This window comes from Papio anubis, chromosome 4 (genome assembly GCF_008728515.1).
Source record: "Papio anubis isolate 15944 chromosome 4, Panubis1.0, whole genome shotgun sequence".
Lineage (NCBI taxonomy): Eukaryota > Metazoa > Chordata > Mammalia > Primates > Cercopithecidae > Papio > Papio anubis.
In genome coordinates, this window is record NC_044979.1 from 14,792,629 (window position 1) to 14,936,807 (window position 144,179).

The 144,179-nt window shown below is 40.0% G+C and overlaps 2 protein-coding genes, 1 long non-coding RNA gene, 1 other non-coding gene and 1 pseudogene across 15 annotated transcripts; 4 read left to right on the forward strand and 1 right to left on the reverse strand.

Annotated features, from left to right (window-relative positions):
- Positions 1 to 28,229: 28,229 nt before the first annotated feature.
- TCAF1 (TRPM8 channel associated factor 1) lies at positions 28,230 to 79,006 on the forward strand. Of its 9 annotated transcripts, none has more exons than XM_017957260.3 (10): positions 28,281 to 28,497; positions 48,118 to 48,291; positions 53,538 to 54,171; positions 66,753 to 67,747; positions 68,036 to 68,133; positions 69,264 to 69,477; positions 70,129 to 70,368; positions 71,214 to 71,551; positions 73,029 to 73,279; positions 76,243 to 79,006. In XM_017957260.3, exons 3-10 carry the CDS (start codon positions 53,552 to 53,554, stop codon positions 76,250 to 76,252), a joined length of 2,766 nt encoding a protein of 921 aa, XP_017812749.1. In that variant the 5' UTR covers positions 28,281 to 28,497; positions 48,118 to 48,291; positions 53,538 to 53,551; the 3' UTR covers positions 76,253 to 79,006. The 9 variants fall into 9 exon arrangements, with proteins under 9 accessions (XP_031520919.1, XP_003896821.1, XP_003896822.1 ...); XM_017957262.3 differs by lacking the exon at positions 28,281 to 28,497 and adding an exon at positions 43,247 to 44,732; XM_017957261.3 differs by lacking the exon at positions 28,281 to 28,497 and adding an exon at positions 46,741 to 47,479.
- A 4,940-nt stretch (positions 79,007 to 83,946) lies between these two features.
- LOC110742916 lies at positions 83,947 to 93,284 on the reverse strand. Its single transcript, XR_002521213.2, has 2 exons — positions 93,153 to 93,284; positions 83,947 to 85,959 (listed from the first exon to the last, which is right to left on the reverse strand). It is a non-coding gene; the product is annotated as an uncharacterized LOC110742916 (long non-coding RNA).
- TCAF2 (TRPM8 channel associated factor 2) lies at positions 93,203 to 120,618 on the forward strand. Of its 4 annotated transcripts, none has more exons than XM_009204060.4 (8): positions 93,529 to 93,600; positions 96,339 to 96,975; positions 112,979 to 113,970; positions 114,620 to 114,717; positions 115,956 to 116,169; positions 116,508 to 116,747; positions 117,656 to 117,993; positions 120,173 to 120,618. In XM_009204060.4, exons 2-8 carry the CDS (start codon positions 96,353 to 96,355, stop codon positions 120,425 to 120,427), a joined length of 2,760 nt encoding a protein of 919 aa, XP_009202324.1. In that variant the 5' UTR covers positions 93,529 to 93,600; positions 96,339 to 96,352; the 3' UTR covers positions 120,428 to 120,618. The 4 variants fall into 4 exon arrangements, with proteins under 4 accessions (XP_021792054.2, XP_009202324.1, XP_009202328.1 ...); XM_009204064.4 differs by lacking the exon at positions 96,339 to 96,975 and adding an exon at positions 108,586 to 108,728 and having other exon boundaries at positions 93,540 to 93,600; XM_009204062.4 differs by having other exon boundaries at positions 93,545 to 93,600; positions 96,342 to 96,975.
- A 16,495-nt stretch (positions 120,619 to 137,113) lies between these two features.
- On the forward strand, positions 137,114 to 139,294 carry LOC101014022 (annotated as a pseudogene).
- Positions 139,295 to 140,096: 802 nt separating this feature from the next.
- Positions 140,097 to 140,201, forward strand: LOC116274735. The gene has a single exon (XR_004183516.1). It is a non-coding gene; the product is annotated as a U6 spliceosomal RNA (small nuclear RNA).
- The last annotated feature ends 3,978 nt before the right edge of the window (positions 140,202 to 144,179 follow it).

Below are 144,179 nucleotides of genomic sequence, written 5' to 3' on the forward strand. Positions count from 1 at the left end.
AAGCCCATGACTCATATGCTCTTCTCACCCACTCTGCATATCTCTCTACTACAGCCTTTGTCTCACTATGACTGAATGACAGCATCACATCCTAGAAAAAGCATGAGCCTCACAGCCAAATAATCCACATCCCTTTCTGCTTCTTGAGACCTGGAACAAACTACTTAGCGTTTATGCACTTCATATTTCTTTATCTGTAAAATTTGGATAAATATTGGTTAATTGAAAGATATGTTGGTGAAACCTAATGCATTGAAGTTCTAAAGTTGCTACACTAATGACTGAATCACTTTATTGCTCATCATTTAGTGATGATAATTGGTTGGCCTTTCATTTCATGTTCTTGATAACTTTCAGTAGCATATTCTTTCATTTATTCCCCCTCTAGCATCCTCTGGTTTATCTTGCTCTTGATCGACTCCCACTTGCTCATTATAAAATCTATACAGACTCTTTTGGGGAGAAGACCTTTTGCTACATAATTATTATTTTAATTCTCTCTTTTCTTTCACATCCAGCATTCCCAAATGATTGGTATCCACTTGTTGGGTTTATTTCCTCATAACATTCATTCTTTAGGCCCTGAAAATATAATTTCCATCTTCACTAATCTATAGAAACTGCACTCTTAAAGGTCACTTGTAGCTTCCTAAAAATCATATCCAGAGACCTTCCTTCTACCTTCATTGTTTGTCTTTTAACCTATTTAACTATTTGTTTCTTAAAACTCTCAACTCTGTGAAACTCTTCTGTCCTGATTTTATTCCAAACTTATTTTTTTTCTGTATTCCTGGATAATTATTTCAAATTTTTCTTATTCCCTTGCTGTAAGTATTTTCTAAGTTTCTGTGCTCAGAACTTGCTTTCTTCTTTCTATAGCTTTTTCTTGAAGGGCTTAACTGTAATAATCATTATCAACTCTATATGGCCCAATCTCAATTCTACATTTATCTCCTATACTTCTCTCCAAAGGTTCAGTTGCCTCCTTCAACAGCTTAATGAACGTATTCTAAATATTTCACCGTAGACTCAACTTGTAGAGTCAGGTCTCTACAACCACCTGACTCCCATATTTCTATCAACGGAACTAAATGTATCACGTTTAATTTTTCTCTTTCTCGCCCCTGCATGGAATACATCAGCTTCTTGTATTCTTGTATTACATACCTCCCATCTCTCCTTAGTTTTCATTCACACTGCTAATGCCTTAACACATGCCCCATCACTCTCCATCTGATGAAATACAACAATCTCTTTATGAATCTCCCTGATTTGCCCTGTGCCAACTCCAAACCACCTTACACTGTACTCCAAACTGATTATCCTAAAATATATTCATACCTAAATTATAACCATGCACAAACATATCTTATGATGTCTGACTACAGGATTAAGTATATTCCGGACAGAGGAGTGTCCAAATTCTTGATAGTAAGTTCTACCCTATCTTTTATTTTATTAGTTGTAGCATTTACTACCATGTATGTGTTTAGAGCAAAGTATTTTACTAAAATATCCCCCTAATGCTAAATACCATTCACAAGTATGTCAGCTAATTATTTTTAATCCATGAAAGACTATATTTAGCATTGCCTTCATTTTAAAATAATTTAACTTTAAAATAACTGATATCCAAATATTCCTGGTTTTTAGCCATAGAATCCCTTCTTAGATTCATGGTAGATAAAGAAAAATAGAAATAGTGTCAGCATTTAAAAAGATAAATGGAGGAGGAAATGTGTTAGATGATTTTGACACACCCACAGTTAACACCATCTCCTCATTATCTTGGACTCAGTTTTCAGCTAAATAGAGGCGGATTCCTAATCTGTCTTCAGAATGAAGAATGAAATAATTGCTAGATAGTGTTTTGCATATCCAAACACTTGGTGTCAGAAGTCTAAAGCTTGGTCTACTCAACTTCAGTGTTTCAGGGGATCTGAAACTATTCCAAAGCCTGTTTCTCATTGAAAATCAACATCAGTGAAAGATAATATCAAAAAAGATAGATTTTTGAGAATGTTTGATCCATTTTTCTCTGTACAAAGCATTCTGGTTTGGTTACCTGGCTTTTCACACATCTGAGTTCAATTATCTAGACCCAGTTTCTCAAATATGTGTATCTCCAACATTCACCTTTGGTAGCATAGTTTATTATGGTCTTGTTGTGTAAATTTTCACCTTTATATTTCTCATCCCCCTAGTCTTATTATAGGGCTAAGGACGCAGCTTTTGTTCAAAAGCCAGTTTTGAACATCAGCACAGGTAAGAGTCAGTTCTGTTGAGATCTTCCTCCTCTACAAGCCTGTTTTTGTGCTCTTTTCTCAGTACTCATCCCAACTCCAGCTGTTTTATCTTTTTGAAAGCACCTCATTTTCCTTTAATAATCAATAAAATCCAATTTGACATCTGCTGGGTCCTATTACCCTCATACTGGACACACCTCAAACCATACCTCTCTCTATGTTTTGAGATTTATCTATTCAAAAATAAAGAATGTGCTCTGTCTGTTCAGAACATAGTATTGAAAAATGACATGCCTCTGAGGTTCATGTTCTTAGACATGAACACCAAGGAAAAAAGACTTCATCATGCCTGCTTTATGAATTCTGGTGGATATAGAGTAATTTTTGTGGTCAGAAGAAATAGAACACAATAAGCGATATAAGAAAGTTGCCATTAAAATATTCTGCTACAAATTATCTCCTTGTTGCCATCAATAATGACTGAAATTCCAATATTAGTAATTTATTATTTTCTATTGAAATTTTCTTCCTTGTGAATTTTTAGATGGAATTATTCTAAATGGAATTTTAAAAATATGAATTACCTGGCCTTATTGTGATCCTTTAAAATAAGTCATGCAAGAGCAGAAAACTGAGACCCTTACAAATGGGTAGAGATGAGGAATGACATTTAAATTGTAGGAAAAATTAGACACGAGGTATAGATAGCAAAGACCAACTCCTCATTGTTAAAATATTACTTTTGTTTGCCTAGTTAAAAGTACCATCATATACTGTCTGTTATTAACCTTTATTAATAGTTACAGTGAACAGAGCCACGATGTCTTCTATGACAGACGATAAAAGCAAAAAACAAATATTTAGATTCCTAATATATAAAATGTTTTATATAACAATACAGATAATTTAAAAGTTCATTTGTAGTTAGTTATGGTTTTTTGTGTAAATGGAGAGAATCTAATTATTTAGCATTGAACATATTTGACCTTCTGTTTTGGGGTTCTAAATAATCTTGGCTGGGACAAGTGAAAGCCTAAATACAGAAACAGAGCAAAAAAAGGCAAATGTTTCTTTCTACTAGTCAAAACAACTCAAAGTCATACCTTTATAAAGTTGAACTGTCAAGAAAAATGGCACCTCCATTTAGAGAAAGATTTCTCTGACTGGTGTTTGAAGAGTTGGTTGATGTAAATACAGTGTACGTCCACCATGAGCAGGAATATTTGCACTATCCTAATGTTTGGAAACAAAGAACCCCAGGACCCTCTGGATGATGAATATCTCAAAGATAGGTTTGACATCCTGAAAGAACAATTTTTTTTCCTCTTTGGGATCTTGTTATCTTCTTTCAGTCTGGTTTGATTATCTGACTTTTCACATACCGGAGTCCAATTATTTAGATCCAGCTTCTAAAATAGGTGCAACCCTGATGTTCACTTTTGATAGCATAGTTTACTATGGTCTTATTGTGTAAATGTTCACCTTCTTTATATCTCTTGCCACCTGTAGTTAAGAATAGGGCATTCTTTTGCAGTATAAAGTATAATTCTTTCCATTAGCAAGTCTTCATAGTGCAATCCCTACAGCCAATTCTAGGAAAACCAACCCTAGAATAAGATTTAGGAGACCTAAATTCTAGCTCTAGTTCACTCTCTGAGTGCCAAAGTTCTTTGAATAAGCTATTAATCAACTTACATTTCCATTTATCTGTTATTAAAAGGAAAATCATAATTTTGTGTAAATGAAACCCTTAGGGAAATAATTGAAATAGGAAGCTTTAAAGCAATTGGCAATTTATCTTACTTGGAAATGTACTATACTAATATTCCTACCACCTACTAATCAATATCAATACCTAAATAAAAATTTTATACTTCTGGGATTCTCTAAGTATTATTCTCTCTCTAGGTCAGTACTAAATATCGAAATTGAGAAGTCTGTTGAAAATAAAATGTACCCAAGTCTCAAGCTTCTGCAAAGCAGTTATTTTACATTTGCTATAATACTTAGGATAAGACGATTTTTACCAGCCATGTCCCATACTCCTAATCCAAAGTCCCTAAGAAGTCAAATTATTTCTATTTCATTCCCTTCTAAACCTACAATCCCACATTCTGTGGAAGACTCTCTAAGATTAATCAGTGCCTGACAAAATAGGCATGTCTACTTCATTCTAGGTTTAAGTTGGCTTCTAAAGATTGCCTTCCTCCAACAAAGTGACAGACCATGTAGATTAGATATCCCAAACTCCTTGGGCTCCTGAACTCACAAATCACTGAAGATTAATTGTGATTATGAGAAACACTGCTGGGAGGAAGTTGACAAGAGTTCCAAAAACAGCTAGAACACAGGCCTGACTAACGAAGCTTGGCAGCGGCTCCATTGACAATGTAAGTGGACGGATTCCCCTTAGGAGCCTTAGAATGTTAATTGTTGTCACCACTCCCATTTCTCAAGGGCAGGACCTCTCTTCTGCCCTTCTTCTCCCAGTGGAAAGCTGTTCTCCTCCATTCCTCTCTCCCGTAACACCTTTACTGAAGTCTTAGGTCATTCCAAAAAGTCAGAGAAGCTAGTACATTTCTTATGGTACAATTTAAAGTCCAATTATTGTAGCATCACATAGACATATTGAAAACTGCAAATCTGAGTAAAGTTGGTAAAAGGAAGTATTACTGGCTATTGCAAAAATAAAATAAAAAAGAATCAAGATCATCCAAAATCCTTAATTTTGTGAAAGTATGACATTTCTACAGCTCTTCAAATTTTATCGTCACTTAACCTTTGTATTTTCAGATCATTGTGGATTCATGCATTATTTTATGAAATAACACAGAAGTATCCCTTGTGCCCTTTGTCCAGTTTTCATCGATGGTAGCATCTTGCAAAGCTATACTAAAATATCATAACCAGGATACTGGCATTGATATGTTAAAGACACAGAACATTTCCATCACCACAAGAAAACCTAATGCTGATATGCTTTCATAGCCATACCCAACCCAATTCTGTCCTGCCCCATCCTCTCCATAACCTCTGGTAGTCACTATCTGTTCTCCATATCTATAATTTTGGTATTTCAAGAATGATCTATAAGTGAAATCATGCAGTAAATCCCTTTTGTGATTGGCTTTTTTCACTCAGCATAATTTTATGAGTATTCATTTAGGTTTTCATGTATGTCAATACTTCATTTCTTTTTATTGCTAAGAAATATTCTGTTGTAGGTACCTTTTATTTAACCATACTCACGTTGAAGAACATCTGGGTTATTTCTGGTTTCAGGCAATAATTAATAAAGCTGCCACAAATGTTCATGTACAGGTTTTTGTGTGAGCATTGTGTTCATTTTACTGGGATAAATGCTCAGGGATACAATTGCTGGTAGTTGCTTGATTAGGTCTTGGGGTTTTTTGCTTGTTGTTTTAGGAAACTGCCAAACCATTTTCCAGAATGACCGCACTGTTTTATATTTCCGCCAGGAATGGATGAATGATCCAGTTTTTCTTCATCCTCATCAACATTTGCTATTGTCAGCCATTTTTACTCTAGTCATTCTGATGGTTTTTCTTTTAATTTTACTAACAGTTAATAATGTTGAAAATCATATGTGCTTATTTGCCTTCTGTATATCTTACTCAGTAAAATACCTCTACATGTCTTTTGTCCAAGTTCTATCTGGATTGTTTGCTTTTCTACTGTTGGATATTGGGAGTTTTTATGTACTCTAGAAAGCAGTACTTTGTTGGACATTGGGTTTGTAAATATTTTCTCCCAGTCTATAATTTAACTTTTTGTCTTCTTAATAGATTCTTTCTCATAGAAGAAGTTTTTACTCTTGAAGTCCAATTTATCATTTTTCATTTTATGGATCTTGCATTTTGTCTCAAGTCTAAGAATTCTGCCCATTCTACATCTCAAAGTGTTTTTCTTTTTTTTTTTTTTTTGAAAAAAAAATGTGTAGTTTTGCATTTTACATTTAAGTATATGACCCATTTGGGTTAACTTTTTTATAAGTTGTAAGGTCAATGGAGTTGCTTTTATTTATTTATCTAGTTATTTTTGGCCTATGGATGGCCAATTTCTCCAGCATCATTTGTCAAAAAGGCTATCTTTCCTCCACTGAATTGCTTTTGCACCTTTGTCAAAGGTCAGTAGATTGTTTTTGTGTGGGTTTATTCCTGCTTTTCTATGGTGCTCCAGTTATCTATGTGTCTATTCCTTTGCCATTCCAATGTTGACTTGATCACTGTAAATCTATAATAAATATTAAAATTGCATAGACAACTTCCTCTCACTTTATTTTTCTTTTGCAAAGTTGTTATTAGCTCTTCTACATTCTTTGCCATTGCTATTTTGTATAAATTGTAAAATACTCTTGTCTATATTTACAAAAAGAAATCCTGCTGAAATTTTGTGTTTTCTTTTTTTATTTTGTTTTGTAATTTTTTGTTCTTACTGAAACTTTGATATGTTAAACACATATATTGATTTGTAGAGAACTAAAAGTTTTACTCTTTTGAGTTTTCTAATTTGTGAACATAGTATTTCCTTCTAGTTACTTAAATCCTTACTAAAATTTTATTTCATTAAGATTATGTAGCTTTCTACATGTTTCTGTAATTCCTGTACATAATTTGTTGGATTTCTACCTAATTATTTTGTTTCTGAGCTCTTATAAAGGGTATTATACTTTGAATTCCAGTGTCGACTTTCTCACTACTAGCATGTAGAAATACAAGATTGCTGTGTATTTATCTTGTATCCTCTAACTTTGCTTAACTAATTAATTCTAGAAACTTTTTAGCGATTTCTTAGGATTTTCTGTGTACACAATTATGTTTCTATCTGCAAATACAGACAGTTTTATTTCATATTTTCAAATCTATACGTTTTTATTTTCTTTCTTACTTTATTACATGGATAGAATGTTTAGCACTATGCTGAATTGAGAGAAGATATCATCATCTTCTTCCTGATCTTGGGAAAGAACACTCATTTACCACTGAGTAGAGCATTAGCTGTAGACATTTTGTTGACACTTTCATCAAGCTAAGAAGTTCCCTCCTATTCCCATTATTCTGAGGGATTTTTTAATCAGAAATATGTATTGAACTTTGTCAAATGCTTTTTCTGCAAGAATTGATATAATCGTGTAATTTTTCTTTTCTAGACTGTTAATATGGTGAATTACATTGATTTATTTTCAAACATTGCGTGTCTTACATTCCTGAAATAAATCTTGCCTTGATCATGCTGTATAACTTTTTATACATTTATTAATTCTATTTGCAAGTATTTTGTTAAGAATTTTTGCATCTATATTCTAGAAAGATATTGCTTTGGAGAGTATTACTAGCTTCATAAATAAAATTGGAAGCTTTCCTCTACTATTTCTGGCCAACACTGGATAGAATTAATATTACTTCTTCTGTAAACATTGGTAGAAATTTCCGCTAAGATCATATGAGCCTGTGGAGTTCTTCAGGAAAGTTATTATTGTTTTTTAATTACTACATCATCTGAAATTAGATGAGATCAGGTATATTTGGGGAAGTAAAGACACTATAAAGCAACTATACAATTAAGTCTACAAAACAACTAGCTAACAATATGATGACAGGATCAAAATCTCACATAGCAATGCTAACTTTGAAAGTAAGCCATCTAAACATTCCACTTAAAAGCATAGAGTAAACTGGATAAAAAGACAAGACCCAACTATCTGTTGTCTTTAAGAGATCCATCACACATGTAACAACACGGATAAGCTCAAAGTAAAAGGATGAGGAAAGATCTATCACGCAATCAGAAAACAGAATAGAACAGGGATCACTAGTCTTATATCAGATAAAACAGATTTTATATAAACTATAGTCAAAATGGGCAAAGAATAATATTATATAATGATAATGGATTCAATACAACAAGAAGACAACTATTATATAGAAATACATACATATATTATATATTCTAAATCTATCTATACATATGCATATATATATGCACCCAACTTTGGAAGCACCCACCTTCATAAACGACTTTCTCTAGACTGATGAAAAGAGTTTATAAATAACTGGGGTCTACTTTAGGGTAGGAGGAGGGAGAGGAGCAGAAAAGATAACTATTGGGTACTAGGCTTAATAGCTGAGTGATGAAATAATATTTACAACAAACTCTCCTGACACATGTTTACCTATCTAACAGACCTTCACATGTACCCTCAAACCTAAAATAAAAGTTACAAAAAAAAGACTTAGACAGCCACAGAATAACAGACTTCAACATCTGATTGACAACATTAGACAGATCATCAAGGCAGAAAACTAACAAAGAAATTCTGGACTTAAACTCAACACTTGACCAAATGGCCTAACAGACATCTACCAAATATTCCACCCAACAACCACATTCTTCTCATCTGCACATAGTATACACTCTAATATCAACAACATGTTGGCTGTGAAGCAAGTCTCTATAAATTTAAAAAAAAAAAAAAAGGAAATCATACTAAGCACACTGTCAGACTACAGGGCAAGAAATTACCACCTAAAAGACATCTCAAAACCACACATTCTTTGGAAGTTAAACAACTTGCTTCTGAGTGACTTTTGGATAAACAACAAAATTAAAGATAAAACAAAAATTATTTGAAATAAATGAAAATAGAGACACAAGATACTAAAATCAGAGCAGAATTGAATGAAATCGAGACACCAAAATCCATACAAAGATTGATAAAACCAAAAGTTTGTCCTTTGAGAGAGTGATATTGACAAACCACTAGCTAGATTAACAAAGAAAAAAACAGAGAAGATCCAAATAAACACAACCAGAAATAACAAGGATGACATTATAACTAATCCCACAGAAATACAAAAGACTATCAGAGAGTATAATGAACACCTCTAAGCACACAAATTAGAAAATCTAGAGAAAATAGATGCGTCCCTGGAAGCACACAATCTCTCAGGATTGAACCAGAAAGAAACTGAAAACCTGAACACACCAATAATGAGTTCGGAAATCAGTAGTAAAAAAATCTACCAACAACAATAGAAGAAGCCCTGGACCAGATGAATTCACGACCATAATCTACCAGATGTACAAAGAAGAACTGATACCAATCTTATTGAAACTATTTCAAACCATTGAGGACGAACAACTTCTTCCTAATTCATTCTATGAAGCCAGCATTATCCTGATACCAAACTCTAGTAGAGACACAATGAAAAGAAAAACTTCAGGCCAATATCCCTGATGAACATAGATATAAACATCCTCAACAAAATACTAGCAAACTGAATCCAGCAGCCTATCAAAAAGTTAATTCACCATGATCAAGTAGGCTTTATTCCTGGTATGCAAGATTGGTTCAACATATTCAAATCAATAAATATGTAATTCACCATATAAACAGAATAAAAACAAAAATCATATGATCATCTCAATAGATGCAGAAAAAGCCTTCAATAAAATTAAACATCCCTTCATGATAAAAACTTGCAACAAACTAGGCATCAAAAGAACATTCCTGAAAATAACAAGAGCCATCTATCGCACACCAGCACCCAAAGTTATACTAAGTGGGCAAATGCTGGAAGCAATGCCCTTGATAACTGGAACAAGAAAGGATGCCCACTGTCACCACTCCTATTTAATATACTATTGGAAGTCCCAGCCAGAGCAATTAGGCAAGAGAAAGAAATATAAAGCATCCAAATAGGAAAAAAGAAGTCAAACTATCTTTCTTTACTGACGATATGATTCTATACCTAGGAAACCCTAAAGACACCACCAAATGGCTCTTGGAATTGATAAACGACTTCAGCAAAGTTTCAGGATACATAATAAATGTAAAAAAAAAAAAAATCAATTGCATTTCTATACACCAATAATGTTCTAGCTGAGAGCCAAATCAAGAATGCAATCCTATTTACAATAGCCACAAAAAGAATAAAATACCTAGGAATAGAGCTAACTTAGGAGGTGAAAGACCTTTACAAGGAGAACTACAAAACATTGTTGAAAAAAAATCAGAGACAACACAAATAAAGAGAGAAACATCCCACGCTCAAGGATTGGAAGAAAATGTATCATTAATATGACCATACTGCCCAAAGCAATTTACAAATTCAATGCTATTACTATCAAATTGCCAACATCATTTTCACAGAATTAAAAAAAAAATTATTCTAAATTTATATGGAACCAAAAAAGAGCCCAAAGAGCAAAAACAATCCTAAGCGAGAAGAACAAACCAGAAGTATCACATTACCTGACTCCAAACTATACTACAAGGCTATAGTAACCAAAAAAGCATGATGCTGGTACAAAAACAAACACGTAGACCAATGGAACAGAGTAGAGAACCCAGAAATAAAGTCACACATTTATAAACATCTGATCTTCAACAGAGTCAACAAAAAAAGCAATTTGGAAAATACTCCTTTCTTCAATAAATGGTGCTAAGAAAACTGGCTATCCATATGCAGAAGAATGAAACTGGACCCCTACCCATCCCCATAAGCAAAAATTAACTCAAAATGGATTAAAGACTTAATGTAAGACCTCAAACCACAAAAATCCTAGAAGAAAACTTAGGAAATACCTTCTCAATATTGACCTTGGTAAAGAATTTATGGTTAAGTCATCAAAAGCAATTGAAACAAAAACAAAAATTGAGAAGTGGGACCTAATTAAACTACAGAGCTTCTGCACAGCAAAAGAAACTATTAACAGAGTAAACAGACAACACACAGAATGGGAGAAAATATTCACAACTATGCATCCAACAAAGGTCTAATATCCTGAACAACCTATAAGGAATTTAAATCAACAAGCAAAAAGTAAATAACCCCATTAAAAAGTGGACAAATAACGTAACAGATACTTCTCAAAAGAAGACATATAAGCAACTCACAGGCATATGAAAAATACTCATCATCACTAAACGTCAGAGAAATGCAAATCAAAACCACCATGAGATACCACATCATACCAGTCAGAATGGCTTTTGTTAAAAAGTCCAAAAATCACAGATGTTGTTGAGGCTGTTGAGAAAAGGGGTCACTTATACACTGTTGGGAAGCAAATTAGTCCAGCCATTGTGGAGGGCAGTTTGGAGTTTCTCAAACAACTGAGAGTTGCACTACCATTCTACCTAGCAATCCCATTACTGGGTATATACTCAAAGGCAAATAAATTGTTCTTCCAAAAATATAGCTGCACTAATATGTTCATCACAGCACTATCCACAGTAGCAAAGACATGAAGTGTATCCAGGTGCCCATCAGCTGTGGACTGAATAAAGAAAATGTGGTGTATGGAATACTATGCAGCCATAAACAAGCACAAAATCATGTACTCTGCAGCAATATGGATGTAGCTGGAGGCCACTATCTTAATTGAACTAACACAGAAATAGAAAACTAAATACCACATGTTCTCACTTATAAGTGGGAGATAAACATTGGGTACACACAGACACAGAGACAAAGATGGGAACAATAGATGCTGAAGGTTCCAAAACATGACAGAAAAGGAGGGGGCAAGTGTTAAAAATTACCTACCAGGTATTATTTTTACTCCTTAGTTGACAGGATCATTAGAAGCCCAAACCTTATCATCCATATACCCATGAAACAAACCTGCACATGGACCCCCAATTTCAACATTTCTAAATCCAGTAATAAAATAATAATAATAATAATAAATTTAAAAACCAATTTTCAAAATCTTGGCTCTATCCTCTACTAACAATTTCACATTAAGGAAGTTTCTTATCCTATTTGTGCCTCAGGAATAAAAGTGCCTTCCCCAAAGGGCAGCACTCAATGCTAAATGAGTTAACACATCGGAAGTGCTTCCAACCACTCCAAGTAAGAACTGAAAACTCAAAATTTTCCCTATATTGTTCAGAATTTTTTTTAAAGTAATTAGTCTAATGCTTAAGGGTTCACAGACTTCATAAGGTAATCCATTACCCAAGTATAATAACTTATTGAAGAATGAATATGACTCCAACTACAAAACAACATTTTGTGAGGTTGCTTTGTTGTGTATGCTCTTATTGAGTGGTCTCGACTGGGGCAAATGCCCACCTGTGGACATTTGGCAGTGTCTGGAGAAATTTTCGGTTGTCTAATGAATAGAGGCCAGGGATGCTGCTAAACACTCTACATTACACGGGACAGTCCCCCACAGCAAAGTATTGTATGATTCAAAATGTCAGTAGTGCCAGGATTGAGAACTGCTCTAATCTGTGACCAACATATGGTTCTGTTGTTTCCAGAGCCAGAAGAGTAGTCAGATCTAGGTTCCAAAGGGCATATTTTTCACTGTTAACACCTGTTGTATCAAAAATTACTCAAGCTGCATCCATGTCCCTACAAAGGACACAAACTTATCCTTTTTTATGGCTGCATAGTATTCCATGGTGTGTATGTGCCACATTTTCTTAATCCAGTCTGTCACTGATGGACATTTGGGTTGATTCTAAGTCTTTGCTATTGTGAATAGTGCCGCAATAAACATATGTGTGCATGTGTCTTTATAGCAGCATGATTTATAATCCTTTGGGTATATACCCAGTAATGGGATGGCTGGGTCATATGGTACTTCTAGTTCTAGATCCTTGAGGAATCGCCATACTGTTTTCCATAATGGTTGAACTAGTTTACAATCCCACCAACATCATTCTTAGCAAACTATGGCAAGAACAGAAAACCAAACACCACATGTTCTCACTCATAGGTGGGAACTGAACAATGAGATCACTTGGACTCGGGAAGGGGAACATCACACACCGGGGCCTATCATGGGGAGGGGGGAGGGGGGATGGATTGCATTGGGAGTTATCCCTGATGTAAATGACGAGTTGATGGGTGCTGACGAGTTGATGGGTGCAGCACACCAACATGGCACAAGTATACATATGTAACAAACCTGCACATTATGCACATGTACCCTAGAACTTAAAGTATAATAATGATAATAATAATAATAATAATAATAAAAAGAAAAAAAATGACTCAAATGCATAATTTTAAAATTAGGAATATTCTAAAATCCTTTATTTACTTTTATACGACAGAGAAAATAGAAAGACAAATCAAGATATTTTTGATTAACAAAAAAATGACTATTTATACATGTTCTAAAATTATACATATTAAGTAATGTTATCCATAGCGACCAATTATCATAAAGGCCTATGGAGATTTAAAGAGAAGTCAATCTTTGAAAGCCAGATGTCCACTGCTTCTCAGCCTTTTGGCTAAGATCAAGTGAAAGTCAAATGTCCCCAAAGGGCATGTTTTATAGATAACCTTCAAGGATGTCTTCATGCCTATTGGAGACTGAATCAGATTTTTATTCTCAAATATTTTCTGGTGCTCGACTTTAAAAAACAAATTTCTTCTTAATGGCTTTCTTGGTTAGAATTTCATCTTATTTTGTCCCTGTATCAATAGCTCCTTCCTTCCTCCTATATGTCCAAATGTCTTTCATAAGCAACTACTAAGTACGAGCGCTTGTAGTCTCAAGGTGGCCCACAGGACTTTAATTTATTAGCACTGGCTGGTAAAATGCCATCCTAAAAACTTAAGACTAGGCCGGGCGCCATGGCTCATGCCTGTAATCCCAGCACTTTGAAAGGCCCAGGTGGATGGATAACGAGGTCAAGAGTTCAAGACCAGCCTGGCCAAGATGGTGAAATCCCGTCTCTACTAACAATACCAAAACAATTAGCCAGGTGTGGTGGTGGGTGCCTGTAATCCCAGCTACTCTGGAGGCTGAGGCAGGAGAATCACTTGAACCTGGGAGGCGGAGGTTGCAGTGTGCCGAGATTGTGCCACTGCACTCCAGCCTGGGCGACAGAGTAAGACTCTGTCTCAAAAAGTAAAAAAAAAAAAAAAAAAAAAAAAGTAAGGCTATAAAATAAAAAAAGAGAAAAATAGAGGTCTAATAGGTTGACTATGACGTACATGATATTCAGTTTCCACATACTTAATGCCCACTCTAACATTCCTTCTTCAGAATGAAGATTCAGATAACCCCTCGGGTGAATAATCCAAACAAGCTAAGGAGCTGTGTGAGGGCAAAGGGATTATGGAATGGGTGGAGCAGAAAAGTCACAAACACTGTGACCACGTGGCCAGTCACAGAAGTGAGGATATAGCATCTTCACAAATTTTTCTCCTTGATGTATCACGTGTATATTGGTATGTTTGATTAATTCTTCGTTCATCTCTTGTCTTACTATTTTATTTGAGTTTGTTCATGGCTGCATATTTTTTAGATTGGTCCGCAGGTTATAGAATATCAAGGCAGGATTTTGACCTTCCAGAGGAGGCCTGGTATTCATCGATAACATCCAGTCTCGAAGATGGATGAAACTCTAACATCATCTGAGAAGATGGCTAGTGTGTTCTAACTGTGCACAGTGTCAGATGAGAGCATTTTAAGTGGGAGGAGTTGTTAACATGAGAAGAAAGAAGTGTATGTATGTTGAAGGACCCAAAGATGTGAAATGTAAACATCTGTCATGATGTTTTTCTGTCCAGCGTCTTCTTCCTCTGATGCTTGGGGTATCCTCTCTTAGGAGAGGCTAAAATATTCTCAGCGTTGTCTGCAGTAGGGGTTCAGGTTTGTGACCCGGTCTCTATTATTCAGGTGTTTTTGTGCCATTCAAGGACTAGTGATACAAAAAGGGAGGAACTGCCCAGAATTAAATGTGGCGAGACTGACACTAGAGGCAGTAGTAAGTCCAGTTTCCTGAATAACTAGTGTTAACAATTCTAGGATTATCTGGTGTACCACGGGTATCAGCAGCACACACCACCCTGTCTGGGCCCCCCAAAAAAACTGCATCGATGCTTCGTAGAATCACTTCCGTAGAATGATTTTTTAAATGTTTTTCTTGATGGTAGTCAACTCCAAACATTATTCTCAGAGATTATGTGAGCTATTAACACTCCTTAATAAATGTGCTTTCTGCTGAAACTAACCAAAGTTTGCATCTGTTGCTTGCAACTATAAATACCGGATGATGATGATAATGATGATGATGATACATGGAAACTTGGTAAAGGCCATTGCCACCACACCCGGCTAATTTTTGTATTTCTAGTGGAGACGGGATTTCACTATGATCTTTTAAAAACACCACACTTTCTTAATTACTGTAGCTTTATAGAAAGGCTTAGAAGCAAATAGTGCAAATCCTCCGAATTTGTAATTCTTTTTCAAGAGAATTTTGGCTGTTATACACCATTATAAAATACTTGAGATCAGAAAATAACTACTTGTAAGGGTTAAAAGGAAGAAAACCCAGTGCTACAATGGGCCAGGAGCAATGCTTATTCCCATCAATCAGACCAGAAGAAAAAAACCCCGCTAATTTATAAGCCTTTACATAGAATACCTAGAGCTTCTTGCCTCAGCAGTGGTGAATAATTAACTCTAGAGTAAATGCTGCTCTCGTCCTACCTAACAAATTCGAAAAGCAAGACCCAAAAGAATCAGACTAATTCCAGGTAATTTAACTGAATCCCAGAACAAAGTTCATAAATATTTAGAGGAATACAAAAATACCCAGCACTCAAAATGACAAAAACTCACAACGACTATCAACCATGTGTACAAAGGAGCAGAAAAATATGACCAATTTTAAGAAGGAAACTTTATCAGTCAAGAAAGACCCACTTGGTAGACTGAAGTGAGTGGTTGCTTGAGCCCAGGAGTTTGAGGATGTAGTGTGGTATGATCTCACCTGTGAAGTAGCCATAGCCCTCCAGCCTGAGCAACATAGTTTGAGATTCCATCTCTAAAAAAAAATTAAGATTAAAAGAAGACCCAAATCTGGTATAGGCATTTGAACTAGCAGTCAAAAACATCAAGGCAATTATTATAACTGCAATCATATGTTTAAAAGATTGAAGTCATGGAAAATATTTTTAAAGAACCAAAACAAACTTCTAAACATGCAAAAATACAGTCCCTGAAAGAAAAACACGACTGGATGGAATTAACAGCAGGATTATGCATTGTAAAAAAAAATTAGTGAAGTCGGTGACACAGCAATAGGAACTATTCAAAACGAAATACAAAGAGGAAAAAGAGCAAAAATCTAACTGGGCATATATAAAATATGAGAAACTTAATCTACCTAATTTGCATGTAATTGGAAAAATATTTGGAGAAAGAATTCCCCCTTAATTACCAAATTTGATGAAAACTATAAATCCAAAGGTCAAAGAACCTTGGTGAGCCCCAAGTACACACACACACATACACACACACACACACACACACAAAACTATACTAAGACATATAATAATTAAATTGCTTAAAATCAGTAATAAAGAGAAAATCTTAAAAATTGTCAGAGGGAAAAAATATACATACAAAAGTACGAAAATAATGATGAAATCTGACTTCTTATCCTAAACAATGCCAGCCGAAGATAGTGGAGCCACATGTTTTAAGTCAGAGATGAGTAGAAGAGAGGGATTGTAAATGAGCATAGGGAAGGTCTTGGAGATCACCTCCAAATGTTCATTATCTTGATTGTAGTAATGTTTCCACTGGCATACACAGATATCAAAACTTATCAAGTTTTACACTGTTAATATGTGCTGTTTACTGTAGGTCAGTTACACCTCAATAAAGCTATTAAAAAATAAATGTATGAAAACAAGGTCAACTTCACTAATAATGAAATGAGTATGAATCAAATCAACAATGATATTTCTTTGTCTCTTTCATGTACCTGAATATATCATTTTGATCTTAGTAACTAATGCTCTTGATAGTCCAGTGAGAAATGGCACTCAATGAATTTTCAATAGAAACAACACTTTGGAAAACAACTTGGAAGTAAGCCTCAGAAACTTTGAGCCATTAGTTCCACTTCTAGTCATATACCAAGAAAATAATCTCAAACAGAAAAAATATTTAATCCAGAATGATTTTTCAATGCAATATTATATGTAAGAGTCCAAAAACTGAACTCAAGGCGACTACTGTGAAAATAAACAACACAATGGCTTTGCACACAGAAGTTTATTTCTTCCTTACGCAAAAATGCAAGCCAAGGGGTTGCATCCACTGATCAGAGATCCATACTTGCTTTGCACACAGAAGTTTATTTCTTCCTTATGCAAAAATGCAAGCCAAGGGCTTGCATCCACTGATCAGAGATCCATACTTGCTCTGTCATGAGATTCTGCTATCTCAATACATGGCTTTTACAGGCACTTGTGACAGGGGAAGAGAATATGACAAACTCATACGTTTACTGCTTCTGACCGGAAGTAAACCACGTAATTTTAGTCACAGCCCATTGGCCAGCACTAATCCCTCGTGCCCTATCCTGAATAAATGAAAGGCTGGTAACTGTGGAACATACAAAACAGCACCACAGGCGCTACTATAATCCACAAGACAAGAATTGCTTTGTAAAACATTGCCTAGCATAGCTCATGTCTTGGATATCCACCAAAAAATATTACATAGAAATTTAAATAACATTTTAAAAGAGCTGTTAATAACATGAAAGAAAGCTTATGCTAGGATGTTTTAAAAAACACATTATAAACTTCCATATTTTACTCATTCATCTTGCAGCCTTGTGATTTCTGATTAAATCATTTAATCTTTATACATCTTATTTTGTTCATAAGCAAAATGCAGAAAATATATCTCCCTCATCAGATTTCTGCAAAGAAAAACAAAACAGCTATGCATGTTGAATTCTTAGCCTAGTGCCTAAATCTATAAGCTTGTCAAGAAATAATACCAATTTTAAAAATGTATTTTTATCTATAGAACTCATCATCTAATACATATTATATATTCAGTTTTTGGAATTGCTTATTTTTTGTTTCTTCTCAATAGAGACTCAATAGACTTTTACTTGCTTAGTGATGCATTCCTAGTATCTAGAACAGTGCTTGGTACATAGAAAGTGTGCAAAAATTATATGTCGTTAGGGGTCTATATGGCTATAGAGTGGTAGCACAAGGGAGTCTTGTGGTAATGGAATAGTTCTGTACCTAGATTGTGATGGGTATACAAATCTAAACACATGATAAAGTCACATATAACTATATATGCATATATACAAATGAATGCATATAAAAGTAGTAAAATCTGAATAAATTCTGTAGATTATTCAGATAATCTATTTCCTGCTTGTGCTATTGTACTATAATTATGCAAGATGTTACCACGACAGAAAACAAAGTAAAGGGTGCACAGGAATTCCCTGCACATTTTTCTGCAACTTCTTACAAATCTATCATTATTTCAAAAGGAAAACGTTTATTAAGTTGCTGCACAAATAAACGCAATTTGCAGCTATGTTTTAAAAATAGAAATTTGAAAAGCAAGAAGTAAATCTTTCTTTGGACCTTGTAACGATGGGATATTTATTTTTATCTTTCTATCTTTCTCTTAAAATTCTTAATGGATAAAAAATTAACATTAGGCCTTAATTTTTGGTTTGTTTCTTTATTTCTTCTTTAGCTATTCATTTAATCTCCTGCCACAGGAACAGGCTTTCAAATAATCTTTGGAATTTAAAGGCATCAACCTTACCTCAACTTCAGCCCCTAATTCAAGCCCCTAATTTGCACTAAGGTGAGAGAAGGTCCATGGAGCATAGTGAACCACATGGATTCTTAGAGAAGCTGTTTGGAGGTTTTCTGATCCTCACAATCTCTCTAAAAGGCTTTCTAATCTGCTTGCCTGCCTTCTGCCACTGCAACAGTCTATTCTTCTTGCTTAGAATTGGAAAACTCATTGAAAGAACAGATTTAGTTTGTGTTTTTTAGCTACTTTGCCTAAAGGAAATATTTTCTCCTTGCCCCACCCACCTGAAACAGAGAGAGATGCTCTGCGGGCAAGTAGTTGCAAAGCCCAAGCCCACGACTAATTCTTTCCATTCCTGGAAGGCAGTGCAGCTTTTACAATCATACTCATTTAGTTAATTTAATACAAAAGAACCTCCTTTCTTCTCCTTTATGCCACTTTACCAGATGGCCACTTGGCGATAATTTTCATAAATCTGTTGGAACTAGTAATCTCCCAAGGTGCAGAACGTCTCTGATAGTACTTCAGTGAGAAGGCTGTATCAGAACCAATGCCTAAGAAAGAACTTCATTAATAATAATAATAAAGCACATTTTCACAAGAGTACACTATTTCTAAATGGTTTTGTAATTTCTTTCCACACAGCTCTATAAATTTCCTAAGCACAGAAGTCCCATATGTTGTCTCTATAAATAAATCTCACTGAATCATGGGGAAGCTCCACAGCAAAACTCCAGCCCCCTCCAACCTCCAGTCAAGCCCAGAAAGAAAGATGGCGACGTCTATGAACAATAATTCTGCTTTTCACGCTCTTTTCCTACTTTTTTAATCTCCAGGCTGTTTGTCTGTCTCCTCACCACTTCTGTGAAGGTAAATCTCACTCTAAGCACAGGTGAACTACAGCATTAGTAGCAAAGAGGGTGTCTTTACCCCTAGGAGTTTCTGAAATATAACACATTTAGCTTAAAAGGCTGCAAGGACAATGGGGACAGAGGGACAGTTCCTTGGAAAGCAGTCCTAAAGCTTGTGTGCGGTGGAAGCTTTGGAAATGTGTGAAACACAGGAAGGTGTGTCTATGGGTTAGAGGTTCTGTAAGCCCAAAGGGGACAAAAGTATCCTTGATGTTTATGCTTCTGTTTTTCTCATCTCAGAATTTTACAGTCCTGACCTATTCCTTTTTTACTGTGCAGTGTTGAAAGGGATTCCTCTCTCCTCATTTCCACAGTGTGAAAACTAAGATCCCAAGAAGAAAAAAGATTGCTCAGCATTACACAAGAGTTAATAACAGAGCACAGGCTGCTTTCCCCAAGTTCTCGGTCTTTCATCTTGCTCTTCTTACTACATGACCGTTAGAGCTGAGCTCATTCACCCACTGGCTCCCTGTGTTGGGAGACAGGAGGCAGGGACACCCCACCCAACTCTCACTCTTGGCACACAGACCCAGGTGCAGGCACGACTCCTGATGGTGGAGGAGGACACAGCCCTCCCTCTTCAGTATAATTTTCCCACTTCACCCCCTCCTGACCTTCCCTTCAACTTCTCATTTGAAAATCAAAATTGTACTTCATGTTTAATTTTCCAACAACCTAATATTTAGACAAATAATTTTAGTACATATATGAATATATATGTATGTACTTGATTTGTATATACTTGATTCTGTATATATACATAAACACACATATTTATATACTTAAGTTTGTTTCTATACAGAATAAAAGGAATTCTTTGGTCAGTCTTCCACACAAGAGATTGCACAGACCTGAAAATATAAATAAACTTTCTGTACATTAATGTGTATATTAAAAGTAAGATAGTGGAAACCAGTGGTACGGTGTTCCTATGTTTATGTTGGGAACAAGTGATGCTGTATATCAAAAAAAAAAAGAGATGTTCTAAATAATTAAATGAAAAGTCTTATGTATTTGTACAAATACAAATAATGCCAAATTAGTGGCCTTAATGATGCCATTGGTGCCACAGTTGGAAAGAGTGACTAGTTGGGACTGTAAGGTAGGATACACTACATTAACTATATTATACGAGAGCTTGGAAGATACCCCCTTAATCAGGTAATGATCATGAACATCATTAGTAATTGGATAAATTCAGATCATGTGACATCTGACAGAATGAAGAGCTCAGCTTCACAGAAGTGATGATCTTGTTAAAATGCATAACCTGAAACTAATCATAAGGAAACACCAGGAAGATCCAAAACAAGGAAATATAAAATAATTGTCCTGTAGTGTTCAAAAGCGTCAGTCATAAAAGTCAAAGAAAGACTGAGGAACTATTCCAAACTGAAGGTTAAAGAAACAACAATCAAATGGAACACACAACTCTAGACTAGATCCTATTGCTATTAGCGCCACTATTGAGATAACTGGCAAAATTCAAATGGGGTATGGAGATTAGAAAGTAGTGATGTATCAATGATAGCTTTTCTGATTGTGATGATTATATGAAGCTTATATAGGAGAACCTTCTTAATATTCAGGGGTGATTTGTGGCACTATTTTAGCAACTTGTTCTCACACGGTTCAGGGAATAAAATGTTCTCTACACTTTAAACTCCTGTAGAGTTTGGACAATTTGAATGGTGTTGATTGCATCCTTATAATGCCCTTTTACATACTCCTTTGTTCACTATTTTTTAATGTATTTCTAAAAAAAAAAAAAGTAGTTCATTTTTTCCACATTTTAAAGTATGCTAAACAAGGATGCCTTTTATAATCAGTGTCAAAAGAACCTGCTGTTTTCCAAACAGAGGAGTACCCCAGGCTCGAACCAGAGTTGTTAAGACATTTTTAATATCCTGCTTTAAAATAGATTGGTTTTTGTTTTTCCTTTAGGAGGATGTTAGGGCATTTTTTTCCTTTCTCCAAACCACCCTATTTGAATTTCTTAAATGGGATTGAGGTGGGGCAGGAGAAAGGGGATGCAGGTTTAGGGTACAGAGGCTATATATTTCAGGGACCAGAAAAAAAAAAAACTTACAAATGTTTCCATTAGATAGTGTAAAAACTATGACTGCTTGAGAAGTCTGTCAAAGAAAATTGGTGAAATCTTTCCAGGAATGAGTTGGCTAGCATAAATGTTTACTTCTGTTAGAAGGCAAAGGCAGGGGCCGGGCGCGGTGGCTCAAGCCTGTAATCCCAGCACTTTGGGAGGCCGAGACGGGCGGATCACGAGGTCAGGAGATCCAGACCATCCTGGCGAACACGGTGAAATCCCGTCTCTACTAAAAAAATACAAAAAAACTAGCCGGGCGAGGTGGCGGGCGCCTGTAGTCCCAGCTACTCCGGAGGCTGAGGCAGGAGAATGGCGGGAACCCGGGAGGCGGAGCTTGCAGTGAGCTGAGATCCGGCCACAGCACTCCAGCCTGGGTGACAGAGCAAGACTCCGTCTCAAAAAAAAAAAAAAAAAAGAAGGCAAAGGCAGAAATTGCCAAATAAAGATGCCAGAAAAATAGATTTCCTATCAATATGTCATACAATAAATTTAAATAAAGTTTTAAAAACATAAGGAATTTTGTAGCATAAACCAAAGTAGGAATGGGACACAATCTCATTCCATAAACTTTGAGCAGTGAATATAATTTAATAGAAAATACAGGTAGGGCACAGTGGTTAACAACTGTAATCCCAGCACTTTGGGAGGCCAAGGCAGGCAGATCACGAGGTCAGGAGATCAAGACCATCCTGGCCAACGTGGTGAAACCTGTCACTACTAAAAATACAAAAAAATTAGCTGGGTGTGGTGGCGCATGCCTATAGTCCCAGCTACTTGGGAGGCTGAGGCAGGAAAATTGCTTGAACCCGGGAGGCGGAGGTTGCAGTAAGTCGAGATTGCACCACTGCATTCCAGCCTGGCCACAGAGCAAGACTCCATCTCAAAAAAACAAACAAAAAAAACAACACAAAAACAAAAAAAAGAAAGAAAGAAAAAGAAAATACAATGGCATTTGCTGAGCATTTACTATGTGCTAGGCTTTCTTCACACTACATCTTATACAAGAATGTATATTTGAAGCCAGACTATTTGGTTGCAAAATCTGCCTCCATAAAAATAAGAGTCTGGTTCATCTTGGAATGATGCTTAAACACTATCCCCCACTCATTCTGCCAAAGGGCCCACTCTGAGAGATTGTACAAAGGAAAGAAGTTTACAAAACACTAAGAATTCCAACTGATATCATCCTGTCTTCAAATAGTGGCCTGAGGTAATGAGTAGCCCCAAATAAGTCAGAATATTATCCTTCAAGTGTAGAAATGTTTTCCTACCTCCACCAGTGTCTTCTCAGAAACCCAAAAATAACCCCGCAGCACTCACAGTTCCACCATTCATGGGTACCATTCCTTAATGGGATATCCCCCAATCATATGGAGAAAACCCCCACACTTAACAATATTTCAAATGTTCATATTGTGGAGAACCACTTACCTGAGCAATTCTTTGGTTTCCTTATTGAATTCTAGTGAAACTTTTCTTCTGGAGCCTGTCCGGTCACCTTGCGAGGCTGTATCTGCTTTCCCTATTCAGGTTGCAACACTGCAGGAATCCCTTTCACCCACCCATGGGAGTACTACGCAGTGAAAGGGCATGGTTGGGAAACATTCAGGACCTGATTACAAGTCCCACTGCCTACAAAGGTCAGGCAGTAATGTGAAGGGGCAAAGTGGGCCTGGTACAGGATGTTGGGAAGGTAGGGCAGTCTAGCCAACAGAACAGTCTTCTAAAGGGGGGCTTTAGATTGTCATGCCTTGAGAATGCAGGCCCTCTGATGCTCTGTTTCCAAATTATTCAAGAGAAGCTGGGAGTCTGCTGCTTATGTAAAAACTCCTGATTCCTTAAATGTTGGAAATTAGTGAAAAGATTTAGAGGACTATCCAGTTCCCCTAAACAGACCCTTGGGGACCAAGTCCAGCCTATGGGCTGCTGATCTGGGACCTCTATTATAAGTAAATTTGGAAAACATTTTTCCGCTTGCACATGAGGCAAGTATCAGTCTCAGCTGAAAATTTCATGTATGTAAAACAAAAATGATTTTGTTTTTATTCAGTCAACTCAGTGCTGACATTGAGTTCCTATCCCACTGATTTAACAGAAAATTCTGTCATAGTCATTGACGGGGTCCTGGGCATCCCCTCTGGAGTCTGGTCAGCTCCTTAGGGTACCCCAATAACACATGCGTAGGTCAGCCCATCACTGCCCTTCTAGGGTCCACAGGTCCTACCCCAGGTCTCTGCATTCTCTCCTCTTGGCTTTGGTGCTTTTCCAAGGCCCTCCCACCCTCACCTCACTGTCTAAGCACCTTTGGTAATCTGTCCAGTGGCTCAGGCTTTGACTAAAGACTGACTCCTTCAGGATGCTTTGCAGAAGCAGCTACATAATTTGGGGGCATGGTGCAAAATGAAAATGTGGGGCCTCTTGTTCAAAACATATTAAGAATTCCAAGGTGGAGACAACAGAGCATTAAACCAAGGGTGAGGCTCTCCTGAGTGTGGGGATCCATGGGACTGCAGTGGTCACACATCCATGAAGTGGCCCTGACGCTTTGCTTTCTGCATTGGAAAAGTGCCTGAGGCAAGGAATTACAAATCCTAGCTACCGGACTGAGAGGTGGCAGGCAAGTTGGGAAATGGAGAGGATTACATTGCCATGTTTTCGAGAACTGGTTCAGGTTTAGACATCCTAAAGACAAGACTACAAATTTCATAAAGCTGAGAGCAATTTGCAGGCCACATCACCAAGGACTGGTTTCAGAATTCAGCACCAACCCTCTCCATCCATCCTTTCCAGCTTCCAGTCAAGCCAGAAGGAAGGGAATCAGATGGGTTCTCTCTCTCTCTCTCTTTCTCTGTCTCTCTCTCTCTTCCCCCAATGACCTCACTCTAATATAAATAAGATCTTCTCCCTGCACTGTGGGTTCCTTCACCCCCACCGCTGTGTCTCTCCTCCCTACAGCACCTTTCTCAAAATCAAAACCCTTCCACTTCCCTTATGAGCCCATTTGACCTGTTTTGCCTTTCTGTCCCAGTCTCACAGGCCTCCCTCAATTCTAAACCCTGCTTCCCTTTTAATGCTCATTTCACTTGGGTCTTTCTGTCCATCTTCTCTCTTCTATATTGTTCACTTTCATCCCCGAGATAATTTAGTTCCTTACAGGTAGAGAGCATCGTGGGCAGAAACTCTTACCAACAGACCACTTGCCTCGTTGTCTAGTACTGCACTTATTAGCCACCAAAAAGACTGCTGCTCTTCAGAGCTGTAACACATGCGATGATGTGTAAGAAAGGTCATCCTAAACTCCTAGGGGCTGTCAGCACTCTGCTTGCAATCTGGCGGGGCTCCCCTCTCTCCTCCTTTCCTCCCAGGCTCGCAGCCAGTCTGCAAAGAGCAAGTCTGAGAAGGAGAGGAATCGGTGGGGGAGTGGTGGGTGTGGGGTGGAGGAACCGAGGGGTGGCCAGTAGTGGGAGGAGGCAGGTGAAATGGAAACTCCTGGCTTCAGCTAGCCCAGACCTCGCAACGGCCCAGGTCCAGGAGTCTTGGTGTGCTTGCTGGTGAAGGGGTTTTCTCAGCTACACTGGCCCCATGTCCTGCCAGCCCCTAAAACATAAACACACACACACACACACACACACACACACACAGAGAGAGAAACATGAGGCGCCGAGAGGACTAGCCAGTGATCTCAGCCTCAAGGACTTTGTACTGCAAGAGCACTGGCAACTGAATTCCAAGGTCATGCTCCATCTCTACCTGCTGCAAACCCCTTCTGCTGTTTGCATTTCACTGTTCCTTTTTCTGTTACTATAAAGGAGGAGAGTGGATGAGATGTTTTAGCTCTGAAATTCTATGACCAATTGCACCGCAAAAACCACAGCAACCAAAAATGGTGGGTTTTGCTTGTGTGCCTGGAGAGAGAGTGGGGGTGGGCAGGCTTATGTCCTGTTGACTATCAGCTTCTGAGGGGAGGAGGGATCTGGCAAGAGAGAAGTGCAGCTGTCTTGGCAGAGAGAATGAGAAATGAGAGAATGAGAAAGAGAGGTAACTGCAAGCAATCCTGGTCTTTTAGAAACACTCAGTCTACAATCCCCAAACACCCACCTGCCCCCACAGCTTCCCCCCCAACACCCCATTTAACTGCACAAATACACCCAGACGCTGGCTTTTCCTTTCACCATAGTAGTCATAAACTACGCCTCTGTGCTAGTAGCTGGGTGTGTTCACTTCTAGAAATCTTTTAGAAGTAAACTCCTACCGATGTCTGTCCTCCAATCTCAGGCCAGGCCTGTGTAGTTTTGAAGGAGACTAGATTTGCAGGGAAATGAGGAGAGAAAACACAGCTTGGAGATTTGAAGAGCAAAGGAGGCAAGGGTCAAGGAAATCATGGAAGAAGTCTGGAAAGATCTGTCCCTTCTCTGGTTATGGTGAACATTCACATAGGGTTTTCCATGTGCCAGACACTGCTTTAAGTGCTTTATCTGTATTAAGTCATTTAATCCTCATAAATATTCCATGAAGTAGAGACAGTCACTATCCCTAATGTTACAGATGAAAACACTAAGACAGAAGCTAACAAGCCCTTTGTGATAGGCAGGAAAATGGCTCCCTAAAGATGTTGATATGGTTTGGCTCTGTGCCCCCACCCAAATCTCATCTCGTAGCTCCCATAATTCCCATGTGTTATGGGAGGGACTTGGTAGGAGATGATTGAATCAAGGGGGCGGATCTTTCCCATGCCTTCTCATGATAGTGGAGGGGTCGCAGGAGATCTGATGGTTTTAAAAATAGGAGTTTCTCTGCACAAGCTGTCTCTTTGCCTGCCGCCATCCATGTGAGATGTGACTTGCTCCTCCTTGCCTTCTGCCATGATTGTGAGGCCTCCCCAGCCACGTGGAACTGTGAGTCCAATTAAACCTCTTTCTTTTGTAAATTGCCAAGTCTCAGGAATGTCTTTATTGGCAGCACGAAAATGGATTAATACAGATGTCCAGATCCTAATTCCCAGTACTTGTGATATGCAATGCTGCATGGCAAGGGAGAATTAAGGTTGCAGACAGAAGGAAGGCTGCTGATTAGCTGACCCTGAGATGGGAAATTATCTAGATTAACAGATAGGTCCAATGTAATCACAGGGTCTTTCAAAGTGAAAGAGGGAAGCAGGAGACTCGGAGAAGGAGATGTGACACAGAAGCAGAGGCTGGAGCCATGAAATTGCTGACTTTGAAGATGAAGGAAAGGGCTGCAAGCCAGGGAATGCAGGCAGCCTCTGGAAGCTGGGAAAAGCAAGGAAAATAGATTTGCCCCTAGATCCTGCAGAGAGAAACGCATCCCTGCCTACACCAGGATGATAGTCCAGTAAGACCTGTGCTGGACTTCTGACCTATAGTTCTGGAAGATGTAGTAAATCTGTGTTGTTTTAAGCCACTAAATGTGTGGTAATTTATCACAGCAGCCTTAGCAATGAATATACTCCCCAGCTTTTAAGCAGGGGATGTGGTGGCTTCAAAGTCCAGGCTTTTTCCCTGCTACTCCTTTCTTTGTTTCCTCCCTCATGCTCAATATCTGTCATCTATTGATTGGTTAGTAACATTCTGAACGCCTTACTGTTTTATTAAACTTATAAAAACAATGTATGTGATTTTTAAAAAACCAATTCAGTGGTTGTGAAAGTAAGAATCAACAATTTCTCCACCGTTAGCCCCGCCTCTTACATAAGCACATGCAGCATGTCTTCTTCATACAAGAATTTAATGCTAAAGCTGGTGCGGTGGCTCAGGCCTGCTATCCCAGCACTTTGGGATGCCGAGGCAGGAGGATCACTTGAGCCCTGGTGTTCGAGACCAGCCTGGGCAACAACGTAAAACCCCCTCTCTAACAAAAAATCAAAAACTTAGCTGGGCGCGGTGGCGGAGCACTTGTGGTCCCAGCCACTGAGGAGGTGGAAGGATCGCTTGAGCCTGGGAGGTTGAGGCTGCAGTGAGCTATGACTGCACCACTGCACTCCAGCCTGGGTGGCAGAACCAGACCGAGCCCCCGAAGAAAAAAAAAAAAAGGAAATTAAGAAAGAAAGAGATCCTACTCTCAATTTTAATACAACTTGCTTTTTTAATTAAAAAATATATCTAGAACCGATAGATTTTACTCGTCCTTAAAAACAGTAGTGTATTATTTTATATAAACATCTCTCGCTATTTATCAAGGCCCTCACTTGTTCAGAAATAGTCTCACTTTTGTTTTGTTTTCAACAATTTACTCCCTATATTCCTGGGCGGGCGCCTAGGCCTGCATCCGGGATTCGGAGCCACATCTGGGGGCAGGGCCTCTGATGTCTAGGGGTGGGGCGGCAACGCCCAAGCCCCGCCCCCGTGCGAATCGACCAATCAGCTCCCGGGACGGCACCTCCTTGCCACCCCCCGCCCCCGCAGTCTCCGCCTACGGTTTTCCACATCCTGCAGTCTCGGGCCCGCCGCCCTGTGCCTCCTGGGCAGAGAAGCTGCTTCCTCCTGGGAACAACCGCCTGCCGCTCCTAGCAGGTTCCTACTGCCCCGAACCCGCGCTGCAGGGAACAGCGGGGCAAACAGTGAGTGGGGTTCAGCGTAGACTCTGGACCAGGAGAGGCCCGCGGTGACCGAGGCCTGGGCTCCGGGTTAGTGTCCGGGGCGGGGAGCGGTGCGCGGGGTGCGATGCTGAGCGTCTGGGGAGGGCCGGGCGTAGACTGCGGCCTCTCCGCGCTCCCCCAGGTGATAGAGCCGTTCCACCGAGGATCCCTTCCTTAGTCTCTCTACCCCGTTGATGATTTTTCTCTGCAGCTCGGTCCCTATTTCATCTCGCCGCATTGTTACGCCCTCTGCTGGGCGGGAGGCGATGACCCTTCCTATTTTCGTAGGATTTGTTTTTTGCTCCGCAAGAAGCCATTAAGATCTAGATCTGAGCTGGCAGGCACCCTCGAGGCGATTTGATCTCGCCTGCTGGGGGCTTGCATTCTTCTAGGCTAGCTTGTCTCTGTTAAGCCCAGGTGGAAGTTCTTATCCACCCCAGTGCTCTAGGCGCCCACGGGCTCGGTGTGGGTTTGTGGTGGGGGAAGGGACCTGGGGATGGGTTGCGGTGAGAGCCGCGCGGGGATTCAGGCTGAATGTTAGTCTGGAATGCATTTGGCCTGAAGCAGCAAGTGCTGGATGATACAGTTCGCTGGTAATCAGCCGACAGCTGGCCGCTGGTTTGGCCCAACCTGCAACGGAAGAAGGCCTTGAGTACAGGAGAAAAAGATCTTTGCGAATTGGATAATCATGGAAATTTAGAAGAAGTACAGCTCGAACTAGACATAAAGGACATAATGTGTCTGTCTAGCTGACCAGCCAACCATCGGTCCATCACTTTCATCCTCCAAACTAGTGATTTGTTGATGAATTGGTTTCAATACTTGGTTTTTAAAATGTTTAATAAAAAGTACATGAAACATCTCAGAATGGTCTAAAAAATAATGAAACGAATGCCTGACCATCTCCTTGGGTCAAGAAATAGGGTGCCACAGTACCTTAGAAGCCCATGAGTCCAAACTGATGCCCATTCTCCTCCCTTCTCTGAGATGTGACATCTTTCGTGATTTTTGTCTTAATGATTCCCTTGCTTTTCTTTTTAGTTTTACCATATTTGTGTGTGTATTCCTAAAACATATGTGTTTGCTTTCTCAATTTTGTACTTTTATATCAATGACATTATCCTGTACGTATTCCTAAGTTTTATAGATTCATCTTTCATGCTTCCTTCCATTTTCGTCGTTTATGGTGTAAATGTACATAATTTATCCATTCTACTGCTGATGGACATTGGATTGTTTCTAGTTTTGGAGGTGTATGAATTATCTATAAGCTATGTAACAAATTACCCCAACACTTAGCAGCTTCAAACCAAAGCGAACAAGCAAAATAAATCATGTTACCTCCTATCTTACAGTTTCTGTGATCAGGAATCCAGGAGGGGCTTAGCTGGGAGTCTCTGACTCAGGGTCTCTCACAGGCTGTATCAACAATCAAGGTATTGACTGGGCCTCAGTCATTTCAAGGCTAGGTGTAGGGTCGAGGACCTCTCTCAGGCTTACTCACATGATTGCTGGCAGGCCGATTGGCCTCACTGACCCTGGCTGGATACATCAGTTCTTTGCCACATGGGCCTCTGTGTAAAGAATGGTTGCAACATGGCAGCTTACTCCCCCCAGAGTGAAGGCTCCCACAGAGAAAAAGAGAAGACAGAAGTCAGATTCTTTTTGTAACCTTAGAAGCGACATTCCATTATTTTTGCCATTTTTTATCCATTAGAAGTGAGTCCCTAGGTCCATCTCACACTGAAGGGAAGGGGGTGATACAAGGACATGAACACGTGGAGGCAGGGATTATTGGGGCCACTTTAAAGCCTGGCCACGTCCTCTAATATTCAAGTACACTTGCGTGGGAGCTTCCCTGGAGTATACAGCTGGGAGTAGAATTGCTGAATTATAAGATTTATGTATATTCAATTTTATTAGGTCATTTCTAAACTGTTTCCAAAGTGTTAAACCAGTCTGCACTCCCTCCAGCAGTGGATGAACGTTTGTTGCTCTACATACTTGCCATAGCTTGGTCTTGTAAAATTTCATTTTTTGTCAGTCTGGCAGGTATGAAATAACATTTCACTGTGATTTTAATTAGCATTTTCCCATAACTAATGAGATTGGCTGTCTTTTTATATGTTGATCAGTTTTTGTGCTCTTTGTGAAATTTTGATTCCTGTCTCGTATTCATTTTTATATTGGATTGTTTACCTTTTTTATTGACTCATTGGAATGCTTTCTTTATATAATCTGGGTACTAAACAATAATTGTTAGCTATATATGCCACAGACATCTTTCCGAATTGCTTTTGAGGTTTTTTTTTCTCTGTCTTTATGTCGGTTTCTTTCTCTGTCTCTATCAATGAATCTAAGTTTTGAATTTAATTTCAAGTTAGTAGTACTTTCTTTTATAGCTTGTCTTGTTTGATAATTATTTTCTCAAGATCATAGATTAATTTTAGTGTATCGTTTTCTAAAAGTGTTATGGTTTTGCCTTTGGCTGTTAGACTTAATTCACATGGAAACTGATTTTTATGTTGTTTATTCCATATGGATAATCACTTGCCCCAGCACCAGTGATTTGCATGAATCAGGATTTCCATATAAGCATGAATTTGTTTTAAGCCCATTCTTATTTTCTATTTGTCTAACTCTGCCTCAATACTAATAATTTTTAACCACTATAGTTTTATTAAAAGCCTTGAAATTTGGTAGGAAAAGTCCTATCACCTGTTTTTTCTTCGTTAAGAGTGTTTTAGTTTTACTTGGACCTTTGACCTTCCATATAAATATTTAAATAAACTTATCAAGTTCTCCAAAACAAGAAACAAACAAGCAAATAAACCTGCTGGAATTCTGATTGATATTGGATCAACTCTGTGTCTTAGTCTGTTTTGCGCTACTGTAGCAAAATACCTGAGACTGAGTAATGTGTAAGAAACTGAAATTTATCAGCTCACAGTTCTGGAGGCTGGGAAGTCCAAGATTGACTGGCTGGCATCTGGCAGGAGCCTTCTTACTGTGTCATTCCATGGCATAAAGGCAGAAAAAGGGCGAAAGAAAGTAAAAGGAGGGTGAACGCCGCCTTTTATAATGAACTCACTCCCGTAGTGACGGCATTAATTCATACACTCTGCCGTCATGGCCTGATGGCCTCTCATTAAGCCCCCCTCTCAACACGGTTACATTGGGGATTAAGTTTCCAACACCTGCTTTTTGAGGGACACATTCAAACCATTGCGCTCTATAAATCATTTTGGGAAGAAATTACTTCTAAGACATTGGCTCTCTTCCTCAATGATCATGGTTTATGACACTATTTATGTCATCTTCAATGTTTTGTACTATTTTTTATTGTTTTCTTTTGGCTCAGTTTTTGTTAAATTTCTAGGCACGTTATATTTTTACTGCTATTGTAAGTATTTCCTTTTGTAAAAGTTATATTTTGTAGCTTATTGTTGCTGGCATACAGAAATTCAGTTGCCTTTTATATATTATATATCAATCAAACTTGAAAATTAATAATTCTAAATTTACCTGTAGCTTCTTTCAGATTTGCAACATAGGCAATCATCTGAAAATAATGATAATTTTGTTTATTCCTTTCCAATTCTTATACCTTTAATTTCTTTTTTCTGTCTTATGACAATGACTAGGAGCTCCAGTACACTGTTGAATGAAAGTAGTAAAGGGCATCTTGTTTTGTCCTTAAGATAATAAAGAGAAATATTTCACTATATCAACTTAAAAATGGCATTTGCTATAGTTACTTTGTAAACATCTTCCCCATGATAAGAAAGTTCTGTTCTTCTTTTGATAAGCACTTTTATTATAAATGGATGTTTTTTCAAATGGTTTTCCTGTAGCTGTTGAGAATATATATACTTTTTTCCTTTAACTATATTAAGAACATAGTATAGTATTTAATTTCTGATATTAAACCAATTTTGTATTCTTGGAATAAACCTTTCCTGGTAAATATGTAGTAACTTCTGTATGTGGATATAGCTACAAAGGTAAACATTGGATATTTATATTTATATGTGTGATTTAAGATTGGCATGTAATTATACTTTTCTGTACTATCCTTTTCTGATGTTGGTATTATCATAAAATAATATGAATAGTATTCTCCCTTATGCTATTCTTTGGAAGAATTTGTGCAAGATTGGGATTATCTGGTCCTTGAATATTTCCTTGAATCACCTGTAAAATCATCTGTGTTTGGAGTGTTTTTTGTCAGAAGATTTTAATGATTATAGAACTACTTAGGTTTCCCTATGGAGTCAGTAGTGGTAAATTGTATTTTCCAAGATATGTAACAATTTCACATATACATGAGTGTATTAGTATACATATATGTATGTGTTTATTCAATATATAAAAATACATTTGACCATTGAAGAATGCAGTAGTTGGGATACTGACCTCCGTCAGAATTGAAAATTTGTATATAACTTTTGAGTCCTCTAAAACTCAATACTAATAGCCTACTGGTGAGTGGAAGTCTTACTGTTAACGTAAGCAGTTGATTAACACATATTTTATATGTTATATTCTTAACCAGAGAAAAGAGAATGTTATTAAGAAAATCATAAGGAAGAGAAACATATTTCTCGTTCATTAAGTAAAAGTGAATCATCATGAAGGTCTTCCTTGTCATCTTCTCATTGAGTGGGCTGAGGATGAGGAGGAAGGGGAGGGATTGGTGTTGCTGTCTCTGGGGTGGCAGAGATAGAAGAAAATCCAGATATAAGTGGACCAAGGCAGTTCAAACCTGCATTGTTCAAGGGTCAAATGTATATACATGAATATATATATTCAAGATCAATAAAATTGTTTATAATATCCTCTTATTCTGTTTATAAATCTTTCCATTATCTATTGATATGGCCACTTTTTTATTATTAGTATGTGTATATTTTCTTTCTCTTTTTGTTTTATTTTTTCCAGAACTTGGTCTACTTTATTAGTTGTTCAAACAGCAACATAAAAGCTTTATGTCTTTTTCATATTTTTACTTATTTTATTATTTCTTCCTTCTTTCTTGGAATTTTTTCTATGATTTATTTTCTAAGCTTTTATATGCTTAGCTCATTAATGTTGAGCTTTTCTTCATATGTAAGTTTTTAAAGCTATAAATTCTGTCACTACTTTTTAGCTACATCTTACAAGTTTTGATATGATTATTTTTGATCATGTAGCTTTAATTATAATTTTCCTTATAGTCTCTTCTTTGGGACATGAATTTTTTAGATAAGTACCTTTTAAATTCCATTTGGCCATTTGAAGTTTCTTTTGTTATCTTGTAGCTGTAGTTGCCTAATTTATATCGTAGTCAGAGATTGCATGGTACCAATTCTTTTAAATTCACTGAAGCTAGCTTTAAAACCCAGTAAGTTTTCTTTGTGTGCGTAAAAAGAATGTGTCGTCTGTAATTACATGATGTTCTGTGTATATGTTTAAAACAACTTTTAATTATACAACCCAGTCTTACATATCTTTAATTTTTTATTTGCTTGAATCATCAATTACAGAAATAGGTATGTTAAATATTCTCACTATGATGGTGGATTTGACAATTGCTCATTAATCTATATATTTTTGCTTCATATATTTTGAGGCTATGTTATCAGTGAGTTGTTGTAAATTGAACATTTTATAATGTAGGGACCTTATATTATGATACCTATTCATGTTTTTTGTTTTAAAATCCTATTTTTTTTTTCAAAGATCAAATCAAGGTTTCTTTGGTTTTTACCTCATTTATCTCTCTTATAATTTGGCTCTAAATCTTCTGAATCTATGTTTTAAGTATATATGTAGTAAACTTGGATTTTTTTAAAGTCTGGATTTTTAAAATATTGTTTGACAATTTATAACTTGTCATTGAATAATTCATGTGTATTTATTGTGACTAGTAATACAGTTAGATTTATTTCTACCGTCTTATTATTTGCTTTTTATTTTTCTTGCCTTTTATGTTTCTTTTTTCTTCCTCTCCCCACCTTTTCTTCTGTCTTTCTTTGTTTGCCCATTTTTTCCTTTCTATTATTTGGACGTTACATGTTTTAGTTCTGATGTTTTAATTTTATGATATATTTAACCCATATAATTCCTATTTTTTAAGATGTTTAACTAGTTTTATAACAGATTTAATTTAGCATACTTAAGTAAATTGATCCTTAGTACTTTGTCTCTTACCCTGCAAGTATCAAATGTTGATCGTTATTTAATACCATCAGTGTATTAAATATGTGTTTACCAGTGTGTGTTTATAGATTTTTCTTTTTACAAAAAAAGCCCGAGTTATAACGTAGAGTAAGGTTCACAAATATTAAGTGTACAGCTCAATAAATTTTAAATATGTGTATGGTCAGATCAAGATATAGAATATTTACAGCACTTCGGAAGACTTTGTTTTTCCCTACTCCAGGTAATTTTCACTCTCAGAAATAACCACTGTTCAGAACTCTGTCATGATATATTGGTCCAATCTTGATCTTCACATAAATTGAGTCATAAATAGGTATCCTTTTGTGTTTGTTTTATGCAGGATTAGTTCGATGAAGATTCTTCCCTATAGTGGCATATAGCAGTACTTTTTTCTATAGTATTATATAATTATTTAACCATTCTACTGTTGATGGACATTTATTTTTTCCAGTTTTTGACTATTACAAATAAATCTAATTTGAACATATCTTTGGTAGACATAAAAACTTACTTTTCATGAACATACATCTAATCAACCTAAGTAATGTCAGTTTAGCCACATAGCTGTATCAGTTTACACTCCCATCAGAAATATATATAAGTTCCATCAGCTCCAGATCCTCATCACCATTTGATATTGTCACTATAATTAATTTTAGCCACCTGGAATGGATATAGGTACCTTATTATGGTTTTAATTTGCATTGCTTTGATGACTAATTATATTAAGCACCTTTTGTGTGCTTACTGGCCATTTGAATACCATATTTTGTGGTGCATCTGTAGATGTATTTTGTCCATTTGGGGATAAGCGGATAGTTTCTTTTTTAAATCAATTTTGTGAGTGTGTTAAATTATATTCTGGATAGGCATATACATTTTTTCTTGTATCAGCAATTTGCAAATATCCTCTTCCAATCTTTGACTTGCCTTTTCACATTGGCAATTATGTCTTTTAATAAAAAGAACCTCTTTATTTAATTTTTATAATATCTAATTTTTTTTGTTAATAAACCCAAACATTTATGCTTAGGACTTGAGTTATATTGAAGAGAATTTTGCCTACCTCTAGGTCACAAAAAGATTCCCTATGCTTAATAGTTCTGTCATTCACATTTTGTTTTATAATTTATATCAGATTATTTTTGTATATGATATGAGGTATGGGTTAGGGTTCATTGGTTTTTATACAGACATCCAATCGATCAAGAATTACTTATTGAAAGGCCTTTCACATCATTAGACTTTTTGAATCTATGTTCATTGAGTAATATTCGTCTCTAACTTTTTGTTCTTGTAATGTACTTATGTGATTTTGTAATAAAAATGAGTTGGGAAGGATTTCTTTCTTTGTTTACTATTCTCTGGAAGAAGTTTTAGAATATTAGTATTATATTTTTCTCAAGTGTTTAGGAAAATTCACCATAAAAATCCTTTTGGGCCCAAACTTTTTTGCGGAATGTTTTGATTTTGGACTACATTTTTTTGATGTATAGGATTATTTATATTTTCTGTTTCTTCTTGCCGTTTTGGATAAATTATGTTGTTTAAGGAATTTGAAAATTCATCTGAATTTGTTAAATTTATTGGCATATGGTTACTTATAATAGCACTTTTTTATATTTTTAATGTCTTTTGGGATTGTAATAACATCCCCTGATAATTATAATGGATTCGCTCTCTGTGTCTCTTTATTGATCATTCTTAGTTTGGTTCATTAAAACCAACTTTTGGTTTTACTGAATTTCTAAATATTTTTGAATTTGATTCTTGCTTTTATGTTTATTATATTCTTTGATTTACTTCAAATTTGTTGTTCTTTTTCTAATATTTTGAAATAGTTTACTTTCAGTCTTTCCCTTTTACTAATGTAGGCGTTTAGAGCTATATAGTTTTCCTTTATTAAGTAATTGCTCTTGCTGCCTCCCACAAATTTTGATAAATTGTATTTTAATTATTATTTAGTTAAAATATTTTCTAATTTCTATTGTGATTTCTTCTCTGACCTTAGGGGTGTTCAGAAGTGTACTCCTTAATTTCCAAACATGGGAATTTCCTAATTAAATTAGGGTTATTGATTTCTGGTTTAATTCCATTCAGATCAGAGAATATATTCTACACCTTTTTGAGTTTCTTGAGACTTGCTTCATGCCAATATATATTTTATTTGAGAAAATGTTTGACATACACTAAAAATCAATTATATTCTGTTGTTGGTGGGTGTATATGTACCATATGTGTCAACAGGGTCAAATTTGTTAATTATGGCATTCAAATCCTGTATATCCTTACTGATTTTTTATGCACATGTTTTATCAGATTACTGAGAAAGATGTACTTAAATCTTCAATTATGCTTGTGGACTTGTCTGTTACTTCTTTTATTATTGTCAACTTTGCTTTATAAATTTTGAAGTTACATTATTAAGGATACAAATTTAAAATTTTTGTATTGCTGTACTGAATTGATCCTTTTATCATTATGAAATGTGTTTTATATCTATAGTAACACTTGTTGACAGTAATGTTTACTTTGCCCATTGTACATCTAGCCATACTAGCTTTCTTTTGGTTAACGCTTGCATGGTATACCTTTTTCCATCCTTTTACTTTCAATATTTCTCTTCTATGATGAGCTCTTTTTCTAATTGGATTTTTTAATCCATTTATATTTAGTATAATTATTTACATAGTTGGTATCTTAGTCGTTTCAGGCTGCTGTGACACAAATGTGATAGACTGGTAGTTAAACAAAAGACATTTAAAGATAAACCAGCAGATTTTATGTCTGGTGAGGGCTGGCCTCCTAGCTTATAGACAGCTACCTTTCTCACTGTATTTTCACATGGCCAAGAGAGGGAGCTCTAGTCACTTTCTGTTCTTAGAAAGATACTAATCCCATCATGAGTGTTTCACACTAATTACCTACATCTAATTACCTCCCAAAGGCCCACTTCCTAATACCATTCCACTGGGGGTTAGAATTTCAACATACAAATTTTAGAGGGACACAAACATGCAATCTATAAAAATTGGGTTTAAGCAAGGTTGCAGTGAGCCAAGATCGTACCACTGCACTCTAGCCTGGCAACAGAGCGACACTCCGTCTCAAAAAAAAAAAAAAAAAAAAAATTGGGTTCAAGTCTACCAATTTGCACAGTTTTCTCTTTGTCCAATCTCTTCTTTCTTATTTTCTCTTTTCTTGATTTCTTTTGAATTCAACACCTTCTATTAATTTTTCTTCTATATTTTGAATTATAAATTTTTTATTATTTTATTGGTTACTTGAGATATTACAGTTCACCTTACTGATTTGTTATGACCTACTTTAAATTATTACTTCTGTGTACTCTCAATGTAAAATTTTAAAAGTTTATCTCCATCTTGCAGCTGTACTGATTTCTGTTTTTTTTAATATGCTTCTATATTCCATAAGGAATTATATTTGTTTAAACAGTCAGTATTCATTTATATTTGCCTGTGTATTTACTCTTTTCAGTGTTCTCTATTAATTCCTAAAGCACTGTGCTTCTATGAGGAATAATTGTCCTTAATCATGAAAAAATAGTTTTAGTTGTTATATTCTGCTGGGAATACATTCTTTCAGCTTTGGTATATCTAAAATTATCTTTTCATTGCCTTTATTTGGGGGGAATATTTTTCTTATGTATAGAATTTTAGGTTGGCAGATTTTTCTTTTTCTGCTTTTAGGAATTCTGTTGTGTTCTCATTTTCATCGTTGTTTTGAAAACTTAGCTGTATTTTTTGTTCATTTAAATGAGAAGTATCCTTTATCTCTGGCAGCTTTTCAGATTTTCTCTATGATTTTGGTTTTCAGCAGTTTGAATGTGATGTGTCTGAATGTAATTTTCTTTCTGTTTATTCTGCTTGGGAAACGTAAAGTTTCTTCAGCTTGTGGTTTGATATTTTTCAAATCATTAATTAATAACATTTTGCTTGTTTTATTATCTCTCTCCTTTCCTTCTGGGACTCTGATTACTCATATATCACAACTTTTCACCCTGTCTTGTAATCCTGTTACACTCTTTCTGTATCTTTTGATCTCTTTGTATATCATGTTTTCTTTGCTCTTATGTATAAATACTTTCTACTTACCTTTGCTATACTTCATGAATTCTCTGGTCTTTTGTGTTTAATATGCTATTAAAGCAATCTATCAAGTACCAATTTTAATTATTATTTTTCTTTTTTAATTTTTTATTTTACTTTTTTATGAGTTTTATTTCTATGCTGAAATTCCACAGCCTTGTTTCTATAGAATTTCTTAACATATTTATCCCAGTTGCTTTGAACCACTTATGCCCATGTCTGTTTTCTGTTCTCTTGAGTTATTGGCAATTTATTCTGTTTTTTAACCTCTTTCTTAATTTTTGATTGAATGCAGAATATTGTGGATGAAAAAATATTAAGGTTTTGGTTGATGTTATTTTCTTTCAAGGGGATTTTTTGGGGAAGTGGGCAGATAAAGTACCAGCAGATTACTTTGATGCTATCAAAGATTAGTTTTAGGCTTTGTTAGGACTAGCCCATTTAAGGTTTGATCTTTCTCCAAGAACATAGTCCTTAAACCATAAGATATGCTTCTTCTTCATATGTCAGGGATTTTCTTATGTGTCAACTGAAATCATGGAGTGTTTATAAGAACCTTTCTTTTTGTTGGGGCATAAACTCCATTGCTTTTCTCAGAACAATATAACCACTGAAATGACTGCTCAAATGTTTAGCTTTTTGGCCACTATTTCCTACAAGTAGCCCTGAGGTCTCTCCTCTTGCATGTATAGCTTAGGAATAAGCCAGTGACATTAGGGGAATTCATATATAAAATTTTATATTAACTTGTCTGGTTTCTTCATGTCTGAAACTTTGCCCTTTGAGCTCCACCTGGTTTGATAGTCTTGAACCAGTAAGACTGACACTTCCTGTTCAGCCTCAGTAACCCTGCACTGTAAAATGGAAAATGTCCCAAAGTAAAAAGCCATAGCAAATATACAACTCATGTCCTGTTTTGTGTTCATCAAGGATTATAGTCCTCTTGTCCTGTTTATGTTGTTTACTTTTCCGAGTCTTCAGTTGTTTCCTATATTTTGTTAAGCTTTTATTATTGTTTCCAATGGGAGGATTGTTCCAAAGATATGAGGGAATTTCAAGAAGTTTGTGGAAAAAATGGAATTAAACAATTAAAAAAAAAAATGTTGCCTCAACATAAGCCCTTTCAAGTTCAAGACACTTTTATAAGCAGTGATAAAAGCAATTTCATTCCTCACTAAGAAACTGAAGGTCTGGGAATTTAGCCATGTAGATACAGTCTTTTTACATTATTAACTAAAGAAAAATGAGTGCCCTTCACAGATTTTTTAAGATAAGGAAACAAAAGTCAGAAGGAGCCAAATCAGGATTCTAAGGTGGATGCCTAGTGATTCCCCATTGAAACTCTTTCAAAATTGCCCTTACTTGATGAGAGGAATGGGCAAAGTCATTGCCATGGTTGAGGAGGACTGTTTGGTGAAGCTTTCATGGGTGTTTTCCTGCTAAAGCTATGGCTGGCTTTCTCAGAGCACTACAGTAATAAGCAGATGTTATCATTCTTTGGTCTTCCAGAAAGTCAACAAGCAAAACACCTCGAGCATCTCAAAAAACTGTCGCCATGGCCTTTGCTTTTGACCAATCTGCTTTTGCTTTGACTGGACCACTTCTGCCTCTTGGTAGCCATTGCTTTGATTCTGCTTTGTCTTCAGGATCACACTGGTAAAGCCATGTTTCCTCTCCTGTTACAGTTCTTTGAGGATATGCTTCAGAATCTTGATCTTACTTGTTTAAAATCTCCATTGAAAGTTCTTCTCTTTTCTGCAGCTGATCTTGATGCATCCCCTCAAGTGGAGAATTTGCTCAACTTTCATTTTTCAGTCAGAATTGTGTAAGCTGAACCAATTGAGATGTCTTTGGTGTCTTCTCTTCTTTGATTCACTACAAATATTTAGATGAGTATTTCTTTTTATCATTTTAGGATTTGTTAGACTCCCTGGATCTGAGGATTGGTGTCTTTCAAGATCTCTGGAAAATTCAATCTTTTATTTCAATAATAGCTCTCCCACAATCTTTCTGTTCCATCTCTTTGAACCTCAGATCAGATGTGTCTTAGGTCTTCTCACTATACGCTCTATGTCATCTATCCTTTTTCATATTTTCCATCATTTTTTCGATTTTAGACTAAATTATGGATAATTTCCTCTACTCCAGATCCAGCTCGGTAATTCTTTCTTCAACTTTAATCTTCTATTTAGTCTCTTCAATAATTTTTTTGAATTATTTTATTTCAATTATTTTTTATTTCTAGTTTTATTTGATTCTTTTTATAAATACAATTATTTTCTGTTCAAGTTTCTAGTTTCTATTTTATTTTTCAAATGTACAAAACATAGCTATTCTATATTCTGTGACTAGTAATTCATGCCTGTTTCTGATTCTCTTGTTTGTAATGGCTCTCTTTCATTGTGCTTTATTTCCTGAGTGTTATGTGATTTTAAAAATTATTAATGTGAGCTTCTCCTTTTGTGTGAATTTTTGTCCTAGAAATTATTTCTAGACACATTAAAGTTAAATTTCTCTAGAAAAGATATGCGTGTGCATCTTCCAATTGAATACATTAGCAAATTGGGACCACCTCAAATTATTTGCTTAGGGTTTTTCAATCCACAGACATAGCATGAATTAATATTGCAAACCTACATGGAAAACTGGTTTGTGGTTATTCATTCTCATTGATCTTTCTCCCCTTCATCTTTCAGCAGGGTCAAGATAAGCAAATTGCATTGATTTCTTGTGTGATACGAATTTACTTACTATTTACCTTTACCCTGTTGGAACACCCCTTTGGTGTCTGAGCTTTGTGCCGGGATGTCACTTTAAATTACATTCTTTATGTGAGCTTGGTCGTAATGTCCTAGGCTGGAAACCCCATAGAGTCACTCCCCATACATTCTCCAGGGTTTTGTGGAAGCATTGTGGTGGCAGCCAGCTTTCATGCTTGCTTCCTTCAATTTTTCCTGCTTTTAGTTTGTTTCTGGCTTTGTGTACTCTTTAATATCATCTCAGTGATGAATTTATAATATTTTGTGTATATATGTTGTTTGCATCAGTAGTATGTTTTGGGACATTTATCTACATTTCTAGAACTAAAACATTATTTTTAGCACCTTATTAAAGTTAGATATTTGCATGTGTGGTTATATATCAGTATATCATAAATGTACAGCTTGATACATTTTTACAAACTGAACACGACCTTGGGCCAGCACCTAAATTGATTAAGAGAACATTACCAGTGACCCAGAAGTCTCCTTTGTGTTCCTCTCTAGTCACTACCTGGCCCAAGAGTAAATATTATTCTGAGTCTTAGTATCAAATATTAGTTTCACCTGTTTTTATATTTATGTAAATATAACAATATAGTATGTACTCTCTTGTTTCTGGCTTAGTTCACTACAATATGTTGGTGAGATTCAGCTATATTGTGAAAAATGCAAATCATTCATTCTCATTGCTGTACCATATTTCATTGTGAATATGCCACAATTTATTTAAACATTCTACTGTTGATGGTACCCAGCTGATAGAGAGCAGGGTGGATTAGAGCTGAGAAGGCAGGGAGGGTAGGATTTGAGTAGTTTCCAGTTTTAGACTATATTGGATGGTGATGCTTTGAGGATTCCATTGTCCTTCAGTAAAAATGTGTATATTGGGTGCACACCTAAGAGTGGTATTACTGAATAGTCTTATTTTGCGTTTCAAAATGATACTTGTAACATTTTCAAAATACAAAGTGTCTAAAGAAAAAAATTACTGCTCAACCCTCCCCCACTTCGTGAAGCAGCGAAATTTGTCCTTATGTTTTCTGTGCTTAGGTAAACATAAACACGCAATTACAGTTTTTTTCCCTGCAAAAAGTAGCGTCATACTTTTATTGCTGAAAATGTACATTAAGACAATTTCTCAAGGTATGAATCGAGCTCATTTTAAAGAATTGCATATTTTTAATATGGATTTTTAGTTGTTCGTTTATTCACATGTTGTGGAATATTTACCAAACTTAGTATCTCAAAAATTATTTGAATACTTTCAGGATTTCATGGCAGTCTTCATTACTCAGAGCTACTCCAAGCAGAACATTAGAAAGGAAAACAAACTCAAGGGGAAGTAGAAATAAGAAAGGATCCAGAATTTAAAATTGAGCTTGTAATGTGGTGTCTGAGACTGAGAAAGAGGAGATGGAACCAGCTCAAAATTTGAGGAAGCAGCCAGACAGGGTGGCTTATACCTGTAATCCCAGTACTTTGGGAGGGGAAGCAGGAGGATCACTTGAGCCCAGGACTTCAAGACCAGCCTGGGCAACAAAGTGAGACCCCATCTCTAAAAACAAAAAACAAAAAACAAAAAACTCCCTGGACATGATGGCACAGGCATCTGTAGTCCCAACTACTGGGGAGGCTGAGGTGGGCGGATCCATTGACCTGAGAGGTGGAGGTTGCTGTGAGCCTCGCTCCATTGCACTCCAGCACAAGACCCTGTCTCAAAAAAAAAAAAAAAAAAGTAAAATTTGAGAAAGCATTAAAACAGAAGAGCATGAAGGAAGGAGAAAACTTACAGCACAAGAAGTTTGTAGTTTGATCCATTTTGTGCGTTAGGCTGCTGTTTGTTTTGTTGAGGAATGATTCTAATTTTCTTACTCCATTTCATCCATCCATCCAGTGGACATTACAAAGCACCTGTTTGTGATCTAGGTGAAGTGGGGGAATAGAAAGAATAAAATACAGTTCTTAACCTATGCTTCCTCTAGTTGGTGCAGTTGAAATGAAACCGTTAATTTATACGGGATGTCGTACCTCGTCCTCTTCACCTCTGAAGCCACGTTCCCCTGGAAGGTCCACTCTGGACACTACACTTTTGTAGTAGGGGAGAAGGCTTTGTGATGGTCTCTTCCTGAGAACAGTTTGGTCCCAGGACAACCCTTCCTTAGGTACCCAGCAAACAGGAGCCAGGGCAGTGAGGGGTGAGGAATCTGGAGACAGGACAGGGGCCATCCAAATCTCCCTGGGTCCCTGGGGACCAGCCATAAAAAGAGACTCCAGGTTTTACAGCTGAGCTCTCCAGGTTAGATAAGCAGATGCGAGTGCAGGACCTGGTCAGGCATAAAGCCAGTTCCTGGTTCCATGGTAAGGTCTCCTGTTCCACTCAAATAACATGGATCAGAATTAGGAACAAAGTTCAAGAACCCTTTCCACAGAGAGAAATCATACTTGTTGAGAAGCCGCTGCCAGCCGCTTGTGCGAGGATATTTCATGTCGTGTTTTAGTTGATTAAATTTATTTTTATTACAAAATAATACGTGTGACTGTTGAAACGCTAATGAGGTGTATCAAGAAAAAAATAACAAGTAATCCACTTTCCTGTTTGAAGTAACTGGTTCAAGTAGTCTATCTTCCATACAATTTCTGTGTTTATATAAGTACATATGAACAGTTTTGAAGTTGTTTTACACAAAATGGAACGTTTTTTACTATGTTAAATGTTTATTTTAAAAATAGTATATAAACATATATGTATAGATAGAGGCAATATGTAAGTAGGTTTAACCCATCCTTGGAAATAGTTGCATATTATTTTATATAGAGATCGTCATTATTTATCTATCGCTCCCTTGTTAATAGTCTCAACGATTTACTTTGAAACAAATGGTCCTGCCGCACCCTCGGGGCGGGCGCCTGGGCCTCTATCCCGGATCTGGGGCTGCATCTTGAGGTAGAAACTGACACAAAGCGGGGCCTCAGCGGTCCGGGGGCGGCGGCCAAGCTCCGCCCCCACCCGCGGCAGCCAATCAGCTCCCGGGGACGCTCCCACCGCCACAGTCTGCACTGCAGCCCACCTCCCCCCACACGCCTCTTCCCAGCCACTTCACTACCAATTTGCAAATCCCCAAGGCGTCTGCCCCGGCGCCTTCCCCCACCTCTGTGGAAGACTCCCCTACTCCGAAGTAGCCCGGTGTGGAAATTGCTGGACGAAAGGGTGAGTCTCGTCCAAAGCTGGTTTCTGGGACTAGAGCAGGCCCGGGCACACAGATCAATTCAGGGGCGGCTCCCGATGCAGTCCGCTGAGGTGAGGGTGGGAGGAGGAGGCTCGGTCGGGCTCCCTGGGGAGTGCGGCCGAGGGGGCGCACGCTGGGCTGCCAAAGTGGTCGCGTTTTGGGCCTGAGACTCGTTGGGTTTTGGGTCCAGGGAGATAGATGTCTTTCAAAGAGGGTTCCCTACGCTTCTCCATTGCTGTTTCTGTTTCAGCTTCTTTCCACCCGTCTCTTATTTCTTTCGTACTGCATTTCTTCTCCAGGAACCTAACCAGCAAGTCTGCCCCTTATAAACATGTTTTATTGTGAAATATATTTCAAAGCTACGCACAGAAGATAATATGACAGATTTATTATATGCTGACATTTTATCACCTTTGCTTCAGCACTCCCTCTCTTCCTCCACCCCCCTTTCTTTCTAAGAAATAAAACAATTAAAACCTCTTCCCCCCCACCAAATCTCATGCCCCCATCCTCCGAGGTAAGTTAGCTTGCATCCCTTCCCTTGTATATTTCGTCCTTTATAATTAATGTGTATTTTTAGGTAACCAATATATGCGTTTTTGTTCTGAATTTAAAATTTTTGCACGAGATTCAGTATTACAGGGTTTTAACCTGTGGTGCTGTTAGTCCTGACATTGCAGACCCGGAAGGGACTTAGTGGGTGCCAGTCACCAGCCCATCTCATTTAGCTGAAAAATCTGAACGCTGAAGAAGATAAAAGATGTGTTCACTGTCTCTCAGGTGGCCCGTGACTTGGCAGGATCCTGAATTCAGGTTCTCTTGATCTCTCTCCCTGCCATTTCCTTTACATAAAACCTGCCGCTGACTTGTTCCTAATGATCCAATTTGGAGAAAAGGAGTTGAAGGAAGATGGGGAAAGGGAGTATGGCTTGGGTTGGGACTCAAACCCTAGTCAGGATTAAAAGGTATGCATTTTCCTGAAATATGAAATATTGAATCTTAGGATGATTTGAATATTTATCAGGCACTCATCCAGTTTTACCGTATACCAAACTTTTTTTTTTTTTTTTTTTTTGAGCGGAGTCTCGCTTGTCGCCCAGGCTGGAGTGCAGTGGCACGATCTCAGCTCACTGCAAGCTCCGCCTCCCGGGTTCGCGCCATTCTCCTGCCTCAGCCTCCAGAGTAGCTGGGACTACAGGTGCCGCCACCACGCCCGACTAATTTTTTGTATTTTTAGTAGAGACGGGGTTTCACCGTGTTAGCCAGGATGGTCTCGATCTCCTGACCTCATGATCCGCCCACCTCGACCTCCCAAAGTGCTAGGATTACAGGCATGAGCCACCGCGCTTGGCCCGTATACCAAACATTGATTCAAGAACTTTACAAGCATAAACTCACCTAACTGAAGCCTTATAATAAGGCTTAGTATAGGTATTGATTTTTTTATCCCCGTTGTGTAGGTAATAGCACTGAGGAATTAGGTAACTTGCCCAAAGTCACACCGTTGGTAAAGTGTAGCTCTGGGATTTGAATCCAGTCCACCTAGTCTGGGTCCCTGTCACCACCCTGCATTTCCCATGCTGGAGCCAGCACCTGTGAACGGTGAAGTGGCCACACACACAAGAGAGAGGAGCAGCTCTCAGCTGGTATCAGAAAGGAAAGAAATGGGGAGCGGTCACAGTGGCTCACGCCTGTAATCCCAACATTTTGGGAGGCCGAAGCGGGTGGATCATTCGAGGTCAGTAATTTGAGACCAGCCTGGCCAACTTGGTGAAATCCCGTCTCTACAAAAATACAAAAATTAGCCAGGCGTGATGGCGGGCGCCTGTAATCCCAGCTATTTGGGAGACTGAGGCAGGAGAATCTCTTGAACTCGGAAGGCGGAGGTTGCAGAGAGCGGAGATCGCGCCACTGCACTCCAGCCTGGGCGACAGAGCGAGACTCCGTCTCCAAAGAAAAAAAAAAAGGAAAAAGGAAAGAAAGAAATGCGATTTGAACTGTACACCGAAGAATACATTTTAGTTAACTATTGTTTGAACTATATTATTTTTAATTACAGAAGTAACACGTAACTGCAAACAGTGCAGAGTTATATAAAAAGTTGCACCTCTCCTATTTCTCAAGTTAAACAATACTAAGGGGTAGAAATAGCCTTGCGTTCTCCCCACCATAATACAAATATATACGGGGTTTGTTTTTCTTATAAAAACAAAAGCATATTCAACAATTTCTACAATTTGTATTTTCCCTTTGGCAATATATCACTGTGTATTCACCGACTAAATGGAGATTCAGGCTGTTTACTAAGAACTGAATAATACTAAGCAGAATGTTTGTCCCACAATTTGCTCAGCCTTTCCCTTACTAATGTAGAGTCAGAGAAGTTTATATCTTTAATGAAACGGCCATCCACACTGCCAGGATGGGGTCGCCAGGCGTCCCTAAGCCGCAGCAATACCAAGCCACCAGGGCCGGCGACACAAAGAAGCGCTGTCCCCCGCCAAGCGCCGCCCTCTCGAGCTCACACTCCAGCCTGGGAGGAAGTGGGGAGGAGGGGACTCCCGTGGAAACCCCTCCTCTCCTCCTGCTCCGGTCTCCTCCCCGCTCCCAAATCCCGGCTCGGTCGCCCAGTCACTGTGGTACAGGGAAGCCTCTTCCCTGTGCGACCGTCTCTACGCCAGGTTCTGCCCGCTCCCACCTGCCCCCGTGGAAATCGCAGGGTAACCTGGTGAGTGGCCCTCTCCAAAAGCCTCGCAGGCTGGAGAAGGGGCCAGCGATGGTGGACTCGGCCTGGGTGCTTGGGGAGGGTGGTGCGGGAGGCCGGGGCGGGGGTGCGGGGCGCGATCGGCGCGCTGTGGGTCTGGGTGTGCTGAAGTCGGGGACAGAGAATCCCCTTTGTGTCCGTGTTTCTGCTGGTGATTTTCCTCTGCACTCGGGCCCTGCATCCCCCTGCCGCATTGCTCCTCCCCTCCAGGTTCTGACATCTGATGTTTGTGTGTGCTTGCTTTGTGTGGTTGAGTTACCTAAGGGCCTGACCTAGAGAACTGCGTCTAATCCGCTGTTTTGTCGGATGAGAATGCCCGGAGCTTGAGCAGGGTCGCGGGTAGCTGGGACAGAGCATCGCTTGTGGCCTACTGTCCTACTGCCCTTTGATCTTTGTGAACACTGTCTTCGGGACTGAGATCTGTCCCCCACTGGCACTGGCCCCTGGAGACTGGAGTGAGCGTTCGCGTGTGTGTGTGTGTGTGTGTGTGTGTGTGTGTGTGTGTGTGTTTACGCGCACGGAGGAGCTCCCCTCCTCCCTGCCGGCTGCCCCCACTCCCCAGCCCTCTCCCTCCTCAGACGTCACCGTTGTGCTCTTTGCAGACTGGCTTTGGGCCTGGGAGGAAAAGAGAGTGGAGCCCCGCCAGACTCCAAGCTGAGTGCTGACAGCCCCTGGGAGTTTAGAACATCCCTTCTCACACACCGTGCATTTGATAGAACACTCCCTGAGGCACGCAGATCCACAGCTGGGGGGAGGCAGCACCCACATTTAAAAAGGTAATAATACCCAGGTCTTCTCACTCCTGGGCTTATGCTCCTCAATTATGTCATCCTCTTGAGTGACCTGGGAGGGAAGTGAGCGAATAGGAGTGAAAGCAGAGCCTCCGGGGAACTCGAGAATTAAGTAGGCAGTTTGGTAAGGTAGAAATAGAGGACTAGAAGAAGCAAAGACCCCAACCCTGCCTACTCCTATGGGGATAGTGGAGGGGCTGAATGGGGAGGATCACAGAAGGGGTTTCAAAGATGGTGGTAAAAGTCTATTTTTTAAGCTGAATGGTAGGTATATGGGAGTTTCATTTTTCAGATTGTTTTATTGTTATTTTACCATCTATTTCCCTCCACATGTATTATATACTCTTACAGATGTATGAATTAAACAATCTTAAGTGAAAAATAAATAAGACTGAGCTGGGAATGTCTAGGACAGAATTCAAAAGAAGGAGTTGAACTAGCCCAATATCTTGGAAAATATACTGGATGTAGAAAGAAAAAGAAACAGAAGGTTCATGAGAAAAAAAAAAAACAAAACAGCATGAAGGAGAGAAGACCCATAGAATTGAATATCTGTAATATAAACCAGTTTTCAAGGTCAGATTAGCCATTTGCTGAAAAAATGATCCTGGGTTTACCCTTATACCCTCATCTGTCATGTAATCATCCAGACATGGAATATCTATTCATCCAAAGAATACAATGTATACTCTGGCCTCACACACTTACTCTAGGTTCAGGATTTGAAATCACACTGCCATACGGGATATGGGTGGAGCGGCATCCAGCAGGGCCCTCCATCCACCTGCCCCTCCACGCATTTCTCAAAGGGAAATCAGGTTCACGAGCCATGGCGCTGCTCTGTGGTAGGAGTGGAAGCTCTGCTCTCTCCCTGAGTTACAGGTTGTGCCTTTAATACCTTCTGCTTTGGCGGTGGCTTTGTTTCCAGCAAGCTAAAAGGGGCCAGAGGTGGGCCCAGGAGAAAGCAAGCAGGAACCATGGGAGGGGTTAGGGAGAGAAATAAAAGGACATTTCTTCCAGGTTTTATTCATTTGAGCTTACCAAGATTGGAGGACAAATATGGATTCGGTCATAAAGAGGGGGCATTTTGTTCAAAAATCAAGTGATGAAGTCACTGATAGCTGGTTAAAGTGGGGACACAACCAGCTGCAGAGTTCAAGGGACCCCCGTAGAGGAGGAAATCAAATTCATAGGTGGGCAGATGCACAACACGATCAGAGATGAAGGAAGACCTTTTAGGTCCAGTGAGCCAGGATCAGTTGATCAGTCTACCTCATCATGTAAAAACTGTATCTAATATTTTAATGTGTGTTTACATGCTTTGACTAAATTTGTATTAACTCGGTGTTGTTTCTCATTGTAGTAGCAATACAATTTAAAGGATGCAGATTTGTATAAAGGCAGAGAGAATGGTTCACCTCTCTTCCTAATGTAATCAATGTAATTATGTTGAAGTGTGGCCTCCATAGATTTTCAATGCCTATAAAGCCTGGTATGTAACAGATACTTTTGTATTCCTGGTGCTTGAGAGTATGGACTCCAGCACTGGGTTTCCTGGATTTGAATCCTAGATCCACCACCACTTACCACCTGTGTGATTTTGAGCAAATAACTAATTCTCTGGGCATTATGATTTTGGAGTTTTTGTTTTGCCCATCCATAAGATGGGGATAGTGATAGTAAATACCTCATAGGTTTATTGTCAGCATTAAATAAGTTACAGAAATCACGTGTAGTAATGCCAGGAACCTGGTAAGCATTGTGTTGTTACTACTACTAATAATAATTATACTACTGCTACTAATTACTACTACTACTATTATTATCTTTGCCCGTACAAAAATGACTTCATGTTCTGCATATCATAGTGACTTGAAATTTTCACTTAAAATGTATCTAGGACATTCTTCTAGGTGGATGTAAAATTTATTCAACTCATCCTTGAACTAGCTCAGAAAACAACTAGTGAGACAGATATGTGAGGTCTCTGTTCTGGTTGTACTTGTGCCAGCACTAGAGGCAGCAGAGGCTGAGGGAGAAGGATTCTAATGGGCAACTCTTTAGGGGGTGTGTATGGGTAGATGACTGGGGGCAGTGCTACAGGGTCTTATGCTGTGTACAATGGGATATCTGGGGGCTATGTGAAAGCTGGATAGGTGTGGGTTTGGGTTAGAGATGCTGCACCCACAAGAATCAAAAATGGTTCTAGGAAACATTCTTTGTCATTAGTCTATCTATCTGTACTTCTAGGTTTTCATTTATCTCCATTTGTAATTTGGTGTAGCAGTAAGCATCCCTGTATATATATCTTTGATACTGTCCTTATTTCTGTAAGAAGGGTTATTAGAAGAAGGGTTGTTGGGTCTAAATATAGGCACACCTTTGAAGCCAAGTAGGCACCATAAAATTGTTTTTGAAAAAGAGTGCAGACATTCTCCATCATTCCTGCAGATTGTGATGGTCTTTCAGTATTGAACATTATTAGCCTTTCAAATATTAAACCTTATTAGCCACCTTTGTCATCTTCATCTTCATTTTCTTCCCCTTCTCCTCCTCCACTTTCTCCTAGAAAGGAGTATTGTCTTTTTTGACAATATTATGAGCAACACACAATATATTTTCCATTACTTGACTACTAGTGAGATTGAGCATCTCTTCCACAGAAGTGGCCATTTAAATTTTCTTTTCTGTGCCATATCTGCTCTTGGAAGGATAGTATTTCCATAGATAGAAAGATTTGGGAGAGGGAACGGAATGGAAAGAGAATGGGAAGATCATCTAAAATGAAAGCAGGGCATGTCCAGGGGCACCTGGCGACTGGATGCTGCAGGGAGACAGGCAGCAGGAGAAAAGGCAGGAGAAGCCAGGGGGTGGCCAGCTCTGCAGGCAGTCCACACCGGAAGGCAGTAGATTGTCCCTAGAGACTAAGATGGAGCTTTGAGAGTAAATAACATGGTTAGAGTGGTTTTAGAAAAGTAAAGGGTGGGAACAGGTCCTGGTAACTTTGAAATTGGGTCAGTTGAGTCCAGGCATGAATTACTAAGGACCTAAACTAGGTTAATGGCAGTGTGATTGGAAACCATGAACAAGGACATTGATAAGACTTGTGACCAGCTGGATATGGGAGCAGCAGGGAGAAGGGACATACGGTGACACTGTGCGCTTTGCTGTCCTGATTATTTATGAGCACCAGGAGGAGCAGGGAAGAGACAAGCTTCTTGCTTACCAAATGTTCATGTCAGTATCTTCTCAATAGTTCCCTGAGATAGGTAGGTTATTAATGCTTCTGTTTAACTACGAGCAACATTGAGCTTATGTAATTTGCCTTAAAAGAGCTCCCTTAGAGGGAAATTAATAAATTTAAGACTTTTTTAGTTTGGAGACTGGCTATAAATGGCCAGTGGGGTCTTGAACTCGTTACCTCAAGACTGGGGCTATTTTATCCTGGCTTGCGGAAGGCACATAGAGATACATGAGAAATGAATGTAATAGTAGTTAGCATTAGTGTTAGTATTAATATTGGTAACAAAATATGAAAACTATTAAATCAGAATCAGTACATGCTCAATTCAGTGGTTATAAAACCTATGTTAGGTTAAATTCTTTTTCCACTTTGCAAGAATTCTCTATTACTCACATACTTAAATGGTTTATTCTTAACCAAATAATTATAAGCATATATGAGTATGCATATATAAATAATTGAATACTTATGAAAAGGCATTTAACCTATGTTATTTCCTTTAATCCTCAGGACAAGCTTATATGGCAGATATTATAATTCCTATTTAATTAACAAGGAAACTAAATCTGAGATGTGTTGTCTAAGTCTCACAATTGTTAAGTAGCAGAGCTGAAATTCAAACTCAGACTGCCATAAGTCCAGAGCCCAAGTTTATAATCATGTTGCATATTATGTTGAGAGTGAGCATGTTATCTGACAAGGGAAATAGACAAGTGGTAAGGGCCAAAGATTAAAATGTAAGGACTATCTGCATATTCCAAGAGGAGGTCAGAAAAGGACGGAAAGTAAGTGGTTCTAGAGGTTGGATACAAAGAGGTTACCTCGGGCCATACTGACAGAGGTGGTTCAGCCTCATGGACTGGGAGAGCAGTGATGTCCTGTGCTGCTGAGGGGTCACTGAAGATGAGACACCCTGCATGACCTGACCATGAAAACACATCTGTCCTTGGAGGAAGTGTTTCAGTACAGCGCTTGTAGCAGAGGTCAGACCATAGAGCATCGTTAGTGGGGATCTCATTGTGAAGAAGCAGAGGATATTTGTGAGTTCACCTCCACACTGTTGTCAGCTGCATCCCAGGTGCAATTAGGATTCTGCAATAATTTCATATCTTGTTACCTTCTGTTCCTGGTGGTAGGAGACTTGCATTTAAACCACAGAGGACTTCCACTTTCCTCCTACCTAGCCTGTGACTTTGACCAAAGAACCTTCTCTGAAAGCCCAGGCATTTCACATGGAAGTTCTGAGTAATCTGATTAGTGTGGCAGCCAAGAGGGAAGGAATGGGCTGGGAGCACAACATACTGCTCCACTCTATGAATTCCCAGCAGCTGCTGAAGCAAATGACCACAAATGGGGTGGCTTAAAATAACAGGAAGACATCATTTCACAGTTCTGAAGGCTTAGAAGTTTGAAATCCAGGTGTCAGCAGTGTGGAGATTCTGAGGCAGAATCTGTTCCATGCCTCTCTCTTAGCTCCTCGTGTTTGCCGGCATTTCTTGGTCTTCCTTGGCTTGTAGACTCATCACTCCAATCTCTGCCCCCATTTTCTGATAGCATTCTCCCCTGTGTTTCCAAATGTCCTCTTACGAGGATATCAGTCATTAGACTACGACCCATTTGAATCACCTATGACCTCATCTTAGCTTCATTACATCTATGAAAACCTCTTTCCAAATAAGTCCTATGGGTTAGGATTTCAAATGTCTCTTTGGGGGACACAATTCCATGCTCATTCCTTCCTTCTGTTTGTTTCCGTCTGTGATGGAAAAGTATCAAGCTAAGTTTGACCACAGAGTTTAAGAGGAGAGGGCCCAGTGGGGTCTCCTGGACTTCAGTCACTAACACCGAGTGCTTGAATCATTTCCCAGTGTCAACCTCATCTGCATAGTGGGAAGAATCGCCCAGCTACTGGAAGAGTGAACTGCTCTATTTGTTTCTTTGTTTATCCATTGTTCACCAAGCTGAGCCTTTGCTTTCTTCTCTGCAGAAACCAACAGAGCCATGGCAACTCCTTCTGCTGCCTTCGAGGCCCTTATGAATGGCGTGACAAGCTGGGATGTACCCGAAGATGCCGTTCCATGTGAACTGCTTCTTATTGGAGAGGCTTCATTTCCTGTGATGGTGAATGACATGGGCCAGGTCCTCATTGCTGCCTCCTCCTATGGCCGCGGCCGCCTGGTGGTCATGTCCCATGAGGACTACCTGGTGGAAGCCCAGCTCACACCCTTTCTCCTGAACGCAGTGGGGTGGCTTTGCTCTTCCCCTGGGGCTCCCATTGGTGTACACCCATCCCTGGCACCTTTGGCCAAAATCCTCGAGGGCTCTGGAATGGATGCAAAGGTTGAGCCAGAAGTGAAAGACTCCCTGGGGGTTTACTGTATTGACGCCTACAATGAAACCATGACGGAAAAGCTGGTCAAGTTCATGAAACGTGGTGGCGGCTTGCTCATAGGAGGACAAGCCTGGGACTGGGCAAACCAGGGTGATGATGAAAGGGTTCTCTTCACATTCCCTGGGAACCTCGTGACCAGTGTGGCTGGCATTTACTTTACTGACAACAAAGGGGACACGAGTTTCTTTAAAGTCTCCAAGAAGATGCCCAAGATCCCAGTGTTGGTTAGGTGAGTACCTTACCCCCACTCGGGAGTTGGCTCCAGGGTTAAAAAGCAGACCCGGGTCTTAGCTTCAGGTTGCTCCAAGGCTAACGGAAGAGTGCTCCCCTACACTCAGTTATGGAATCACTACATATCAACTAGATTTTTTAAATGCCCCGAGGCATAGGAGGGGCAAGGTCCTCACTGCCCCTGTCTTCCCAGACCAGACCATTTAGCTCTTTGATAGTTGGAACTTACTGATGGCTATGGTCCCAGTGTCTTGCATAATCAAAACTGTGCTGCTGACCCCAACAGTTGGCGTAGTTAATCCAGATGGTTTATAGGAGAGGTTGCTTTCAACAGGAATGTGAAGAAAAGGAAAACAGGCATGAAGGACCCCATGAACCAAAGCCTAGAGAGGTGTGGGAAAGGTTTTGAAATGTCCTTCCAGGTGAGGTTAGGATGCGATAGGAAGTAGAAGCCTTCAGAAGTTAAGATATCAGAAAAGATGGTCCAAGTTACATGTGCTAAATCTAGGATTTAGGAGGGGCAAAAGATTGATGATCAGTAATGAAGGAGTCAGGTGATGGGTACGGGACAGCCTGCACGGGAAGTTATTGGAGTGTACTGCCCTGTCTGCTTTGCTCTCACTACACTCCAGCACCACATATAGTGCCTAACAGATAGCAGGTCAGTAGGTGCTCAGTAAACATCTCTTACATGCATGACTGCATGAATGAATGAGAGGGATTAGAAGCTGGATTAGTCCCAGGAGCAGAAAAAGTACCTTAGGTCACTCTCTATATTCTATATTAACATTCTCAGCATCCTCAGAACAAACAACACTGATATTTCTGACTGATGGGAATGGAGCAAGGTAGGATTGGGTGAGGAAGACACACCAAGGGTACCACGAAGGTGTGGGAAATGAGCTATGACTTCTCCTTGGCATGGGACTTTTAGGGAAGTTTTAGGAAGATCAACCAGAATAGTTAGTCTACTCTGGTTTCGGACAAAAAGATGACTTGTATCATTTTAGCCCAAATATTGGGCTTCTGCAAAGGAGTTCAAACTCTGTTCATTCTTCCGTTTATTTAGCCAGAGTTTATTGAATAGATTATATATCCCAGGCATTATTTCTTATTTCAAGAACCTGATTTGCAAAGATCTGAGAATTAGGGGTGCAGGAATATCTCCAATTACAAGGCTTAGAAACAAAAGTTGAAAACCAAGTAACTGTTGTAGGAAGAGGGCTATGCTGTCATTGTTCATAAACCCTGGAAACCTGGATCTAATCTACAACCAGCAATTGCAGTGTGGCCTTAGCATGTCTTTTCAATTCTCTTTTTCTCTCTAAAGGAAAGTGTTGGCATAGTCCCTTGTAGCTATTATTCCATTTTTCAGTCTACAGTGATCTCTGTATATTCACAAAGTCATCAGAGATGCAGAGAAAAGAGCACCGTGCAAATGGTCATACTCTAAATGCCCAAATGCTCCAATCAATTTGGTTTGAAAATACCCCCATGAAACCTGAATTGACCAACCTTATAAATTAATGCTATCCGTGCCCCCTTCAGTTTGAAAAATGGTGAAGGGATATTAGACACACAAGAGACTTGGTTGTAAGTTTATTTATAATAAGCATCTTGCGCAGCCTTGGAGGTCATTGCTGGTTATTGCTGGTTATATGTTAGGCATATATAGAATCCTAATTAGAGGTTTTAGGTCAGAATCAATGCTCAAGCATGGTGGGGTGAATGTATTTACCTAACTCATGCTTTGTACTTCTTTTTTTTTTTTTTTTTTTGAGACGGAGTCTCGCTCTGTCGCCCAGGCTGGAGTGCAGTGGCCCGATCTCAGCTCACTGCAAGCTCCGCCTCCTGGGTTCACGCCATTCTCCTGCTTCAGCCTCTGGAGTAACTGGGACTACAGGCGCCCGCCACCTCGCCCGGCTAGTTTTTTGTATTTTTTAGTAGAGACTGGGTTTCACCATGTTAGCCAGGATGGTCTCCATCTCCTGACCTCGTGATCCGCCCGTCTCGGCCTCCCAAAGTGCTGGGATTACAGGCTTGAGCCACCGCGCCCAATGCTTTGTACTTCTTACTATTTTGTTAGCCATATATACTAAAGTTGTTTTAACTGATTTTCACAAAATAGAACTTTTTAGAGAGTGAGCACAAGTGGCAAAATATGCTATTTTATAAGAGAGATTGCCTCATCACAATTGTTTTCCTTTTAATGAACATTTTTTCCTTTTTAATTTTAAAATACGTGCTTCTTGGGAAAAAAAAGTAAAATAATTCAGAAGCATACAAAGTAAAAAGTGAAAGATCTTTGTTCACCTCATCCTCTGCCTCTTGCTAATTCTTTTCTTCCCCCCTTCCCAAGAAATGATCACTGCTAATGGTTTGGACGGTATCTTTTCTGATGTTTTTCCTCCATTTATGTATTGGGGTTAGAGTTGGGAGAGCTGGACTGGTAGAAAGAGAGACAGAGAAAAAGAGAGAGAGCTGCAACTTGCTCTTTCATTTACTATATCCTGAGCATTTTTTCATATCCCTATAAGAAAATGGGCATCATTCTTTTGAAGACCATCTTGCATTCATTTGGATTGTCCTGAAATTCATTTAATCATTTGCCTATTAGCACATTAATGTTATTTCTAGTTTTTTCTTATAAATAATAATACAATGACTATCTTTTCACTATAACCCTAAGCTTGACGTACCCCTTTTCATTTTGAAGACTTGGCAATTTCCTTTTAGAAACATCTAATTTTGGAAATTTTAAAATACATAACAGAAATAGAAATAGAACAATGAGCACATGTACTCATCACCCAGGTGATGGTATCAAATCACACCCCACCCACTCCTTTACCTTTCCCGTTTGTTTTGAAGCCAGTCTCCAACAGTGTATCGTTTTACCCATAAAACAGTATATCTCCAAAAGATAAAGACAAATTTTTAAATATAGTCACAATACTGTTAGCCCATTTTTTAAATTATTACTATTTTTCTGTCCTAACAAAATGTCAATAACCATATCACTTTCAAAAGGATTCCATGAGTGTCATCTGTTATGTACGTACGTCTGTTTACTCTTTAAATCAACTGATTATATAATCAGTTAAGTCATGGAAATATAAATAATATATTATATGTTGATCTAAAGGGTAAGTATAGAGATATGTATATCACAATTGTTTCATACTCAATGTGATTTTAGAATTGAATTTGGCTTTTGCTTTATATATTTCAAAGCTATATTTTATGTTTATAAAACTCATGACTTTTTTATGTCATCTAAATATTTTTGTCATCTAAAATATTATTTCTTGCATTTAGTATTTTTCACCTTAAACTCTATTTTGTCTAACATAATTATGACTCCTACTTTGTTTTATTTGTTGATCTTTTATTCTTTCTTCTGTTTTTAAAGAAATATCTCTTAGTACAAATCTGATTTTTTAACCCAATTCAGAGTTAAAAATGTATATAATTAAGGACATTGATTTTTTATATAATTAAGGACATTGATGTTTTTCTTCTAGTTCCATCATCTTATTTGATGTTCTTTGTTAAACATCCTCATTGCATGTTTTTAAATTTTCCTTTGATGCCTTTAGCTTGATTTGAGTTTCTTTTCCCCTTCTCTCTATTTGGAAATTATACACAATTTTTGTATCATTATTGTAGCTACCTTTAATTTTTCCCAGCTCTTTCTTTCAAATTTTTCACACTTAAGGAAAAGTCAGAATAACATAATAATTACGACACCCTTTACCTAGATTCACCAGTGGTTACGTTTTGTCACATATACTGCATAAATATACATAGGAAGAGATTATTTGGCCTAGCCATTTGAGAGTAACCTACAGATCTCAAGAATGAAGGAGGCAGGTGATAGGTATGACACATCATACCTGACTACTTCAGCCTGTAGCTCCTAACAAGGACATTCTCCTATATAACCACAATACAGTTATCTCGCTCAAAACATGTAACGTTGATAGAATACTGTTATCTAATGTCCATGTTCAAATGTCTCTAATTGTTCCAAAAATATCCTTTTTTTTAGATTTTTGAAAATATAGGATTTAATCAAGTTTCTGTATCATGTTTCTTTAGTCTCCTTTAATCTAAATAGTTCCCTAGCTTTTTAAAAATCTTCCAGGACATTAGTATTTTTGAAGTCTGCAGTTCAGTTGTTTTACGGAATGGCCTTCAGTTTGGCTTTGCCTCATTGTTTTTTTTTTCCATGATTACACTCAGTTCACACATTTTTGGCGAGAAAATAATTTATGTTGCTTTCATCACAGTGTCACAAATTAAAGGCGCATGAGCTCAGCTTGTCCAATTATTGGTGATGTTCAAATTGATCATTTAATTAAATTGGAGTTTGCCAGATTTTCCTATTTTACTGATTTTATTTATTATATTTTATTTCTATTTATTTTATTCCTTTCCCCCTTTTTTTAAAAACTAATTTAGTGTGTGGTGTGACAATTTGAGATCTGTATGAATATCCTGTTTGCCAACAACCTTTCACCCAGTGGTTTTAGCTTTCATTGGTGATCTGTGCCTGAGTAAATATTTATGAAAGTGGCTACTTCTACCACTTCTGAACCTTTCTTCAAAATTCATCTCAGGTATCACATCTTTAGAAAGCTGTCCCTTACTCCTCTCCTCTCATTCTGATATAGATGAGTCTTTTGTGCTCCTATATTAACCTAATATTTTAGCACTTACCTCAGGCTACGTGTTGGTTTACTTGTAAATTTCTCCAAGAACTGATTGACATCCTTTGGTAAATAAGACCTTTGCCTCCCCACCTTCACATTTACTATTAGGTTTGTTCTTTTTAAATGTTTGTTTTAGTATCACTCTATACTCATGGATCCTTTTCTTTTAAGATCAAATTTTTTTACAATCCATTTATAGTCAGTATTTTTTAAAGGTCAAGTTGTCTCAAATTTGGCAAGTTAAAGCCTCATTAAGCTGTCTCCTGAGCCCATCAGTTTTTTTTTTTAGTATTTACTTAATTTCTGACATAAAACGATGTTGCAAGTTTATGTTGTACTTTTCTGGTTCAAAACCTGGATTCAGCCATTTCCTCAAGGAATGCTAGTTCCTTTTAGTGGTGAATGGTATTTAGAAACCAAGATCTAAAGCATGCTCACTGCTACAGTGTCATCATTTCTGGGTTCCTCAGAAGAGACAGCCTTGATATCTTTTAATCATACATTCATACTGATACCCCCAATTTTAATTCAAAACCACAGGATGATTCTTCTCTTTCACTCATTCCATATTAGTATTCTTCTGCCATAGTGAGAATCCTGGTTTCAACAGCTTCAACATTTACTTATTTGCTCAGTCCAGTAATACACACAAATGAGTTTCATGATTACTATACCCATACTATTACCAATAACAAACTTGGTAAGTTATTTTTACCTTCCGAATATACCACCCTGAGCATATGGAGTCCAGTAAAAGTATTTGAGTTGCTTTTTACATTTGGGCCTGTTTTTATTCCATATGGGGTTTTCTCCATATTTGTTTATTTAATTTTATTTTATGAATGCTAACAGTTAGCATGGCTACAATAGCAGAATACACATTCTTTTATGTGCACATGAAATATTCATGAAGATAGACCATTTGCTGTGCTATAAAATAAGCCTTAGCAAGAGTAAAAGAATTGAAATCATACCATATATGTCCTCATCACAGTGGAATTAAATTAGAATTAAATAACATAAAACATATCTGAAAAATTCCTAAATATTTGTAAATTTAAAAACGTGTTTCTAAATACTCCTTAAGTCAAAGCAGAAATTACAAAGGAAATTAGAAAATATTTAGAACTGAATAAAAATGAAAGCATAACATGTAGAATTCTATTAAAACATTGCTAAGAAAGATATGCCTTTAAATACTTTTATTAGGAAAGAAGAAAAGTTGAAACTCAATTAACTATGTTTCCATATTAAGAATCTAAAAAAGGAAATTGAATTAAACCAAAATTTGTAGAAGAAACAAGGAAATAATAAAGAGAGCAGAAATCTGTGAAACAACTTAAAAAAAAAAAAGTAAATCACTAAAACCAAAAGCTGATTAGTTGAAAAAAAGTCATTAGAAGTGATTAACCTCTAGATAGACTATGACAATAGGAGAGATAACACAAATTATGAATTTCAGGAATAGAAGAAGGAACATTAGTACAGATCCTACAGACATTACAAGGATAATAAGGGAATATTACAACTTTATGCCAATGAATTTGACAGCTTAGATGAGATAGACCAATTTCCTGACAGACAAAAATTACCAAAATTGGTACAAAAAGAAACTTGAAATATATGCTAAATAAATTGAATTGTAATTTTAAACATTCCAACACTAAATGCAATGTGGTATCCTGGATTGGGTCCTAAAAGACATTGGTGTGAAGACTGATGATATTTATATAAAATCTGGAGTTTAGTTAGTAGTATTTGATCACTGTTGACTTCTTAGTTTTGACAAATGTGCAATGGATGTTTTACTATTGCAAGTTTTCAATTTTCTTACACTTCAAAATAGAAATTATATTTAAAATCAACAACACAAAGAAAATTCCAGGCCCAGACAGCTTCATTGATGAATTTTATCAAACATTCAAGGAACAAATAATACAAATCCTACATAAACTCTTTTTAAAAATAGAAAAGGAGGGAAGATTTTCCAACTTGATTTATTAAAACAGCATTTCTCTAATACTGAAACCAGAAAAGGACATGGTAAGAAAGCTACAAAACAATATCCTTCATAAATATAGATGAAACAGTTCTTAATAAAATATTAATAGAATACAGAAATATATAAAAAGAATAATACATTATGACCAAGTAAGGCTATCCTAGGATGAATGACTGGTTTAACATTCAATAATCAGATTAACTCACCATATTAATAGAATGAATGAGAAAAACCAGGCATGGTGGCTCACACCTGTAATCCCAGCACTTTGGGAGGCCAAGGTGAGTGGATCATTTGAGATCAGGAGTTTATTTGAGACCGGCCTGACCACCATGGTGAAACACTGCCTCTATTAAAATATAAAAGTTAGCTGGGCATGGTGGTGTGTGCCTGCAGTCCCAGCTACTGGGGAGGCTGAGGCGTGAGAATCATTTGAACCTGGGAGGCGGAGGTTGCAGTGAGCTGAGATCGTGCCTCTGTACTAAGCCTGGGCAACAGAGTGAGACTGTCTCAAAAAAAAAAAAAAAAGAAGAAGAAGAAAAACCATATAATTCAATAATACACATACAAAATATTGACCGAATTCAATACCAAATCATACCAAATTATGATAAAATTTCAGCAAATGAGAAATAAAAAGGAACTTCTTCAACCTGATAAAAATGTCTATGAAAAATATATAGTTAAAAATATTCTTAATGGTGAATACTGAACATTTCCCCCTAAGACTGAGAACAAGACAAGGAATAATACCTGCTCTAACCTCTTCTATTCAACATTGTGCTACAGGTCCTACCCAGTGTAATAAGGCAAGGAAAATGAGGCATAGAGATTGGAAACTAAAAATAAAAACTTATATATGTGTTTTGTTTTTCTAGAACACTGAGCCAAAAGATAGGAAATGATTGAATCTTGGTGTCAGAAAACAAATTTAAAAGAAAAAAGTATTTTACACATTTAGAAGATTTTTAAATGACAAGATCCATTTAAACATGAAGTCAGCAGAGCATTTCCTAGAATGGAATTATTTTATTTTTAGAAGTATTTGCAAAAAGCATGATCATCTATGTAAAAAAAAATCCTAAAATATCTACAGAAAAGCTATAATAATTAATTTTAACATGGTTGTAAGATACAAAAATCAATTTACAAAAACCAATTACCTTTTTAATATATTAGCAACCAACAATTGGTAATTAAAATTTAAAAATACAACATTTAGAATAGAACCCAAATTATGAAGTAGTAAGTGTTAAATTTAACAAGATATGTCATGAGACCTGTATGGTGAAAACTACAAAACATCTTTGAGAGAAATTAAATAAAACCTGAAGAAATGGAGAAATATACCATGTTGATGGATCAGAAAACTTGATATTTTAAGATGTCAGTTTCCCCCCATTAGCCTACAGATTTAATGCAGTCCGTAGTTCAAATTGATTCTAAAAATATACAAATGAAATAGAACTAACATAGGCTAGTTTTAAGACTTTTTACAGAGATGAAGTAGTCAAAACACTTTGATATTGGCAGAAAGATAGACATGCAGATCAATGAAACAGACCAGATAGTTTAGAGATAGACCCACAGATTTATGGTCAATTGTTTTTTGACAAAGTTGCTCAGGTAATTCAATGAGGAAATGACAGTCTTTTCAACATATGGTTCTGGAACAACTGGTGAATTGTGACCCTCACCCCACTCCATGAAAGCAAATATTTAAAAATAGATCTAGACCTAAATGCAAAAGCTAAATTTTAAAAACTTCTAAATGAAAACATAGGAGAAAATATCTGTGACCTTGACCTTTGCAATTTTTGCCTACATAGAACACAAAAAGTACATAAACCATAAAAGGAAAAGATTAATAAATTGAGCGTTATTTTTTAAAAGTAAATAGCTTCTTCAGTTCAATAGTCAGTATTAAGGAAACAAAAAGGCAAGCTGCAGACTGGAAAAAAAATATTCGCAATACTTGTATCTGACAATGGACTTGCATTCAGAATACACAGAGAACTCTTACATTCCAATAATAAGACCAACCATGTTTGTTTGTTTTTGTTTTTGTTTCCTGAGACAGGGTCTCCCTTTCTGTCCCAGGCTGAAGTGCAGTGGCACAAACATGGCACTCAAGCAATCCTTTCTCCTCAGCCTCCTGAGTAGCCGGGACTACAGGTGCACACCCCCACACCTGGCCATTTTAAAAATTTTTTGTAGAGATGGAGTCTCACCATATTGCCCAGGCTGTTCTCAGCCTCCTGGGCTCAAGCAGTCCTGCCTTGGCCTCCCGAAGTGCTGGGATTATAGGCATGAGATACCACATCCTACAAGTTTTTGTTTTTTTAAGCCTAAATATTTTAACACATTTCACAAAAGATAAAATATAAAAGGCCAAAAGGCCCAAATGATTCTGTCATTAATCATCAGAGAAATGCAAAAACTAAAATCACAATGAAATACCCTATGGCACCATAAAAATGGCTAAAATTAAAGACTCACTATACGAATTGTTGACAAGAATGTGGTTTTATACATCGCCAGTGGGAATATAAAATGACACAACCACTTTGGAAGATGGTTTGGCAATTTCATATAAAGTTAACTGACAATTAACATACAATTTAGCCATTTCATCACCCTTTATCCAAGAGAAAGGAAAACATGTCCACACAAAAACTTGTACATTAATGTTTAGGGCAGCAAGCCCAAACCAAAGACTACCCAAATGTCCATCAACAGATGACAGGATTAACAAAGTGGAGACTATCCCCAGGATGGCATAATACACAGCCGTAGATGAAGATGCATTACGGATAGTGCCACTGTATGCATGGTTCTCACGAAGTTATTCTGAGTGAAAGAAGCCAAACTCAAAGGAGTACATACTTTATTATTACATTATATGAAGCTTTAGAAAAGACAAATCTAATCTTTATGGATAGAAAGCACATCAGTATTTGCCTGTGGTTGTGTGTGGGACCTGGATTGATCATACTGGGGCAAAAGGTAGCTTTTGAGGGTGATAAAAATACTGTATATTTTCACTGTGGTGGTGGTGGTGGTGGTGGTTACTCAGATGTATAAACTTAGCAAAAGCTCATCAAGATGTACTTTGTGAATTTTATCACATCAATGAAGATGATTGTTAAAAATGGGCATGTTTGAAATTTCAACACCATTTAAATGGGTGCAATTGAAGTCTCATTCTCTTCCCTATTACTTGTAATCTGTTCCCACTAACTCCTGTAGGTACCCAATTTCATTAGTTTCTTGATTGTTTTTTTCTCTGTTTGTTTTTGATGGAAGTATATGTGCATAGATACATATTGTTCCAGATACTTCACAAATTAAACATAGCATACTATGCATAAATTTTTGAAACTTGCTATTTTCTTTTTTATATTTAAATCAACCCATTTACCATTTTTAATTTATTTTACTGTGTATATTTAAGTGTACAACAAGTTTTGATATACAGAGCAAAATGGTTACTATAATCAGACAAATTTACATATCCATCACCTTCCGTAGTTACTTCTCTTTAGTATGTGTGTGGTAAAAGCACCCTACTCTCTTAGCAAAATTTCAGTATACATTATTCAAGATAGTCTTCATGTCATCCATAGTTATTTAGGCTTATGCATTCTACCTAAGTGAAAATTTCCACCCTTTGACGTACTCCTGCCTGTTTCCTCCCCTCCTCATCCCTAGTAACCACCATTGTTTTATTTTCTTTTCCTATTTATTTGACTTTTTTTGTTTTTTTGTTTTTGTTTTTGTTTTTGTTTGAGACGGAGTCTCGCTCTGTCACCCAGGCTGGAGTGCAATGGCCTGATCTCGGCTCACTGCAACCTCCACCTCCCGGGTTCAAGCAATTCTCCTGCCTCAGCCTCCTGAATAGCTGGGATTATAGGCACCCGCCATCATGTCCAGCTAATTTTTGTATTTTTGTAGAGACAGGGCTTCACCAGGATTTATTTTTTTAAATAACTTTTGTTTCACTTCAGAAGAGGGTAAGGAAGAGAAGTAAAATCCAACTCATTTTTTCAATATATGAAAGAATTACTTAGCCCCTACTGTATATAAATCATGGCTGTTGGAACTAATAGACAGATGCCTCCCAGGGTGCCCCCTGGCTAAGCACTGAGCAAGACCTCATGTAGTCTCATTGTTCAGATGAAGTTCTAATAACTCAGTGTCTGAATCTCAGCTTTGCAGGTTTAATTTCTCTCATCTTGTCAGTAGACTCGTGTAGAAATCCTAAAGCTGATGTATTCACTTAGAGCACAGTAGCCCACCTCTTCACTGATTTTACTCTTAAAAAAAAATAATTGCATGAAATCTGTAAAGAAGGCCAGGTGCCATGGCTCATGCCTATAATCCCAGCACTTTGGGAGGCCAAGGCAGGAGGATTGCTTGAGCCCAGGAGTTCAAGACCAATCTGAGCAACATAGTGAGCCCCTCTCTCCATTAAATTAAAAAATCAAAAATAAAAGAGAAAAAAATGTATAAACAGAACTCTAATTATGAGAACTAAAACACATTTTTCATTAAATTTTGCATACATGTGTAAAGTACTACAATTAAAAATGAATTTAAAAAAAAATTTAGAGTCACCAAATTAAATACAGACTATCCAAAATGTTGCTTGAATAAAATAAATAAATGTTACAAATCTAGAATATTCTGGTTGGCCTAGCCAGTGACTTCTTTCTCTCATTAGGCAGGTGATCATGGAAAGCAATATTATAATCACAGAGTTGTTTGGTAAGCCTCAAAACAGAGCAAGAAGAGATAGTTGAATGATGTTAATGATAGTTGTTTACGGAGTTAGAGACTCATCTGCCAATTCGTATGCCGGTAGTTGTATCTTTAGTAAAGGTTTATACTTGCTAAGACGACCATAGCTTTCCCATCAGTAGAGCTCTGCCAGCCATAGAGAGTACAGCACGAATACTGCAAATTTGTTGTCTACCTGACCCCCATATTTTGGTGTTATCTTACAGCTGCATCCTGCTATACAATTGCCATAGCTTTACCTAACAAAAGTGACAGAACCAACTCTGGAATCTCAAGCTAGAGAGGCCACTCTACTCCTTAACCCCACCTTATCCAGTGTTCCATCTCATTTCGGATCTATGGGCATCTTGAGGACTTCTAGGGCTGGGTTACCCACAGACAGTAAACAGATGGTGCTGAGCAAAACCTTATAGCATGGATGTGCATCACTCCCGTTGGGCAGGCAGTGAACAAGTGGAGTTCTAGATGCAGACAGTAAAGTCCTCTTGGGCTCCAGTAACCAGAAGTTCCCACTAGAGTTGAGGCCAGTCAGTTCCCCTACCCCACCTTTTGAGGTTCTTCACTAGCACTACTTCTTCACTAGCACTACTGACTTGGCCTTCCAGACTTTATTTGTAGGAAATTAGCAGCAATTTCCTGCAATTTATAAATAAGACGCCTTATAAGGAAAAAAAAAAAAAAAACCATGATTTCCCATTCTTTTTTTTTATATATGTATTGCTTAGAGGGTTGAAATAACCATAAACTTAAATCTGGAATATTTAAGACTTGGTATTGGGTAAACACAGCAGGACTCCCTTTGCAATTTCCATTGGAGAATTTGTGCTCTAAGAATGAGCAGAGCAGAATTAACACTGAGTCCCTCTGCCACCCCTCCAACAAGTCTCCATACCCAGTGAGGTCAGATCTGTCCATTTTGTTCTCCCAACTTTCCCCTAAGAATTCAAAATAACAATATTAGCAAAGTTAACATATCTATAGCACTCACTGTATGTTGTCCACTGTTCTAACAGCTTTGTACAGAACTGTACCTCTAATAAAGAATGCATGTGTCTTTTGCAGTTGTGAAGATGACCTCTCCGAGGACAGAGAGGAGCTTCTGCATGGGATTTCAGAGCTGGACATCAGCAACTCGGATTGTTTCCCATCCCAGCTGCTAGTGCATGGGGCTTTAGCCTTTCCTCTAGGGTTAGATTCCTACCATGGCTGTGTTATAGCGGCTGCCCGCTATGGCCGGGGCCGGGTGGTTGTGACTGGCCATAAGGTATTATTCACTGTTGGTAAACTGGGCCCCTTTCTGCTCAATGCCGTCCGCTGGCTGGATGGGGGCCGCAGAGGCAAGATCGTGGTGCAGACAGAGCTGAGAACCCTGAGTGGCCTCCTCGCAGTGGGGGGCATAGACACCAGCATCGAGCCCAATCTGACCAGTGATGCAAGTGTCTATTGCTTTGAACCCGTGAGCGAAGTGGGGGTCAAAGAACTGCAGGAGTTTGTAGCAGAGGGTGGCGGGCTGTTTGTTGGAGCCCAAGCCTGGTGGTGGGCCTTCAAGAACCCCGGAGTGTCCCCTTTGGCTCGATTCCCAGGAAACCTCCTCCTCAACCCCTTTGGCATCAGCATTACAAGCCAAAGCCTCAATCCAGGGCCCTTTCGTACTCCTAAAGCAGGGATAAGGACCTATCACTTCCGCTCCACCTTGGCCGAGTTCCAGGTTATAATGGGCAGGAAGAGAGGAAATGTGGAAAAGGGCTGGTTGGCAAAGCTGGGACCAGATGGTGCAGCTTTCCTGCAGATTCCCGCAGAAGAGATCCCTGCCTACATGTCTGTGCATCGACTCCTGAGGAAGCTGCTAAGTCGATACCGGCTCCCAGTAGCAACCCGAGAGAACCCTGTTATCAATGACTGCTGCCGGGGTGCTATGCTTTCCCTGGCCACAGGGCTGGCCCACTCCGGAAGTGACCTCTCTCTGTTAGTCCCAGAAATTGAAGATATGTACAGCAGCACCTATCTGCGCCCCTCAGAATCTCCTATCACCGTCGAGGTCAACTGCACCAATCCAGGTGAGGAACAAGGGTTGGGAGCTCAGTATTACGGGAATGGAGGAATGGGGACAGGCTGACGTCAGCAGTCCATTTCAGGGACCTGATCACGTCCAGAGGGTGGTCTCCACTTTTTACCATGAACTTTGAAGAAGATAAGGGTTGGGATTTTAAGTACTGTTTGGAAGAGTTGAGTCGGGGCAGCATGAAGGGGAAGATATGTGCTTATGAGGGGTCTCTGGTGACGCTGGGTGGAGATGGCATCATGGAGGAGGGATAAAGTCTGCCTACCCCTCCTGCTTTTGGCAGGCACCAGATATTGCTGGATGAGTACTGGGCTCTACATACCTGGAAGGCAAATTATAGAAGTCTCACTGCCTGAAGCTGCTGCCTCTGCCGACCTGAAGGTAAGGCCATGCCCCACCTCACCATGTGACATGCAACCCAAAGGCTTTTCCTAGCACAGTCAGTATCTTATTTGATTCTCACAAAGCCCTGTTGGTAATACAGAGCAGGTGATTTTACCCTTGTTTTAAGGATGAAGTAACTAAGGTGCAGAAAAGCTGATTGATTGATTGATTGATTGAAATGTATAGAGCTAATACAAATAAGTGCCCAGGACTCATACCTAACTAATTTCTGGCTCTTAAGTTTTGTGCTTTTGACTTACATCCTAGAGTAGGGAATAAGAGATATGAAATGGAAGGTAACCTCGCACAGAGTAGGCATTCAGTAAATCTGAGTTCACTGTTCATCTCCATATCCATTCCCATGGTAGCACAAGGTCTTTCTGACTTTGGCTTCTTCCCCGTGACACCCAAGACCATTCCTCAATTGCCCAGTTCACCTTCCCTCTGTCAGTTTCACGTAGAGATACACCCCATTTGCAAAATGAGCTTGCTGTCCTTCCCTATCCCCCTTGAGGGTCACTGTGATGGTTAGCATCTATTCTGTGCCTGTGCCTATCCTGGAACTTGGTGAGCAGAAACCCAGGGAAAAGAATCCTAGGACTCTGCCAAGTACCTGCCCAGGAAGAGAGCTTGGAGAAAGGGGAGAAACTGAATCAACCCTCCACTATCTTAGCCAGATTACACCGCCTCCCACTGGGCCCTCTCTCTGATCAGCAAAAGGCAGGGTTCCCTCTGGCCCATTCCAAATGCCGGAATCACCACCATGAGATAGGCGACCGAGTGTTCTATTTATTAGCAACACCAGAGGACTGGGCATGGGAGTCAGCCCTCCTCAGAATTGGCCTTATAGGTTACACCTGGCACTCCTCACATTAATATCTATCTAACATGACCCATTATGGAGCTGTTTGAATGCCTTGGGAAAATATTTATACATTCTTCAGTCCATATGCCCCAAGGAATGCTACAGTTTCGCGGGGGTATCACACATGGTTCATCAGTGGTGGGAAGGCTGGGCTCGCGTGGGGTCATGGCTGAATGACCCATCCTGAGTCCCTTGCTGGGCTCTCTTCTTCCACCCATTCGTGTCCCATGGTGACTCTGTGGGGGGAATCTCTCTGCTCCAGATACAAATTGGCTGCCACACAGATGACCTGACCAGGGCCAGCAAGCTTTTCCGAGGCCCACTCGTAATTAACCGGTGCTGCTTGGACAAACCCACAAAATCGATCACGTGCCTCTGGGGTGGACTCCTCTATATAATTGTGCCTCAGAACAGCAAACTGGGTTCTGTGCCCATCACCGTGAAGGGGGCTGTGCATGCTCCATACTACAAGCTGGGTGAGTGGAAGCCCTGGGTGCTCCCGAGGGAAGGGGAAGAACTGGGATGACTCCAGAGAGCGTGGGAGTCCAGGAGGTGACTAGAGCCTGTTTGACGCACAAGGAGAGAGACACGGACTAATACAGGAAGGAGGGTCAGCTTCCTTAGATTCGGCTTTGGGGTTGTACAGATAAAGACCAAACCACATCCTTGGGGACTTCGTAGAAAAAGCATAGAGAAAAGGGATATGGCCTCAGCAAACTAATGCAGGAACAGAAAACCAAACATGACGTGTTCTCACTTACAAGTGGGAGCTGAACAATGAGAACACATGGACACAGGGAGGGTAACAACACACATTGGGGCCTGTCAGTGGGGTGGGTAGCGGGGCAGATGGAGGGAAAGCATCAGGATAAATAGCTAATGCATGCTGGGCTTAATACCTAGGTGATGGGTTGATAGGTGCAGCAAACCACCATCACACACTTTTACCTATGGAACAAACCTGCATGTCCTGCACACTTATCCCGGAACTTTAAATTAATTTTTTTCAAAAAGAGGAGGGATGTGGCAGTTGATGATTTTGGTGTTCTCTTCCTGGAGTCCAAGCTGTATGTTGTAATTTGTGGGATTTGGGAAAGGATTTCAAGCTCCATGATCTCTCTTCCTAGGGGAGACCACCCTGGAGGAGTGGAAGAGGCGTATCCAGGAGAATCCAGGGCCCTGGGGAGAGCTGGCCACGGACAACATCATTCTGACCGTGCCGACCGCAAATCTTCGTACTCTGGAGAACCCTGAGCCGCTGCTCCGCCTCTGGGACGAGGTGATGCAGGCTGTGGCGCGACTGGGAGCTGAGCCCTTCCCTTTGCGCCTGCCTCAGAGGATTGTTGCCGACGTGCAGATCTCAGTGGGTGGGTGCTCCAAGCAAACCCTCTGTGCATGCTGCCTCCGAGCGCCTTCCTGTGCTTCATCAGCCATGCAGTAGGCAGCCATTAGGGGAAATATATTTTGCTAGCAAGACATATAGATGTATCCTTGCTATTTAAATGGGAAGGAAATATATATATAATAGTTTATGTCAGCATGTCAAGGACATCAAGAAATGCCACCTGAGCTTTCACAGGCATTCATCGGGGACTTCAAGCTGGTGAAAATGGCAGAGGGCCTTGACCTAGGTCAGAATTGTTGGCTTGGAACAGGGATATTTTACAACTTTATGAACACACTGAATAAAGTGATCTTTGCCTATGGTCAAGGAACATGAAAAATGAGGGAAATATACAGACATTAAAGAAACATGGGAATTTCTCTGGACCCTCATTTTCTTCTCTTATACAGATGTTCACTGTAAACTTGTATTGATGTGGCAACTCCATATCTGAACAGTGAGAGAGGAGCTACCTTAAAGAGCTCTGAATTTTGAGAAAAGGTTATAGTGACGCAGGTTCACATGGATAAGGCATCCTCATCAAAATAGAAAAATTGAATGGTAACATGAATGGCTCCTTATGTATAAGCTGCGTCTCCTTCCATAGTCACACTATTTTGTGTCAGAGTGAAGATGAAGGAATTCTTACAGAATGAGAAGAGGAGAAGGAACACCTAGCAGGGTCTTGGTTTGGGCTGCTTTTCTGAGCATTATGGTGTGCTGGAATTTGGCTGGGGTTACTGTTTTCAAACAGACACAATACACAGAAGAATGTTACCAGTTAAATGGGGAGGACCCTAACTCTCTCTTCCCTCCTGCATTTTCCAGGCTGGATGCATGCAGGGTACCCCATCATGTGCCATCTGGAGTCAGTGCAGGAGCTCATCAACGAGAAGCTCATCAGAACCAAGGGGCTGTGGGGCCCCGTCCACGAGCTGGGCCGCAACCAGCAGCGGCAGGAGTGGGAGTTCCCACCACACACCACGGAGGCCACCTGCAACCTGTGGTGTGTGTATGTGCATGAGACGGTCTTGGGCATTCCTCGAAGCCGTGCCAATATTGCTCTGTGGCCCCCAGTTCGGGAGAAAAGAGTCAGAATCTACCTGAGCAAGGGTCCCAATGTGAAAAACTGGAATGCATGGACCGCACTGGAAACGTATTTACAGGTACTGGGCAAGAACGGCAGGTGACGGGGGACCCCTACTGCGGGGACCATCTGGGGAACTGTCAGATAATGTTCTAGTGGCCCAGAAGACCTCCCATGGCCCCTGTCTCACACACCAGGATATGGGGGCCCTGACAGAGTCCAACTGTGACAGTCGTATTGATGATGTCTCTCCGTGTATCGCTTTGCATGACCCTCAAGTGGATTTAATTGCCTGAGCCTCACCTTCCACCCCATAGAGCTACATGATAGTAAATAGAAAGCAGTGAGAAAGGTTAAAAATGGTAGAGGCAAATAAAGTACTATACATGTACTCACTGTCTCTGGCTTTAAAGCCAGACATACCTGAGACTGAAGCCAAACTCTCCTACTTAATAGCTATCTAAAACCAGTCTCCCCTCCCCCATACACACAATCCATAGGCTATGACTTACGTTTTTTTCCTTAGATGAATGTACCATCTTCTCATTATGCCTTGGCCATGCCTCAGAGTCCCCGTTATGTAGGCAGTCCAAGAGTCCTCACTGACCTGGACAAGGAGGTGGCCTTGCCTTTGACCAGTTGTTTCATGCCCAGTACCCTCCCTGCAATGCCTGGATCAGTTCCTGGCATGAAACTGGAGAGTTTCATCACCTTGAATTTCAGAACTCAGTCTCAGGCCAAGCATGCTCTATTCTGGTTCTTCCACCTGCTGGAGGCTCTCTCATTCATTCCCACTGCCATGAGAATTATGGGAAACAGCCAGGGAGGCTCCACTTCAACCTTGTTATGGCTGCTTTGCCCCAGGAACACCAAGTTTCTCACTGGTGAAATAAATGTGAAGTTGGTCTGGAGAACTGCTCAAGTGCTTCATAATTCAAGCTCTGTAACTCAACAGCCTCCCGATGGCTGCCTTTTTCAAAAATTACAACTCACTCTTAATTCTAGTTACCCAGACAATCTGTAGTCTTCTACTTCTATCCAACTCACTTTTTTCCCCAAAGGCCATTTTAATAGCCTTGCACATTGACAAAGATCTATGATTAATGAGGATTTCTTTGTGCCAGGATGAGGTGGAAGTTTCCCTATTATTGAGGTTTCACTTTTCAACTCTTGAGAGATAAGAGGATTTTTCCAATTCTGCCAATTTTAAATCCTTGTGTAATATCGTATCTCCATTTGCATGATCTAGTGGGATATATGGATAATGACAGTGGTAGAAAATATTGATATTAAGCATTGCAGTTATTACCATGGCCCTCACTGATTGAGTGTTCACTTGGTGTTGAGCACCGTGCTGGTCCCAAGGCCCTTCCTAAGGTTAGAATGTGGGAGAGCAGGGCATGAGGCCAGTAGGCAAAATGGAGGAGAGCAGGTCGGTGATAGACGTGAAGCTGATGGGTAAGGGGTTACATACACTAAGTTCACTTATTATAGTGGTTCTTGTTGGACCCTCTTTTATTTCTCAATCTCAGCTGTATTTTTCTTTCTCTTTCCAGCTACAGGAAGCCTTTGGTTGGGAGCCATTCATCCGTCTCTTCACCGAGTACAGGAACCAGACCAACTTACCCACAGATAATGTTGACAAAATGAATCTGTGGGTCAAGATGTTCTCCCACCAAGTGCAGAAGAACCTGGCTCCGTTCTTTGAGGCCTGGGCCTGGCCCATCCAGAAGGAAGTGGCTACCAGCCTGGCCTATCTGCCTGAATGGAAGGAAAATATTATGAAATTGTACCTCCTCACACAGATGTAAGGAGTGCCCATCGAGGTGGCAGGTAGAGAGGTTTGGGGAGGTAGGCAGAGGTGGGGATTCATTCCTCTACCTCTGCCTCCCAGGGTCTGGCCTTGTCCTCTTAGTTCGTTGCCCTATACCTTATTACCGACTTCAGTCTCTAGGAAGTGGGTTCAGAACACAGCCAAAAGTGGAATCAGAATTTCTCAGGTGCAAGGGCTTCTGTTTCTGCATCTTATTCCTCTGCTCTCAGCTGCCACATTCCCTCCTAACCCTGCACTGGCCCAGTCCCGAGAGCTTTGGCACCTGCTTCTATATCAGCCCTGATTCACCATCATAGGCCATAGCCCAGAGGGGGTAGTTCTCATGTTGGCATCCTGAGGACTCCCTTTGGGCTTTTGTTTTTGATCAGTTGTTCCAAAAACTTGACCATAAAACTCAACTGGAACACAAATTTACCATGAGACCCAGACAGCTCCCGGATGGGCGCATATATTTTGTGACTTGAGCAGTTTTCAAAGTGCTAGACAAGCATTCTGGTATAGTGGGAAGAGCCCAGAACTAGGTAGGGTTAGCTCTTGGGAAAGTCATTTCAACTTGGTGCTCTCATTTCCTGTGTGTAAAATGGGGATAAAAATTCCCAGTTCACAGGGTTGTCTGGAGGTTCAGACTGATAAATTCTGAAGAAGCTTGTGAGGTCTGCAGAGCATGTCATCTAAGGGGTTTTTCTATTTTATGCTGGTCCACAGGATAATGAGCTTACTATTTTCCATCCTCTCTCCAGAATTTAGAGGTTAGGATAACTCTTTCTACAAGTAGCTTGCCTGTGTTCAAATTCTGGTTCTTTCACCCACGAATTGTATAACCCTGGCAATTTCCTTAACTTCACTGTGATTTAGTTTTCTCATCTTTAAAATAGTATCTATCTCATAGGATTATTGTGAAGATTACATTTTATAAGACCTCTAAAAAGCAATGGAACAGTCCCTGGCAGGTAGTAGGTGTTGAGAAAATGTCTGCTGCCATTATTATTATCGAATTGACTGATCATTCTTTATGAGCTAGACTTGACTTTTAGATTATATTTACAGAGGCGGTTGTAGTTAATCCTAGCCCATATTGCACTTTATACAGCAACCTCTGAAAAGATTCTGCTATGTTGCCTTATGAATCTAAAGGAAGAGCTCTAGAGAAGAGAGGAAAGGAAGAGAATTTAGAAATTCACAATAGGTTTTTTAAAAATAGCTAAAAATTTTAGTTTTTTTAACTTAGATTTGTAAAGCTATTTATAAGAACCCCATTGTGAATTTGGAGCTCCCTTGGATCTCCTTACCCAGTTCTATCTTACACATCCAATTCCTTCTTTGATTAAATCAAGACTAGATGTCTTGAAGAAACGAGATCAATTCCATAATGACATTTGGCCTTAACAAACAGAGTGTATCTGGTTTCGTGACAGTGTTTATATTTCTGTAACGCAGATTCAAGACACAGTCCCTGTCGAGTTACTCACCAGTTTCGCAGACAAAGTCCACACACATAGAGGACTTTACTCTGAAACAAGATAATTGGATAGAGTTCACCCAAACCTACTTCCTTTTAATTTTATTCAGAATCCCCTATCTCTTTATAGTTTTAACTAAAGTTGGCTCCTTTTGATTGATGTCATATACATCCAGCCAGTTTCTCTTTAGCTCACTGTTTATTTTAATTATTTTAATATATCATTTTATTTGCTTAATTGGTAATTGGGTAGATATGTAGACTGTAAGATTTGACCTATAGAGTTTTTTCTTTGGATTTTTTTTTTCTTGAGATGGAGTATCACTCTTGTCGCCCAGGCTGGAGTGCAATGGCACGGTCTCAGCTCACTGCAACCTCCACCTCCCAGGTTCAAGCGATTCTCCTGCCTCAACCTCCCGAGTAGCTGGGATGACAGGCGCCCACCACCACACCCAGCTAATTTTTTTGTATTTTTAGCAGAGATGGGGTTTCGCCGTGTTGGCCAGGCTGGTCTCAAACTCCTGATCTAGGTGATTCACCCACCTCGGCCTCCCAGTAGATTTCTTTATCATGTTATTTGTCAGTCCTAGGATTATTTCTCCTGATTGCATGAATATCCATTGCCTAGCTGCTTTGAACATTAGACATTGGATATTTGTTCAACATTTAAAATAATTGTTATCAATTATTGGGTGTATACCAGTTATTGTAGTGATTCCTTTATATAGATTGTTTCATTTAATCTTCACAATAATCTCATGACATGGCAACTATTATCACTCTCATTTTATTTTATGAAACAGAGAACTGAATTTAATGAAGATAAGGTAAATTATCTGAGGCTATATTGCTAATAAGTGGTTGATCTGGGATTTGAATTCAGGCATTCTGATTATAGAATGGGCATTCATAACTACAGTGCTTTGAATGACCCAATCAATGGGTAAATAAATAAGCCAACCAGCAAACCAAAGGATCATTATGTCCCTACTTGCCAGAGCTTTGGCTGCATATACTTACCCATCATCTATTTTTATCAGAACAAAAAGTCATTTTGTTTATCCCAAATGACAATTCAAAGAATTTAAGGTAGGCTCCTGAAGTGCTTCCCAATATATAGTGCTGGAGTGAGCCCTTTAGCATCAGCCAGATCTTTTAGGTTCTGGGTTATTCTTTCTAGGGTACCATGAAAGTGTTCTCTAGTTTGTTGGATTTTGAATGATGGACTATTTCGGTGAAGTACCTGACTCCCAAAGATCCCAAACACTGCAGGTTCTCAGAGAGGAAATTAGAACCTCCATCTTTGAGAATATGTGTATCCATTCTTGCCCTCTTTAATATATTTTTAGCAGTACATCCCAGGGATATATTTAAAATATAAAGTTATCCATGTTACTTCCGTGTCTAAAAGCCTCCAGTGGAATTTCTAATTTGAGATAATGAACTAAACATAAGTTTACCTTCCCTCCCTCCCCAGGCCCCACTGAAATTGAAGTCAAGAAATGCAAAAAGGAATTGACACATCTCAGCAAAGAAAACTGAAGGGATTTGGTTATAAGTGGAGAAGATCTCAGCACATTTCTGGAAGAGAGAAAGTGGATGAAGCATGATAATGAAAGAGTGAAGAACCTTTCAGATAAAATATAAGCTGATCTGAACAACATAACCCCAAAGAGACTTGAGCACCTGAAAAGTTTGTCTACTGAAGAATTACTCCGGTTGTAAAATTGAGCCCTCTCCTACTCTTCCCCAACTCTTATGCACAGAACACAGGCAGTCTCCACTATTGATACCCGTTAAAAATGTCTTGTTATTGTTGCTGTTGTTTGTATAAAGGAATTGAACAGACTGCCTGCAGAGATATAAGAGTTGGTGCTCCAGAAAAAAATTTCTCTTCTAGTGGAAATAAGTGCCCCCAGCCAGTAGCAGATTCTCTACTGACAGCTGAGACCTCCTACTCAAGTGCCTGTTGCCTTCAGGTATAGAAGAGATTTGCTGAAGAAACAGACCTAACCGTACAACAGCAGAGGAAACCCATGCTGACTGTTATAGAAGTTAACAGTTATGTTGATTCTTAAATGGGAATAGTGAGTTAGAAATTCCCAGACATGGGTGATGGGGAGGGAAGAGGAATAAGAAAATTCACCAGGTAGAATTAGGGGCCTTGAAGATATGACAAACTCTGAGGGAAACAAAGACAATGTAGAAAGAATAACTTAATTTTAATTCCATCTTCAGAGAGAGTTGGGGTGTATTTAAAACTCAGGAGTTCGAGACCAGCCTAGGCAAGATGGCAACACCCTGTCTCTACAAAATAATTTTTAAAAATTAGCCAAGCATGGTGGCATGTGCCTGTGGTCCTAGCTACTTGGGAGGCTGAGATGGGAAGATCACTTGAGCCCAGAAGTTCAGGGCTACAGTGAACCATGATGGTGCCACTGTACTCCAGCCTGGGGGACAGAGTGAGACCCTGTCTCTTAAAAAGCAGCAAAAGAAAGAGAAAACTGAGAATAAGAAGATCTCTTTGAAAATAAAATAAGACTGCTATAAGTATTTGGTATACGGTCTGGAAAATAAAGTTGACGGAATCTCTCCAGATAAAGAGCAAAAAGAGATAGAAAATATAAAGAAAGAAAAGAGACATAGACAATCAATATTTAATGTTAGGAGTTCCTGGAAGAGAGAACAGAGACAATGTAGGTGAAGAAGTAAAAAGAAAAAGAATTGAAGAACAGAGCAAGCTAAGTCTCCAGATTTAGAGGTCCCAATAAAATCTACATCTAGACACAATATTGTAAAATTTTGGAATATTAAGAATAGAAGGAAGACATTAAAGTGGCCAGGGAGAAAACAAATGAGGTCATCACGATTAGCTCAACACAAAAATGGATGAGAAATAGACTGCTGACAGATTTGTCATCAGCAACACTGAATGCCAGAAGTCAATGGGTCAACATCTTCACATAGCTTATAGAAAATTTTTATACCTAGAATTTCACAGTAAGGCAAACTGTCAAGAAGAATATCAAAGTGAAGACATTTTCTGACAGGCAAATTTTCAGAAAGTCTCCCTCCTTTGCACCCTTACTGAGGAAGTATCTTGAGGAAGCTCTCCAGCAAAATGAGTATGAAAACCAGGAAAGAAGAAGGAATGGGATCCATAAAACAGCAGAAAGAAGAAGAAATGGGATCTATAAAACAGTGGACCTTACTTAGGATGTCTCATTCTAGAGTGACAGTTATCCAAAAGGATATCTTACTCTAGAGTGACAGCTATCCAGCAGACTAATTTCAGATGAGAACACAGTCTTGGGCTTTCTGGGAAGAATGTGCATTCAGTGCCATAGATGGTATCATTGAGAAGCTGGGATGCTTGAGAAGGTTATTTAGTCAAGAAAAAGACAAATCAACAATATGTCAAAAAATTCAGGTCCAATTATAGAGCAAAATAAAATGAGGCATGATTTTGAGTTATTCATGAAAAATAAGAAGAGGCTTGATAGGTACATTTCCTTTTCTATGGCACAGGCATGATGATATTGGGTGTGTAGGGAAGAAAATATCCTAGAAAGAAAATATAGTAAGCTCTCAGTAAGAAGTATCTAGCCAAAATAATATCGATATCATTTATTAGTATTCAGTGTTCAGATCAGCCTATTGACAAAGTGTGAAAGGCTTCATTTTTTATTCAGAACTGAAGTTGAAAGTAATTAATGCTGACAAAGGGAAAGAAAGCAGAAAGAGATTGAGAATTAGAGGAAGATAGGTGGAATCAAAGGTAGAGATACTTATATATTCAAAGTGGGGATGAAAAGATCTTCAGTTAATGGAACAAGAACTAGAGGATTAGTATATTGTTCAAAGCTATAAATCAAACCAATAGATGTATTAAAAAGTGATGTAACTATCAGACATTTGGAGAGAGACGGACAAAGGAAAGTGGAGATAGTGTAAGTTAAATCCTTATCTTTTGTAATGGGGAATTATTAAAGATGGTGTAAAGTCACTAAGTCAGGAAATTATTGCTCAAACATATTATTTAAAGTTAGAAAGTTAGTTACCAGACGATCTAAAATAAATATTGTTAAAAGCATTACCTCTAGGGAATGGGACTAGATGTAAAAAGGGTGGGATGGGAAACTGTGTTTTTCATTTTAAGTCCTTCTGTACTATTTAATTTTTTACCTTGTGCATGTATTACTTTGAAAAAATTTCTAATAAACCCAAATAAAAATCTTCCAGTGACTTCACATTGATTAAGATGCAACCCAGCTAAAGCTTTTAACATGGTTTTCAAGGTCCTCAAGTACCTAGGTCCACTTGATGTGTCCAGGCTCATGATATCTCCCCACTAGTCTCTTAAGTATCTTCCAGTTGTTAAAATACATTAGGTATCTTCCAGTTATTAAAACACACTTCACATTCTTTTGTTTGTACAGGTGTTCCACAAAAAACAAAGCCTACTGCTGATCTCACCATGTCTGCTGAGTAAGCTTACCATCTAGTGGTTTTTTTAATATTTGTTGCATGAAAGAATGTCCAATACAACATTGAATGAAGTTTGCCAACTTTATTCTTTTCCAAGAAGGCCTTTGATGTTTGCCCCTTTTCTGGGAAACATGTCAAGAAGGACCCTCCAGGGCCCTAAGCTTTCCTGCACTCCTCTTCATTTGACAGTTTTAATAAGTTTTAGTCTTACATGAGGCCAGCTGGTGTCAGAGGATTTCTGTCCACCTGTCAGTCTCCCTGGTGTACTCTTTGCTACTTTCCCTGAACATCATAACCTCTTTTCAGCTATTTTTAACCCTGTACTTTGGAGAAACAGCCAACTATCTAATGGAAATGTTTAGGCCACCAAGTTTCTTTTTTTTTTTTTTTTAAGTTTTATTTTACTTTTAATTGGCTCATAATAATTGTACATACTTATAGGGTATAGTGTGATGTTTTGATACATGTATACATTTTGTGCTGATCAAATCAGGGTATTTAGCATATTTTTCACCTCAAACATTTATCATCCCTTTGTGGTAAGAACATTCAAAATCCTCTCTTCTAGCTATTTTGAAATATACAATATACTATTGTTAACTATAGTCACCCTACTGTGCAGTAGAACACCAGAACTTGTTCCTATCTAACTGAACCTCTGTACCTGTTGACCAGTCTATCCCCATCTCCCCTGCCCCACTACCCTCCCAAGCCTCTGGTAACCACTATTCTACTCTCTACTGCTATGAAATCAACTTTTAAAATTATAGAATCTACTTTTGTGTGAGATTGTATAGTAGTCATCTTTACATGCCTTGCTTATTTCACTTAACATAATGTCCTCTGGGCCCAATCATGTTGCCACAAATGACAAAATTTCTTTTTACAGTTGAATAGTATTCCATTGTGTATATACACCACATTTTCTTTATCCATTCATCCACTGATGGACACTTAGGTTGATTCCATGCAGCTATTGTGAATAATGCTGCAGTAAACATGGGAATGCAGATATCCTTCCACATAACTGATTTTATTTCCTTTGGATATATGCTCAGTAGTGGGATTCAGGATCATATGGTACTTCCATTTTTTAATTTTTTTAAGGAAACTTCATTCTGTTTTCCATCATTGCTGGACTAATTTACAACAGCATATAAGACTTCCTCTTTCTTCACATTTACCCCAACATTTGTTATTTTTTGTCTTTTTGATAATAGCCATTCTAACTGAACTGAGGTGATATGTCATTATGGTTTTAATTTGCATTTCCCTGATGATTAGTGATGCTAAGCATTAGTATGTCTTCTTTAGAGAAATGTCTATTCAGGCATTTTGCCCATTTTTAAATGGAATTATTTATTCTTCTGCTATTGAGTTGAGTTTTCTATATAGTCTGGGCATTAACCCCTTGTCAGATGCATAGTTTGCATATGTTTTCTCCCATTCCTTAAGTTACCTTCAATCTGTTTCTTTTGCTGTACATCTGAATTTTAATTTACTGTAGTACCATTTCTCTATATTTGCTTTTGTTGTATGCTTTTGAGGTCTTACTCAAAAAACCAATGCCATGAATTGTTTCTCCCATGTTTTCTTCTAGTATGCTTACAGTTTCAGCTCTTAAAGTTTTTAATAAATTTTAAACTGATTTTTATATACGGTGAGAGATAGGGGTCTAATTTTATTCTTCTGCATGTGGATATTCAGTTCTCCCAGTGCCATCTATTGAAGAGCCTCTTCCTAATGCATGTTGCTGACACTTTTGTTGAAAATCAGTTGGCTGTAAATGCATGGATTTATTTCTGTTCTGTATTCTGTTTCAGTTATCTATGTGTCTATTTTTATACTGGTACCATGTTGATTTGGTTACTATAGCTTTGTAGTATATTTTAAAGTCATGTAGTGTGATGCATCGAGCTTTACCTTTGCTCAGGATTGCTTTGGCTATTTGGGGTCTTTTGTGGTTCCATAGAAGTTTTAGGATTTTTTTCTATTTCTGTGAAGAGTAGGGATTGCATTGAATTAGTAAATTGCTTTGGATAATATGGACATTTTGACAATGTTAATTTTTGCAATTCATTGTTATCTTTCCATTTATATGTGTGCTCTTCAATTTCTTTTATCTGTATTTTATAGTTTCCACTCGAGATCTTTCACCTCCTTGGTTTACTATATTCCTGGGTATTTATTGTACAGCTATTGTCAATGGATTGCTTTCTTGATATCTTTTTTTAGGTAGCTTGCTGTTGGCATATAGAAACACTACTGATTTTTGCATGTTGATTTTGTATCCTGCAACTTTATTGAATTTATTTATTCTAACAATTGTTTTGTGGAATCTTTAGGATTTTCTATATATAAGATCATGTCATCTGCAAACAAGGACAATTTGACTTCCCCCTTTCCTATTTGGATGCCTTTCATTTCTCTTGCCTAATTGTTCTGACTAGGACTTCCAGTAATATACTGAACAAAAGTGGTAAATGTGGCATCCTTGTCTTGTTGCATATGATAGAGGAATAGCTTTCAACTTTTTCAGTGTGATGTTATCTATGAGCTTGTCATTTATGTCCTTTATTGTGTTGAGGTATGTTACTTTCATATCTAATTTGTTGAGAATTTTTATCATGAAGGGATGTTAAATTTTATCAAATTTTTTTTCTTTGTTGAAATGATTATGTCATTTTTGTCCTTCATTCTGTTAATGTGATGTATCACATTTATTGACTTACATATGTTGAACCATCCTTGCATCCCTGGGACAAATCCCACTTGATTGTGGTGAATTATCTTTTCAATATGCTGTTGAATTTGTTTCACTTGATTTCATTAAAGATTTTTGCATCTATGTTGATAAAGGAGATTGGCCTATAGTTTTCTTCTTGTGTTGTATCCTTGTCTAGTTTTGATAATGTTGGCCTCATAGAATGAGTTTTGAAGAATTTCCACCTCTTCAACTTTTCAAAATAGTTTAAAAAGAAGTGATACTATTCTTTATATGTTTGGTAGAACTTAGCAGTAAAGTCATCAGGTCCTGGGCTTTTCTTTGATGGGAGACTTATTGCTGATCATTCTTGTTACACATTATTGACCTGTTTAGGTATTTTATTTCTTCATATTAGTTAAATTTTGGTAGGTTTCATGTGTTCAGGAATTTATGTAGTTCTTTTAGGTTTTCCAATTTATTGGCATATAATTTCTCATAAAAGTCTTTTATGATCCTTTGTATTTCTGTGGCAACTGCTTTTTTTTAAATCTCTGATTGTATTTATTTGAGTCTTCTCTGTTTTGTTAGTCTAGCTAAAACATTTATCTTTTCAAAGAACCAACTCTTTGTTCTACTGATTTTTATGTTATTTTCAGTCTCTATTGCACTTCTGCCTGATCTTTATGAGTCTTCTGATAGTTTTGGGTTCAGCTGGCCCTTGTTTTTCTCATTTCTTGAGGTGCTGCATACAGTTGTTTATGCAAGATTCTTATACTTTTTTGATGTAGGCATCTATTGCTATAAACTCCCTCTTAGAACAGCTTTTGCTGTATCCCATAGGTTTTGGTATGTTATGTTTCCATTTTTATTTGTCTCAAGGAATTTTTAAATCTTCTTTTTAATTTCTTTATTGATGCTCTGGTTGTACAAAAACTTGTTTTTAGTATTCATGTATTTGTGTATGTTCTATAGTTCCTCCTGGTATTCATTTCTAGTTTTTACTACATTGTGGTAAGAGAAGATGCTTGATGTGATTTTGATTTTTAAAAATTTCTTCAAATATGTTTTGTGGACTAACATATATTCTATCCTGGAGAAAGTTCCATGTGCTATTGAGCAAAATGTACATTCTGTAGTTATTGGGGGGAATGTTTTGTAAATATCTGCTGGGTCTATTTGATCTAGAGTGTAATTTAAATCTGATAATTCTTTGTTGATTTTCTATCTGGATGATCCATCCATTGCTGAAAGATGGTGCTAAAGTCCTTTTTATTTTATTTCAATTTTTCTTTCCCTTTAGATCACATAATATATGCTTTATGTGTTGCTTTATATATTTACTTTATATATTGGGTGCTCTGGTGTTGTGTGCTCATATACTTACAACTGTCCTAACCTTTTGCTGAATTGAGTTATTATATAATGACCTTCTTTCCTCTTTTTACAGTTTTTTACTTAGAGTCTATTTTGTCTGATATAAGTATTACTACACCTGCTCTCTTTTGGTTTCCATTTTCACAGAATTTCATTTTCTATTCCTTCACTTCAGTCTATGTGTGGCCTTATAGGTGAAGTGAGTATCTGATAGGCAGCATGTTGCTGAATCTTTTTTTTTTTAAATCCATTCAGCCACTGTATGTAATTTAATTGGGAATTTATTTCATTTACATTCAAAGTTATTATTGATAGGTAAGGACTTCTGCCATTTTGTTCATTATTTTCTGGTTCTTTTGTTTATCCTTTGTTCCTTCCTCTCTCGTGTTTATCTTTCTGGCTTGATGAGGGTATTTGTTGTGTTAAGCTTTTATTCCTTTCTTTTTCTCATTTGTATGTCTGTTGTAATTTTTTCTTTGTGGTTAGTATTGGGGTTACATTAAAAACTCTCATACTTATAATAGACTATTTTAAGCTGATAATAAATTAACTTTCATTGCATACCAATACTCTAGACTTTCGTTCTGCCCCCAAATTTATAATTTTGTTGCCTTAATATACATCTTTATATATTGTTTATTCCTTAACAACTTATCATAGCTATAATCATTATTATCATTTTCACTTATTGGCATCCGACAGAACTGCGTTTTTTTAAAAAATTATTTTTTTTTTAAATGGGGTCTCATTATGTTCTCCAGGTTGGACTCAAACTCCTGGGCTCCAATGAGACTTCCATTTCAGCCTCCTAAATAACTGGGACTACAAGCACATGCCACAGCACCAAACTGTTGTGGTTTTTAACCTTCATACTAGAGATTTGAAAAATTACATATCACCATTGAAGTAATGAAGTATTATGAATTTGATAATGCATTTACTGCCAGCAGTGACATTTATACTTCATGCTTTTTAATGGTAGCAATTATCATGAAAAGTTTTTTTTCCAATAGAAATACTCAAGCATTTCTTGTAAGTCTGGTCCAGTGGTAATGAGTTCCCTCAGTTTTTGCTGATCTGGGAAAGACTATTTCTCCTTCATTTCTGAAGAAAAGATTTGCTAGGTATAGTATTCTAGGCTAGCAGCTTTTTTTTTCTTCTAGTATTTTAAATATATCATCCCATTCTCTCCTGGGCTGCAAGGTTGCTGCTGGGAAATCTGCTAATAGTCCAATGGCAATTACCTTTTATGTGACTTGATGCTTTTCTCATGCTGCTTTTAGTATTTTTTCTTTGACTTTTGGCAGTTTGGTTATATGCCTCAGAGAGGATCTCTTTGGGTTGAATCTCTGGGATCCTTTGAACTTCATGGATCTGGATGTCCATATCTCTCCAAGAATTGGGAAGTTTTCAACTATTACTTTGTTAAATAAGCTTTCTTTGCCTTTCTTCATCTCTTCTTCTTCTTGTCAAAATGCAAACATTTGTTCACTTATGGTGTCCCATAAGTGCCATAGCCTTATTCATTCCTTTTTTTTTTTCTTTACCTGTGACTGGACTATTTCAAAAGGCCTGTTTTCAAGTTCTGTTTGATCTATTTTGCTGTTGAAGCTCTCAATTGCATTTTTAATTTCATTCATTGAATTTTTTGGCCCCAAGATTTCTGTTTGGTTCTTTCTTATGATATCTCTCTCTTTGTTGAATTTCTCATTCAGATCATGAATTGTTTCTCCGGATTGTTGAATGATCTGATTGTGTTCTTTCGTGCCTCACCAAGTTTCCTCAAGCTCACTATCTTGAATTCCTTTTCAGGCAATTCATAATTTTTTTTTTTTTGGTTGATGTCAGTTACTAGATAATTATTGTGATTCTTTGGTGGTGTCATGTTTCCTTGCTTTTTTATGTTTCTTGTATCCCTGCACTGGCATCTGTGCATCTAATGGAATAATCACCTTTTCTAACTTTGTAGAGTAGCTTTCATCGGAAAAGACTTAACACCTGCCGATGTGTCCTAGCATGTTGGTTGGGTAGGGTACATTTGTTTTTGTTCTGGATGGATGCAGTAGTGTAGTCTCCATGCAGCTTCTTTAGCTGTAGTTAATGTCAGTATTGCCTGCAAGTACCTCAGTGGCCTTGGCTGCAGAAGTTTGTGTGACTGGTATGCCTACTCAGATGCTTGTCCCCTGAAGGCTGGGCACTGGGCTGTTCTGTTTTCTGAGGATCCATGGCTGGTAAGTTCTCCTTGGGTGCTTATCTTTTGGTGGCTGCAAAGTGAGCTGGTCTGTGGTCTAGGGAAGTGCGGGGCTTGTTGTCCAGTAGCTCTGTGGTGTTGCTCCCCCTTGTAGGCAAGGCACCAAACTGGTTCATACTCACTACCAGGTTTTTTGTGTCCTACTATCCCTAGTTTCTTGGTAGCTATTCCTTCTCCATCTCCATTAACATTTCTGTCTGAAGGTAAATATTTGTATAAAGACCTTTTCTTACCTGAATTAGCATCTGTCCTATTTTCCATGTATTGTAATAGAGATTTATCCTCACAAATGGGAGTAGTTTCCAGATTGTTCATGTTATCACAGAAATAACCCAAATTATTTTGTCTTCTACCATACCACTGAGTCTGAATTCCTGTAAAGAGAAATTGAAATATGTCATGAGTTTACTTTCCTCTGTTATCTAACTCCCATAGTCAACTGGAGCTCTCTGATGAGTATTGGCCTTAAAGCCAATATTCAAAGCAGTATTTATCAGAACTATTTCCTATCTCCTCTTCACGGGATTAATCTGATCTATTTAGTGCTTAAAGCAATGTCCTCACCCAAGGTCAAAACCTAAACTAACATATGTCCCTAACAGGCCAACAGATAACTAGGGATGGCTTTAGATGTTGACTCTTTTTTGCCAACAAAAGTAACATACTCTATCCCTTCTTTAAAGACTATTTCCCTCCTCTATTCTCTACTCCTTACAAAGCCTCTGTACACCTGCTTGGCTTCTACTTTTAAAATGATTTCTTTCTTTGACCCACATCATTGCAGTCAGTCTTCGATAGGGAGGGGGCAGAAGGTGATCTTCAGCTTCTCAGGGATCTTTCTTCTAACTACACAAAAAAACAACTTACCTTACAATCAAGAGAACAAATAAATGCTTCCTATGCATTTGGATTCTTGTGCATCTGAGTGCTATAAAGAAACATGTCTTTGATAGGAAAGTTTGAGTAGCTTCAGTTACTGATGTTCTAGTCTGAGACTGGATGCATTTCATAGGTGCTCATTATATTAGAAATAAATTGAATAAAGGGATGAGTAAATAAATGAAAGATAAATAGAGGTTGGGAAGCAACTGCACCTTTTTGTAAAAATGTAGTGACCAATGATGACAGTCAGGAACGAAGGTTTATTTTAATTCAAATATGTGTACCTGAGGGTCATTAAAAAGTTACTTCTATTCTTAGGAACTCAAATATACATAATTGGTTAAGAAATCTATACATGTACATACTAAAAAATATTTCCATGAATTGCTTAGTGACATAAAATTCACTTTTTACATACTGCCAAAATTATTTAGTATATTTAAAGTCTGAGATAGTGCCCAAAGGGGGCTAGGGGAGGACAAAGTGATCAAACATACAATGTAAAAACAGTCTATAAAAGAGTCTAGAAGAGATCTCACAGGTTTAGAGAGAAGACCCCTCTTCTTCCTGAACAGACCCTGTAGGCCAGGACCCAGCAGGCTTACCCATTGTCTGTGAGCCAAAAACCTGAAAATAGGTTCTAAACCTTTTCTTGACCCTCCACCAAGGCAAGTGGAGCTTTAATAAAACAGAGTTTTTCCTTTTGTTCTTGCTGCTTGTGTAGCCTGGGAGCCAAAGTATTACAAAGGAGAAAATAATAAGCCTTAATTAAGGCTTTTGACATTTAATCACAAGACAGCTGGCACTCTGAGCTTGTGGCTTTCAACACCTAGAGCAGACTTAAATCTCAGATCCTCATACAAAACTCGTGAGATAAACTACTTCAGCTGGCAAAAGCATTAAAAGGCAAGCCACTGACTTGTGTCAGTAATGTTAGAGGGACCTTTAACAGAAAGCCTGGTGGATCTCTAGCACTGGAAAAAGTACTTTTGGCTGTAGGGCATTATTAATATTATTAATGCATTAATAGTACATAATATTATTAATGTCCTACAGCCAAAGACCAACAGAAACACACCTATAATTAAACAAGTTGAATCTACTGTTCATTGCAGCTAGGGAAAATGCACACCATAGGGAACTGTGGGTACCTCAGTAAAAAGGTGTCAGAAAGAACCTATTACAGGCCGTGGGCTTTGGTTGGATAATTTTGGGAAGTGTCTGACTTTATTTTGGATGACATACTGTCAAGAACCAGAAGCAATTCTACGACTAACATCTCAATAAATTTCATATATAAGGAGAGCTGACTAAAATGAGCATAAAGGCTAGGCGCAGTGGCTCACGCCTGTAATCCCAGCACTTTGGGAGGCCAAGGTGGGCGGATCACCTGAGGTCAGGAGTTCGAGACCAGCCTGACCAACATGGAGAAACCCCATCTCTACTAAAAATACAAAATTAGCCAGGCGTGGTGGTGCATGCCTGTAGTCCCAGCTACTTGGGTGGCTGAGGCAGGAGAATCGCTTGAACCCAGAAGGCTGAGGTGGTTGTGAGCTGAGATCACGCCATTGCACTCCAGACTGGGCAACAAGAGTGAAACTCTGTCTCAAAAACAAAAATAAAATAAATAAATAAAATGAGAATAAAGCTGCGATTGGTTTCTAAAAAGTGCAATTACTCATTTTAGATAAGAGAAGGATAATCAGTACTTTGTGGGTTGCATGGTGATGTTGTATGTGCCTCACTTTGTGATGGTCTCAGAGTGACCTTGTCTGATGCTGATGTTTTCTGAAATTGTTTTTGTACAATAGGAGAACAATATGGCCTAGCTGTTAGTGCCAGACAAGTTTCTGGATGGCAGGGGTTGCTGCTTTTTTTTTTTTTTTTTCTCAGTTCAAAAGTAAAAAAGGGAGAAACTCTGCTCTTCTTACAGAGATTCAAATCTGCATTTCTCTTGATTGCCCACAAGGGACAGATGGAAAAAAAAATAATAGCAGAAAGTATGCATGATGTACCTTGGGAAAATATGGTCCCTACAGATCCCCTAGACTTGGTGGAAGTCTTGGGGCAAACCAAAATGAAATTAAGACTATAAGTCTCAATATATAATGAAAAGCCTTGAGAAGGAACGATCTTGATGTCACAGGAACTTTGTAATAAATCCATTGGGAAATAATTACTTACATTTCCAAATAAGTAAAGAAATAGACGATAATAGGCACTGGTCCCGTAGGAGTAGGGATTCTGACTCACTCTCTGTAGGAATTTTCTTATATAGAATTGACCTACTATGACCCTCAATTCCCATACACTATCCCCCCGACATATTGATATCTACAACCCTTGTGGGATTGTGAATGAAGACATTTATATTATACTGATGTAGGTGCAATTAAAGAAAATTGGATCTTTTGAGCACCTGTCCAATGAATCTAATATTTCAAAGACAGAAAGAGAAAAAGGACAACCACTCTCATTCCTGGGCTAACTCAGTTCCACTGGCTCCCAGACAACTAAAATCTTCAGGACAAAACCAAACTTTATGTCTGGTCTGGTCATGGAAGAAAGTTTAGAAATGTAAGAACATCTCTTCTCACCCCCACCCCAGCCATGTCCCTGACTAGAGGAAGAAAGTTTCAGCACCTCTGGAGTGGCAGTGATATGTTCCAAGACATCCTCTGTGATTGGAATATAACTGGCTCTTACCACGTATGTTTCGTACACTTATGATCCAAACAGAAAAAAAAAAAAATGTATGCCCAAGTATATTTTACAAATATGCCAAAGCAGAATATGAAAGCTTTCATAACTCTGAATTAGGGCTGGCCACTTGTCAAGAGAAGCAACAAACTCCCTCGTTGCTTCAAAGTTCCACTGTTTTCAATGAAGAGGCAGGCAGGAACTTGCCCTTGGAGATAGACCATGCTATAATTGGAATGAAAGTTATTATAAATGTGCTAAAGTATGAAACTTAATGGGTGAGTGTTTCATAAATACTCTCAAGTTAGTAACTTTGCTTTTTACTCCCACTACAACACAATTTTAGTAATTATGCTTGAGAGATTTAAAGTGAGGAGATATAATTATGACAGTACTTGTGTTATTCTGGGTCCTCCAAGAAGCAAATCCAAGAGAGGATCAGATAGGCAAGAGATTTATTAAAGGAAATGCCTGTGAGAGAAAATGTGGAGGGAGCCAGAGGAGGCCGGGAGAGCCACCATTAGACTGCAACGTAGGTTTAACCCTTGGGAAGGAGAGAGCAAAGGAAAGAAAGGCTTCCACTGAAGTACAGGTCTCAGAGAGTTTCTTTCAGGATCATGAGGAGTCCTTGAGCCAAACTCACCCATCAGGAGAGTCCCATGTTTTCCAGGAATGGGCCTGCCTTAGGATCCTCACTACATTTAATCACCAGCCTGGAGAAGCCCTTGGCAGCATGGCCTTGGCGCCAAGGATTCCAGAGCACACCAGCTGGGGCCAGCTGGCAATTTCATACCCACCCCCTGCAGCTGGACATCCGAGAGGAACATTTTCATCGCCACCACAGGACTCATTCTTAAAGCAGCTGTAGACACCTGTTCTGGATCATCTTAAATAGTGACTTAGTAAACCTCCCCAGTGACTCATAACAGTAAATGTCCATAGGTGGATTCATCCATCTCTGTTCCTAAATTAGAGTGTGGCTAATTCTTTCCAGATTCTTAAGGTCCTTAAAAGAAAGAATATATGGTACCACATTAAGTTAAGCTCATGACTGAAAATAATTTAAGAAGGAAGCCAGTGACTATTAATACTAGCCCACAATTAGAAGGCACATGTATGAGTTATCCCTGCATTTGGCGTAGTGATAAACTGCAATTACTGCAGCAATTTCTCTCTATTTGACAAAACATGGACTGATGTACCACTGGTAAAAATAATATTTCTGATTTCTGTTTGCCTCTTGTATACGCTGGACAATGAAGTATAATATTGTTTATGTATATTTATTTTGTATAACCCAGAAAGAGTCTGTCATGGAAGCACAAAAAGTATGAGTTAGCCTGCCTGACTTAAGCAAATATAGATCTACCCTTGGAACTGGAGATGACTTCATTGTTCCCTGAATCTCATAAGGGAGAAGTGGATTATCTGATTAAAAAAAAAAAACCAGATTTGGTTAGAAAGGACAATAGGAGTAGTGTAAGGAATAGATGTTGAGGAGGCAACCACAGTGTTTACTAAATGGTGCTTTCAAAAAATCTTCCTCCAAACTGTAGAATGGAATCCAAACTCCCTAGTATGGCAGCCAAAGTTCCTCTAAACCGCGCCCAAACTTCTCTTTAGAGCTAGCACTATGCAAGTTCTGCTAACAAGTTTCAGTCACTATGAATATTTTGTCTTTCTCAAATTAAGCCTTTCACATTCATATCTCCGTGCTTTCGAATATTATACAGTCTTACGTTGTAATACCTTCCACTCTTATCTTCCCACAAATATACATTTTTCTAAGCTGAATTTCTGTGTCACCTTCTCTGCACATTCTTCTCTAATCCTTTGATCAGAAATAATTGCTGCTGCTTTTATGTGCCCTTGCACCTAATTTGTAGCCAATTTTGGTATAGTTGTTTTCATGTCTTTTTTCCTCTCTAGATTTACTGACCATAATAGCATTTCTGTCTCCCAGAGTGCCTCACAGAATAAGTCCAGTAAGGAGATGTTGACTTTCACTGAATGGCTTCTGTTTTCTCCCAAGTCAAAGGAAAGATCTGGGGCCTGCACCTTTGCATAAGCAATAACCATTTCGAAGCTTATCCAACCTGCCTTATTTTTGTTGTTGTTGTTGTTCTGTTTTGTTTTATTTTAGACTTCTAGCAGCCTGAACTCATCGTTTTTAGTTTCTGTCTCTAGTGAAAGGAGAAAAAAGGGATGAGGAAGGGGTTTTACTCACCCAACCAGAAACAGAAACTAAGAACCCATGACTGTATTCTCTGTCAGACACCGTTTAGGCAGAATGTAAATGCTGCTCCCTCCCTCCTATCCATCCCTCCCTCCCTCCCTCCCTCCCTCCCTCCCTTCCTCCCTTCCTTCCTTCCTTCCTTCCTTCCTTCCTTCCTTCCTTCCTTCCTTCCTCTCTTTTCTTAATAAGCCGTTATGTCAATCCTGTGTTGTTAGGTTCCATTCCTCAGGCAGCTCCTGCTCCCAAATGGCAGGTACTTTCTGCTCTCTGACCCTGGAAAATCACCTTTGTTTAAAGCCCTTTCTTCTATTAGAGCAACACCAAAACACTCTCAGGAGTTAATTTCGAACAATAGTGGTGCTTTACCATGAGGAGTGAGGTTGATGGCTGGAGTGCAGTGGCATGATCTCTGCTGACTGCAACCTCCGCCTCCCGGGTTCAAGCAATTCTCCTGCCTCAGCCTCCCGAGTAGCTGGGATTACAGGCCTGCGCCACCATGGCCCGGCTAATTTTTGTATTTTTAGGAGACGGGATTTCACCATGGTGGCCAGGCTGGTCACGAACTCCTGACCTCAGGTGATCCACCCGCCTCGGCCTCCCAAAGTGCTGGGATTATAGGCGTGAGCCCCCGCACCCGGCCCTGAGTCAGCTTTTAACGTGCAACTTTACTGACCCACTTTTTTGATGTCCATCTCCCACTTCAACTCCCAAAGGTCTGTTGTTCCCTGATATGAAGCCTAAGAACTCAATGTACTTCACCACACGCTGCATTTCTAACGAATTATTCCAAATTCTGGCAAGTCTTATCCACACTTTCTTTTCTGTGTAAGTTTCTCCTTGCTATTTGTTTCTGAAACCTGAATGTATTTGGTCCTCTGCCAATCAGATTTCCACTAGTCCTCCAAAGAGTCAGTTATTAACTGACTAATTCGACAGATATTTTTGGACGTTCACTGTATCCTTATTTATTTAGCATATATTTAGTTATTTATTAAGAAACTAAAGCCTATTCTATGTCAGAAATGAAAATAGGCCATGAGGACCCAGTGGTGGGCAAAATGCAGACAGACTACTCTTTTTTCCCTCATTCTAGCATAGTCATCACTTTCCTAGGAAAGACGTTCCTAACCTCCAGACTCCACCAAATCCTCCTCCTGACCACACCCTTCCACCTTGATTTTCACCTTCTGACCTCTCTTGTGTAGAAATTCGAGCAGAGCCACTCTATAGCTTTAGCTTAATTTCTCCAGCCATGCAAGGACGAATCTGTGTTAGTGATGCCACAGGCACGTTTCCTTCCCAGCAAGAATATCACTTACTGGGCAGCATTTCTGTGGATACTACCAGAGAAAAATGTCCTCCTAGTTGAGCACCCGCCCCATGGCCATAAGCATCCACCGGGCTCGAAGTGCATGGCCCGCCGCTGACCACTAGGGGGCAGCCCTCCACGCAGAGGCTCGAGCGACGGGGGCGACGCAGCGGCCACCGGCTCTGCTGAGCCCACCCCAGAATCAGAAGGAAGGGAGCCTGATTCCACGCGGGGCCTCCCCCGTGGCATACGTTGTTGTTAGGCAACTATTCGCCCCGAATATGGTTTATTGGAGCCTTAGGGTTTGCTTTTCTTATCAAGTGCGACAGCAACCTGGCTGGGTCCCCTCTCGCATTCAAGAACCCGCAGAGACTCTGGGGGAGCCGGTTTGAGGCCCCATGCAGGCCAAAGCATCCCTCCGAGAAGGCGGGGTCGCTCACCTGGTAGGTGCCCCGAGAGCCCGCAGCACGGCCCAAGGTGGGGTCCACCGATGGAACGGGAGACCACGGGTGTGGCTCAGGGCGGGGTAACCACCCCCCGGGCCCGCCTCAGGGACGGCGCCGCCTCACCCCAGCCTGTGCCCCGCCTCCGGGACAGCCCGGTTTCCGAGACCTCCCAACCTCCGAGACAGCTCCGCCCCCAGAACAGCCTGGCCTCCAGGACTGGCCCGCCCACGGTACATCCCGCCTCCGGGACAGCAGGGCTGCACCTCCGAGACAGCTCCGTACCCAGGGACGGCCCCGCCTCCGAGACGGCCCTACCTCCAGCACGGCCCCCACCTCCAAGACCGCCCCGCCTCCGGGACCGCCCCGCCCCGCCTCCGACACGTCCCCAGCGCACCACTGCAGAGCCAGTCCATCCGTCCCCAGGGATCCGCACTGCTCAGGGGTGAGTTTTCCAATCCGAGCGGGTCCTGGGTGGGGGCGGTGGCTGAGCACCTAGGGCACAGGGAGTCGCCGCAAAGTACTAGAGGCCCCAGGCCATTCCCGGCGTCAGGGGGCGTCTCTCCCTTCTTAGGTCCAGGTCTGGTTTCATTTCGTTGTGTTAGTCTGGTGCTATTTGCAATTTGTGTCAAAACACATTTCTCCCTCCTATTTGAACTTGTAAATTATGAATTTGACAAAGATGAGCATGGTGTGTGCGTGCACGAGGACACATGTCCTTGCGGAATGCTGGGTCAGCTTTCCGGGACATATTACTCATCTGAGGTTTTTTTGTCTGTTTTTGTTTATCCTGTCAAACTGGTTCTGCCTCAGAAGTGAAAGACGTCGCTTGTCTTTTGGAAAGTAGTTAGCAAGATCTTGAGCTCAGGCTTCCGGATCTCTCTCTCTGCTGCTTTTTTTTTCCACTGGTAACTTCTAAGGCTGAGATCATGTACCCGCATTCTCAGTGCTCTGCCGAGTATTGGCTCTCTTTTGTGAATTTCTTTCCCTCCAGCATTAAGAAAAAGGTGGTGGATAGGAAGGGAAGAGGGGAAGAGATAGAATTCTACAGGAAATGCAGGGCATGCTCAGAATGCCAACCTTTCTGAGCTTGGAGAGATTTCGTGGAAGAAAGTAGCAGGGGAAACGTCCAGTAATCACTGGCATGCCAGACCCTGGAGAAGTCAGGCTGAGGCGCTCTGCAAGTTTCACCTTAGAGAGAGTGGACGAAATGTAACGGTTCTTGTTAGAGCTCTTGTAGAGGACGACTGTGGATGAGAATACATCCCGGGGACTAAAACCAGATTGGTTTAGTCTAGAATGATTGCCAACTAAAGGGACTGATGTTTGAGAGCGATGGTGAGAGATTAACAAAATGAGGTGGTTGACTGCGTATGGGAACAGGAGGAAGAGAGGAAGGAGGCACGTGTGGCTCAATGGCTTGGTGTGTGTTTTAGTTTAGATTCTCCCCTAAAGCAAAGCCTTATGCAAGGGCTTACCTGCAGGTGATTTTTTTGCTGTAAGGGAGACCAAAAAGCCCAAATGAGGAAGTGGAGAGAATGAGACAAGGAAAAAGGGACAGCTGGGAGGGGCATGTGGCTGAGGGTCTTCCACGTGGCGCTCCGTTCCTTTGGGTGCCTTCCCAGGATCTCTGTGATGGGCGCCTCTGGAAAGCCATGGGGCACTTTTCTATGACTCCCTGCTCTACTGGGCGAAGCTCACCCTGGTGTCAACTCACTGCTACTTCAGGGCTGCCCTGTGCATCTGCAGAGGTGAGAAGCCATCTGAACACACAGGAAAGTCCCTCACAGTGGGCTCCTCCGAGATGCGCGTAGGGAGGCAACACAGGCAGCCAGGGGACTACTGCAGGACTGCAATCTACAACACTGTCCTCATCAATCCGGGAAACTAGAAAGGACAGCAAAGGGACAGACACTCTCGTTTATTCCTTGCCCACTGTGTGTGTACCAACTCCAGACAAGGCATTTTTAGCCGTATTCTTTGTTTTGTTCTATTCTATTCTATTCTATTCTATTCTATTCTATTCTATTCTATTTTTTGAGGCAGAGTCTTGCTCTTTTGCCCAGGCTAGAGTCCAGTGGTGCGATATCGGCTCACTGCAACCTCCACTCTCGCCAGGGTTCAAGAAATTCTCGTGACTCGGCTTCCTGAGTAGCTGGGATTAGAGGCACACACCACCATACCCAGCTATATTTTGTAGATTTAGTAGAGACGGGTTTCGCCATGTTGGCCAGGCTGGTCTCGAAATCCTGAGCTCAGGTGATCCACCCGCGTCAGCCTCCTAATGTGCTGGGATTACAGGCATAAGCCACCGTGCCTGGCCTATCCGTATTCCTTTAATCTTCAAAAACAATCTTCCCAGGGCTGTATTATTCTCTTTTTGTAGATGGAGAAACTGAGGCTGAAGTCATTTATCCAAGAGGATCTGCTTAAAGGGAAAAATAGGCTCAGTTTTAGGCACAGCAAATTTTAAAAGATCTCCGGAAACTGCAGAATGCTACCAAATAGAGGGAGGCCCTCTCCATTAGGGCAGACTTTATAAATTGGGGGGCACTTTCCAACTTATCAGAGCTGTCAGAAGATATGCATGTTTTGACAGGTCTATGACCTTTCTGTTCAAAAAGATCAGGTACTGTGTCAACTCAGGCTCACGAACTTAACTACCACCTGGATCTACCAGCCCCACAGGATCTAGCCCCTCTTTCCCTCCTCCTAGGGTCCTGCTCTTCCCTGCCTCTGGCTCTCAGCCACCCCAAAATGGTCTCTTTGCTGGAATGCTCTTTGTTCACTGCATTTCAAGTTTCAGCTTCAATGCCAGTTTCTCAGAGGCCTTTCCTATCACCCAATCTAAAATAATCTTCCAGTTCCTCCATATCACATCATCATGTTTTATTTTCATCATAGTGATTGCTGCATTTTATTTATCTTTCTATCTACCTATTTATTCTTCTTTCTTTCTCCTTCTAAAATATTCAACTCACAAAAAGGGAAACCTTATCTGTTTTGTTTCTCGTTGTACTCCCAGTGCTAGAACACTGCTTGGCCCACAGTAGAGAATCCAGTAAAATTTGGAGGCGCATGCATTTAGTTGTTTGCTTTTTTCACCTGTTCCTTCGTCTGTTCTGACCAGCAGTGCATATCAGTATCTCTTAAATACATGAAGGTCTTTGCTTCCCCCTGCAGCAGCTGATAGAACCATGGCGACCACTGCCGCTGCTGCATTCGAGGCCCTCATGGATGGAGTGACATGCTGGGATGTCCCCAGAGACCCCGTCCCCAGTGAACTCCTTCTTATTGGAGAGGCTGCCTTCCCCGTGATGGTGAATGACAAGGGCCAGGTGCTCATTGCTGCCTCCTCCTACGGCCAAGGCCGCCTCGTGGTTGTGTCCCATGAGGGCTACCTGTTGCATGCGGGCTTGGCTCCATTTCTCCTCAATGCAGTGAGCTGGCTGTGTCCCTGCCCTGGGGCTCCCATGGGAGTGCATCCATCCCTGGCACCTCTAGTAAACATCCTGCAGGATGCTGGGCTTGAGGCACAGGTCAAGCCAGAACCAGGAGAGCCCCTAGGGGTTTACTGCATCAATGCCTACAATGACACCATGACTGCAACACTGATCCAGTTTGTGAAACATGGAGGGGGCTTGTTAATCGGGGGCCAGGCCTGGTACTGGGCCAGCCAGCACGGCCCTGAGAAGGTGCTCTCCAGGTTCCCCGGGAACAAGGTGACAAGTGTGGCCGGAGTGTACTTCACCGACACCTATGGGGACAGAGACCGGTTCAAGGTCTCTAAGAAGGTGCCCAAGATCCCACTCCATGTCAGGTGAGTGTCGGTTCCCCTCTTAGGGAGTCTGACTCAGGGTAAACAATAGAGTTGGTTCCCCTCCTCAACGAGCTTCCATTTTTCAATACAGGTGATTTTCCACCCAGTTTGGAACCACCACAAATCAAAAGCAGGATGATTAAAATGCACCAAGACACAAGAGAGGCTGGGCCCTCACTGCCACTCCCTCCTGTGGCCAAAGCTGAATAGAAAAGCTTGTCTTACTCACCACTCTATCTCCACATCTAGTGCATAGAACATAGAGAGTGCTCATCGGTACCTCTTAAATGCATGAAAGAATAGTTGTTTGTTTGCATGAGCACCTACTGTTGGTCACGCCTCATTCTGGATAATGGGGGTCTAGCAGAGATGGAGGCAGGCAAATCATGCCATCATGAGGTTTGTATTCCAGGGGAGAGATAGGCAATTAAGGAAACTAATGCATATGTGCTGTCAGGCATTGCTAAGATCCATGAAGGATGATAATGTAAGTGGATAGCGTGACAACTGGAAGGCTGATGGAGGCTATTTTATTTAAGGTGTTCAGGGAGGTCCTATCAGTCAGGCCAAGTTGGATTGGTCAGGATTTGTTGGCATTGCTAGCAGAAGGGATTTAGTGTGGGGAATTGACTACACCCATGATAGAGGAGCTGAAAATACGCACAGGGGACAGCAAGAAACCCAGAGATCAGCAACAGCAGAACCAGCAGAGGGAGATGGTGGTATTACTGCAGTCCGGGTGCTGCGGCCACCTGGTAGAAGCTGAAGCCATGCTACGCCTTCCCAGCAGGAGCTGGAACACAGATGCAAGGTCTGTCTGCTGGGAGCTGGAGTCTCAGAGAAGACACTGTGGTTACCAGAAATACAGCCTGAAGAGAGAAGCAAACACTTAGCCTCCTTCCCTCTTCCTTCCTGATTTCAGTCTTCTACCTCTGCCTCCCATGGGCTGAACCCACCAGGATCCAGGGAACAGGGGAGCCACAGAAATGCAGTTTTCTGCAACACAGAGGATGACCAAGATGAAAGGGGAATGGAGATGAGTACAAACAAGCCCATAGCTAGCTTGGAAGGCTGGTCTGGTAGGTGACACTTGCAAGGAGACCTCAAGGAAGTGAGGGAATGAACCATGTGGGCATCTGTGAGAGGACGATTCCAGGCAGAGTGAGGAGCGAGTGTGAAAACCTGGAAGGGAAGCCTGCTTGGTACGTTCCAAGGGAAAGGGAGTGGCCCTTCTGTAACGTCAGAAGGCTCTACAAAGCCCCGGGGGAGAATAGCTGAGGCAGCTGTTCTGTGACCCTGAGGCAGAGGGCAAGGAGTAGGTACAAGTGAGTGTAGGGGAATTTGTCTTGATCAAACTTGTTTGAAGTTGTACAGGAGCTGACATTTGAACATCTGCACGCATGATGTTCTCTGAATGAGGAACAATAAATGTTAGTCATTTACGGATTGTGTAGGCTCCAGGCTTTCGGTATTATGCCTGCAGTAAATAAAAGCAAGCAGCTTCAGCTTCTTGGAGCTACTCTCTGGCCGCTAGAGCCAGGCAGTCACCTAGCTGTTCTTACACTGCATACCTGTGTCTGAGCACTCATTTCATCCATCAGCCAGGGACACACCTGGCAATCAAGGAAGCCAGAATGATGGGAGCTCAGTGAATGACAGCTCAGGTCATGTAAGAACTGACAGGCCAGGAGTAGAACTTTAGATCTTATTTGCAGTGAGATGGGAAGGCATTTTGTATTCTCTACAGATGATTGCTATGATGTGACTTAAATTTCAAAAGGAACCCTGTGATTGATGGTGGAGAACAGACTGTGGGAGGCAAAGGTGGAAGTAGCAGACCAATCAGGAGGCCACTGAGATAGACCACAGGAGAGATGGTGGTGGCCCAGACAAGGCTGGTAGAAGCTGTGGAGCTACTGAGAACAGGTTCCCTTCTGGAAACACCTCAAAGGGAGAACCCAACAGGCTTGGCTGATGGATTGAGTAAGGAGAAAGAGGATTTGAGACTTTTGGTCTGAAAAAGACAAAAAATTAAACACAGGTGCTGCTGTTTAGTGATCTGTGAAAGGACAATGAGAAGATGGATTAGAGGAGATCAGGAGTTTCATTTTGGATGTTTTGGGTTTCAGATATTAGTGACTACTTACTTATGTTTGCCCACGTGTAGCAGAAGCCTTAGTATAGCAGATTAACCATGTAGCTGTTTATTTTTTCTATGAAACATGAAGTACGGGTAGGTAGTCCAACTCTGGGGCAGTGACTCCATGACGTCCCATGGTCGGTCTCTGTCTCCCTATCACTGCCTGCCCCTGTCATGGTGTGTTATTTTATCCTTATGGCTACAAGATTGCCACTACTACCCCAGGCACCATAATTACACCCATGCAATAATAAATTGGAATGGATACACCTACTTTAAGTTTATACAATCATGTATTTTCTGGAAGTCCTAGACTTCTATTTATATTTTAGTGGCCAGCCTAGTTAAATCAGTAGTTCCTAACCTTTTGCTCCCAGGGACCTGTTTTGTAGAAGATAATTTTTCCATGGACCTGGCAGGGGTTTCAGGATAATTCAAGTGCATTGCATTTATTATCCACTTTATTTCTATTATTAGTACATTGTAATATATAATGAAATAATTATATAGCCCACCATAATGTAGAATCAGTGGGAGCCCTGACTTCCAGACCTAACTACCAGAAGGTCTGAAGGGTTGGCTGTTTTTAAATGGGCGCTGGCGTCTCTGAAGAAATCAAGATTCTGTAGAAAGAAGGGGCATTCAGATACTAGTGAGCAGCTGGCAGTGCCCCGAACCCCCAGCCCCGAACTCTGGACCTCTTTGAATTCCTTCCCTTCTGAGAGATTTGGGGAGGGGATGGGTTTTTTTCAGAGACATTAGAGTGGATCTGATTCACTTCAACTTTTTTATTCTAACACTAAGGAGGGACAAACAGGTGAAATCTCATCACCATAATGCCTCTTAATTGCCCCAAGGGACTCTCCTATTTAGCTAACTCAACCTGCTTTTCTTCATCTATACCTACATTTTTAATCCCTGCCACCAATTCTCAGGTATATTTTGTGTGTTTGTTATTCTAACTCTTAATTACTGAAAACATTAAACATATGCAAAAGTAGACAGAAGAGTACAATGAACCCCCATGTAGCCATTCCCCATCCCCAAAATAGTCAACTCCAGTTCTATCTTATTTCACCCATAGCCCCACTCTTCCCCACCCAAGATTATTTTGAAGCAAACAGCAGACATCATGTCTTTTCATCTGTATTTAAATATACATCTCTAAAGGTATGAAGTATTTTGAAAACATAAATGCAAGTCACCATTATCACACCTAAAAGAATAATTCTTTAGCATCATCATTTATTTCCATGATTGTCTTATTTTTTAAAATTTGTTAATGTTGGGCCAGGCGTGGTGGCTCACGCTTTTAATTCCAGTACTTTGGGAGGCCAAGGTAGGTGGATCACTTGAGGTCAGGAGTTTGGGACCAGACTGGTCAACATAGCAATACTCTACTAAAAATACCAAAATTGGCTGAGTGTTGTGGTGCACGCCTGCAGTCCTAGCTATTCGCGAGGTTGAAGTTGGAGAATCACATGAACCCGAGAGGTGGAGGTTGCAGTGAGCCGAGATTGTGCCATTGGACTCCAACCTGGGCAACAGAGTGAGACTCTGTCTCAAAAAAAAAAAAATATGTTGACATTGACATTTAAATAAAGCCCAGATATTCTGATTTCCTGATACAAATTTTTTATCTCTTTTAAGATACACTTTTCCTTTCCAACTTTCTGTTTCTTGCAGTTTTGTTGCTATTGTTGAAGACACCAGCTACTCCTTATCAGTTTCCTTCAGTCTGGACTTTGAAAGTAGACCTCAAGGAAGTCAGGGAATGAGCCATGAGGGCATCTGTGAGAGGAGGATTCCAGGCAGAGTGAGGAGCAATGGTGAAAACCTGGAAAGGCAAATTCATTGCCTTCCTATGGTATCATTTAAAACAGGGGTGCCAGTCTATGGCCTATGAGGAACCAGACCACACAGCAGAATGTGAGCAGTGGGTGAGCAAACAAAGCTTCATCTGTATTTACAGCTGCTCCCCATCGCTTGCATTACCACCTAAGCTCCGCCTCCTGTTAGATCAGTGGCAGCATTAGAGTCTCATAGGGACACGAACCGTGTTGCAAATTGCTCATGCAAAGGGTCTAGGTAGTGTGCTCCTTATTGAGAATCTAATGCCTGATGATCTGTCACTGTCTCCCATCACCCCCACATGGGGCCATCTAGTTGCAGGAAAGCAAGCTCAGGGCTCCCACTGATTCTACATAATGGTGGGTTGTATAGTTAGTTCATTATATATTACAATGTACTAATAATAGAAAAAAGTGCACCATAAATGTAATGCACTTGAATTATCCTGAAGCCCCTGCCAGGTCCATGGAAAAATTGTCTTCTATAAACATGTCCCTGGTACCAAAAGGTCAGGGACCACTGATTTAACGTATTCATTTTTTCCTTGTATTTTCTGTATCATACAAATTAAAAGTTAGATCTCGATTTTAGGTCAGGATTGACAAACTTAGACCAGCCCCTGTTTTTGTGAATGAAGTGTTGTTAGAGCACAGCCGTGCCCATTCATTCACAAACTGTGACTGCTTTCAATCTCCAGTGTTTACCGTTGTTGAGTAGTTTTAGCAGAGACCACGTGACCCATATTTGTCTAACATATTTGTCAGGCCTTTTAAGGAAAACTTTCCTAACTCCTAATCTAGAGGTTTGATCAGATTCATGTTTGAATTTTTGACCTACTTTATAGGTGGTAGTATGCACTTCCATTGGATAGAACACAGTGGTCTAATTTTCTCTCTTACTGTGAGGTTGGCAGTCCTTAATAACCATTGCTTAGCCCTAGACCCATTAATTTGTGTTTATAAAATGATGACTTTAAAATTTTAATATTCTTTTTATTTGTTATTTGGAATAGTTATGTAAAACTTTCCTTCACCAATTACATACTCTATGGTATAATTTATATAGGAAAGGCAAAATAAATACTTAATTCTCTCTTTCTCATTTTAAAACCAGTTTCCAATATTGAGTTGGTTCCCTAGCATCTTCCAGAGGTCACCAATGTTTTTAAATTTTTCTTAGAATTCTTATGAAATCATGATTGGAAACACAATGTGTTTCATTTATTGTCCTTACTGATGTTGAAATTGTCCTGTTTGGCCATTGTGAGCCAATTCAGGATGATTCCTGAATCTTTTCCACCCAACCATAATGGGCTTCCTGATTTTTTAATATAACGGGAAGGTTCAATTTGGTCTCATGTATTTCCTTCTCAGGCCCAGGAGCTGCCATTTCTCCAAAAAGCCCTATTTTTTTTCTTTCTTCTATTTTTTTTTTTTTTTTAACATACAGCCCATATTTCTGGGAGTCCTAATTTGCATTTAGAAACCCCAATCTTGGTGTTAGACGTGTGCATTGTTTGATCATTGTTTCTAGGCCTTCTAAATAGGCACAGCTAAGAAATGGATCTTTTTGGTTTATACTGATACTTCAGATCAGATTTGGGGCTACAGGGTTTTAATTTGATTTCAGCAATTTACCTCTGCATCTCCTATCTCTCATGATGAAAAATTCTGGTTCTATAAGACACCAGTGTAATTACCCATTTGCTCTATCCCATGATATACAAACAACAGTTGCAAAATATGAATAATAGCACTACTACCAGCAATATGATGATTATTGTAGCAAAGATTACTTGCAGTTTTTTTTTTTTCCCGTGAGAAATTTTTATAATATAATAAAAATTTTTTTTTTTTTTTTTGAGACAGAGTCTCGCTCTGTTGCCCAGGCTGGAGTGCGGTGGCGCGATCTCGGCTCACTGCAAGCTCTGCCTCCTGGGTTCACTCCATTCTCCTGCCTCAGCCTTCCAAGTAGCTGGGACTACAGGCGCCCTCCACCATGCCCAGCTAATTTTTTGTGATTTTATAGAGACGGGTTTCACCACGGTAGCCAGGATGGTCTCGATCTCTGGACCTCGTGATCCGCCCGCCTCGGCCTCCCAAAGTCCTGGGATTATAGGTGTGAGCCACAGTGCCTGGCCCCGATGATATATTTTATTATATATATGTAAAGTCAAAATACTATCTTTAAAATCACTTCCAATACTTCCTCCCTTTGTGGTTATATTGCTAAACAGATGTACATGTCAATTCATTGGTTATTTTATTTAGTTTTGGAATTGCTTGTGTAATTTAATTTTGTTTAAAATTATGTAAAATAGTAATCTGGGTCCAAAGTAAAATTTTAAGAAACCTATATGCTGTCCCTGTTTCCTTCAAACAATTCCCTTCTTCCTTCCCTGCTTTTTTTAATGGTTAATGCTCCATGATTTGTTTATATATCCACAAACACACACATATTAGTAGTCTTCTCTTCACTGGATAAGGCAGTTACATACTCTATACATTTTTTCCTCCTTACTTTTTTTCACTTGACATTATTTCCTGGATATGGCCTCAGAGTAGTATGTAGAGATACACTGTATACTCTATTATACCATGGTATATGGATATGATATTGTTTATTCAATAAGTCCCTTATTGACAGGCACTTGAGTTTCCAGTATGCGTTATTTTTCTGGTACTTCTACTGTTACACATGTGCTGCACTGAATACCTTTGTACGTGCATCCTTATATTTTGTGATATCATTGGAAATGGGACTTCTGAGTCATGGGGTAAATTCATACGTAATTTCACTAGGCACTGCTAAATTCCCCTTGTTGCAGCTGGGGTTCCTAGGAATCTGACTCAGAGACAGAGACAAATGTGTGGGAGGTTTACGAGGTTGTGCTCTCAGGATCAGCAGCTGTGGAAAGGTGAAGGAAGAAGCATTGGAGACAGGGAGAAGTCGGGCTATGAACCAAATATTTTTTACCTATACTTTCACTGTTAAGTGAAATAGTGGAAGAAACGTGTGTCTGTAATAGAAGATTGCTTAAATATTCAGATATTTTCTAGTTGAGTACTGGGGGGTTGGCGATAACATATGTTATCTATACACATCTTTGAAGTATTTTAGAACTGTCCCTCAATGTAAAGACCACAACATGTAACATTAGGTTTCTTGTTTTATAAAATATCAAGCTTTCTCTCAGCTCTTGAAAATCCAATTTATTCTTCTTAATTCATTTCAACTCAAACACCCTCCTCAGAGCAGTCTTCCCCAGTGGCCATACTGAAATTAGGACTTTCCATCCAGTTTCACTTCATCACATTTCTCCATTTATTCCTTAAACATTATCACTCTCTATAACTATCTCTGCTGTTTCTTGCTAGGGCCTCTCTAACCAACCAGAATATAGAGTTCTGTGATCTTGCCTGTTGCATTTACTGCTTTATTCTCAGTGCCTGGAGTATTTAACGTTAGAGATCAACAAATATTTGTAAACTATATAAATTAATGAAAAAATAGGAATGAATACATATCCAAATCCATAGCAAGAGAAAAGGCAGCCTCACATACTAGTGTTAATCCTGCAGACAGCTTCCTGCTAGGGAATATGGGGCTAGGGGTTGCGCCAGAGCCTTCCAGCCTCAGTGAACAACACAGCCAGAGCTAACCAATTCCTTGAGAGTCTCAGAAGGTCAGAGTCTGAGTCTCTGGCTCAGATTCTTCCCACCTTCAGAGCAAGTCCCATTAGAGGTTTTCAGTGAACATTCCTGCCAACAAATATTGGTCAAAGGCGCTTGGACTGACCCAGCAGGTTCCTCAACTTCAAATCTTGGCTGGAAGGCCCTGGAGCTTCTTAAGAGAACTGATTGCTGGCCTGCCCCAACTCTGCCTGCCAAGGAGTGGGGCAGTCTCTAAAACCCAACAAAAGCTCCTCTCACATCCTATCTGCAAGGGCACACCTGTGTTTATATAACAGGAGGATAGTGCAGTTGCTTTAATATTTAAAAGCAAATCCAAAGGCACTTGCTAGCTTTATACCATGACAGAAGAGTCTGGAGGAAAAGTTAACCTCAGATACCAACCAGCCACCCATTACACTTACACATGGTATAATCTACAAGCTCTAAAACATATTAGCAGCTGCCCATATAAAAGTAAATATGTACCTGGGCACGCTGATGCACATGTACTCACATACTCGAGAGGCTGAGGTAGGAGGCTCTCTTGAAGCTGGAAGTCCAAGGCTGCAGTGTGCTATAATTGCACCTGCAAATAACCATTGCCCTCCAGCCTGAGCAACATAGTGAGAACCTGTCACTATTTTGTAAGTAAAGATTGTAAATATGTACTAGTGGCTTAAGTTTATGACTGTCTTGAGAATTATTTATTATCTCTGTCCTCAACAAAGTCCTGTAGAGTAGAAAGTCTTTGTCCAAGGAGTTCCAGATGACAAGCACCACATACCTTTGTGTATGTATCATTATATTTTGCCATATCACTGGAAATGGGCTTTCAGAGTCACGGAGGAAATTCATACGTAATTTCCCTAGGCACTGCTAAATTCCACTTGTTTCAGCTTGGGTTCCTGGGAATCTGACTCAGAGACAGAGATAAATGTGTGGGAGGTTTATAAGGTTTATATTCAAGATCCGTGAATGTAGTTTCCAGGTAAAAACTGTGAAATGAGGCTAGATCCCAGAATTGCTCTATCAAATTTGACAAAATGAATGAAAAATAATTAATAAATGACTGGATATCAAAGGTTTTTATGATGATGACATACATTCCTATACACTGGCCAAGGAGAACAGGTGATTGATGAGTGGCCCAGGATGGAGTATCTCCTAACACCAATCAACCTCCCATGTACAATGGAAAGAAAATAGTCAAAATCACAAATTCAATAGTTATCGTTAATGCTTTCTAATTCATAGAAACGTGAACAAATTGGGTGAATAGACAAGAAAAAAAACTTTCAAGTATAAACTCCCCATGTGAGTTCCATCTGTGGTTTGGTGAAGTGGGCATAGCTTACTAGGTCCCCTAAGAGTGGGGAGACCAGGCCTAATCAAAAATCCAAAATCTGAAATGCTCCAAAATTCAAAACTTTTTGAGTGCTACCAACGTTAACGCCAGAAGCGTAAATTCCCACTTTTGGGACACCTTTGCTTTCTGATGGTCCAATGTACACAAACTTTGTTTCATGCACAAACTTATTTAAAATATTGTATAAATTACCATTAGGCTCTACGTAAAGGTATATAGGAAACATAAATGAATTTTGTGTTTAGAGTTGGGTCCCATCACCAAGGTATCTCCTTATGTGTATGCAAATATTCCACAACCTGAAAAAAATCAAAATCTGAAACACTAGTGGTTGGTCCCAAGCATTTTCCATAAGAGCTGCTCAACCCTGTATTATCTCCTTCAGTTCTAACAATAATCTTCCAATAATATTGGAAATGTAGTTTGTTAAACCAGGAGAAAGAGTAAACATTATGACATTCATAGGAATGTTTGTATGTTTAAGCAGGGTTTTGGTCTGACATATAAATATGGATATATCTGTGCTCACAGTCAAAATACATCTGTATTCTGACTATTCCAAGTGAGTAATTTATGTACCTGCAATTTGTTACAAAAGTGAGTTTTCCAAATTATTTTCTTAAATCTGACAGGTTAAATAGGTTAAATAAAATTGTGTGTCTAATAGGCATGATTGAGACCTAAAGAGATTTTGCCCTGTATTTACCAGCTTAAAATAAAAGAAAAAAAATACATTTACAATTTCAAGGCACCTCTCTGACCATCTATGCCCATATTGTTCAGTGATGATGAAGACAGTTTTAAAAGTTTTGTTATTTACTATGGTTTATCTGTATTTAAGGAATTAAAAATACAAAAAAAGATACTCAAGTGTTGGGGGCTGCAGATCTTCAAAATGTTTTTTACAGCATCTGATCAACATAGTGCTCTCTAGTCCTTTTCTTGATGTTACAGATCCTAAGAAAACATCATTTCTAGATTCTAGTATTTCTGTCCTGTTCATATTTATCAGAGAGTGAAATAAATCCAGAAGAGTATTTTTACATCCTATACAATCTGAACAGAAAAACAAAACAAGCTAAGTGAAGATATATTTGATTACTACCAGTAGACTTCATTACTTTTATGTTCAAGAAAAAATATATAAATTGTTAGATGTTTTACCTTCAATATGGTGAAAATGACAGCAGCGCACTTCACACTTACTGTTTTATTCAGTGCAGTACCTTCCTAATTTGGCAGTTTTTAAATTGACATTCAGAAACCTATCGCCCATGTTTCCTGTCTGCTCAGGTGTGGTTTGTGAACATTTCCTAACCATACCATCATATCCCTTTCTTTTTGTCCTCAGTGGCTTCCCCTACACTTCCAGCTCTGAAGTAACACATGCTTTTCCTTTCTTAAACACAGTATTATTCGCACCTTCACATCCTGTAAAGCTTCTTTGCACAACATATACCTGTCGATAACCATGTACCCAGATGTAGGTTCCGTCAAAGCCTCAGTAATTGAGTGACAGAGTTCTGGTGTGTAGACATCAGTGGCTTTGGAAGAAATCCAGCCTGGGTTTAGTAAAAATTAAAGAAATAGATAAGAAACATGATAGATGGCTTGACAGTCAAGGACAGGTTTAATTTAAAGAAAGCAAACATGAGAGGGGCTTCTGGCTAAATTAGGTCAGAGGCACACTTCCTTATAGACTAACAGTTTTTAAGGATTCAGGGTGGGAGAGTTTATCAGAGACTTCGACTGCTTCTTTGTCTCTTTGTTGTGCTTATCTGGGAGGGAGAGTTGTGTCTCTGTTCCCATAACTCTTTCTGCAGATGCAGGCATACCCCACTTTTAGCTTCTTATCTTTTAGCTTCCCTGACAGTGCACCCAAAGGGAAAGGAATGTGCTTATTAAGGCCCACTGTTTAACTGGGGCCCATTGTGTGAGGATGAAGTTGGGCAGTTACCCAAGAGACTTTGCCCCCTCCTCCCTCTGTGCCGGAGCTGTCTTATCTGTGTTTTACTGTCTGCTCTTTCTGGCTGCTGGTAGTTAAAAGAGAAGTGATTTCCTTGAAATGCATGAGGCTACAAAGGGAGCTGGAACCTAAATCAGTGATGTGTGTCTGAGGTGTGCTCCTACTCTGTCAGGTTTGCTTCCTGTCCTTGCGAGTTATTAGCTAAGAAACATGGGGAAAATTGCCTAGCTTTTCCAAACTCCATCTTTAAAGTGAGAATAGTGACTTTCAGGTTTATTATAATGATTGAAAGAGATAATACATATATTAAATGCCTAGCATATATTAAACCTCATTTAATAGCAGCTACTTTCATTGTTTTCCACACTTAAACATTATAAACAAATATTATACAAGATTTAATATTGGTAACTAGCTGTCTGAGATCATTAATATTGCCCTTAGGATACTGTCAAATCATCTGTTGAAATTTACCTGATATCCTAACTGCTATGCTTACTCACTTTTCCCTCCCTCCCTCCCCACTTCCCACCTCCCTTCCCCTCCCTCCCTCTGTCATCCCCTTCCTTCCTTCTTTCCTCCTTTCCTTTCTTTCTTTCTTTTTCTTTTTAAGAAATACCTCTTTATGAAAATATTTCAAAAGGAATTCAAATTTATTGTGAAAAAATACGCATCAATACAGAAATATAGAGAGGAAAATGGCAACTCATCCTCCTCCCCACACCACCAGCTCCAGTCTCATGCCTCTGGACCGAGGTAGCCAATCCTAAAAGTTTGATATGGATCATCTCAGATGCTTATCTATGTTTGTGTGTGTGCTCTGCGCATTGATTTTTTAGTTAATGTATCATGTTGGAGAATGTCCACCTTTTTACTTTATATTTATGCAATAACTTAGCAGAGCACAACCTTTTAGGGTCTCATTTTCTTGTCCTCAGCATGCAGGACAATTGTCTTCTGGCTGTAAGTAAGCATGTAAGTCATTCTGATCAAATCATCTCCATCCTTTTTTTTTTCCAATGGATGCTGAGAATACATTACCATCTCCAAATGTAATGTCAATTCATATTTTAATTTTCTTTGTAGCAGTTCTTGCTTTTAGTATTGTGTTTTTGCAGGACATAAAAATTAATAAAAATTTTATTTTTGTTAGAGTATAACTTTTATCTATAGAAAATGTTCATTTTTAATTTTTCCTCTTTGAAATTATTGCATCCCTTAGTAATGCTGGCATGTCTGCTTTTTTGTTTTTGTATTTTTTGAAATAAAACTTTGTTGATTTTGTCATTTTCAATGCTTTTATGTCACTTAGTTTCAAGGGTATCTTTTATAAGCAGCTTATATCCAGATGTTTTTAAACTAATCTAACAGCCTCTATCAAATGGAAATTCAGTACATTCATATATACTGTGATGATTCCAATGTATTTCTTGCTCTTACCCCCTTTTAATTTTATTTTCTATTTTTATGCTTTATTTCTTTTTACATGTTTCCTTGCTTGCTACTAAGTTTTATCCATTTCTTAAATTTCCTCAACACATTTGTGGATTATACATTTTACTTCTATTTTTGGAGCAGTTATCTTAACATTTTATATTTAATTTTGAATTACCTGAGAAATATAATTGTACATTCTCCTTATTTGACGAAATAAATCATTGAGGCAAAAGCCCTTTTGATCATCTCTTTCAATGTCAGTCCTTTCTGTCTATCCCACAATCCAATAGAAAAATTCTTATCAGTTTATTGTGGTTGTTTCCTGACATTTTGGACATATACTGACGTATGTTTACTTTGCTTTATATTGGTCTTCCATAAGTAGCATCACCAAGTTCTGCTATTTTTGAAATTGTTTTACTCAATAAATGTTTTGAACATCTTCCCTTGTTAATTAACATAGGTGGACCTATTCTTATTGACTGGTAAATAGTAATCCATCGTATGATTAAATGCCAATTTTTATTTGCATTCATGTTAGTGAATATTTAACTTCTTCATACTTTTTCACTATTGCCAACAATTTGCAATGAACTCCCTAGTACTGCCTCCGTGTATACTACTATAGGCTATTTCTATTTTTAATGTTATTGGATACTGCCAAATTGATCTCCAGATTTTATGAAAGATTATTTTTCTCCACACTCTTGCCAGCACTTAATATTGTTAGCTTTTGAAACTTTCACTAATTTTCTGGATAAAAAACGTTATTTTATATAATTTGCATTTACATGATTATATCTTTTCAAACGTTGGATATTTCACTTGGATTTCATCTTTCATGAGCTGTTTGAGAATGTAGTTTAAAACTATTTTCAGTTTTTTTGCTTTTCTGTTTATTCTTAGAAATTACTCATATATTCTGGATTCTAATTTTGTATCTGTTCAATCTGTTGCAAATATTTTTCTCTCAATGATCTCACCTTCTTTATTTATGCTGCCTTTATGCTAAGAAGTTCTTGGGTTTTTTTCTTTAATTCTATGTGGTTATTGCAACTTTTGTCACCCATTCTAGTCACTTCCTAGATTCCCAATGCTACTGTGGTTTGTATGTGTGTGTGGGCACGTGGATGAATGTAAGCAATCATTTCAATTAGCTGTGGAGACGGTATCTGCAGGTAACTGCAGCTTTCCATATTGAAGGTTTACTGCCATTAGCTGAGACTTTGCCAGGTGCCTGTGAGAAGATGCTAAGCACACTTAGAGTGGAATGTTTTATTATTAAGTCTTGTAGCTCAATGTCATTAACTCCCCAAATTATCTTGAGTTTCAACAGGTAACAAAAAGCCACAGGCAGAACTGATACCTGATAAGACATTTACCATGTCAGCCTGAAAATGGGATGGCAAAACTAAGACATGCCATCTCCTCATTTTCATGCTGAAAAGAAAGAGAATCTGAACAAGTGTTACATTTTTCAATAATGTTTTACTACCAGAATAAATGAACTATACTTTTAAAAAATATAACATTTAATTTTTAATTATAAGAGAAATAGATGTTAATTTTAAAATTTGAGACAATAAAGTTTTATAAGATAATTAAAAGGACCTAAAATCTCACCAGCCAAGACGACCACTGAAGACTCTTTTTTTTTTTTTTTTTGAGACGGAGTCTCGCTCTGTCGCCCAGGCTGGAGTGCAGTGGCCGGATCTCAGCTCACTGCAAGCTCCGCCTCCCGGATTCACGCCATTGTCCTGCCTCAGCCTCCCGAGTAGCTGGGACTACAGGCGCCCACCACCTCGCCCAGCTAGTTTTTTTGTATTTTTTAGTAGAGACGGGGTTTCACTGTGTTTGCCAGGATGGTCTCGATCTCCTGACCTCGTGATCCGCCCGTCTCGGCCTCCCAAAGTGCTGGGATTACAGGCTTGAGCCACCGCGCCCGGCCAAGACTTTTTTTTTAACAAAGATATTTTGATAAATATGCTTTAGGTTCTGCTTCAATGTCTGGTTTTATGGTTTTTGATTTTTTTCCCTAAAATTTGGCTTACTTAGACCATGGTATCCTGGAATCTAATCTTAAAAGTTTTTCCATTAAGCATTTTTCAAATTATCTGATAATTATTTTCATCACAATATGGTTTGCAATCTATTGTTAACCATAACTTATTTAACCAACCTCCTATTGCTTGACATTTACAGTATATACAAATTGTTTTTAAAAATTCTTGAAATACAAAACCTTTTCTTTTTTTTTTTTTTTTTTTTTGAGACGGAGTTCTCGCCTGTCTCCCAGGCTGGGCGCAGTGGCCGGATCTCAGCTCACTGCAAGCTCCTCGCCTCCCGGGTTTACTCCATTCTCCTGCTCTCAGCCTCCCGAGTAGCTGGGACTACAGGCCACTGCTGTTTTTTGTATATTTTTAGTAGAGACGGGTTTCACCGGTTAGCCAGGATGGTCTCTCGGCCTCCTGACTTCGCGGATCCGGCCCGCCTCGCCTCCCCCAAAGTAAGTGCTGGGGATTACAGGCTTGAGCCACCTGCCCGCCAAAAACCTTTCTCGACTACTTTAACACCTTTAATAAAAAGAAGTGAATACTCTAACCAGATCTAAGTGAATTTTTAAAAACAGTGTGTGTTTGTGTAAATCTTCAAGTGTAGTGTTAAACAATTTACTTCTGATGTGTTCCTAGATCAGAACTACCCTATGGAGAGTCCAAATTTGGTGTTTTTGCAATCTTCCTTTGCAGAAAGTTAGCTCGAGTAATTCATAAGCAGTACTACTTTCTCTGGACAGAATAAACTAATTTTTCTAATTTAATTTGTTTATATGTTTGATTATTTTAAAAGTCAAGAAACTGAAGCCACAATATTCAACACTTAGTTGACTAAATGGGAGGAATTCCTGGAGGTGTTCATTTAGAAAATGTGGATTTTAAGATATGCAAGTAAGGGCACTCCCTCTATAGCGTTTCCTGAAATCTATGACAACATTGATTGTGAAAAATGCCATTATTTTATGTATCACTGAGAAAGACCATGCTGGACGTGGTGGTTCACGCCTGTAATCCCAGCACTTTGGAAGGCTGAGGCGGGCTCACAAGGTCATGAGATCGAGACCATCCTGGCCAACATTGTGAAACCCTGTCTCTATTAAAAATACAAAAATTAGCTGGGTGTGGTGGCATGTGCCTATAGACCCAGCTTCTTAGGAGGCTGAGGCAGAAGAATTGCCTGACCCCGGGAGGCAGAGGTTGCAGTGAGCCGAGACTGTGCCATTGTACTCTAGCCTGGTGACAGAGCAAGACTCCATCTCAAAAAAAACAAAGACCAAACATTGCCAATTAAATGATAATATGCCATCAGTTGTAAAAAAAAAGTGAAAAAATATGTCTTAAACATGATAAAAATAAATGATGTTAACATGCTGAAATCCTAATATTAGTAAGAATGTGAAGATTGACATCAACAATGCAATCTTCCTACCTGCACATAGATTTCTCTCTTCAATGAGTTTGATTCAGTAGCTCATTAACTGACTGTAGACTCACTGTTTCTCCTGTCTCTTCCAGGTGTGGGGAGGATGTCAGGCAGGACCAGCAGCAGCTCCTGGAGGGGATCTCAGAGCTGGACATCAGGACAGGGGGAGTCCCCTCACAGCTGCTGGTGCATGGAGCCCTGGCCTTCCCTCTGGGGCTGGATGCCTCACTCAACTGCTTCCTGGCAGCTGCTCGCTATGGCCGGGGCCGTGTGGTCCTGGCTGCCCACGAGTGCCTGCTGTGTGCTCCCAAGATGGGGTCCTTCTTGCTCAATGCGGTGCGCTGGCTGGCCAGAGGCCAGACAGGCAAAGTTGGGGTGAACACAAATCTAAAAGATCTGTGTCCCCTCCTATCGGAACATGGCCTGCAATGCAGCCTGGAGCCCCATCTGAACAGCAACTTGTGTGTCTACTGCTGCAAGGCGTACAGTGACAAGGAGGCTAAGCAGCTGCAGGAGTTTGTGGCTGAGGGTGGGGGGCTGCTGATTGGGGGCCAGGCCTGGTGGTGGGCCTCCCAGAACCCTGGCCACTGCCCCTTGGCTGGTTTCCCTGGTAACGTCATCCTCAACTGCTTTGGCCTCAGCATCCTGCCTCAGACTCTCAAAGCAGGCTGTTTCCCCGTTCCCACCCTTGAGATGAGAAGCTACCACTTCCGCAAGGCGCTCTCTGAATTCCAGGCTATCCTGAACCATGAGAATGGGAACTTGGAAAAGAGCTGTCTGGCAAAGTTGAGAGTTGATGGTGCAGCCTTCCTACAGATTCCTGCAGAGGGGATCCCTGCTTACATATCCCTGCACAGGCTCCTGAGGAAGATGCTACGAGGGTCAGGCCTCCCAGCTGTGAGCCGGGAAAATCCAGTTGCCAGTGACTCCTATGAGGCTGCCATGCTCTCCCTGGCCACTGGGCTGGCTCACTCTGGAACTGACTGCTCCCAGCTGGCCCAGGGGCTTGGCACCTGGACCTGCTCCTCTAGTTTGTACCCCTCAAAACACCCCATCACTGTGGAGATTGACGGAATCAACCCAGGTATGAAAACAGGAGAGAATGCCCAGAACATTAAAGACATAGGGGAAAGTGGGATTGGCTGACACTACACAGGACATTGCAAGTACTTACCTTCAGGAAGATTGACCCCAATCCTTTTTTTTTTTTTTTTTTTTTTTTGAGACAGAGTCTCACTCTGTCACCCAGGCTGGAGTGCAGTGGCGCGATCTCGGCTCATGCAACCTGCGCCTCCTGGGTTTAAGCAATTCTCCTCTCTCAGCCTCCTGAGTCGCTGGGACCACAGGCACACGCCACCAGGCCCGTCTAATTTTTGTACTTTTAGTAGAGATGGGGTTTCATAAGCAGTAAGAGAAATAGCATAAATGCATAATGGTAAGGCTGGTCTGGAATTCCTGACCTCAGGTGATCCACCTGCCTCGGCCTCCCAAAGTGCTGGGATTACAGGCATGAGCCACTGGGCCCGGCAGACTGCATTCTTTATCAGGTACTTTCAAGAAGATGGGGGCTGGGACTCTGCTTAAGGTTTAGGAGGGATGAGTCTAAGGAGAAGTGCGGATGACTTGAGATACACAGGGGAGAAGCTGTACCACTGGGAGAGGCTGGGAGGCCCCAAGTGGAGATAGGGTCACATGGGAAGGAAGAACTGAGCCTTCTCTATGACTTTTGTCAGGCAACAGTGATTGCTGGGTAAGTACCGGGCTCTACCTCCTGGAAGGACAAAATGCAGAAGTTTCACTGTCTGAAGTTGCCGCCTCTGCTGGCCTCCGGGTAAGGTCTGAACACCCACATCTGCCGCCCCTCAAAACCCGAGAGCTGTGCCATTCTCATCCACTGTCTAGCTCCAGCTCATAGCAATGCTGCCAGGAGTACAGAGATGGATTATTCTGCCCATTTTACACATTTTACAGATGAAGCAGCTAAATTTTAGGCCATCTAAGTGAGTGACTGAAGTGCCTAGTATTATCAAGCCAAAGAAGCTCACTGCAGAATGGACTAGAAGCCAAAACTGTGACACTTGAATGTTTCATTTTAAAAAAAGCATTTTATTGCAATTGGACTAACAAGGAGACAGGAGCCCAGCTCGAATCTGTCCCATTGTACTTAAAGAGTTACTTTATTAGAAAAGGTTTAGGGAGTGGATGATGTGATTAGCAGGTGACTGACAGAAGGAAAAGGAAGGGCTGGGAATCCTCGGGCATGGGCAGTTGCCTCTTCATGCCTCCTCATGGGTCCCATGTGCAAATTCAGAGGGAGTTAGTATGAAACATGCGGTAGAAATTTGGGCTGGGTGTCAGCAAGCTCATTCTGCACAAACTCTGGTTTTATCTCTTTATCTTGACATCTGAAGGGTGTGAAAATCCCATCACTCCCCAAAATATGCCCTACATGCAGAATTTAAATTCATTCGGCCTCCTTGACTCTGAGGGCCACTTCCTACCACAGCTAGGGCCTCTTTTCTGTCAGCATTCTTTCTGGAGCTTGCTTATATCAAACCTAAGAAAAGCAACTCCAGGACTCCAGACAAAACAGATCTCCACCCATCTGGCAGCCAGAGAGGGAAGCTTTGGACAAAGAGGGAGAGAGAATCAACCTCATTCACTCTGGATGGGCCTCCTGTGTGTTCACAGAGGACAGAGCACAGTCCCCCAGCTCATCCCCAACATCAGCGTCACCAGACTGGCTTAGGTCCTGTTAGAAGAGCCCAGGATTTTGCCTGGCAGAAAGACAGAAGACCTTTGCCAGGATTAGCCTGGTCTCTCACCAATTCATGTCAGGTGAAGATTTATGGTGGAGCTGTTTAAATCCTTGGAAAAATGATTTTACATGCTTTGAAGTCCAGATGACTTTGGACTGCTAAAATTGAGAAGTTTCCATGCCTAGCACATAGATAAGGGAAGCTGGGGTTTCATGGGCATGTTTGTCTTAATATCTTCCATCTAAACAACCTCACACGCACATCACAAGAATTCTAATTCCTCCATCACTTGGTGGAATCACCTGTCCAGGTGCAGATTGGCTGCCACACCGATGACCTAACCAAGGCCAGGAAGCTATCTCGAGCCCCCGTGGTGACTCATCAATGCTGTATGGACAGGACTGAACGGTCAGTCTCCTGCCTCTGGGGTGGCCTCCTCTACGTCATCGTGCCCAAGGGCAGCCAACTAGGCCCTGTGTCTGTCACTATCAGGGGGGCTGTGCCTGCCCCATACTACAAGCTGGGTAAGTGGAACGAACATCTAGGGAGGAGGAAGAGCGGCAGATGCCATGGAAACTGTGGGATGGTTGCTAAATGGGAGAGAATAAGGTTTGGTGGAGAGAAAGAGGAAGAACTGTTGGGGGAGAACGTGGAGGCAGGAGATATGGAATACCCTGTGTCTATGGATACTTCCGAGCAGACAAAGAGAAGAGTCAGGAAGCGTTTTCTTCACTTTATAGCCTATAGACCCCTGTGATAGGAGTTCATTATTGCAATGTTCTTCCAGAGTTCAGGTGGTATTTTTCAGCTCAAGGGAAGTTGGGGAAGTGGGTGTGGTAGGTTCCATGATATTTATTCCCAGGTAAGACATCACTAGAAGAGTGGAAGAGGCAGATGCAGGAGGACCCAGCTCCCTGGGGAGAGCTGGCCACGGACAACATCATCCTGACAGTGCCAACCACAAACCTCCAGGCCCTGAAGGACCCCGAGCCTGTGCTCCGCCTCTGGGATGAGATGATGGAGGCTGTGGCCAGGCTGGCGGCTGAACCCTTCCCTCTCCGCCGTCCCGAGAGGATTGTGGCTGATGTGCAGATCTCAGCTGGTGGGTGCTCCCAGGGAATCCTCCTAGTCAGTGGAAACCATGTATCTATTACTTTGCCTTTTATGAACGTCCAAGATGTGTAAGCATAATTTTATTAGTAAAGCAAAGGAAAAAGATATAAAAGACATTGACCACAATGGCGATGAAAGAATGTTTACATGTGAAAAAAAACAAATTATTGATATCTACAAGGTGAGATTTCACCAGATGGTAGAACAATCTCAGAAAAAGTTGTACTGCGAATTCATAGATGGCAACCAGAGTCATTTCAAGGACAGCATAGAAAATCAACTATTTTCTTCAAACATAAGCCGAGTTGGAAATGAAAAGAGGAAATACGTAAGGAGGTTTATGGTAAGTACTGAGTGATTAAAAAGAAGGAGGTGCATAGGAAGAGAAATAAGGAACTCCGGATCCCACATGGGGAAAGTTCATACCTCAAATTTCATAGCTTCAAATAAGGACAAAAATTACCTCTATCATAGAGTGTAAATTTGGACAAAAGTAGTTTACATGGGGAAGAAAGAATGACACTGTTCTAGCCCTCAAGGATCTCAGATCCAGTCATAGGACATCATATATCAGACTGACATGTAAAGGACACTCACACACACAAAATGAAGGTGTCGAATTACAGCAAGAATGACTATGTAAAGTGTAACCGTATTCTCCGGGGCCAGAGTGAGGAGGAGGCCACAACTCAGGTGTGAGAGGCTAAGAAGGAGATTAGGTACTATTCAGTTTCTGACCAAGTAGGAGAAAGCTATTTGCTTTCCAATCAGCACAGAGATTCTGCAATTATTGGGGATAACCAGGATGGTGAAGAAAAGTCCCATAATGGAGAAGAATGAAGGAGACAGTTTGGGCAGACCCTCCTCAATGCTCATCTCTTCCTTCTGTGTTCCCAGGCTGGATGCATTCAGGATACCCCATCATGTGCCACCTGGAGTCTGTGAAGGAGATCATCAACGAGATGGACATGAGGAGCAGGGGTGTGTGGGGCCCCATCCATGAGCTGGGCCACAACCAACAGCGGCATGGATGGGAGTTCCCCCCGCACACTACTGAGGCCACCTGCAACCTTTGGTCAGTCTACGTGCATGAAACAGTCCTAGGGATCCCCAGGGCTCAGGCCCACGAGGCTCTGAGCCCTCCAGAGCGAGAGAAGAGAATCAAGGCCCACCTGGGAAAGGGAGCCCCTCTGTGTGGCTGGAATGTGTGGACAGCCCTGGAAACATATCTACAGGTACTGAGCAGAAATCCTGGGAGAAGGGGATGACCAGACCCTTCAGTTATGTAGCGACCTGGATCTCAGTAGCTCTCCAGCTCCTTCACCACCCCACTAGGTCTAGGGACCACCACCTCCCCCGGAAATAAGAGGGACTGGGCCACATGGTGGTGCTTCTTGAGTTATACCCCTCTAAGGCAGAGAGAATAGCACCTGTCTCACTCACCTTCTGATTTTGAGATGTACGAGGAAATGAAAAATATTATGAAAAAATAGAAATATAGCATAAGTTAAAGAATTTAAGCAACCTGTCCAGTATCCCCCATTTAAGTGAAGGACCTAGAACTTAAAATCAGGACCTAATGACAAGCCCCAGGCTTTTGCATTGCTATGCCCTTTCTTAGTTTTTTGTGCCTTTCACTAATTTTGTGAAGAGTGAATGTGAGACAGTCCCGGTTAATGAGGTAACTTTGTACTGCATTCATTTCCATATCCTTAGATAGCCAGTCTGGGGGTATATAGGACCACTGACCACAATGGTAGGTTGACCCTAAACTGTAAATTTAAGCCCTGATTCTGTCCTATTCTGCTACCGACTCACTGTGGAGTCCTGAATATCATTTCTCAATAGCTCTAGAGAGACCAAGTCTGGGACTTGGCCTCAAGACAAACAGGCACCTTCTGACTCCTCTTCCCACTAGAGGGCTTCTCCCCAGCATCCGTGCTGCTGCTGCCTTAGCTCAGGCCTCGTTAGTCTTCCCTCAGTGTATTCCAGTAGCCTTCTAAATTGTCCTAGCATCTTGCCTCAATCCTCTATGATTCATCTTCCTTACACTCCTTCTAAAATAATGTGAATACTCTGTCTATAAAATGCTTACAGTGTTCTCTAGCACATATAGGGAAAAGTCAAAGCTCATTAGCAGGGCATAGGAGGCCCTTCATTACCAGCCCCACCAGTGCCTCTAGCTACATCTCCTGCTGTCACCTCCACATTTACCCTCCGGCATGCCAACCTGCTTATGCTTATGGACACATCTTGCTGTTTTGGCTTCTGTGCCTCCCCTTGTTTGCTTCCTGCTGCTGAATCATGCTGGAACATCTTGTCCATTAGCTGTCAAGTCACTTGTCCAAATTCAGCTCTGTTGTCCCCTTCTCTCCTGGACATCGCCTCCTTGATAAACCAACATTTTTAATAATGTGTTTATTTACATGTGTTTCTCCCTTTGGCCAGTGTTCTCTAGAAGGACAAGAGCTCTTAATCATGTTTGCCTAGCACAGTAGCTGGCAGGGTCTGGATGTCTAATACATGTTATATGTTTATTAAATGCTTAGTTTATTGACGTATTCATTAATAAGTGTCAAAGAGCAAGCCAGTAAAGAACAGATGAGCAATAATGAGGGTACAGCAGTGAGACTCTGAGGGAGGCTTGACTTCGATAGTGTTATCTATCCTTGGGCTTTTACAAGCTAGAGTCAGAGAATGCTCATCTATTAAAGGGAGAGTAGAGATGGAAACCCCAGACCCCTGCTAACTAGAAATTTGTATAATCTTAGTGAACAGGGGCCTTCTGCCAAGGGCTTTCCGGAGGGCTGCCCCTTAAGAAGTATGAGCCACTCTCATTTGTAGCCCCTCAAGACAGGCTGGAGTATTTTCTTTTTCTGCCCTAAATGCAGTGTTCTACAGAGCAATTTTGTATCATTGCAGATAGTCACAGGTCCGAGACGTTTATTTAAAAAATAAGGATTAGTATCATACCTGGAAAGTATAGTATTTGAGGTTTGCAGCTTTTTAGAATCTCAATAGGCCAAATATGTAGGAAGTGAGGGTTTCTCATCTCAGTCAGGTCCAAACCTGTCCTGATGCTGAGGAAAATACTTGAGATCTGGGAAGACAATTTTTTAAATTAAAGATACTAATAGTGGACATTTATTGAGTGTTTACCTCTATTCAGACATTAGGTTTCCCCTGAGCACCCCCACTAGATTCAGGGGGTGGTGTTTTGTGGCTGAGAGGTGGAATGAGCAATGAAATTGCATTATTGTGCAGGGGTAGAGTGGGGAGATAGGGACACATACCCAGGATGAAGGTAACGATTGAGGGGAGGTGATCATGTGAATGAAATATATTTAAGAACGCACATGTCGCATCACTTTTGCAAACTTGACACCTCATTCTGTTCCTTCTTTCCCTTTTCAGCTCCAGGAGGCCTTCGGGTGGGAGCCATTCACCCAGCTCTTTGCTGAGTACCAGACCCTCTCTCATCTCCCCAAAGACAACACTGGCAGGATGAACCTATGGGTAAAGAAGTTCTCTGAAAAAGTGAAGAAGAACCTGGTTCCCTTCTTTGAGGCCTGGGGCTGGCCTGTCCAGAAGGAGGTGGCTGACAGCCTGGCCTCCCTACCAGAGTGGCAGGAAAACCCCATGCAAGTATACCTCCGTGCCAAGGAGTGAAGGATGCCCCGCAAGGCGGGAGAGAAAAAGCAGGGTCACGCCGGCAACTCCACCACGAGGCTTTGGCCATGTGTGCTCAGTATCTGAGCCTGGATCCCGCTTCCAAGCCTGACCACTAGATGGTGGCCAAGATCATAAGAAAAAATGGAACCCCTTTCTGAAAAAGGTGCCTTGTGCTTCTTTTTATTGTTTTTCTGCTTACACTATTGCTTTCCCCAAGAGACTCACCTCACCTCTTAGTCTCCCAGAGAGGATCTTTCATCCTGCCATCCTGAGGCTTCTATTTTTGACCAATAGCTCTAAAGACCATGGGTTCCCATAACAACCTGATATCTCTTTCTCATCCCTGCCGTCCCTGAACAAGGCTTCTAATTTATTATGCTTTAAGAAGTTTTCGTATAGCAAGCGAGACACACTGGAATAGTGGAGAGAGCCCTAAACCAGCTTTGGTTCTATGGAAAATCACTTCACCTCTCTGTGTTTCTGTCTCACATCCATGACATGACATACAAATCTTTTCCTCGCACAGCTGTTGTTTGATAATGGTGAACGTGTTTGTGCACCACCACATGCAGAGACATTACGTGTCTATAAGGGGATTCCTGAGATTTCTCCTGGTCCCATAGTGGACTGTTACGGTGTTCAGTCTAGCGTGCACATCCTGGGCACTGAATCTCTCTTCAGTGTTGACCCCCTTGGCGTTAGCATTCAGTCCTTGTATATTTAGAGAATATCAGTGTTTTCCCAGACATGATAATAATGGTAGTTGTCAGCAGTATCCTAGCCCTTTCTCTATTTATTCTCCCACTTCTGGAATGATTCTCGGGTATAACCTAACCCAAAGAAAAATGCCATGTGCTCAAACTGAGGGCTGTGAGGTTGGGTCTTTGGGGTTAGCTCCATCTTCCAGGGTTTGCCCTTTGCCCTTCAACCAAAGGACAAAGTCATGTTAACAGCTGCTACTAAGTCTACATGCCTATTCGTTCATACCACAAAACAGGCATCTGTCACCATGGAATCAAGGCACTTGATGGGGGTGGGGGCTCCACAGGCACAGTGGGCTTCACTCTGGAACAGGATTACTGGGTGCAGCAGACGCAATCCTCACTTCATCAACCCACACCCCAGCACCCTGAGCTTTCTCTTAATCTCATTCTAGCCCATCGTGACTCTTCGGTTAGGAAGGGTTCTCTCTGGAGATTTGTCTCTGGGATTAATGGGTGTATGCCTAGCTACTTTCTCCAGTTTACTTTTAGACCATATTATTGTTTGTTTTGAATATCATTCCTTAGGCTTTGTGGAGAGTAGATTGACTTCCCACGAGGAGAACTAATTTAGGGCATGTCTTTTGCTGAATCCCGTCAGTCTATCCTTCCCAATTCTAGATAATTTCTTTTTATTTCTCTAGTACCCTTTGCCAGGGGCTTTACACATGAAAGGTGTTCATGAAACGTTTGTCAAAGGGAAGAACAGTAATGACACGTAACACATAATGAGTGATTAGTATGTTCCAGGCATTATGTGAGCTATTTACTGTGAGTGATTTCATGTTATCTTCCCAGCAGACCTCTGAGGTAGGTACTGGTGTCATCCCCATTTCATAGATGAGGAAACTGACACTAAGGGACATAAAATAAGTTTTTTGAAGTCACGAAGTGAATAAGAGGCAGAGCCAGGGCTTAATTGAAGTCATAGCAATGAAAACATTGTGGAACTTATTCTTCATGAATGGTTTACAATTTAAACAAAATGTCACCTAGAAAATAGATGAAAATATGTTCAACAGAGTCTGGATTTTTCCGATGTTTACTACTGAATTTTCAATCAGTAACCGATTGAACTTCCAAAAAGGTGTTGGTATCTGATTTTCTGCCTGCCTCAGAATGTGATTTGTCTGCCTTTGGGTAATCCAGCCTTGGGTAGAGAAGGAATTTGAAACCAGGAAATTCAACTCCAGAACTGGTGTTCTTGTTTTTTATTTATTTATTTTTTCCTTTAAGTTCTGGGATACATGTGCAGAACGTGGAGGTTTGTTACATGGGTATACATGTGCCATGGTGGTTTGCTGCACCTATCAATCCATCATATGGATTTTAAGCTCTGCATGCATCAGGTATTTGTCCTAATGCTCTCCCTCCCATTGCCCCCAACCTCCCGACAGGCCCCAGTGTGATGTTTCCCTCCCTATATCCATGTGTTCTCATTTTTTATCTCCCACTTATGAGTGAGAATATGTGGTATTTGCTTTTCTGTTCCTGTGTTCATTTGCTGAGATTTATGGCTTCCATCTTCATCCATGTCCCTGCAAAGGACATGAATTCATTCTTTTTCATGGCTGCATAGTATTCAATTGTATACATGTGCCATATTTTCTTTCTCCAGTCTATCATTGGTGGGCATTTGGGTTGATTCCAAGTCTTTGCTATTGTAAATAATGCTGCAGTAAACATATGTGTGCATCTGTCTTTATAGTAGAATGGTTTATAGTCCTTTGGGTATATACCCAGTAATGGGATTGCTGGGTCAAATAGTATTTCTTGTTCTAGATCCTTGAGGAATCACCACATTGTCTTCCACAATGATTGAACTAATTTACACTCCCAACAACAGTGTAAAAGCATTCCTGTTTCTCCACAGCCTCACCAACATCTGTTGTTTCCTGACTTTTTAATAATCGCCATTCTAACTGGCATAACTGGCATGAGATAGTACCTCATTGTGGTTTTGGTTTACATTTCCCTAGTGACCAGTGATGATGAGCTTTTTTCACATGTTTCTTGGCTGCATAAATGTCTTCTTTTCAGAAGTGTCTTTTCATATCCTTCACCCACTTTTTTTTTTTTTTCCTTGTAAATTTGTTTAAGTTCCTTGCAGATTCTGGATATTAGACCTTGTCAGATGGGTAGCTTTCTAAAAATTTCTCCTATTCTGTAGGTTGCAGAACTGGTATTCTTTTGATGTTAGGGTAAAATGATGGATATCATTGGGTTTAATAGATTGCCCTAGAGACAGAGACAATGTCTGGCTTCTTCCACACATACACACATTCCTGGTAGAAGCTGGAGTCTGTAGCTCCTTGTCTCTCATACGGAGAGACTGTGACTTCGCCTCTTATTTTAAAGTTATAGTTAATTGTAACTGCAATACTCTCAGATCATTTTGTCTATTCACAGAAACTAATTTGCTGCCAGTGATAGGGATAATCCATGATTTCTGAGACATCTACTTCCATAATTTCACAGTTCTAAGTCTAGAAAAATTATTAGAAGAAAATTATTGGGTGGTCTTGGAACGAACCCAAAGAAAAATCATGTCCTGTGAACAGTAGGATAGATACTGAATCTAGCTTGTCTCACTTTGGAGCTAGTTCTTATAATTTCCCTTGGACTATATATTTTTGTCCAATCACTACTGTACAGGACATGGGTTTGATTTGCTTTTCCCTCCCATGAGCCACTCAATTGCTTTGCTAAAAGCCCCATCACTTTTCCTTTGGTTTCCTTTGGTACACCAACCTCAACACAGAGTCCACTTGGTTTGGAAGGGGTTGGCCCACACTGGTGGCAGGAGTGGGCACAGAATCCATGCCTGGCTCATCTAATTGTCCATACCTTCCAACAAGGATTGGTTCAAGTGATGGGAAGGTGACCCTTGCCAGGGTGATGAAGTGCATACCACAGACTTTTACTGGCTATACTGGGAAGCATACATTTTCTTTGGTACTGGAGAACTGGTAACGACAGTGCCAAATGTTGTTTGTTATTGAAGCTGAGTGAAGGGGCTCTTGAAGGATCCTTACTCAACTTTTGCATATGATTGGAAAGTTTGTAATAAAATTGTAATGGTGTAAGTCTACTATTTATACCTATAGAAGTAAAAGAGTTTTGCTGGGCACACTGGTTCACATCTGTAATCCCAGCACTTTGGCAGGCTGAAGCGGGCAGATCGCGAGGTCAGGAGTTCAAGACCAGGCAGGCCAGTATGGGGAAACCCCATTTCTACTAAAAAAAATTGCAAAATTAGTGGGGTGCAGTGGCTCACACCTGTAGTCCCAGCAACTTGGGAGCCTGAGGCAGGAGAATCTCTGGAATCCAGCCGGTGGAGATTGCAGTGAGCCGAGATCACACCACTGCACTGTAGCCTGGGCAACAGAGCAAGACTCTGTCAGAAGGAAGGAAGGAAGGAAGGAAAGAAGGAAGGAAGGAAGGAAGGAAAAGAAAAGAAAGAAGAAAGAAGGAAGGAAGGAAGGAAGGAAAGAAAGGGAGAGAAAGAAAAAGAAAGGAAGAAAGAAAAAGAAAGGAAGAAAGGAAGGAACAGAAAAGAAAAATAAAGAGAAGTAAAAGACTTGTTTTTTTTTAAGTTTTGAAATAGTTTCTTAGGGAGAGTAGGATTGAAAGAGTAGAGAAACGGGGGAGATAAAGAGGGAGTAGGGTTTGGGTGATTCCTGTTGTTTTTCTTATAAGCTCTTTGTTAGTAATTTAGTATTGTATTTCTACCACATATGTTTTCTACCCTATATAAGCATGACACCTTTTAAACAAGATAGATACAAACTGTATTAAAATTTACGCCACAGCTTGCATACCAACATAGTCTTCCATGAGTTGGTCTCTGCGAGTGTTTCCAGCTTTGCCTCCCACCTCTGTCCCTCGCTGTCATTATTGCAGCTGTGATGCCCACATTTCAGCTGTGCAAATGCAACCCTCATCATCATCTCTACAGACTGTTCTGTGCTTCCGGGTCGTTCCTTTCTTCCAACTGGTCTTCCCTCCACTTCACAATAGAGTAGAGAAGTTTCTGATGTTTGGGCTTCCTTTTGGGTAGAACAACAAAAGTCAACTAGAAACATGTTCTTTTGAGAGTTATATTTTCAGAGTGAGGAATCATATATCATTTATATTTTATCATAGGAAATTGAAACATTTTCACTTTTTCTTTTTTCCTGTTAAATCTTTAATTATCTTTAACCAGGACTTAATTAATCTTGACTTGTCTGCAATCTTTTGAAATGTGAGTAACTTCAACCTATATTTTCTCCATTAGCTAAATTCGGTGAAATAGTGTTTTTGATAAAACAAAACCTGCCCCGTGGGGAAGGGACACACTTTGTGGACGTGCCATTTGGGTCACACACAAAGGTGGGCCACTGGGGTGCGCCATTGAGCCAACTAGGATAGCAAGAGCCACATTCTCTAATTCACGCAGAGGCATTTTATGAGCTAGTGGCGGCCTTGGAGAAGGGACGGCACTTCTCTATATTAATTCGGACTGGGGTATCAGTAATTTTTAAGGTTTTCTTTTTTTTCTTCAGCTCTTAACCTAGAGGTCATTTCCTCGAGCCATGTCGCTAAGCCTCATGCTCCCATAAAACCTGTAACTTCCTTTATATATCAGTCATCCCATTTGTAATTATTTGTTTAAAATCTCTCTTTCTCACTACATGGAAACTTCACAGGGGCAGGGACTAGACCTGCCCTATTCACAGTGTATCTACAGCCCCAAGGGCAGGGCCTGTCACATATCAGTTTTGGTGTGGGGGGCTATTGGATTAATACATTACTAACAAGAATGTATGATCATGGGAGAAGACTAGATGAGGATTTCCAACTATTGTATATGTTTGCTGTCTTTAGGCGGATCACCTGAAGTCTGGCATTTGACACCAGCCTGGCCAACATGGCAAAACCCCGTCTCTACTGAAAATACGAAAATTAGCCGGGTGTGGTGGCGCATGCCTGTAATCCCAGCTACTTGGGAATCTGAGGCAGGAGAATCACTTGAACTCGGGAGGGGAGTTTGCCCTGAGCTGAGATCGTGCCACTGCACTCCAGCCTGGGTAAAAGAGTGAAATTCCATCTAAAAAAAAAAGAAGAAGAAGAAGAAAAAGACCTCTCTTATTTATCCCTGTTCAAGAAAATGGTTTCACTATTCCAGAAAGAAGCTTTAGTGCAATTAGAACCATTCTCCTATTTTTAGCTTCTGAATACAGGCTGCATTGTGAAAGTGAATTTTCCATTAATTCTTATTTCTCCTTTTCCTAGGGACTTATGTCAGAGAGTAGTATAAGCTATTTTCAAGAGTTTCTGTATTTTGAGGAAACAATTATTTATCTGACTTTTCTTGGGCCCTATTTCTACTATATTTCTGTGTCAATTCCTCTCCTCTACTAATTAACATTTCCAGCCAAAGTTAACTACAGTGTAGACACTTTCATTTTGAATTAATATTTTTCCTATTCTGCCATGTTATTAGGTTGTGGAACAGAGATACATCCCACAATAACAATAATGAAAAATTAAGAACCCCCCAAAAACATTCAAATTATTTTATGTGGTCTCCCAACTCCAAAACAAGACAGCTGAGGTCCCTATACCTGGCACCTTCATACAGGTACATCTGATATGTTAGTCTCCATTTCTATAGAAGAAAACAAAAAGATGCTATTAGCCTACTTCAAATTGTTGTCCCACTTATTGAATCTAACCTAGTTTCCTATGATAAGTTATTTATCCAGCCCCCTAGGCTGTCTTCACCAGGAGCTTTGAAATAGAAGCCAGACCTTTCTGAGTATTGCTCAGATACATCTCTGATACACTGATTCATCTAAGATCAAAAGTGCCCCCCCAATATGTCCTCAGCAGCACGTGGCAAGCACATGAACAGCAGGTCAGCCAAGACGTTAGACGTGGCCAAGGTTTCCAAAGAAGGAGAGCTACTTTTCAGTTGATGCTATCTCCTTAAAAGCATGGCATGATTGCACTTCTCATGATATTATTTTCATGAACTTGTTCCTGATACAAGGTCTTTAGTACCATGCCTGGCTTCCATTTTGAAATATCTTCTTGTGCAAGATCGGTGCACTTCCCAGTTCTCATAGGAAGATACTTTGGTGCCGTACTCAGCTTACAGAAGGTCCTACATTTTCTACACGCAGCTCTTTGTACTGATTCGCTTTTCATTTGGGAAAGCCATGAGAAACTTTTTTCATAAAAATATAACCATCGTCTCTATAAACTCTTCAAGATGATAAAGGGAGAGAGCATTATTTTGAAATGTTAAGCACAGGTTGGGAAAAATGGTGTTGAGAAAAAATTAAGATAGAAATTGTAAACTATCTCTCAAGCTGGAGATCTAGAGAACAAAGAAGTGGAGTAACAGATGGAGAGAAAAAGTCCTCACCCTGAGGAGTGACCTAGAGCTTACTCTAAGGGGCAGCCTCCCAGTCACCACTTCAAATATCATATTACCTCCTATCAAGGGGATAAACCCAAAGGCAGCCCAATGGAGCAGTTTGATGAGCCATTTCTGTTTTAAAATTCAGTAAGAATGATCCCTTTGTTTCTTTTCCCTAGGCTACCAACAAATTTATAAAATATCTTTGAATGTATTGTCCTTTTCATGAAGAATAACCTGCAAAAAAGCCAGTCATCTTTATTGTGCATTACAGATGGAAGGGGAGAATTAACAACAACAAAGCCACTGCTTTTTATTCCTAGGCCCTTAATAGCCCTAAAACAACTAACTCTCTGTATTAGTTCATTTTCACATTGCTATGAAGAAATACCCAAGACTGAGTAATTTATGAAGGAAAGATGTTTAATTGACTCACAACTTTGCAAGCCTCAGGTAGTCTCAGGAAACTTACAATCATCACAAAAGGGAAAGCAAGCATTTCTTACATGGTGGCAGGCGAGAGATGGGAGAGCAAGAGAGGAACTACGAAACACTGAATAAAACACCAGGTCTCTTCAGAACTCACTCACTATCACGAGAACAGCATGGGGGGAACTACCACCATGATCCAATCACCTCCAACCAGCTCTCTCCCTCAACACCTAGGTATTACAATTCAACAGGAGATTTGGGTGGGGACACAAAGCCTAGCCATATCACTCTCTGTTGCTAAAAAAGAAAAACTTAGGTGGAGATTGGGAAATTAAAGTCCAGTGTAATTGGCCTCACGACGGAGAACCAAGCCATTTTAGGACACTCGCAATGATTAAAAACAAATTCTCAGCACTTAGGTTTGACATTCAGTTGGAACAATGCTTTTCTGGGTCTGCAGACTGAAACCTAAACAGCTGTGTGCTTCACTTAGATAAACATATATTCAATGCCTGAGACTGATTCACCCTCACAAATGATACTTCTTTTAATAGTATCTTGCAGTCTACCCCCAGCCACATAGTTTTTGTCTTAAATAACCAACCATTTGAACAGGTAGTTAAAATGTATGGGCTTTGAGGACTGTTCAGGTTTGAATTAGTAAAGTTACATATGGGAAGATTCAGTTCAGTCTGAACTATTGTAGCAGACAGGGAGTTATAACAAAAAAATATATTGGGCATTTATATGATTATATAATCCCATTGAAGCGGTGACCCTAAAAATCTATTTTCCAGACCACATTTACTGCCAGGGATATCAGTGTAAGTATAACTGCTGCTTTTCAGAAACTGTTTTAAGTGCTTTTATATTGATTTATGCTCACAACATTCCTACAAAGAAGTACAATTACTCTCTTCATTTTGCCGAGAACTAGTAAGCAGTGAATCCACGTTTCCAACCCTAGAATTCGGAGCCCACACTCTCAGCCAACATACTGTTCTATACAGTTACTGGATTTGCCATCGCCTGTGACTCTGCCTGCATTAGACTATGTGTCTGACTACTGAATCACAGTGCAAGCAGAGTCCAACTGCCAAAACCAATCAGGTTATTCCTAGTTATATAAAAAAAGCAGTTACTTTACAGTAAAGGTCGTTCATCCAAGGAACACTTCGCTCAGGATATATAATTGATTTCTTTTCCGATACCAAGACCGTGTCCAACCTAGACTGGAGGGTTTTAAAGATTCCGTGCTTCAAAATAAGAGCTTGATGGAGTCTTAGAGGAAGCAGATCTTACACTCAAGGCTTTTACCATTTTTAAGGCTGCCCAACTCCCATCATTGTGTCTGAGAGCATTGGACAAGGGACCACATACGTTCCTATAGGTTATTAGCTCCAATAGCTGTAAAACCTAAATTCCCAGCGAACTGGAGACATTTCAAGAGACAGAAATCACCCTAGAATACTTTATGGAAATAACAGTGGTCACTTTTAAGTTTTAAAGCAGTGGGTTTTTGTGGTGGTGGTTGTTGTTGGTTTTGTTTGTTTTTGAGATGGAGTCCCACTCTGTTGCCCAGGCTGAAGTGCAGTGGTGCAATCTCAGCTCACTGCAATCTCCGCCTTCTGCATTCCAGTGATTCTCCTGCCTGAGCCTTCCAGATAGCTGGGTCTACAAGTGTTTGCCACCATGCCCAGGTAATTTTTGTATTTTTAGTAGAGACAGGGTTTGGCCATATTGGCCAGGCTCATCTGGAACTCCTGGCCTCACGTGATCCACCTGCCTTGGTCTCCCAAAGTGCTGGGATTACAGGCATGAGACACAGCCACCAGTCTTAAAGATGACCCTACCTTTATTTAAAATGACCCTGCCTATATTTCCTCCCTTGAGTGCCTTATAGTCCCGACTTATTTGAAAAATTAGTATTTTGAAACAGTTTCAGAAAAAATCAAAGCGTCAGTGGTTGGTCACACTAAATGGAACCATCAAAGCTCCTACTGCTCACAAATATTGTTAAAATGGAATAACAGGCACTGCTAAAGGGAATTAAAGTCACTCCTATCTTAAATGAACCCTAGACATTTTAAGTTCTGTGTCCTCTGCATAGAATCTTTGTTCTTTGTCTGTCTGTTGTGGCCATTTAGAAAAGCTTTCAGCTCCCGATCACCAACTGAAACAGTGAAATGGTTCCCATTGTGGCAAACACAGCCTCTTGCCCTGGTTTTAATTTAAAAGAGATATTTATGTTACCCTTCCCATGAAGCAATTGACTGGTCAGTATGCTCTCTACTTATGTTATCCATAAAAATTTCCCAAACCAATTTACTTTTAGTGTGAGAGAAACAAACTTACCTACTCTTTAGTTCATAATATTGTACTAAAATGGACTTTGACTCTTGGCGTACACCAGAGTTTTGTTTTCATCAATACGTATATGAAGCTATAATTAACATCTCATTACATTCGTGACTTTCATAAAATAAATGATTATTAAAAGTATAAAACCCAACAGCCTTCCCAGAATGAGATGTTTTGGGCTATAGAAATGTCTATCTTTCCAAAGCAAATACTACCTTTCTTCTCTTAGGCTCCCCTTTCTAAGAAAGAGATACACAGATTGATAAGCTACTAGAGGTAGCCCACTGAATACTTGTACAGGCTTCTCCAACCTAATCCTCTGGGATGTCCATAAATTAATGACCTTCCACTGGAGAAAAGAAATAATTAGGTTCCTCAAAGTTCTTCAGGCCACACACAGTACAGGTGCCTTTCCATCTGGCTCATACCACACAGAGAAGGACATTCGGTCACTTCATATCTCCTCCTAGGCTGTGCCACATGCCTCCAGACCCTGCTTTAAAAGAATACCACAAAACAAAACAACTCTATTCACAAAAGGACATCAGGACCTACAGACCCCTTACCAAAAACTGAGTTATGGCAAGATCCCCAGCCTCAAGATGGTTAAGGCTAATAAGAAATCTGCCAAAAAAATGCAAAAAAAAAAAAAAAAGTATACTAGGAAGCACAATAAAACCCAATTCATCAGGATTTCATCCATTCCTGGGTCAATAATCAAGTCACCAAATGGAGTCATGACCAGAGAATTCTGACTCTACCCTTAAAACCAGAGTCTCTCTCTCACCTCATGGGTCTTTACTTCTTTTGAATCTCTTCTCTCAAGTTTCCTATAAAGGCATGATTTAGAGAAGTTGCTGCTTTGGCTCTGCTTTACAGCTATAGGATGAGGGCCTTCATCTAAGTTGGCAGCACTCAAAGCAACATCAAAGTCCTGCTCAAGATCCAACGTAGATTTGGTCTTTTCACATAGTCCCATATAGTCCCATATTTCTTGGATGCTTTGTTCGTTCCTTTTCATTCCTTTTTCTCTAATCTTGTCTTCTCCCTTTATTTCATTAAGTTGATCTTCAATCTCTGATAGCCTTTCTTCCACTTGACTGATTCAACTGTTGATACTTGTGTATGCTTCTTGGAGTTCTTGTGCTGTGTTTTTCATCTCCACCAGGTCATTTATGTTCTTCTCAAACTGATTATTCTAGTTAGCAATTCATCTAGCCTTTTTTCAAGGTTCTTGCTTCCTTGCATTCTGTGTTAGAACATGATCCCTTATCTCAGAGGAATTTGTTATTACCCACCTTCTGAAGCCTACTTCTGTCAATTCGTCAAACTCATTCTCCGTTGGGTTTTGTTCCCTTGCTGGTGAGGAGTTGTGATCCTTTGGAGGAGAAGCAGCATTCTGGTTTTTGGAATTTTCAGCCTTTTTGTGCTGGTTTCTCCCCATCTTCGTGGATTTATCTACCTTTGGTCTTTGATGTTGGCACCTTCAGATGAAGTCTCTGAGGGGACATCCTTTTGTTGATGTTGATTCTATTTTATTCCATCTGTTAGTTTTCCTTCTGACAATCAGGCCTCTCTGATGCAGGTCTGCTGGAGTTTGCTGGAGGTCCACTCCAGACCCTGTTTGTCTGGGTATCACCAGCAGAGGCTGCAGAACAGCAAAGATGGCTGCCTGCTCCTTCCTCTGGAAGCTTTATCACAGAAAGGCACCTGCCAGATGCCAGCCAGAGCTCTCTTGTATGAGGTATCTGTTGGTCCCTACTGGGAGGTGTCTCCCAATCAGGAGACACAGAAGTCAGGGACCCACTTGAGAAGGCAGTCTGGTCCTTAGCAGAGCGTGAACCCTGTGCTGGGAGGTCTGCTGCTCTCTTCAGAGCCATCAGGCAGGGACATTTAAGTCTGCTGAAGCTGCACCCACAGGCACGCCTTCTCCCAGGTGCTCTGTCCCAGGGAGACGGGGGTTTTATCTATAAGCCCCTGGCTGGGGCTGCTGCCTTTTTTTAAATTTTTTATTTTTTCAGAGATGCCCTGCCCAGAAAGGAGGCAGTCTGGCCACAGCGGCCTTGTTGAGCTGTGGCAGTCTGGCTACAGTGGCCTTACTGAGCTGTGATGGGCTCCACCCGGTTCAATCTTCAGAGCGACTTCATTTACGCTGTGGGGGTAAAACCGCCTATTTGAGCCTCAGCAATGGTGTATGACCCTCCCGCAACCAAGCTTGAGCATCCCGGGTAGAGCTCAGACTGCTGTGCTGGCAGTGAGAATTTCAAGCCAGTGGATCTCAGCTTGCTGGGCTCTGTGGGGGTGAGACCCACTGAGCCAGACCACTTGACTCCCTGGCTTCAGCCCCCTTTCCAGGGGAGTGAACGGTTCTGTCTCACTGGCATTCCAGGTGCCACTGAGTTATGAGAAAAAAAAAAAAATTCCTGCAGCTAGTTAGGTGTCTGCCCAAATGGCCGCCCAGTTTTGTGCTTGAAACCCAGGGCCTTGGGGGCATAGGCACTGGAGGGAATCTTCCAATCTGCAGGTTGTGAAGACCATGGGAAAAGTGCAGTATCTGGGCCAGAGTGCACCATTTGTCATGGTGCAGTCCCTAATGACTTCCTTTGGCTAAGAGAGGGAGTTCCCCGACCCCTTGCACTTCCGGGGTGAGGCAACTGCCCACCCTGCTTTGGCTCGCCCTCTGTGGTGACCCACTGTCCAACCAGCCCCTATGAGATGAACTGGGTACCTCAGTTTGAAATGCAGAAATCACCCACCTTCTGCGTCAATCTCACTGGGAGCTGCAGACTGGAGCTGTTCCTATTCGGCCATCTTGCCAGCCAGAGCTCGGATTTTTTATTTTTCTTCCTTTCTCTATATATTTTTTTCTGTTCCTTTCCCTTTCCCTTTCCTCCTCTCCCTAGAGGGTGTGACGGAGGATAATGCTGGGTAGGGTCTTTTGGCTTTGCTTCCATAACCTTGTGCACTTTTGTCTGCATGTTTTATATTGGGCTGGGTACTTTGACCTACAAGCCAGAAGATGGCGCTTATGGGTAACAGCAGGTTGCTGCCAGTGTGGCTGGGTATATAGTTGATCCTTGTTTACCGGGAAAACACTGGGTGGGGCTGGACCTGGCAAGTCCATCTACAGGTCCCCCAATGATAGGCACAAGCACCAGCTCTGAGGGAGAGTCCAGTGGGCAGCCACCAAATGTCCAGAGGCATGCCTCGGCATGGAGGTAGGAAACCTCCTTGGCCCCAAATTCTCTGCATAGGAGTGTCAGAGGCAGCCTAATCTCTTAATCCAGGAGAGTGGCTGCTGCAAATGCCTGGAGATCTGCCTGGTTGTGGGGTGGAGAGGGTCTCCTTGCACCACTATCACTGCACAGGAAGGATGGGGTGGCTCAGGCAGGTGCTCCAAATACCTGGAAATCTGTGAAGCAGAGAGGGTCTCACTGCACCGCAATCTCTGCACCAGAAGAATGGAGCAGCTCAGAGTGCTGAATCACGCTAATGGGCACTCTGAATCCCTGGATATCTGCCTGGGCATGGAGTAGAGATGGTCCCCTTGCACGAGGATCTCTGCACAGGAAGGATGGGGCAAGCCAGGCTGCTAGCCCATGCGAGCAAGTGCTTTAAATGCTTGGAGATCTGCTTATGTGTAGAATGGAGAAGGCCCTGCTACACCACAGTCTCAGGAAAGTAGGCTGGGACACCCAGCAATAACACACACAGACCAGTTCTAGTTCATCAAGCTGGCCCTGCCTGAAAGTCTCATTGCCCAGGAGAAACCACAGCCGTAGCAGCTCTCCTCCCGCCCAAGGCCTGTGACTGGGGAAAGCACAATTCCAGTGCCTACTGTTGAGATGTTTTCCACGGTTCTGTCTGTGGAGGACCCTACCCTGATCCAGAGCAGGTGCTCCAGTCTCTGTCCCAATACTAAAATGCCTGCATGGTCACTCTGCTGGGTTGCCAAAGAACAGCTGACTTTAGATGCACACAAATTAAAAATGGTGTCCTGTTCTCTGTCCTGGGGCTGGGAAAATGCCTGTGGCTTTTTCCAGTATCTGTCTCTGTCAGTGTTTCCAAGCCTCTCGTGAAGTTAGCTCCAGGATTTGAGAGAAACAAAGTGCTCTCTCTCAGCCTGGGTTGCTCAGATCCTCAGTGGAAACGTGAGTCACAGAGGGAAGCTTCTACCTCTCATGTGCTGGGACTTCATCCACTTTTCTCAGCTGGACAGCATTATGGTGGCTGTTTGCCAGCATTCTCCTCCTCGGGATCTGGAGTGTTCTTCACAATTCCAGTGGATCTCCATTTTCCTTCTTGAATTAAAGCTCACAGTATTTATCTTTATGTACTGCCTTGCTATTTCCAAGTGGCTGTGGCATGCTAAAAGCCTCAAATTGCCATCTTGAAAAAAAAATCTACCAACGGTGTTTGATATGAGTTGGCCAATACTCAACTGAAAATAAGAAACAAATTTATGTGCAAGGATAGTCTCTGAGGTTGAGCATTTTTGTTCAGTGATGAGGCATTTGAATTATCAACATACTTAATGCTATGGAAATCTATAGAACCAATTTCTTTAGGAAACAAATTCATATCTTAATAAAGAACATCCTTTTTATTGTTTAATTGCTGAAACAAGATGTCAGCCTATTACCCTAAGTAACCAGTTCAATCCTAGCCATTTACATCATCTAGTACCAAGTGGTATTTTTCAGAGAAATGAACAGGAAGAGGAAAATTCCTTGACTGGAAAAAAAAAATTGATACATATAATCATTACAGAGCTGTATATTTATATAAGACTAACTGTGAGATGAATGAAGAAATCTCTGAGATTCACTGTTGAGTAGCTTGAAATTTCCAAGTCCTCTGCTAGACTTGAAAACTATTTAGTGTTGAACAAGAATAAGATACTATATCTCACAACTCCTATGTAAATATTTCCATTCCTACTTTCTTTCTGCTTTCATTTTCACTGTGATCTATAGCCTCTCTTTCAGCCTCCTATTTGTATTTTACAACATGCATAATTACAGATTTATTCTTTAATTATCTCATTTTCATACGATTTTTATATCTCTTGAATGATTTCTTGGAAACTTCTGCCTTTTTATTTTCCAGAGCAGCAGAGTATTTTTAGGCAATAATATTTTACCTTATCATGTCTTTCAACCATTAAAAGAAAAAGGGAAAGTAGTAAAATAAATAAACAAATACAGACAGTCACCAACTTACAATGGTTTCACTTAAGATTTTCAACGGCACGATGGTGGGAAAGAAATATTCATTGAGTAGAAACCATATTTCCATATTTCAAGTACCCATGCTACTATTATGTTTTTCATTTTCAGTACAGTACTCAATAAATGACAAAATATTCAACAGCTTTCTATAATATAGGCTTTGTGTAAGATTATTCTGCCCAACTGTAGGCTAATATTAGTGTTCTGAGCACGGTTAAGGTGGGCTAGGATAAGCTATGATGTTTGGTAGGTTAGGTTTATTAAACATATCTTCAAGCCAGGTATAGGGGTGTGTGCCTACAGACCCAGCTGCTCAGGAAGCTGAGGCAGGAGGATTGTTTGAGCTCGAAGAGTTTGAGAATATAGTGCACTATGAGCACACCTGAGAATAGCCACTGCACTCCAGCCTGGGCAACACGACAAGAGTCTACGTTTAAAAAAAAACAAAAAAACAAAAAAAACCCAGCATCTTCACCTTAGAATAGTATCAACTTCTGATAGGTTTATTGGAACATAATCCTATCATAAGTTGAAGAGTATCTTTATATAGCAGAATATAGTAACATACTACAGACTTGTTTTCTCAAAGCATAAAGATAAACCACACCAATGATCATTCATGGGAGAGGGACACCCAGACAGTGTCCTGCAAAATGAGAAATACTTGTAAGACATACTTCACATTCCTCACTGAGTCTCTTTCCCATGAAATAAAATCATTAAGAAATTTTTAGTAATATTTTAATTAAAATTTTGAGTATAGAAAGAAGGTTGTATAGCATTACATTAAAAATAAAATAGATAAAATTTAAAAATAAAAAATTTTACATAAAAGTAAATAAAAAATGTCAGGCTTATGTACTAAAGTATCAATAATTCGTTTAATTATGAATGGTCTACCAATTAAGAGACAGATAATAGAAGAGTGTATTTAAATGTATGACCCTTTTGTATATGTTTCTTGTATGCTGTGTACAAGAAACTCACTTGAAATTTACCAACACAGGTCAGGACAATTTAAAAGGATGAAAAAAGGTATATTGCGCAAGCATTAATGCAAGGAAAGCAAGAGTGCCTGTATGTATATCAGCTAAAGCAAAGAAAATTACCAGAAACAGAGAGATTATATAATGATCAAAGGTTTAATCCATGAAGAAGACAGCAATTTTAAAAGTGTGTTCACCAAAAAACAGAGCTTCAAAATATGTGATGAGAAAACTGCCAGAACTAAGGCGCGTGGGACTCAGACCTGCGCTGCCTCAGGATGTAAAGTGTAACAAGGGGGCAGGGGGGATGAGGGGACAGCAGCATGGGCCTGTGAGGCCTGTGCGGTGCCCGCGTTCCCAAGCTCCCCCCGCAGCTGGCTCCGCAGTGGTCCGCTCCGCTTGGTGGCCGCGTGCGGATTCGGATTCCAGACCCCAGGCTGCGTGTTCTCCACCGCTTGTTGTGGCCAGTGTTACTGCGGAGACCCCAGAGCAGCCTCGGCGCTATGGAGGAGCCCGGCGCTACCCCTCAGCCCTATCTGGGGGCTGGTCCTGGAGGAGCTAATGAGGGTCAGGCAGCACTGCCTGAAAGTAGGAGACTATATTCAAATCCTGGTTTTCCCATGGAACTGGTGGTATGTGTGCAGCCGCTGTTGGATTTTTTGCCAAGTTCTCCTTTTCTGTGTGAGAGCTTTTAGATCCAAGTTAGAGTCGGCTTTATGTGGAAAGAGAAAAACAACTTGCTGCAACGCTTTCTGACTAATTGAAGAAAAAAATGTAAAACTACTTTGAAAAATTTCTTAGCCTTATTCAAAAAAGTACCAAGCCTAAGGCCAGAGTCGCCTTTTAGAGGATGCCGAATGGCAGAAGGCGGGCAGCAGAAGCACGGGTTTGAGGCAACCTGTGAAAAGCTAAACAGGTCCACTCCTTGAACTTGAGGATGAAATCCTCTGTCTAGAAAAAAAAGAGTTCAAAAGAAGAGAAATCTAAACATTCTCAACAAGATGAATTGATGGCGGATATTTCAAAAAGGATACAGGCTCTAGAAGATGAGTCAAAATCCCTGAACAAATGGCTGAAGCCAAATCATCTGCAAGATCTTTTAACATGAGTGAAGAACTAATGCCAGATAGCAACAAAAGATGCTTTGAGTGAAAATTCTCAACTTCAGGAAAGCCAGAAGCGGCTTTTGCAAGAAGCTGCATGGAAAAGAACAAGTGAGTGAACTTAATAAACAGAAAATAACATTTGAAGACTCCAAAGGAGTGAAGGATATTGACTGACTGAGAGGAATGGATGATGAATAGAATGAAAATGGAAGGAAGATATTAAAAATCTTCTAGACTCAACAAGCATCTTTGCAGTCAGAAACATGTATTTGGAAAGGAGGAATCAGAAGCTTCAACAAAAACTTAAAAATAATGACTGAATTCTATCAAGAAATGAAGTGAAACTCCACAGGAAATTGACAGTAGAGGAAAATTCCCTAGATACAGGAAGAAGAGAAACTTCTAAAGTGGTGAAAAAGATCAGCCATACCACTGAAGGGCTGAAGACCTATGGAAAGCTAGCCAAAGATCTTGAAGAAGAATTGAAGAACTATTTACTTTTATCAAAGGCAGGTGGTTATTTCCTACGCAGAAAAAAGGACATGATAATTGGTTACAGCCTGTGATCAGTTGGAAAGAAACCCCAATGATTTTAAGGAAAAGAAAATGCCTACAACAGACAAAAATTAACTGAAACAGAGTTTAAATTTGAACTTTTACAAAAAGATCCTTGTGCACCTGATGTTTCAAATACAGCATTTGGCAGAGAGCATTCCCCATATGGTCCCTCACCATTGGGTCAGCCTTCATGTGAAACGAGAGCTTTTCTCTCTCCTCAAACTGTGTTGGAGGGTCCACCGAGACCCTCACCTATGCTTCCGGGGGGAGGAGGAAGAGGCCCAAGAGGCCCAGGGAATCCTCTGGACCATCAGATTACCAAGGAAAGAGGAGAACCAGGCTGCAATATGTTAACCCATCCTCACAGGGCTCCTCCTGACACTGGGTCCCTGTCATCTCCGTGGGAACAGGACCGTAAGATGACGTTTCCTCCACCAGGACAATCACATCCTGATTCAGCTCCTCCTCCACAAAGGGAAGACAGATTTTATTCTAATTCTGATGGACTGTCTGGGCCAGCAGAACTCAGAAGTTTTAATACGCCTTCTTTGGATAAAATGGATGGGTCAATGCCTTCAGAAATGGAATCCAGTAGAAATGATGCCAAAGATCATCCTGGTAATTTAAATGTGCCTGATTCATCTCTCCCTGCTAAAAATGAAGCAACTGGCACCGGCTTTGTTCCTCCACCTCTGGCTCCAATCAGAGGTCCATTGTTTCCAGTGAATACAAGGAGCCCATTCATGAGAAGAGGACCTCCTTTCCCCCCACCTCCTCCAGGAACCGTGTTTGGAGTGTCTCGAGGTTACTGTCCACCAAGGGATTTCCCAGGTCCACCACGTGCTCCATTTGCAGTGAGAAACATCTATCCACCGAGGGGTTTTCCTCCTTACCTTCACCCAAGACCTGGATTTTACCCCAACCCCACATTCTGAAGGTAGAAGCGAGTTCCCTTCAGGGTTGATTCCACCTTCCAAGGAGCCTGCTACTGAACAAGCAGAACCACAGCAAGAAACCTGAGAATATTTTTTGGTTTCTAAAAGTAATTTAATTGATTCATTTTCAGTTTAAGTAACGGCTGTTACTTATGTATTTACACTTTTCTCAAATTGAAGTTTATGAATTATAGTTCTTGGGGTATACTAGTTATAAATAAAGATGATTTAAAATACAAATCTATGAGTAAATCATTTCCTTTTTTTTTTTTTTTTTTTGAGACGGAGTCTTGCTCTGTCACCATAGGCTGGAGGTAGTGGGCGTAATCTCGCTCACTGTAGCTCCGCCTCCCGGGTTCACTTCATTCTCCTGCCTCAGCCTCCCCGGTAGCTGGGACTACAGGCTCACCACCGCGCCTGGCTAATTTTTTTTCTATTTTTAGTAGAGACGGGGTTTCACTCATGGTCTCGGATCTCTCCTGACCTTAGGATCCTCACCGGGCCTCCCAAAGTGCTGGGATTACAGGCTTGGAGCCATCACACTTCCTCGCCCATTTCCATTTTATTATATTCTAGATAGTATAAGTACTTTAATTTGGTGAACTAATCCACTTTTATAGAAACAACAGTGGGAGTTTTATATATGTAATCTTGCAGGTGGGGAGGTTTTAAATTTGTGCTGCGTGTCTTCATGCCAAGAAGTATCTTACTGTAGTTGTAGATAAATGTGAAATAACTTTATGCTTAATTAAATAAATTTTGTTCACTTTTAAAAGAAAACTGCCAGAACTGAAAGGAGATATAGATGAATCCACAACTATAGTTAGAAACTTCCCCATGCCTTTTTCAATAATTGATAGAACTAGACAGAAAATCAAAGCATGAGCGTTGGCTTTGGCAGCACTTTCTAAAATTCAGAAATGATGTAGACAAGATTAACACGGCTCCTGCATATAGATTACACAAAATTTTGTGAAACATTTCATATTTTTAAAAAGAGGAAAAAAAAAAAAAGAAAATCAACAAGAATATAAAACAACTCAAAATGCCATTAACCAAAGGAATCACTCGGCATTTTACAGAATATTCCCACACAACAACAGCAGAATATACATTTTTCTTTGAGTGCTGACAAATACATGGCAAGATAGAGCTATCCGAGGCCCTAAACTTTCCACAATCAATTTAAAAGACATAGTAATCATCCAGAGCAAGTGGAAAACCACAAATCATTGTAGGAACTTTCAACTGGAAATCAGCATAAGAAAGATGTGAAAATCACTAAACTTTTGGAAGTTTAAAAACACACTTCAGAATAATCTATTTGTCAACAAAGAGGTCTCAAGGAAAAATTTAAAAATACATTGGACTGGATAAACATGAAACTGTGACATATCAAAGTGCTGAGAAGGAAACTTATAGCAATAAATGCATGCATTAGGAAAGAGGAAAAGTCTCGAGTGAGCAATAGATTTCCACCTCAGGAACCTAGAAAAAGAAGAGCAGAATAAACTGAAAGCAAGTAGAGAATGGGGATTAATGAAGATAAGAACAGAAAACACTTACATTTAAAAGAGAAAAACAATAGTTAAATCAATGAAACAAAGAGATAGCTCTGTTAAAAGATTAAGAAAATTTAGCAAACTCTAGCAGAAATTAAAAGGAAAAGAAAAGACATACATTTTAAAAATCATAATGAAACAGGTGATATCACTACAGACACCGCACATCACAAAGGCCAATCAAGGAATATTACAAACCACTCCACACACATAAATTAGACAATTTAGACAAAATGGACAAAATGCAGTGATCCTGCTGCGACACAAACTAACTCAACTCACCACGCAGGAATAGACCATTTGAATAACTCTATAACCATTAAGAAAATAGAATTCCTAATTTTAAAACTACCAAATAAGAAATCTCTAGGTTTAGATGGTTTCACTGGAGAATTCTAACATGTTTTAAAGAAATTAACACCAATGCTACACAATCTTTTCCAGAAGACAGAAAAGGAGAGACTCACTCCCCAATTTATTTTTTGAAGTTATTATTACACTGATACCAAAACCAGGAGAGATACCAAAACCAGGGTGTGTGTGGATATGTAAAGGTATGTATAACTTAATATTAACAAATAGAGTTCTACAGTATATTAAAAAAATGTACCCCATGTTCAAGGGGGGTTGTTGCCAGAAATACAAGGCTGATTAAATCTCAAAAAGTCAATCAAAATAATCCACCATGTTAACAAACAAAAGAAGGAAAGTTACATTGTATCAGTTGATACATAATAAACATTTAACACATTTCAATATCCGTTCATGATAAAAGTTCTCTATAAAGTGGGAATAGAGGAAACTTTAGCCACTTGATAAAAAGCATCTACAAAAAGCTAGCATTATGCAGTCATATGTTGTTTAACGATGCGGATAGGTTCTGAGAAATGTGCTGTCAAGTGATTTTGTCATTGTGCAAATGTGGTAGAGTGTACTTACACAAACCTAGATGGGATATAGAGTAGCTGCTATACACCTAGGCTATATGGAATAGCTCATGGCCCCTAGGTGACAAACCTGTACAGCATATTAGTGTACTGGATACTACAGGCAATTGTAACACAGTGAGTGTTACATTTATGTGCTTGAAACCCAGGGCCCTGCTGGCATAGGCACCCGAGGAATCTCCTGGTCTGCGGGTTGCGAAGAACATGGGAAAAGTGCAGTATCTGGGCCGGAGTGCATCATTCCTCATGGTACAGTCCCTGGAGGCTTCCCTTAGCTAGGGGAGGGAGTTCCTTGACCCCTTATGCTTCCCGGGTGAGGTGAGGCCACACCCTCCTTCAGCTCCATGGGCTGCACCCACTGTCTAGCCAGTCCCAATGAGATGGCCAGGTACCTCAGTTGGAAATGCAGAAATTACCCACCTTCTGCATTGATCTCGCTGGGAGCTGCAGACCAGAGCTGTTCGTATTCGGCCAGTCACAACTTTATTTCTTATTTTCTAAAAGATTTTATTGAATACACTTTAAGTATAGTGAATAATCATTTTTTTCCTTTTTCATCTGCTGATATGAGTGGATTCATAAATTAATTTTCTAATGCTAAAGCAATATTGAGTCCTGGTATTATGTGTATTATGATATGTGCAAGTTATTGTTTATACGTTTAATATTGTTCTTGGGATTCTTATCTCCATATTTAGGAGTTAAACTAGCCTGTAGTTTTCTCTTTCCGTGTACTTGTTATGTTTTGATATCAAAGTTACATCTTTCCTCATAAAATACATTATTGAATGCTCCCTCTTTTTTTTCTGGAAGTTGTCATAAATATTAAAATTACTTGTTCCCTAAATATTTGAAAGAAGTCACCCAACCTTGGTCTGGAAATTTCTTTATAAGAGGTTTTTAACCAGCTTGGGATGCTGAGACAGGCGGGTCATGAGGTCAGGCGTTCGAGACCAGCCTGACCAACATGGTGAAACCCTGTCTCTGCTAAAAATACAAAAATTACCCAGGTGTGGTGGTGCTCGCCTGTAATCCCAGCTACTCAGGAGGCTGAGGCAGGAGAATCACTTGAACCCAGGAGGTGGAGGTTGTAGTGAGCCGAGACTGCACCACTGCACTCTGGCCTGGGCAACAGACTGAGACTCCATCTCAAAACAAAAACAAAAAAAAAAACAAAACAACAACAGAAAAACGTTATTACCTACTGCCAGCATTCCCTCAGTAGTTACAGAATTATTGATAAACTTCTTAGTTCAGTTTTTAAAATGATGCTTTTCAACAATTTGTGAATTTTACCTAAATTTTCAAATGCATTGGCTTAAAGTTGTTTATTCATTTCTGTATTATTATTTAATAATCACATCATCTGTCATTTTCTTTCCCTTTCATTCCTGATGTTAGTTATTGGTACTTTGTGTCACTCCTCTTTTCTCCTTACTCGGTCTCACTAGAGATTTGTCTCTTCAAAGAACCAATTTTGAGTTTAGTTCTTGCCACTTTCTATTTAAATCATATCTGTTCTTAGTTTTATTATTTCCTTTCTTCTGCTTTTTGAGGTAGGTGTTATTTTACTATTATTATCTAACTTCCTAATATGATGTTTAGCTCCATTTACTTTCAGTGTTTTTTTCTTCTCTAATATTAACCTTTAAAAATATACATTATTTGAAGCACTTTGTACCAAATGAACAGTATACATACACGTCATACAAATAGCTGAAAGGAACAAGTAAATTCTGCAAATTAATCACTATGCACACAAGTAACTGGATTAGTGAATGGGTTCCAGTGAATGAGTGTGTGAAATACTCACTCTTGGTGAATCCAATTCCAGAACTTTGGCTCTTCCCGAATCATCAGCACAGACCCAGGAGCCTCTTCCAAGGAGACGCTCCAATGGAACAGGCCCAGAGTAGTCATAGACCTCACTGTTTCTGCTTATTGTAGAAACGGTTTTACCTCTGACAACCACCATTTCCTGTGATATTTATCAGCGTTTCTCACTACACATGGTAGAGGCTTTGCAGAGATTCCCTTGCTCACCACAGAGGAATGCTATCATGCAGAGCATAAGGCCAACAACTGGAAAAAAACTTGAAGAACGAAAATCTCAGAGCCTACATCACTTCAGTCTAGGATGCACACCCAAACTCCATGAGAAATAGCCCAGGAACTTATGAGAGGCACCACCTGAGTGTGCTTTAGGTATTCAGAGAAGCCTCCCAGCCAACATCACCCTTTCAAAAGGAAGCAGGAAGAAAGATATTCCCAAAGAGAGTCACTCGTTCTCCCTATAGATAGCATCTCCAGATCATCCACTTGTCATTTCCACATAGATGTCTCTTCTTCCCACGGGATCTGAGCCATCCACAGGACATCCAGACATCCAGGTGAGCTCCTCCGACTGTTTCTGGAATACAAATGTTCCTGCTCTGCAGGCATGGAGGCAGGTGTTACCGAT

Coding starts and splice junctions, on each gene's coding strand:
- TCAF1 (XM_003896772.4), top strand. CDS start 53,552: ATGGCAACTCCTTCTGCTGCCTTCGAGGCCCTTATGAATGGCGTGACA. Junction 69,478..70,128: donor TGCTCCATACTACAAGCTGG/GTGAGTGGAAGC, acceptor CTCTCTTCCTAG/GGGAGACCACCCTGGAGGAG. Junction 70,369..71,213: donor CGACGTGCAGATCTCAGTGG/GTGGGTGCTCCA, acceptor TGCATTTTCCAG/GCTGGATGCATGCAGGGTAC.
- TCAF2 (XM_009204060.4), top strand. CDS start 96,353: ATGGCGACCACTGCCGCTGCTGCATTCGAGGCCCTCATGGATGGAGTG. Junction 96,976..112,978: donor AAGATCCCACTCCATGTCAG/GTGAGTGTCGGT, acceptor TGTCTCTTCCAG/GTGTGGGGAGGATGTCAGGC. Junction 116,748..117,655: donor TGATGTGCAGATCTCAGCTG/GTGGGTGCTCCC, acceptor CTGTGTTCCCAG/GCTGGATGCATTCAGGATAC.